This window comes from Clarias gariepinus, chromosome 4 (genome assembly GCF_024256425.1).
Source record: "Clarias gariepinus isolate MV-2021 ecotype Netherlands chromosome 4, CGAR_prim_01v2, whole genome shotgun sequence".
Lineage (NCBI taxonomy): Eukaryota > Metazoa > Chordata > Actinopteri > Siluriformes > Clariidae > Clarias > Clarias gariepinus.
This window is the reverse complement of record NC_071103.1, coordinates 20549966-20694144: the sequence shown is the minus strand read 5'-3', so window position 1 is coordinate 20694144 and position 144179 is coordinate 20549966. Positions and strand designations below refer to the sequence as shown.

Genomic DNA, 144179 nt, shown 5'->3' with positions numbered 1-144179 from the left:
ACAGCAATCCTTCAATTTAGTAAAATGGCTCAAGGTAGCTAGTTATTTATGACACAAACCCACTAAATTAGCCCTTGGTAATATTCCCTGCATCCTAATAGGCATTTATGCTGCACAAGGCAGGGTATCAACTGGCTGTTTTAGTATCAAATGGAAACCAGAAAGTGAGAACATGAAAATTCATGCATATTATAGTAATATGTCAGGATCAAGCAAGCCTTTATTAGTCATCCGCAGCCTGGAGGACACTACGTCACCTGACGAAAAAAAAAATCTAAATAAGGAGAGAGAACAGGGACCTTCACAGTAAATTGCTTTCAGCGTGTGCTGGGCCAGATGCAGGCAGCTCAACAGGCATGGAGATGTAATTGGAATGCTAAAGGAATTCTCTCGCATCAATGACTAAGATTGATGGAAATGCCTGACTGATGCTTCAGTGTGTACATGGCAAGAAAAAAGAATCCTCTTTCCACAGGCATTTGCTGATTTGGTGCAAAATCCAAACAGCAGGGCTTTCTAGCCAAGGCCAAATCAACAACGTTAAGGATTTCTTTCATTTAAAATTTGGACCTTCGATTGCACTTGGCCTACTTTCCATTGGCCACCACAGGCAGTGAAAAATGAGACTCAAAAACTATTCAATCTCTTAAACTTTCTGTAAGCGAATACAGACAGCATTTCTTCCATTTTTTTACAGATCATCCAGAAATTAGACGCACTTCATTTGGCTCTAAATACACTCATCTGTCTCACAGCAGAGAGCTGCTGGGCAGAATGCATCCGGACTGACACGTCTGCAGAAAGTGTAGCCAACACTGCCGAGCTAATTAGGGAAGTGTTTACAAAAGTGGGGAGGAAGCTGCTCTCACTATGGGAGATTGAGAACAGGGTCAGCTCTAAGCCACTGCACCAGACAGAGACAGAATAAAAGAGATTGGAAATTGGGGGAAGCAGAGTAAAACAACGAGCAGTCAAACCAGATCTGTGTATGACAATGTGAGTGTTTATACTACAGTACTGTTGATGCCTCAACAGTTAAATTGTTGATTTATTAACTATAAGTTCAACTCTAAAAATAGTGTCGGCTACAGTATAATGTAGATGTATTTATAATTATTAATAGTCAAGCTTTCTGGTAAGGGATGATTTCTTTAACACTTAAGAAAGGAGACTTGAGTGTCATTGCTTTGTAACAATCGGTAGGTTTTATGCCATTTATGATTTATCAGTAACATAACACTTTCTTTTTGGCTCATTAACCCCAAGAATGAACAAAAAAGGAACTTAGTGGGAAAATTACTGTAACATTTACTGTAACAATAAACAATTAACTCATTAATACATTTATATTTTTAATCATTGAAATTGTGGCATAAACAAAATTTAAAAGTGTGGCAAAAACAAAATGAAACAAGATTTCCTGTTAGAGGACAAGAATCTGATCAGATGAATGTGGATTCTTTTCCTATAATAGAATACACCTTCATATTGTATTCCTTATTCAAACATTATATCTTGTGGTTATAATTTACTTTATTCACTTAAAAGGAATAAGATCAAATAAGACATTAAGAAATTCATTATATATCTGCATGCAATTTTATTTAATTAGAGGTTAGCAATTTCATTTAGAAATCAGCTCAGTCTCTTTCTGGAAATAAATGGAGAATAAAAATATTTTAAGTGATAACACCCAAAATAAAAAGCAACAGAATGTCAAACTGTAAAAGAAATTTTAGGAAACATGGCAAACAATTTTAAAATCATGATTTAAAACTAGGGAATGGGATAGAATAAGAGACTTCCTGCTGTACAGAAGATTCAAAAGTTAACCTATCATTCTCATCAGGTATCAGTTACTGAAAACTACACACAAGCTTGTATTTTTCCTGTTAAATCCTGGGGAAAATTTTTTCCTCTTGAAAATCTAATAACGGAATGTATTTGGGTTCTGCTCATTTGAAATCTGTCCTACTGTTGTTCCACTGAGCACTTTTATCTACAGTATACAGTAGGTTACACAGAAGGACTACAAATGAGTGCTAGGACAAGTGGAATAATTTTTAAGAGATTAAAGTTTTCTTTGTCTTTTTTGTCTAAATTTAATTTCTGATAGCCACAAAATACTGCAGAAAATGCTAGAAAGCAATTAGAGAGAATTTAAAGGCAGGAAGACAGAAAGAGCCTGTTTCTACTTCATACCATTCATACCATTACTGTACATCACTTAAAAAAATTAATTAAAAAATATAAATAGCAAGTGCAACTATTTTAAATATGTGCATATTTATCTAATATTTCTTTCTTACTATAAGATTATTATAAATTGTATAAAAGACAGCTTGGTTTTAGGTGCTCATTTCAAACTAACTCATCTCCAATCTTTTATCTGTTAGCAGTTACTTTTGCCTATTTCTAGAAATTAATGCGTAACTTTGTTTGCCAAAACTTTATTTTACTATAATAATATAATAGGAATTTGTTGATAAATATATAACTATTTAAGAAATGTATATTTGCTAAAAAAAATTTTTTTTTTCAGTGATGACAAGATAAATTTTGGCCATAACACCTCACAAAGTATCACAGTGACCAAAAAAAATAAAAAATAAAAAATCATGGGATCTTGTATGAATTTCCAGATTTTCAAGTCTTTGGAATGACACTAGTTTGCAATAAAGGTAAAAGTTTTGGGTAAAATTATATTAAAATTTTATATTAGTACAATAAAATAAATGCTTCTTTCAAGCGGCGTTGCAACACAACAATAGCATCTACGGATTATTAATCAGAGCTTGTAGCGGCACCAGGAAGGCATTGGTTCAGATGACTGAGACTCTCCAGAGAATGGATTATCTTTACAACAAAATCCCACAAAGCGAGCCATTCAAGACCATTCAAGTGAGCTTAAACATTCTGCTATTTGACTGAAAGTCTTGGAATTTGTTCTTAAATAAGTCATATTTTTTTACAGCAATTTGACAGGTGATATCACTTTTAATACAGGGTGCCAGAGGGAATGGAAAAGGCCCCTAATCCACATTTGATATTAACAGACACTAATAAGCTAATGAGGGAGAATTGATTAGCTTTCTCCAACTGCATAATTGAGGACAATGCCCAAAAAGAAACAATCAGAAACATTGCAATTTAAAATAATATGAAAATGGGAGTTAATTAATTAAAAACTATTAAAGTATTGCAGAAATTGTAAAACATCAACAGTAATCCAAGCTGCAAATCTTTACCCAATTAGCAGTGTCACCCTGTGCTTCGTTGAAATTTAAATTCTAGGCGATACAATGCATGAATAAACACATGCTGCTCTGGCCTTTATTTGTCAGGGGAATTAAACCAAGAAATCTATAGCAATTTATAATTGGTGCCGAAGTGATGCAGTTAGTCTTTCCACTCCAAAGACATGCACTTCTGTCTACTTTTTAAATCCCATGTCAAATTGGAAATTTACATACAAATGGATGCAGGTCAAACAAAATTACCATTGTTAATCATAAAAAGTCTCAAAGGCATTATAAAGCAGTGTTTAAATAAATGTCTACAGTCCATTTTCCAATTGATTAGCTTCTTCAATTGCAAATTAGATCACTCTAAGATTGTCCTTGAGTCTTTAAGTGAGGGTAAGAGATTAACAGGAGCCTCTACATTGTACAGTACATAAATATGCAATGTATAGGACGCCATTTTTTTCTATCCTATCCTTGTTTTACATCACTCTCTCTTTTTAGGGATTTTTTCAGATTTTGTGCCTAATTTTAGTCGGTTTCAATTCCTCCCCATCACTAGGGGGCTCCCACATTAAGGCTACTACTACCACTCATCCGGAGGGCCGAAAACTATCACGTGCTTCCTCCGAACCACGTGACGCCAGCCGACTGCATCTTTTCGAACTGCTCGCTCAAAGGACACCGATATCCGCTCCTTCCACTTGCGTGAGCCATGATTAATGTAGGAGCACTAAGTACCTCTCATCCCTCCCCACTGAGAAAAGAGCAATGTTATATATATATATATATATATATATATATATATATATATATATATATATACACAGTGGCTTGGAAAAGTATTCGTCCCACTTAAATTTTTCCACATTTTGTCACATTACAGCCACAAACATGAATCAATTTTATTGGAATTCCACGTAAAAGACCAATACAAAGTGGTGTACACGTGAGAAGTGGAACGAAAATCATACATGATTCCAAACATTTTTTTACAAATAAATAACTGAAAAGTGGGGTGTGCATAACTATTCAGCCCCCTGAGTCAATACTTTGTAGAACCACCTTTTGCTGCAATTACAGCTGCCAGTCTTTTAGGCTATGTCTCTACCAGCACATCTAGAGACTGAAATCCTTGCCCATTCTTGTTTGCAAAACAGCTCCAGCTCAGTCAGATTAGATGGACAGCATTTGTGAACAGCAGTTTTCAGATCTTGCCACACATTCTCGATTGGATTTAGATCTGGACTTTGACTGGGTCATTCTAACACATGGATATGTTTTGTTTTAAACCATTCCATTGTTGCCCTTGCTTCATGTTTAGAGTTGTTGTCCTGCTGGAAGGTGATCCTCCGCCCCAGTCTCAAGTCTTTTGCAGACTCCAAGAGGTTTTCTTTCAAGATTGCCCTGTATTTGGCTCCATCCATCTTCCCATCAACTCTGACCAGCTTCCCTGTCCCTGCTGAAGAGAAGCACTCACAGAGCATGATGTTGCCACCACCATATTTGACAGTGGGGATGGTGTGTTCAGAGTGATGTGCAGTGTTAGTTTTCCGCCACACATAGCGTTTTGCATTTTGGCCAAAAAGTTCCATTTTGGTCTCATCTGACCAGAGCACCTTCTTCCACATGTTTGCTGTGTCCCCCACATGGCTTGTGGCAAACTGCAAATGGGACTTCTTATGGTTTTCTTCTTGCCACTCTTCCATAAAGGCCAACTTTGTGCAGTGCACGACTAATAGTTGTCCTATGGACAGATTCCCCCACCTGAGCTGTAGATCTCTGCAGCTCGTCCAAAGTCACCATGGGCCTGTTGGCTGCATTTCTGATCAGCATTCTCCTTGTTCGGCCTGTGAGTTTAGGTGGACGGCCATGTCTTGGTAGGTTTACAGTTGTCCCATACTTCTTCCATTTCTGATTGATCGCTTGAACAGTGCTCCATGGGATGTTCAAGGCTTTGGAAATCTTTTTGTAGCCTAAGCCTGCTTTAAATTTCTCAATAACTTTATCCCTGACCTGTCTGGCGGGTTCTTTGGACTTCATGGTCTTGTTGTTCCCAATATTCTCTTAGACAACCTCTGAGGCCGTGACAGAGCAGCCGTATTTGTACTGACATTAGATTACACACAGGTGCACTCTATTTAGTCATTAGCACTCTTTAGGCAATGTCTATGGGCAACTGACTGCACTCAGACCAAAGAGGGCCGAATAATTACGCACACCCTACTTTGCATTTTTTTTTTATTTGTAAAAAATGTTTGGAATCATGTATTCCAAATATATATATATATATATATATATATATATATATATATATATATATATATATATATATATATATATTAGAGAGAGAGAGAGAGAGAGAGAGAGAGAACATATATAGAGAATATGTATATAAAAAACATGTGGGCTTGCTGTGAGAACGCAGGCTGGGTCTTTGCCTTCGTCTTGGATTTGCTACGCGCTTTGTCTTGACCCTGATACCTTTACCGGTGCTACCTAATGATTGCACAAAGTGCGCAGTAATTAGGACCCTTAATAGACCCATGTATCCATGCTGATCGCCTCTGCGATGGTGTCGCATACCAAACGCGTGTCTAGGTGACCGCGCTTCTGTCTGTTCAAAACTCCGCAAAGTAGAAGCCTGCAGATCTGTTCGTTCTGAACAGTGCAGAGTATTTTCACGCAGTTCTGCCCCTCGTTAGACCCGCATTGTTATAGTACCCATTCCTTATGGACAGCTCCTGACATCCAAGAGTTAATCTGGACCCTATGGAACTCTTTAATGGTTTGGGGTCCAGTGTAGGTTGGGCGGGGAGCACGCAGTCACCCAGGCTCTTGACGCTAAGCCTGGTCACCCTCCACTTGGCCTCCATGGGGGCATCACTATGCCGTCACATGGGTGGGTGTATGACGGAGCTAAGGTGCGAGGTGTAAAATTCAATTCAATTAAATTTTATTTATATAGCGCTAAAAATAGTCATTGTCTCAAAGCAGCTTCACAAAAAATGAAAGAAATATATTTTTTATTTCAATAAAAAAAAAATAATAATAAATAATAATAATAATAAATAAAAATAAATCAATTGTTTGTTTGTATGTGAAAGAAAAATGTGTCTAGATAATAATAAGATGAATGAATGATGAATGAAATGTCTTTGATGAGCAAGCCAAGGGTGATGGCGACAATGGCAAAGAAAAACTCCCTGAGATGGCAATAGGAAGAAACCTTGAGAGGAACCAGACTCAACAGGGAACCCATCCTCATTTGGAGGATAGCAGATAGAAATGATATAACATCATGTGTGTTATGCAGCTGAAAGTTCAATATAACAGAAATTCTTTAAATTAAAATGAAGTCCAGTTTAGCATAGGGATTCAGCAGATGCAAAGGGCAGGTCTGGATCACTGAAAGCACAGGAGCAGCATGTGTAGCTCCAACCATCATAAAGCAGAATCCAGCTAAGGCTGGTCCTTCTCTGGATGCCTCAGGATCCTCGCAGAGTTGGCCTTTGTCTACTTAAGCTTGCACATCTCCAGATGCCTCGGGATGGGTAGAAAAATACAGAACAGATGGAGAGAATTAGCGTAGTTGCCATTCAGGATAGATGTACTGGAGTATGAGGTTATGGGATAAATTAGGTGTATGCCAGATAAAAGAGATGCGTCTTGAGTCTATTTTTGAACTGGGAAACAGTGTCTGAGCCCCGAACACTGCCTGGAAGGTTATTCCATAGCTTTGGAGCTAAATATGAAAAAGCCCTACCCCCATTTGTAGATTTTGAAATTCTCGGAACGACCAGAAGTCCACAATTTTGTGATCTTAAGGAGCGTGGTGGATTGTAGTGTATCAGAAGACTGGCTAGATATGTGGGTGCTAAACCATTTAATGCCTTGTATGTAAGTAATACTATTTTGTAATTAATTCTAAACTGAACAGGTTCTAAACGCAGGCTGAATTGTGAAAGCTGTTGTGTGCTGGTTCTTGGGCCGATGAGTAATATCTCTGTCTTATCTGAATTTAGTAAAAGAAAGTAAATTGGTTTTTGATTTGTCTTTTACATGGGTTTGCATCCCAGTAGCCCTGGGGAACAATAGTAAGGAGTACTGGGACAGGAGGGGCTGGGACTGGGGTTGGACACCCTTAAGGCAGTTTAGACATCCCCAGTTCAAGATGGAATGGGTCGTCCAGTCGATGTCAGGGTTGTGACATTGTAGCCAGGGGAACCCCAGCACTACTCTCTGTTTTAACACCCGAGTTACCAGAAACAAGATTAGACTAGATTTGACTGGGGCTGTCCGCTGTGTCATGCATCAAGAATTAATTGGCTCACCAGCTAGGGAGACCAACTGGGTTGCGAAAGAAAGCAGCCCAACTGGAATACCCAGTGATGTGGCTGGACTTCCATCAATAAAATTTCCTGTGGCACTCGAATCGCTATGCACCTTCATTTGGGCTCTCCGGATCCAGCCCCTGAGAACGTAGCTGATATGAAGAGCCCTGCATGATGGGGTCTTAACTTTTGGGTCAAAACTATATCGCAAATAAGTTAAATAAATATCAGTGGTATTGCACATTTATTATTAAACAGTAGTATTGCACACAATATTGCACATAGATTTATTGCACAGTGGGAAGAACATTTAACTGTTCATAGGTAAATTGCATGTGTAAAAATGACTTGACAGTTCTGGTGTTCGGTGCTCTGTAATGCTAACCAGATGGCAAAAGTTCAAAGAAAAAGTGACTTGGGCGTGAGAGATCCAAAGTGATATTCTGAGCCAAACCTGACAGTTATTAAAGTGCACATGACAGATTCAATAACTACTGAGTAGAACTGTATGAGCAGCACCTGTAGCAGGTTGAACTTTTTCAGCTGGCGAAGGAAATACAACCTCTGATGGGCCTAACAATGGAGTCTATGTGATTGTCCCACTTCGGGTCCTGAGAGATGTTTGATCCCAGGAACCAGAATGACTCCACTGCTGTCACAGTGCTGTTCATGGTGGTGAGTGAGGGAAGTACAGGGGGTTTCTCCTGAAGTCCATGATCATGTCAACTATTTTGAACGTGTTCAGCTCCAGATTTTTGTGACTGCATCAGACAGCCAGCTGCTCAACCTTGCTTCTATATGCAGACTTACTGTATCACTGTCCTGGATGAGGCCGATGATTGTAGTGTCATCTGCAAATTTTAGGAGCACAATCATTAGTCTACTAAGGACATTATAGGATGAACAAGATCAACTTGGATCATGAAGATCCTTTTCCCAAAAGTTAACAGAGCCACTGAACAGTTAAAATGGAATTGCTGTAGGGCAGACTGTTGTTTTTCAGTCTTACTGATTTTTAAAAAAAGGCTTAACTAATAACTAAATGGTGAGGAACATGGCTAACATTTTTGGTATATCTGTATAATGATATTTACATGTGAAATTTTATGTTTCAACAAGCAGAAAAAAAACAGAAAATAGCATTAAAATCCACTGTGCAAGCGGAAATCTTGTACCAAAACATAGCCAATGGGGTTTGGTGTCAACATTTAATTTGTAAATGTGAATCAGATTTGTTATTGAACTTGAACAGCTCTGGTTTCCTGACAGTGACAGTCACATTTATGTGCACAATGTATTACACAGTTGAAGCCAAATGTTTACCTAAACCTAGGTTAACTCAACTCTTCACACAATTAATGTTACAATATACTTTCTGACAATTAGGACATCCTCATTTCCATTTGAGGTATTTTAAAATATTAGCTAAAAGAGAAATTTGTTTGCTGAACCAAATTCATTTTCTAGCAAAACACCTCAAAACCTGATGTTGAGAACCAAGAACCTTATTGTATCCTTTGGGTTTCCTTCACATAAAGTGCTAATCATTAACTCCAGACTCTTAGATTTTTGTTTAATATCATCAGAAAACACTCTCTAAGGGGCTGGTGAATACCTGTAAACTTGAGGTTTTCTATTTATTTATACCAAATGTGGGGTAGGTTGTTTTTCCTTGCCCAAGAGCTTTTCAAGTCCTGACAATTTAAGACTCCGCTCAATAGTTGATGTTAGGGCTGCAACTAACGATTATTTTGATAATCAATTGGTTGGTCGATTATGTTTTCGATTAATCGGACAAAACCTAACCGCTTCTTTAATTTGATATTTTGCTTATAACTATTTAAAACAAAAAAACATAAATCAGGTTATTATTTATGTAAAAAAAAACTTTAAAAAATGCAAAAGCCACATATAGAGTTTAATATATATATATATATATACAGAATAATGTTTGTGGAACTGTTGTATGAAAGCAATATCACATATAATATAATATGCAGCACTTGAGGAAGTACTGTTGTGCTGGTTATCAGCACAGCTGCTGAAACATTTGCTTCAATGTCCTATGATGTTTGCATCAACAAGTCCACGAATCAGAAGTAGATTCTTTTTTTCACTGCCTTACATTTGTGCATGTTTCTACTTTGATAAACAAAAGCCGACCAATGATTTTTTTACATAGTTTGAAGAGTATGTAAAAGTGCCTTCATTACACACTGTCATGTGTAACAGCAGAACATGAAACTGCCTGTGGATTTAATGGTATTATCCCCTAACGACTAACAATAATAATAATAATTGCCACTCTTTATTAATTACATAATGTTTGACAGCAGAATACAGCAAACAGAGACTTTTAACCAAGGGTATTCCATATATTTATTATAGAATATATATATTTTTTCAATTATTCAAAAAAGCCACTTTTTGCTTTGACGACAGCTTTGCACACTCTTGCCATTTTCTCAGTTAGCCCCATGAGGTAGGTACCTGGAATGGTTTTCCAAGGTGTTTCCTTAGGTGTTAAGTAGACCTATTCAATAGACTAAAAGACAGTTTTCTACTCACATACTGTAATGCCTACTCCTTGTGTTTCTTGGTCAAGTCTTATCTGCTTGCAACCATGAAGGCCAGTCTCTTCTGAACAGTGGATGTTGAAATAGGTCTGCCACTTGAACTCTGGGAGGCATTTATGTTGGTTCTAATCCTACTTCTAATCTAAGTCAGCAGTTTCTAAGGCTGGTCATTCCATAACTTATCCTCTAGTTTTGTTTTTTTTGGAAGTCCTCACGACTGACCGTCTAAAGTTTCATTATACAGTCACTTTTGATGGTTTTAGTGATTATACTTGAGGATACATTCAGAGATCTTGAGATATTTCTGATTGACAGACCTTCATTTCTTAAAGTAACGATGAACTGTCTTTTCTCTTTACTTAGTTGAGTGTTTCTTGCCATAATATAGATTTGTACAATATTTGTAGTAACACTAATAGGGATAGTGACCAGAGAAGATAAGGGGTAAAATATTTTATTCATATCTGCATCCTATTGTGTTGTATAACATTCATTTTCCAGATTGGCCAAGAAGTACCTCTATCAGTACTAATGGCCAATTACTGTAGCTGAGGAAGTAATACAGTGAGGAAAGGAGACTGTGATTACATAATAGAGAGTAATTTTAAAAAGTACGTTTTAAATGCTCTGCTCCCTGGTACACACAGGAACTACGCCGTATGAAAATGGCTGGTCGCGCCTTGGAGCACAAGTTTAGAAAGTCTAGACTTACTGTTTATAAGCTTGCTTTCTGTGACCATCAAAGAGCATATTTTAAGGCCTTAAAGGATATGCAGCGTCAATTTTACTCTAATCAAATTAATAAAAATCCCGGTAACTCAAAGCAGCTTTTTGCCACCATAAACCATCTTCTGGAGCCACAGCAGTCTACTTTTATTGAAGCCACAGAAGAGCGATGCAACAGCTTTATTGACTTTTTTAGACTTAAAGTCTATAGTATTCGCTGTTCAATTTCTGGGCCTCTCCCTCAATCTCCTTTGGTCTCTGGCTCCTCATCTGAGAGTTTGCCGTCTCTCCCATACTTCACTGAGGTTTCAAACAGCCACATTAAAGAAATTTTGCGAGGAATGAGACCATCATCTTGTAGATTGGACCCCATCCCAACAGTACTGCTCAAGTCATTAATTCCCAGTATCAGTCCATTAATAACACAGTTTGCTAATCTTTCACTGCAAACTGGCTACGTTCCACCTTCTTTGAAAGCCGCTGTCATCCGTCTGACTTTGAAGAAGCCTTCACTTGATCCTGATGTGTTTGGAAACTACAGGCCCATTTCAAATCTCACGTTTCTATCAAAGGTTCTAGAGAAGACAGTTGCCTTTCAGCTCTTGAACCACCTCAAGTGCAACAACTTATTTGAGAAGTCCCAGTCTGGTTTTCGTCTAGCCCACAGCACGGAGACAGCACTGCTCAGGGTGACAAATGATCTACTCATGACAGCTGATGCAGGATCACCTTCTCTACTTATCCTTCTTGATTTGTCAGCAGCCTTCGATACAGTGGATCATAATATTCTCCTGGATCGTCTCCATTACACTATTGGTCTGTCGAAAACTACATTGCAGTGGTTCCAGTCTTACCTGTCTGACAGATCTGAATGTGTCATGTTGGGAGTTCAGGCTGCATAATGTCACATGTGGTGTTCCACAGGGGTCGGTTCTTGGCCCCATTCTTTTTACCATCTATATGTTACCTCTTGGGTGCATTATCAACAGACATGGACTGTCATTTCATTGCTATGCTGACGACACACAGCTTTATATTAAAACTGCTCCAAGCCCCTCTGAAGCCCTTTCGAACCTTACTGCATGCCTTGAGGAGATAAAGGCATGGATGAACAAAGTGATGTTAGCACTTTGAGATTTAATGAATGAAAAGTGTGTTACAAATAAAATGTATTATTATTATTTTATTAATTAACCACTAGCAGTGTGTCACTTTCACTTTTTTGAGATAGTTTGTTTGCAATTCATTATATATTTAATTCTATAAGTAGGCAGAAAATGGTGGATTTGTAGATTTACTTTCCATTATATATTTAATTCTGAACTAGGCAGAAAATGGTGGATTTGTAGATTTACTTTCCATTATGTCTTTAATTCTGAAGTAGGCAGAAAATGGTGGATTTGTAAATTTACTTTTCAAGGCCAGCCAAACGACTTAATCTATTCAGTGCTCTATAAGATACAGTACTACAGTATGAGGGACATTTAGTTTAAAGTGGGACATGTGATAAATTTTCTCATGAATGAAGGCATAAAAACTGTTAAGATTTGCAAAAAAACTTCAAGCACAGTATGGTGATGAGACTGCAGTAAAACATTTGAATAGTGCAAACATTTTAAAGGAGGCCATACAGTATGTCTATGACTGACAATCCTGGTTGAGGTGGCTCAGAGCCTCCTACAGTTGTTTCTATGAACATTCTAAAGAAGGACCAGACAATTTCTGGTCCATGATGGTTAGAAGCTACACATACTGCTCTTGAGCTCCCGGCGATTCAGACCCCCTCTGCACCTGTCTGTTTACTTGGACATCTTCTGTTATCTTGAACTTCCAGCTACCTTACACAGTATGTATGCAAAACAATTACTGCTATCCGTTATCACCTAAATGGGAATGGGTACTCTGTTGAGTCTGGTTCCTCTTAAGTTTTCTTTCAATTGCCATCTCAGGGTTTTTTTTTCTCGCCACCGTTGCCGTAACCCTTGGCTTGCTTATCAGGGACAATCTGAGCATTAGGATTCATACACATTTTCTCATATCTCATACACATTTGCATAATTTTCTTTTGATTTTAAAAAACTGCTGTGAGACAATGACCATTGTTTTACAGGTACTCTCCTGGCTGTTATTGCCATTGTCCTGACCCCATGGCAAGCATTTTGTTTGGCCCATTAACAGAGTTTCAGCCAGTGTTTCAGCAGTGACAATGACGTGAAGTAGGCAGTCTGATCATAGCTCAAATGTACTGAAAAACGTTCTACTTAATGTATCCGAGTACTAGTGAAATGCTGGGAAATGTGCATTTGTGTAGCAGGGATTTTATAGAAAAATAAAGGTAATTTCTACACTTATAACTGTATTCTGTTATTCTGCACAATTACTATAAAAGTGCTAGGTTGACCTCAATGGCCCTTATATTTTTTTATTCATTTTAGGAATACTTAAAGCAAAGGAAGTGTTCGCCTATGGTACTCATTGCACTGATGTACAGTACTCCGTAAAGCTGACTGCAACAAAAATGATATTAATAAATAATAATGTATATAATATAATAATTATATAATAATATATAAATATATAAAAGAGATGCCTCTGAAATCCATGTCAAGACTATGGTTGTCTGAGCTTTTTTTGGATAGAAGTTTCTCTTTCGCTGTCAATACAAGACAATGGTAGTCCATTAATTAAAAATTTCCCACAGAGGTTTAATTTTAACTAATAGTCATCCATGGAAATTAAAATGCAATGTGCAATGTGTACTGTAGGTGTGTTCTTGATGGCAAAACGGCAGGAAAAACAGTGAGCATGTGTTGTACACAACTGATGCCTGACACCAAGAAGTTGAGAATTCTGGGTAATCCAACCTTGTCAATGACACTCTGAAATGCAAGTGTAATGGGTTATTCTACACAGCGAAAACAGTCTGGGTAGTTAAGGTAGGCCATTATAGATCTTAATCACTGGCCCTTAATCCCCAAAACCGACTATGTAAAGTGCTTTGTTTCGAGAGAAACTTAAGTGTTACTTACTGACATAGCACTGACACACAGTGTATCCAGAGTTAAGTACAGGAACAGATACCAGAGGGCAGGTCCCAGTTCGGCTGTGATATAGCCCTGAGCACATTAAGACTATCTGCTAAACACATTATATTGTTCGTGTAGAAAATATTATACACTTATTACAACTTCTTATTTCATGTTTCTTCATTAGGCATAACATTACCATTTGTACAACTTTTTTTTTTAAATAATTATATCATTCATTAAAAAAATACAAAAATAATTCTTCATGCTAACATGATTAAGGAGAACAACAGTTGCATAGGAGGGCAACAACAGGATCACTTCCCCAACATAATCTAAAATAAAACAAAGTATTACACTCAAATATGTAGGATTTCATTCGTCTCTATTGTAATATGTAAATATAAAAGTGTCAGATATAGCAGCTTCCAGATTTCATGCAATTACATCATTGGAATATACTCCCTCAAAAAAATCATCTCTCAGTGAATAAATTCCTGAACTTTTCTACACAAAGCCAAGGACAGTAAGTAGATTCTTATTTGTGCTGGTATTTGTCTCTAAGCCTTCTGTCCTTGGGCATATCTCTCCATGGCTGAAACAAGTGGAAATTAAAGATTTAGCAGCATTCAACAAGCAGCAAGTGCCTGAAAAAAGGAAAACATTACAGTGTGGGAATATCATTGAGGCACATTTATTCTGTGCGTTATTCCGATGCAATCGGCCTGCTTTCTCTGCAATAGCACCAGCAACTCTGGTCTCAGTGGAAAGGTCAGTTTATAAATGTGCCCCATCAGAGCACTGAAAACACACATGTATAGTGTATCACATGAATGCAATACTAATGTGTTAAGGGCAAGGAATGTCTAAGAAAGCTGCATCCAGAGTTGCTGCTTTACCTCTGGCCCACTCTGTTTCTTTGGAGAGGTTAGACTGATACTTTAGAGCTGATGCTGAGGAGGAGCGCAGAGAAAATGATTGACAGCCTGCTGGAGGGCAAGTTTGGAAGAGGGATGTGGAGCAGGCACTTTTTTTCTTGGTACATCTGCCTTTTTAGAAAAAGTGGGACCTAGAGAAAATAAAACTCTACTCGTAAATACAAGGTTGCTTTATAACAAAATGTATTCAGAGGAAGGTCTGGGCATACAGTGGCATATCAGCAGCCTGCACGCCTTTGTAGTATGGCATACGTGAGATGCTTTAAAGATCCTCTCACTGAAGTAATGAAGTATTCTATAGCATGACTCAGCCAGATGAACTCAAACACAACAGCCTACCTATTATTAGTTTTCCTCTCATTATATACATTAACATTTAATAGGGCATGAAGGACTAATATGCAGATCCCAAACATAACTTACAGTAGGTTTGACATGCTGCTGTCCTTTAAATAAATATATACTGTAGCATGAAAAGAAACAACCAAAAAGACACTTGTCATACACAGCATGAACACCATACCACTATAAAATGTCAGAGTTTGGGGTTATATAGTACACATTAAGTGAAGAACAGCAATTCTCTAGGGTTTTTTCCTCTGTAGCTGTATCCCTCTCCCATGGATACACAGCTTTATACATGCTCGCACGAACACACCTTCTCAGCATTCCAGCTCTACTTTAGCCCACGGCCATGTTCAAACCAAAGTTTACCAGTACTGTGTATTTCCCTCTAAATTCAAATCTACAGAATCAGCATTCCTGTGTGCTATTCCAGTCTAAGGTCAGTAACATGAGGTTTGACAACTACACTACTCACAATAAGTTAGGGATATTGTTATTTACATGAGTGCTTTTCCTATTTGCTTTTAATTTGAATAAATGAAGTAAAAGTTCCCATTGATATTACTAATAATGTATGAGAAGAAACACCATTTTCATTAGTTTAATATTTATTACCCCAAAAATTTTGACTATAACAGGGATAACCCCAAATAACAAAAATTGACAATGTCAGTAGCTGGTGTTTCCACCATTTGCCGCAATGACAGCTTGACAGTGACGTCTCAGGCTCCTCACTAGCCTCATGATGTTGTTCTGAGGCAATGCGTTCCACTCTTCCACAAGTGCTACACGCAGTTCTGCCAGGTCACGTGGGTGTGGGGTACATTCATCCAGTCTCTGCTTCAACTAATCCCAGACGTGCTCTATGGGGTTCAGGTCAGGGGACATTGATGTCCATACCATATGAGGCAGTCCAACTTCCTGGAGTAGAGGTGTGACAATTCTGCCACGATGTGATGGAGCATTATCACCAATGAACAGAAAGTTGGGGGTGTGCTGGCGAAATTGGGGGATGATGATGGGTTCTATGATGTCTCCGAGGTAAAAACGTGCAGTGACTGAGCCATGTACAATAACTAAATCTGTTTTGCGCTGACTGGTGATGCCGCTCACCTTGCCTTCTCCAGCAATGCTGATGACAATCATTTCTGTGCACAGGACGGTAGACCACTGCTGCATTGTCCAGGTCACATGGTCTTGTGCTCACTGCAAACGTTCACGGCAGTGTCTTGGTGTCAGTGGAGTCACCTGCAATGGTTGTCTCTGCCAGTAGTTCTGTGTCTTGATGCTAGTCTGCTGATGACACTTTGAGACACACCAAGTTCACGAGCAACATCTGACTGCCTGCCACTGAACCGAAGGCGCAACATGGCCAGGCAACGTTGCTCGTTCGTTAAGTGAAGTCGTGTGTTCATGGCTGTTTGAATGATGAACTTGGAATGACTTACTGACAATACCAGCTTTTTATACCCACAGATTGTTGAAATTGATGCCACATTGAAAAAGGTTGTCTTTTGGGATTGGCCCCAATATAAGGCACACCTGTACACAATGAGACCATTACATGGGATACACAAAATGAGGTGTGTCTATCACCCCAATACAATTGCCTCCCTATCCCAAAAATGTCTTAAGTGAAACAAACACAGTATATAAGACATCCACTAAGTCTCTCACAATATCCCTAACTTATTGTGAGTAGTGTATTTTTACTTACATATATTAAAAAACAATGCAATAATTTAGTGACCACTGAATGTTACCTTATTTATCATGGGCGATTTTTATTTTAGTTGGCTTCAATTTCAGTTTTATTTAAGTTGGCTTATGTTTTGCTTATGTTGTATCATATGACATATTAAAGTGAGTACACAATTACATGTTAGCAGATTCTACATAAATATTTAAATCCTTAAAATAAAGTGCATTTTTTAGTGTAGTGTTTTCTTTTTGTGTAATTAATTTGACTGAGCCTATTGGTCAAAGTATAGTCATTGTTGCTTTCTTGCTAAATCTGGCGACTTTCCAAACCTTCTTGGCGACTTTTTTTGTCGAAAGCAACTAGCAACAAATTTAGCGACTTCTGGTGTAATTACAGACTTTTCAGAACTTTTGGAGACTCAGATGTGAAAGCACATACTGTATCCTTCTGCAGTTACTGTCCTCAACAAGCAGCAAGTGCTACTATGAGCCCTTTTCCCTCAGTCTCACCGATGTCTTCTGCAGCAGTCACAGAAAGGAAACCCACACCATTATGTATCCACACTGCAAATGGATCCCGTACTGTATGGGAAAAGTCGCTATCGAGCCCACCTTGGTTTACATAGTGGGATGTAAATGTAAAAATCGTAAGGAAACTCGCATAAAGAACATGTACAGACACTCTGTACAGTAAATTGAGCTCAGGATCAAACCAGGGACCTTAAAGCATTGAAGTGAGATAACACCACTACCTGTATTAATGCATGATAAAACATTATAGCTTATGAGATTCAATATGCAAATAACACCTAATCTATTTAAAAAATTCATTGCAGAAGTGAATCAATGTCATTCATAGAATCCCATAGTGTCTAAATCTTTAGTTTAGCTAGGTATTGTTTCACACAGGAGACTTCTAGTAATACAATTCAATAAGAGGTTAATTCTCAATCCTCATGCACAACACAAGCTACAAGCAGACAACACAGAAGCAACAGGAAATGAACAGCAGGAACTTTATTTTACTCCCCACTATCTACAAACATAACTTTAAATTATTCAAGATCTCATTATCTACACAGCTCAGGCAAAAAAAAAAAAAAGCCACCACCTGGATTCAACTAAGCAAATAAGTAAGAGCCCCCCTATAGATAATTACTGCACTGATTAATATGCCTCAGCTGACAACAAGTTTTTTAACCCTAGCTGATGCCACTAGTAGCTTGTTAACTAAGGAGATTGCTGAAACTGCTATTTCTTGAAGAAGAAGTGTGGTCGGAAAAAAACATCCTGAATAAGCCTGATGGGAGATCTCTTAAATTCTTAGTGAAATCAAATCATTAAAAAAAATCACGGCTATGTTCAATATTGAATGTTAGAGCATTTCCACATGCACAATGTAAAAGGAGAACTTAATGGATTGTGACTAAACCTCAGGACAGTGGAGCATTAGAAAAGTCCAAATTTGTGGACAAAGTGGCGGGCATATCAGGGTAAGAAGACAGGTGGATGAAGTGATGCACTATTCATGACTAGGGCCTAGTGGGGTTGCTTCTGTAGGTCAAGTCTAGATGGGTATGTTATGTGCCCAAAAAATTAGGTCAGCTGACTATCGGAATATAGTGAATGATCAAGAGTTTTCATAAAGGGATTCTCTGGTGGCATGGGCATATTCCAAGTTGACAATGCCAGGATTCCTTAGAATCAGGAGCATGAGAGATCATTTTCACACATGGATTGGCCATCAAAGAGTCCAGACCTCCAGAAGGCTTTACACAATGGTCCGACTATCCCATCATCAACACAAGATCTTGGAGAGACATTAATGTAAAATAAATGACATTAATTAATTAGTTTTGACATTGCATACACTTATCAAATTGATACCCTGGCCGTAAACAAATTAAAAAGTGCAAAGAAATATTTAACTTTTTTTCTGTCAGTGTATAACAGAATTCTTCTAATGCCTAATTCTTCTAATTCCTAAAATGATTTGTAATAATACAGTAATAAATCAATTTAAAGTTGATCATTGGTGTGTGGTGATTAATCACGAGTGTACAGTACTATTATAGGAAAATAGGTTGTGACAGTTCTCATGATTATTTTGGTTTAAGAGAGAACTCATGTTTTATTCCTTACATATAGAATGTGATGATGTTCAGGTTAATTGTTCCAAAATTAACTAATATTTTATGGCTTGTATTGTTTATTTATTTTTTTTATGTGTCTCTTAGGTAAACAAGCTGTTTCATTAATTTCACAACTGGCAGTTGTAGCCTGGCAACCTGCACAGGAATATTTTGCACTACAATTTGTGCGCCCATTGTGCCGGCATGAGTTTAAGGGGTCTGTTATCTACAGTATACACATTGCTGAGTATACATGGAAGTACTATTTAACAATTTTATGCTTATGTTACTTTGCTAGGTAGTATGCCTTTGTTTATAAAGAAAAGAGGGAAGATGATGTGCCTGTTTGACCTTGTTTCAGGGTTCCCTGTTCAACTGGGTTCTCCAGTCTACATGTTTTGTACCTGTTCCTGAAAGAGGCTCTGAATCCAACTGTGTATGAAGGGATGTATCATTTGTCAAACTAAAAGAAATTAATTATTTTTAATATTCTATATGCATATACGGATTTATTAATGAAGTTTGCAGATAACAGCTTAGTTCAAAATTGTCAATCTCAAGATTTGTTTCAGTAGCAGGTCCATTTTAAACCCTTGTACTATTCACGACTCTTTTGTGTATATATGTGTGTGGAGACACAACTCAATCCATTAGAGAGGGTCTATACAGAGTGTGCATTTGTGTGCTAGGTGTCTAAGACGAAGAGCAAACCTAGGGAGACAGAAAAAACTAGAGAGGGACACAAAGAGAGATACAGATAGAGGGCAAGGGAGGGGGTTACAGAGGATGCAATTGTGTCCATCTGAAGGATCAGCACACCTGGTCTAAATAAAGAGCTATGTAAATCAGTCTCGCCAGCTAGTGCTTTCATTACACCACTCTCAATGTTTTATCTGCTCTGGTCTCTCTCACTCTCAACTCCATTAATCCTCCCTCACAGCCAATCACACATCCAAACACACTTTTATTAGGACTAATGTAGCCTCGAAGCATCACACTTAGATGCCTGCAGCAGACATGAGATTGCATATGCACAGATTTTTTCAATTATTAATATTAACTTTTAAATATCTATATTAAATCTAAGTACTGAACCTGTAGCCATTTAATCTACATGACCTGAAATGAATTAAAGCAAGTGCACTACTCTATAAACACAGCATCTAGTTATCTGCGTAATCACAGTAATTAGAAAGTGCAGCTAATGTACCTATGTATGTAAATTAATCAAAAGCCCAAATGCTGAGTATACTGCAATGCACACGACTGATTTGGCAGGGTCTCTTTACCTAACAGAAGATTCTTGTGCCATAGCATGACATGGCAAAGCAGATAAGACCCATAGGTACTATACCACAGCCCAGAAATGATAATTTTACAGAGTCATACCAGGGTCAGCACAGTGTAAGGTTATCATATCATAGAGGACTGATAGCAGGAGATGGAATATTCACACTGTCGGTGTGAGTGGGTGTGTTATAAATATTTAATGGAGAAATACTGTGATGCCTGGTTGCAGCCTTGGGCTCTAATACATGCCACTTAAGGGATGAGTGCATATAGACCTTTCATCATGTGTGCTACACACACTGACCTGAAATTCCGTCTACATGCTAGTCTCCTTCTCACTCTAAATAAAGAAAACTGTGGATACAACACTGTTTCTCCCATCACAACAAGGTATACCTGAATAAGTCTCTATATCACTTCCCAAGAGCAAACACACTATGTTGATAATACACACTCACTACTGTATATTGTACTGGAAATCTCTGTCATTTCTTTATTTATATCCTTCAAATAGTGTTCTCTATGCTTATTCACCTTTAAAAAGGAGAGGTCCTCCACCAGGCAATACAATTACTGTTACACAGATTAAGTTTTGTGCCAACTAACACAAATACATGTACTAATTTCATGGACACTGCTATCCAAGAATGAAATAACACCATTTTTTTCAGATAAGTTAATGTTGGTACTAGTTAATACTGAGACACAAGGGACTAACATATACGTACTAATTAAACAGGGAAGCGCTCAGGGAAGTCACAGAACACTATATTAAGGAATGTTTACCTTGTTACCATATTGAGGTGCATTACAGTCGTGCTAAACTCCTCAACCTCAGTGGTGCGGTACACCACCTTGGCGCTAATGTTTTCTTCTCTCCTGAGATCGTTAGATCACACCCGGAAACAGGAGGAGACACTGTAACCAGAGGCGGAAGAGAGGCAAGCAGGTGGGGGTGAAGTGTAAGCCAAAGGTTAACCCCTTCAAAACTCTGCTCCTATCCATCTTTTTTCTAATGCCTGGTTGATCTGCTATAAGATCGATGAAATATGATTGGGATTGGCGACATGAAGGATTTTGGCAAACTGTTGCAGTATGATTTCCACCGAGACCTGGCTGAATGTCACCCTTACAACCCATGTGGTTATTGAGTTGACTGTCTTATCTAAAAATTTGCAACTGTTTACATCTGTGTTGTATAAATATCACCGGATGCTAATGCTAAGCTAGTGCTAACACAGGTACATGATATATAAACAACAGCCTGGTTGCGCATCTAGTGTCTTTATAACTGCCTACCGTGACCTGGCTGGAGTCTTTTGCAAGAGGAGAGCCACCCACCTTCCACCTCATCGACCTTACGATCTGAGCTCCAGCCAGGTTCCGTTCCCCCCCGTGGACATCTCTACTCTCTGTCCAAGACCGAGACTCAGGCGATGGAGGAGTACATCACCAACGCTCTTCGACACGGAACGATCCGGCCCTCCTCATCTCCGGCGGCCACAGGTTTTTTCTTTGTGAAAAAGAAAGGGGGGGGAACTTCGCCCGTGCGTCGACTATCGGGGGCTAAATAAGATAACCATCAAGAACCGACACCCTTTGCCGCTCACCAACTCAGCCCTGGACGCCCTCTCTGGGGCCACCATGTTCACTAAGTTGGACCTCCGGAGCGCCTACAACTTGGTGCGCATCCCAGAGGGCGATGAGTGGAAAACGGCCTTCATCACACCCACAGGACACTATGAGAGTTTGGTCATCTCGTTTGGACTATGTAACGCACCCTCGGCCTTACAAAAATTTATCAACGATGTCCTCAGAGACATGTTAGGCCGATGGGTGTTCGTTTATCTGGACGATATTCTTATCTACTCCCGCACCATGACAGAACACACCCAACATGCCCAGGCTGTCCTAAAGAGATTGTTCGCCCACCAGCTGTACTGTAAGTTGGAAAAATGTGCTTTTCATCAGCACTCCACCACGTTCCTGGGTTTTGTTATCTCGCCCCAGGGTGTGGCCATGGACCCGCAGAAACTAGATGCTGTTCGTCATTGGCCCCTATCCAGGACGCTCAAAAAGCTTCAACGGTTTCTCGGGTTTGCGAACTTCTACCGTTGCTTTATCCGGGGCTACAGTACAGTTGCAGCACCATTGACCAATCTGACCAGGCCCGCATCTCACCCCTTCCAACTCACTCCTGCTGCCATCACGGCCTTCAGAGAACTCTGCCACCGATTCACCACCACCCCTATTCTCCTTCATCCTGATGCCAACCAACCATTCGTTGTGGAGGTGGACGCGTCGGATGTGGGCGCTGGTGCTGTTCTCTCCCAACGAGGTACAGACCAGAAGCTACACCCATGTGGCTTCTTCTCCAAGAAATTTTACTCAGCAGCGATACGGGGTAGGGGGCCGCGAGCTGTTGGCCATAAAGTGGGCCTTGGAGGAATGGCGTCACTGGCTCCAGGGCGCCGGTGAGCCATTCGTTGTCTGGACGGATCACCAGAACCTCATCACCATCCGGAACCTCAAACAGCTGAATCCACGACAGGCACGTTGGGCATTATTCTTCGAACAGTTTGACTTCCATCTGTCATACCGCCCGGGGTCCAAGAACACCAAGGCTGACGCCCTATCACGACAACAGGAGGAAGACGTCCCCCGGGCGGACCCCGTGCCTGTCCTGCCAAACTCACGTATCGTGCCACCCCTCCAGTGGGATCTTGAAACAAGGGTTCGCCAGGCTCAGGCTGCGGAGGCCGGGCCGGCAGGTGCGCCGCCTGGACGACTCTTCGTCCCCCAACCACTACGAGCTGAGGTCCTCCAGTGGGGTCACTCTTCGCCCGTCGCCGGACACCCGGGAAACAGAAGAACTTTACAGTTCGTGAGATGAGCATTCTGGTGGCCCTCCATGAAGAGAGACATCGAGGAGTTCGTTCAGGAGTGCGCCAGGGCTAAGGACACCAATCGACCAACCCCCGGAGAGCTTTAACCTCTTCCCGTTCCTTGCCGGCCCTGGACGCACATCGCCTTAGATTTCATCACGGGCCTGCCGGTTTCCGAAGGGAAGAATACTATCCTCACTATCGTCGACCTGTTCTCCAAAGCAGCCCACCTGGTGGCCCTCGCCGGACTCCCCTCAGCTAAGCACACCGCTGAGCTGATATTGGAACACGTAGTCCACCTGCATGGGTTCCCCAAAGACATCGTCTCGGACAGAGGGCCCCAGTTCACCGCCCGGTTCTGGAAGGCCTTCTGCCGTCTGATCAACTCCACCACTAGTCTGTCCTCCGGTTACCAACCCCAGACTAATGGTCAGACGGAACGGACCAACCAACAACTGGAGCGTTATCTGCGATGCTTTGTGTCCGACCACCAGCGCTCCTGGGCCCGCTACCTCACCTGGGCAGAACTGTCTCACAACCTTCACGTCTCCTCAGCTACCAACTTGAGCCCATTTGAGGTATGCTACGGGTTCCAGCCTCCGATGTTCGCCCATCAGGAACCGGAGGTTGACGTACCCTCGGCCCAACAGTTGGTCCGTAGGTGTCGACGGCTATGGGAGCAAGCCAACCGGAACATCCAGCGCACCAACGCCAGTTACATCACCCAACACCGCCGTCGACACCCTCCGGGACAGTTGTTTAAAGTAGGTGACAAGGTCTGGCTTTCAACCAAGAATCTCCATCTTCACACAGAATCCCGGAAACTTTCACCACGATTCATCGGACCATACCGCATCAATCTGCAGATCAACCCTGTCACCTACCGGCTCCAGCTGCCTACGGCGCTCCGGATCCACCCGGTCTTCCATATCTCGCAACTAAAACCCTTCACCACTTCACCTATGGTTCCACCCACCCCCCCTGCTCCTCCTCCCCGAATCATTGACGGCGGTCCCGCCTACACCGTGCGACGGATCCTTGATTCGCGAGGAGCGTTCTTGGGTTCCAGCACGGTTCATCCTCGACCCCGAGCTCATCCGGGACTACCATCACAGGGTATCCTCCACCTCAGGACCGTCTGGAGCCGGTCCTGGACAGGGGGGTACTGTCATGCACACTCGGAACGCGACCAGCACTAGGACCCGGAAGTTAAGCGGTCGCGAACCAGGAAGTATAAAAGAGGTAAACAAACCATAGCACCTCGCTCAGTCATTGAGTCGCCGATGCCACGTCGGAATTCTTCAAACCGTGAGTACTCACCTTCTTGGTTTAAAATCCTGATCGAGTGTGTATTTATAGGATGCGGGTTAGATTGTGTCTTTCCCTTACTCCCCATTCGTGAGAGTCCTTAGATCAAATAGCGTGATTATCCTGCCTACTCGTGTTCTTCCGCGTTTGGGTTTACCATTCACGCAACAAAGGGCTAACCGCTAAAGCTACGTCTTCTGGTCACTCCAGGTTAGTTCTTGACATCTGGATCATCCGGCAAACATCATCTGGCAAACTTCAGACAGCTTGGACATGGACTGACTTAAGCAGGGGAACCTTCCGTGCGATCCAAGATTTTAAACAATGACGTCTTAGTGTATTACTGATGGTAGCCTTGGAAACGCTGGTCCCAGCTCTCTTCACGGCATTGACCAGCTTTTTCCGTGTAGTTCTGGGCTGATTATTCATTATACTTAGCATCATTGATACCCCATGTTGCTACTTGGCTGATTGTGGGGTGCACAGGTGTCTTTATGACAGCTAACGACCTGAAACAGGTGCTACTAATTTAGAATCATGAGCAAAGTGTAGCTGGACTATGTAAAAGCAAAATAACAGGTCTTTGAGTGTCAGAAATCTGGCTGATAAGCAAGTGATCAAATACTTATTTGACACAGTTATTCACAAATATTTAAAAAAATGTGATTTCCGGATTTTTCATTTTAAATTCTGTCTCTCACAGTGGAAATGCACCTATGCTGAAAATTGTAGACCCCTCCATGATTTCTAAATAAGAGAACTTGCAAAATCACAGGGTGATCAAATACTTACAGTATTAACCTCACTGTAAAAAAGGATGTTTTTAAGTTAATATGAAGTCCAGTTTGTTTGTGGAAATTCCCATCCTGAACTCTTGAGCGACTGCAGTCACAAGTCCTCAGAGAACAGCTGTCTGCATCAGCCGAGGCCAGGATCATCTTTATGGTAAAGTGGAACCATCCCCAGTCACCACACACATCCCAAGCAGACCACACAGGGCCTCAATGTGACAAGTTCATCAACCAGAAGTGGGGCAGCAGAATGAGTCTGACAGGTCCAGAGGGCAGAGAGGGTCTGGATCACTTGCAGCCCAGGAGAGGCATATGTTGTTCAAAAGAGAGAGAAAGAGAGAGAGAGAGAGAGAGAGGAGAAGAAAAGAGAAGAAAGAGAAGAGAAAAGAAGAGAAGAGAAGACATAACAGTTGGGTAAGGTCACATAATGTATATGGTGAATATATATTTAGTGCAGAGTGCACAGCAGCCAGCACTATGCCAACATAACTTAAAGGGGAGAGTCAGAAGGAAACACGGACATAAGGGCTCCCTGTGATATAAAGCATCCAGTCACTTCACCGTCAACAAACATGAGTGATCAGGGAGAGTGGGTAAGACAGCATCTAAACAGACCAGTTCACCATAATACTCTCTGTCCATAAGTCCTCCAGATCTGCTCCTTTACCTAAGGCAAATCTATACACAAAAATGTTTGGCTAAATAAGTATGTTTTCAGCGTAGACAAAAACACTGAGGCCAGTGCACAACATCCTGCATGATCAGCATCACCCTGCACATCACCTGTTCCAGTTATTGCCTTCAGGTAGGGTCCAGGTCCATATGTGCCAGACCGCTGAACTTTTCCCACAGCCTTTTTCCGATGGCTGTCAGGTTGCTGAACAAGCAGTTATCCCCCCTCTGCCCATGACCACACCTATTCTTATATATCACACATCACTATTACAATAACTGTAAACTGGAATTTGCATTGATGCAGCACACACAATAGACACACTTTTTTGGTACGCGCCCCTCTCTCCCCTTATATCCTATTTCACATAGCTGATTTATGTTACTGCACTGCTGCACTATGGTTGCACATTATTACATGCCGGAAAGATAATGCTTTAATGATATCTTGTTGTTATTTATACTCTGTTATTTATAACAATGACTAAGTTAATTAATTGATTGATTGACTGATTAGGCAACTAGGCTTTTTCATGATGTTAAGTGAAGCGCATTACCTAGCTATATTAATTAATTTGGGTTGATAAGAACCCAGATGGGTCGCAGGGTTGTATTACTAATATTATTTTTTAGTTTGAAATTATAGTTATATTATAGTTTGAAACTAAACAATACCATAATTCGAATCCTGAGCCCTAATCAATGAGCCAACCATAGGGAAAAATTATAGTATATTTTTCAAACTTTCCAACATCATTTTCTATTATAGCAGCTTTACCACACCTAACCTTCATTAAAAGAAAGCAGGAAGTAAAAAAAGAATGTATGTAAGATTGTTGTGTAAAGGTGCATGCTGATTATTTAGTTCTATTAATGTAACAAGATTTGTCTAATTTATCAGTTGTCCTAGAATGTAAGAAGGCTCAGTGGGCCTTCAAGGTTTATCAAGGTGGAAAGATACAGTGGAGAGAGGTACATACTGTAGCTAGTGTTTTTATTACGGCATCACCTTATTAACCAGGGCACCTCCCCAGCACATACACACAAAGCAAGAGAGGGAATGCTAAAAATAATCTACCAATAAGGCATTTAAGGGCTGTATGCAAAGCCTTAAGCTGTGCAGCAATTCAGTTGGAGAAAAATAGCTCGCAAAAATGATTCTTATTGCCTCGAGTCACAGGTTAAGTTTTCTACAAATGCACAGTTACTTAATGTTAAATGTGAGTTTCTGTAAGAATTTCATGAGTTAAAGGTTTCACCTTTGGGCCACTCAAGCACTGTAATGAGAAAGTCATTACATTCATGACACAACTTTAGGAATATTTACCCAAAGGCAATGCTACTCCTACAAACTCTACAGAATAACAAAAGCATAGTAGTGTGTTACATTTGGGCACTCACACAAAGTGCTAGAGAGCAAACAACTTTTGATAACTACTGACAGCCTAGTCAAATAATTGGCAGCAGCTGAACCAGTACTTGAAGATGTCAATCAAGTAATAAGATTTTCTTGGAACTGAAGAAATAACTGTAAAATTTTAGCTCATACCGAAACATTGCAGTATGTTTTAACTGATAAATTATGGCCACTTTTTACATCATAAGCCTTTACCAGCTGTAGCAGATATTCTTCTTATCTTCCTAGAATTCTCCCAATCACCCACCCCCCCCCCCCCAAAAAAAATATATTGTAATGACCTACCAATCTATATTATCCAGAGAATTGTATTTCACAGCAATTGTATTTCAATAATTTAAGAGAAAGTAAGTGAGAGAGAGAGAGAGAGAGAGAGAGAGAGAGAGAGAGAGAGATTCTTGGATAAACTGCTGTGAGCCCTATAACATGGTATGTGTGGCCAGGGCTGAAGACAGCCTACAGTATGTTCTACCATTCAACAGCACAGGCTGTGTTAACCACTGTTGAGGTGATAAGCAGAAACATTACTGGAAAATGCTGCTGCAGGTGCGTTGAGAGAGTATGACAGCACTGACTGATGACTAAGTCTGCCATCCACCCTTGACTTGCGGCTAGCAAACAATGCCTGTAGGGGCTGCAGTAGGTTCATTATCACGCAGATCCCCCACTCCCAGTTCCTAAAAAAAAAAAAAACATACACACCATGCTGAGGACAACGCAGCAGTCTTACCCCTTCCCGAAGGCACCTCATTAACACAGTGTAGGCGGCAGCAGGAACGACCCACAATTCTCCTGGGTGCTCTTTCTTTTCCTCCTGCAGGGAAGAGAGAGAGTGAGTGAGAGAGAGAGAGAGAGAGAGAGAGAGAGTGGGGGGTGGAGAACAGCGGCTTATTTCATTGGGGGAACAATTAAATGTGGTGTAAAGCAGCAACCATCATAATTAGGCAAAATAAACCAACTTCACAGACATCTCTATTGCTTTACACTGCCAGCTATGGTGGAAGTAAGAGAAGCAGCATACATGCAAATGCTAAAAAAAATGGAGTCTGTCAATTAACAGGGAAAACATGCATAAACCACTCCAGACCTAGCAGCATCCAAAACACACTCAACTTTGGCTGCAAAAACACTGACAGACTATAAACATAACCAGCACGCAAAGGCAGCATTATCATCTCATCCAAGCCCTATTGTTTTTTTTTCAGCAAACTGCACATATTATGAAAGTGCCAAATAAACCATTTATTTTCACAACTATTTCAGTGATCATTAAAGGCCTTTAAGACTTGTACAGAAAAGGCAAAAATACACATATCGTAAATAATATTAGCAGAAAGGAAAATAATGGTAATTACTGATTATTACATATTATGTACCAGCATCACACAAGCAAAAACAAAAAGGGTTTGCTAGGGTACTCCTGGGTTATTTCCAGTTTTGTTCTCACGTAAATGAGGGTTTTTTTCCCCTGTTTATTCCCATCCCTATTTTCATGTTTTTAAATAAATGCTTCTTCAGTTATGTGGGTCAGCAACAGCTTAAAGTGATGTAATTTAAAACTGTCCGAAGCACTTTGACAACTTTGGCCCAAACGTGCACTTGTGAAATCCCTTTTTACTCTTACTCAAAACCCTATATCTTCCCAACACCACAGGAAAGATTAGGAATTCTGTTCTTGGTCACTTGCAAGTGCCTTTTTAAAGTAAATTTTATTATTTTATAATAAAATCAAAACAAAATCTAAACAAAACTAACAAAATCACAGGAACACTAAATGCATTATAGCAAGCTAGATGACTGTTTAATCCAGTCTAATCCTGTCCTCCCTTCCAAACACAGTATAATCTCCCTTATAAACTTTAATATTCATCATTGTATATTATCTCTCTCTCTCTCTCTCTCTCTTTCTCTCTGTACTTCCTCTGTTTAGGTAGGTGATATGTGGCAAATAATGACATGAATGACAAGATCTAAGGCTTAACAGAGCTGGTTACAGAGTAACAGTGTATTGTATACAAATTGAACTCTTTGCATTTCACAGATTTTTCATAAGGGTAGCTGAAACTACAAATTCCACAAGGATTGATTACTCACATTACATCATAAACATTCTGTAACTGTCACGGTCCGGGTTGGGGCGGTGGATCCAAGTGCAAAGAAAAAACGCTGGGCAAAGAGAAGTGATTTTGCTGGGTTGTGTAGCGGAGGCACGACATGAGTTTCGCGGAATGTGGAAGAGAAGGGTTAGCGTGAGTTGAAAGAATGGCAGATCCATGGAGTACTTGTAGACAGGCAAGTTTGAAAACCAGACATTCAATAAAGTCCAGAATCCAAAATCATGGTCGAGAAATGAGAGCAAAAATTTAGAGTGAGAAGCGTGAACGAGGTCCGTGAAACAAAGTGAGGGTCAAGATCCAAAAACTGAGGCAGGTAAGATTGCAAAACACAAAATAATGGAGTCTGCGCTCCTAGTCACAAGACTTGTGAAGTTTGTGGGATGTGAAAGCAGAGGGCATTAAACCAACCTGCATATCTGGGACACATGGAAGGTGGGGTTGACTACATGCATGGACAGAGGAAGAGCGAACCTGATGGAACATGGATTGATAATGCATGAAATTGATAATGCATGAGAGTGAATAGGCCAATGAATCTTGAGGACAGCTTTCTGGATATGGTTTTGAGTAGCAGGTCATGTGTAGTGTGGTAAAAAAAATTATGGATAACCTAATATGGCAAAGAAATGCTTGTGTGTAAATGTTAAATTGTCCAAGTTTATGGTGCCACTTAGCAGTTATAGTGATGACAGAAGGGCTGACAGAAAGATAACTGCTAGAGCAACATGTTCCCCTCTTGGAGAGGACGTTAACAAGGTGGGTGATCCATAATTTTAACAACCCACCTTTAGAGAGAGGAACAGGAAACATTTGTTCAGCAACATGTACATTTTGTGTGAACGCAGTAATCCTTAGTGTATTTAAGCAGAAAAGGATAAGTACCTCTGTCACAACAGATGCACTGTGTGTGTGTGTGTGTGTGTGTGTGTGTGTGTGTGTGTGTGTGTGTGTGTGTGTGTGTGTGAATGAAATGTTCTTCCCAGTCTCTAATAAAATCTTTTGCTCTTATTATGACTTAGACTGAGTCTCTGATTTCTTTAAATAATTTCTACCACAGTAGACAGCATGACCATTTGGCCAATATGTTACTTGAGGGCAGTGAAGCGGTGAGGGGTTGGCCTTGTGCTGACTGAGCAATCCAGCTGAGCATGAGCCCATCGCCATGTGCTGTTACAGCAGCGGATAAAGCCTTGGGCCTGAGTGAGGAACAATGGTGGATGTTACCCTAGCAGTGGAGGACATGTATCTGTGAAGTGATTGGTCCTGTTCTCGGCTGATGCAGATAGCTGTTCTCTAAGGACTTGTGACTTCAGTAGCTCAATAGTTCATGACTGGAGTTTCCTACAGTCTACCTGAGCCTCCAATAACAAACTGGACAACACATTTTCTCTAATACTGAACTTCCAGTCTCACACAGTATGATGCAGATCAATCCCTGCTATCCGTTTCAGCCAAATGAGGATGGGTTTCCTGTTAAGTCTGGTTCCTCTCAATGTTTTTTCCTATTACCATCTCAGGGAGTTTATCCTTGCCACTGTCACCGTCTTCCTTGGTTTGCTCATCAGGGACAATCTTATCATTTTGATTCATACATGTTCACATCTCATACAAACTTAAATCATTCTTTTGATTGTGTAAAGCTGCTTTGCGTCAATGTCAATTGTTAAAAGCCCTATACAAATAAAATTGAATTGAATTGAATTGAATGCATCTCAGTAATTTTTCAAGCTCTTGGAATGAAGATCAATCCAGGGGAAACATTACTAGGATGCGGCTTCAAGGGACTGCAGAGGAAGGGGTGTTCAGCTCCCTCCAGCCAGTTCACGATCTCCAATATCATAGTTACACTTGGGGGATGTGTGCCGATAAAAAATTAATGAGCATGGGTAAAGTTTGTTGTCTTTGGAGGATCTCTGAGAAAGCATAACCCTGACGTCTGTTTCAGGTGTGTCCACCTCAATGACAAACTGAAGAGAGAAGTCGGGAACACAAGAACAGGTGCCATGGTAAATCGGTGTTTGAGATCATTAAATAATCTCTCAGCTTGAGAGTTCCACCAAAAATAAGTCCTTTTGGAGGTAAGAGACATGAAAGGAGTTGCCACCATGCTGTAGTTTCTGATGAGATGCCTGTAACAACTGACAAAGCCCAGGAAGCATTGAAGCTTAGATCTGGATGATGGCAGTGGCCAGTCAATGACCATCTTTATTTAGCCTTTTCACACATTTATACTTTGACATAGAGCTTGTTTTCCATCAGACACAGCAGGACTTGGCATACATGAACTTTGTCTTCCTTTAGCAAATGAGAGATCAGATGTCAGAAAGACTGCCAGGGTTTTGGTTAAACTCTCTGTCGCTCAAAGAGAGTTTCAAAAGGAAACATGGTGAAGGTTGAAGCAGAAGGTTGAACAGGAAGCAGAGGCTTGGGTACCTGATGGTTTTCATCATCGTGGACCCGCTTGCGAATGAGTTCTTGGAGGGTGGATAGAAGCTCTCGTCTTTGGTTGGATCAGTGGGTCCATGAAGGAAAGCGTCAAAGAGCGCCTGATCATCCCAGCCACAAGAGGGAGCCAGGGTCCTGAAGTCAATGGCATAGTCATATACAGAGCAGGATCCTTGATGTAACTTAAATAATCACCCTGATGCCTGATGTCCCGAGAATGAGTTGTCGAACACAACTCCTCATTTCACTAGTGAATAATTCTTAGGTGGCGCAGCAGTGGACCTGGATGTCCCAAAAGGATGTTCCCCATTCACTTGCTCTCCCTAAATGGAGGGTTATGATGTGTGCTAAATTTGGACCATTCTGTGGAAAAGGACAAAGCTTGTACTGTACCAGAGCACTGCAAAAAAACAAATAATTACTTTTTTTTTTGTTTGTTTTATGAGCACAATATATTTTCTCTTAATAATCAAATAAGTCTTCTTCATACAGAGAGAAAGACAAAGAAAAAGTAAAAATACTAAGTAAAATAAAAGCACTTAAATACCTCAGCCTCTGGAATATCTAATCTGAGAATGTCAATAAGTGCTGTGTGCCATCTGTATTTTTTAACCCTGACAAACAAGACAGCCAAGGAAAGGAAAAATAAAGTACATACAACCCCAATCAATAATTCCATCTCTTTTCTTTTACAAAATGGACAAGCTCTGACCATAGATCTTTAATATGTGCTAGTTAGGACTGCAAGGCTACACTATAACTAGCCACACCATCACCGGCAAGTGAAATATATACCAGTAACAGGATCGTGGACACTCGTGGGCAGACTGTCTGGTCAAATCCCACAGAAAAGCCAATGTACCAAAAATTCCTGAAAGAAATGTATAAGGAATGTAGAACACCCAGTGCATTACAGCCGGGCTCATCTTATCAAGCAAAGAGTTTGAGGTTGATCCAGCCTCCAAATTCCCTAGATCTCTCATTCATAGAATGTGCTGGACAAACAAGTCCGATCCATGAAGGCCTCACCCTGTCACTAATTTACGAGCGCCAGACACTACAGCACTCCCAAAGGTCTTGTAGAGTCATGCCTCAAAAGGCTTGATCCACACAGGTGGCACAAGAGGAACCTACACAATACAAGGCATAATGTGTTTAAGTTTTAATGTTATGGATGTTGCTTTCGTGAATAGTCAGTTATTTTTCCAGACGTTCAAATGTATACTCTATACAGTTTACTTATATTAAGGTACTTTTTTATAAAATTTTATGAAACTTTTTATATGAATGACAACTAAAAATAAATTCCAACTAAAAAGATACAGTGGGGGAAAAAAGGATTTAGTCAGCCACCAGTTGTGCAAGTTCTCCCACTTAAAAAGATGGAGAGGCCTGTAATTTTCCTCACAGAGACAAAATAAAATAAAAAAATCCAGAAAATCACATTGTGGGATTTTTGATGAATTATTTGATATTATTGCACGAGGGAAATTCCTCTGTAAAATAAGTATTTGGACACCTACAAACAAGCAAGAGTTCTGGCTCTCACTGACCTGTAACTTCTTCTTTAAGTGGCTCCGCTATCCTCCACTCGTTACCTGTATTAATGACGTCTGTTTGAACTCGTTATCAGTATAAAAGACACCTGTCCACAACCTCAAACAGTCACACTCCAAACTTCACTATGGCCAAGACCAAAGAGCTGTCAAAGGACACCAGAAACAAAATTGTAGACCTGCATCAGGCTGGGAAGACTGAATCTGCAATAGGTAAGCAGGGTAATGTAAAGAAATTAACTGTGGGAGCAATTCTTAAAAAAATGGAAGACAATGCTAACGAAAATGGAATGCCAGATCTTACCTAGACCTAGTGAATGACCTGCAAAGAGCAGAAACCAAAGTAACAGAGGCCACCATCAGTAACACACTGCGCCACCATGGACTCAAATCCTGCAGTGCCAGATTTGTCCCCCTGATTAAGCCAGTACATGTCCAGGCCCATCTAACGTTTTCTAGAGAGCATTTGGCTAATCCAGAAGAGAATTGGGAGAATGTCATATGGTTAGACACTCTCCCAATCCTCTGCTGAAATGAATCATCCAAATTCTCTCTAGCAAACTTTAGACGGACCTGGAACTTTTTGGTAAAAACCCAACTTGTCTCCAACTTGTTTGAAAGTTGAGAAAGAATGCTGAGTTGCATCCAAAGAACACGATACCTACTGTGAAGCATGGGGGTGGAAACATCATGCTCTGGGGCTGTTTTTCTGCAAAGGGACAAGAACGACTGATCCGTGTAAAGGAAAGAATGAATGGAGCCATGTATTGTGAGATTTTGAGTGAAAACCTCCTTCCATCAACAAGGGCACTGAAGATGAAACATGGCTGGGTCTTTCAGCATGACAATGATCCCAAACACACTGCCCAGGCAACGAAGGAGTGGCATCGTAAGAAGCATTTCAAGGTCCTGGAGTGGCCTAGCCACTCTCCAGATCTCAACCCTATAGAAATTCTTTGGAAGGAGTTAAAAGTCCATGTTGCCCAGTGACAGCCCCAAAACATCACTGGTCTAGAGGAGATCTGCATGGAGGAATGGGCAAAAATCCCAGTAACAGTGTGTGAAAACCTGGTGAAATATTTGACCTCTGTCATTGCCAACAAAGGGTATATAACAAAGTATTGAGATAAAATTTTGTTATTAACCAAATACTTATTTATTAACACGATAATTTGTAAATAAATTCTTTAAAAATTCTACAATGTGATTTTCTTGATTTTTTTTTTCTTATTTTGTCTCTTATAGTTGAGGTATGAAAATTACAGGCCTCTTTCATCTTTTCAAGCGGGAGAACTTGCACAATTGGTGGCTGATTAAATACTTTTTTGCCACACTGTATTAGTAAAAAGGGAACCAATGCAATATTTTGCATATGTACTATAGTTGTATATTTTCTGAAATCATCAGAAAATGTATCCGATACAATTCTGTAACAAATCTAGGCTGAAATATGTGGTGCAACATAACGTTAGAGTGTGCAACATAAAGTAGGTCACACAGTAGTAACAGTAGCCATCTACAAGTTACCACAGCAACTAGCTAGTAGTTTAGCATTTAACAGGATATAATTATATTTCACACATTTAATTGTGACTTTTTTTTAAAGAAGCAGTTATTTTAATTTTGAATACGTTTTCTTAAAATCTAGAGTGTGCATTTTTTTATAACTTTTGTGAGTGAGATCTCAAAACCTGCGTGACTCATTTACTTATGAGTCATTTTTTATTTATTATTTACTGTATTGCTCATTCATAGTTGTACATTAGGAACTAAAAAGTTTTTTATTATATTGCCTAGGTTGCGCTTAAAAAGGATAGGTCACTTTATATTCCTCAATCCCGACCCCTATATACTTGTATATATATTTATTAAGACAAAGTAGTGCAAGATTCTGGATTTTGAGGGCTAGCAACCAATTTAAAGATGTGCTTTTAGAAATTGCCTAGCAATTATCTTTTTACACTGACCTGGATATGTACCTGGATATCTATTTATCATCTAAAAAAAATTACTTCTGTTTCTTCTCCTTTTTTTGTTTTTTCACATGTACCTTTTTTAAAAAAATTCTCCCATGTCCCTTTAGTGCCTCAGTGTGTTTCTTTATCTGTATTTGAAAAGAATGATTGTTATAACAACATTTTTCATTGGAGCTCTCCTAGTGGTGGCAGAAGGCCTTGTTTCAGATTGCTCTTCCTGAAGTTTTCAAATGTAAGCTCTGTGAACATGGCCCTTGCCTGTGGAGTAAAAACATAGAGTTAGTATATTAACTAACTTAGATAGTCAAAATTAAATTTCTTTAAATTAATAGATTGTGATATGGGAATACATATTGCCATTTCAAAACCTATTCCTGCAAAAAACTAATGCTAACCCCACTTTGCATGATAATTACCCCCATCCCCACCCTTAAACTTTTTTTTTCTCAGCCCTCCCAGCAGGTTAACATGTTAATAGAGAATCAATAATACCATGCCTGTAATAGCACTGCACGGAGCAGATGTTGGCAAGTGGGTTTGATGAGCCATAAACAGCACGTGTTGATGACTGCACAGTACACACAGTTGAATGATCACAGTAGGTACATGCTGAAGAATTCTAGGCTGTCAAGCAACTTTTTAAGTGTCTTTTTTTTTTTAAGAGTTCCATCATGAATGAAAAACAGTGGCAAAGGAAAAACTCCCTGAGGTGCCAATAGGAGGAAACCTTGAGAGGCACCAGACTAAACAGGGAGCCCATCCTCATTTGGGTGATATCAGATAGCAGGAATTGTTATGCAGACATGCTGCGTGTTAGGCAGCTGAAGTTCATAACAAGTCTTTAAGTTAATCTGGAGTCTAGTTTGTTATTGGAGGCCTTGGAAATTCCAGTTCTCAACTCTTGAGCGACTGCAATAACATGTCCTTGGAGAACAGCTGTCTGCATCACCCGAGGCCAGGATCATCTTTATGGTAAAGTGGAACCATCCCCAATCACCACACTTATCACAAGCAGACCCCACAGGGCCTTTATGCGACAAGATCGCCAACCAGAAGCGGGACAACAGGAATGAATCCTGCAGGTCCAGAGGGCAGAGGCGGCCTAGGTCACTAGCAGCTCAGAAGTGGCATATGTAGCTCAACAGAGAGCGGGAGACAGAGGGACAGAGAGAGGAGAGAAGAGAAGGGATAACAGTTGGTCACAGGTACTGTATGGTCAACGTCACGTAATATACTGTATAAAGTGACTGTAAATTTAGTGCACAGTGCAAGCAGAGACTACTCTAACTATGACGGCATATCTAAAAAGGAGAGCCAGAAGGAAACAGAGACATGAGTGCTCCCTGGGATGTAAAGCAACCTGTCACTTCACCATAAACAAACCTGAGTGATCAATGAGAGTTGGAAAGACAGCATCTTACTAGATCCTCATAATAATCCTATGCATCCTTTGATCAAAGTAGATGTGGCAGATCGTAAGACACTAGCAGTTCACTTAGGTACTGTGTCATAAGATGCTTTATAGGTCAAAAGTGGTATTTTTAAATCGATGTGAAATTTTACTGGGAGCCAATGTCTATAAGATAGGGGTAATGTGCTCATATCTACTGTTGTACTTGATGGAACAGAAAGGCCATCCAGAGTATATTGTAGCGTTTTTACGCCGGGAAGAATGCTGGAGAGACGAGTGAGCTTATTTGCTACCCAATGCAATGGCTGGGAGTACTTTATTTAGCACACAGCAGGTATGGCATGAGCAGCACCTTCACTCAGGAGCCTACATCCAATTCAGCACTAGCTTGAACTGGAGCACATTTCACACGTCACACACCCCCCACACAAACAGGGCCGAAGCCACCAACCCAAACACCTTTCCCCAACATGGTGAACACACACCGACATCCCCGCAAGGCATGCTGGTCGTCAGCCGCCGCCCCGCCCACGCCACACTGCCCCCACCCGAGCTGTGACCGTCCCTGGTCACCATGACGAACTCCGTTTCGGAGGCGTGGAGGCGGTCGGCGCTGGGAACGCCGGCGTCCTTTGGCAGGTGAGGGGTGAACGCGAATGTAGTCCTGAGGCGGTCCGGCCTCCAGAGTTCGATGGTTCCCCGGCGTGCGGCTGTGGAGGCGCAAGACGGTCCCGGTGGGGCAAAACTCGTGCCCGCCCTGCCAACCGCACCCGGTAGATGACATCGGAGAGCCGAGCTGGCTGTGAGTGTCCACGCCCATTCGCCCCATAGGTGCCCCCACCCAAAAGTCTTGCTGCGGTGCCCGCGAGCGCTGGGTGGGGCCCTTCTGCCTGGCGATGAGCGGTTCACAGTTCCACAACCCGTGGGAAACAGTGGAGCCGGTGTCCACGAGCGCCCGCAGTAAGACGCCGTCCGGCACATAGTCGATGTAAAGCCCCGCGGGGCTCCCCAACCGTCCACCCGGCGCTAGTTTAGCGGCTGCTGGTGTACGCTGTCCCTCAGGCCTGAGGACGTTGAAGCAGTAGTCCGGCTGTCCCTCCGGCCTGAGAACGTTGCAGTGGTAGTCCGGCGGTCCCTGGCCTCGGCGTCGTCGCGGATTCTCGGAAGCGGTGTCGAGGCCTAGCCGAGACGGGTAGCCCTGTCCCCGGCTAGGTTCACCTACCAAGCGCCACTGAGCTGCGGGCGGTCGCTCGGCTCTTTTGCCGTGATGTGCCGCCATTATGGGCTCAGCGCGCTAGACCTCGCACAGCGCCTCCTTACGGTCACCCGCGCCGTCGCCTCGCCGCGAAACGTCGGAGAGCTGCTCGTTGCCTAGCCGCGACGGGTAGCCCTGTCCCCGGCTAGGTTCACGAACCGAGCGCCACTGAGGTGCGGGCGGTCGCTCGGCTCTTCCGCCGCGATGTGCCGCCGATATGGGCTCAGCGCGCTCGGCCTCGCGCAGCGGTAGATGCCTTGCGCAGTGCCAGCCTCCGCCCCGAGATCCAGCGCCGGGATTTTCTGCTTCCCGCTCCGCGTTGGTTGACGTGGTGTGCTCGCGCTAGCTCCGCCAGAAAAGCGCTTCTTCTGCGCGAGTAGTCGCTCCGCTACTCGGCGGCCCGCTTGGATTTTTAGAAGGTCCTCCTTTGTGCGCTCGAACCCGTTATTCTCCATCCCACTTCTGACACCAATGTAGCGTTTTTACGCCGGGAAGAATGCTGGAGAGACGAGTGAGCTTATTTGCTACCCAATGCAACGGCTGGGAGTACTTTATTAAGCACACAGCATGTAAGGCATGAGCAGCACCTTCACTCAGGAGCCTACATCCAATTCAGCACTAGCTTGAACTGGAGCACATTTCACACGTCACACACCCCTCACAGAAACAGGGCCGAAGCCACCAACCCAAACACCTTTCCCCAACATGGTAAACACACCAACATCCCCGCAAGGCATGCTGGTCGTCAGCCGCCGCCCCGCCCACGCCGCAATATATATATATATACAGAGAGAGAGAAAGAGAGAGTTATAAAGTTATCTGAGTATCTAATATCTAACTTATTATGGAAAAATCCATCCTTGACTCTTTTTTTTTTTTTTTAACCTAAAACAGTAACGTAGTAATCGTATTAATAAAATGTTCCCTAATGTTAAGAAATGTAATGGGTCGTTTGAAAAATACTATTGTGGGAACAATTTCCTAACAAAAAAAATATATAAACACCAAAAATTCCTACATGATGGTGTTGACACACATATGTCGATGTTAACATACTGTATATACAGTACATAAGCAGAAATTCTGTTGGTTTGTTTGGGCTGCAGGCCGTGTGTGGCCAGTGGGCAGGGGTGTTTGTACAGGTAGTCACATGTAATTATCAGATTTATATCATGGTGTGGGCGCGTCTCTGGCATACCACACCTACTGTAATGGTAGGCAGCACTATCATCAACGTTTGTGTCATTCTGTGATCATGTCAAAGGTGTTCCTCACTAAATGTAACAGTAAGCAGTGTCGTCTGTAGATAAAATGGGCACATCAGACAGAGCTCATAGCTACTGTACTAAAACCCCAGATCAGACTGCAGAGTGTCTATAGCGATGGCGCATAAGTAAGGGCTACTAAGATATTGGAGCAGAGTGAGGAGCAGCAGTGACCTGACTACACTCTATTCTCAAGGAATTTGAGCACACAAGCATCAGGATCTGCACGAGGGTAGAGCCACGGGTAAACCTCTGTACACAGGCGAAACTGTGGGTAATCTCTAGTAAGTTATTAGGGAAAAGATCTTCGAAAAATATATAAGGTTTTACAGATAGAAAACTATTACATTTTATAAAAAAACATTTATACAATCACCTTTGCAATCATCTTCCATATATTCAAAATATTTTTAATGTAACCATGTTTTAGCATCAAACTCTTTTCAAATCTATTTTTCATATTTTGAAAACCACTGAATTTAGGTGGTATGGTGGCTTAGTGGTTAGCATTGTCGCCTTGCACCTCCAGGGTTCGTGTTTGACTCCCATCTTGGGTATGTTTGCAGGGAGTCTGTATGTTCTCTCCATGCTAGGTCAGTTTACTCCAGGTAACCCGATTTTCTCCGACAGTCCTAAAACATGAAACTTAGGCTAACTGCTGTTCCCAAATTTCCCATAGTGTATGAGCACTTGAGTGTTTGTATGTGTGTGCCCTGCGATACATAAGCACCAGAGTGTACCCCACCTCATGCACTAAGTCTCCTGGGATAAGCTCCAGGCCCCCTGTGGCCCTGTGGACAGGATGAAGTGGTATAGACGATACGTGAATGAGGGTAAGAGAATTGTGAAAGACTTTTATGCAGAATCAAAATAGAACCATTGAAATTCATAAATAATTTTTGAAAAAAAATATATAAGTGCTTGCTTCAACATTACAACCCAACGTACTCCTGTAACTGTTAAATTGAACTGTGAACGCATGAATGAAAAAGTATCTTATCTAAAAAAAACAAGTCCCAATGAACTCAAAAATCATTTTTAACATTAAACAAGGCTACCCGAAAAGAACTTTGATAGTGGTTGAAATGTTCAATACATTTGCCTTCTTTTACCATGTTATTCCATCTTTCTGACTCATTTCTTAAAATTACATCCACCTGTTCAGGGTCTTTATAAATCTTCATTATTTTCTTTCTCTGGTGCTCCCTATTCCTTCTCTTTTGCTCTTCCACTGACAACTGCTGTCTTGCCATACTTGCCTAAAATTAATTTGATTATTTCTATATTTTTGGTTTTCCTCAAATGTCTTTAATAAACACTTCATTAAAAACCATCTGACTTTACTGTAATTGTTTTGGAATCATATCATACAAATGATAAATGTCTGAACAGTAATGTAAAATGAAGCTCATTTAATACACTGAAACAAATACAGTATTATTTGACTATGATAAAGTGTCAGTTACCTATAAATATCAGTAGTAAACATTAGAAGGTGCACTACTGTGAAAAAATATTTTAAAATTTTAATAATGTAAAAAAAACAGAAAATTAATATTAACTGTTGAAGAAAATGTAACAAGTATTTTAAGTATTGAAATAAAACAATTTGGACGTAATTGCCAACACTGCCACACAGTAAGTCCCCACCTTCAGATACATTTCCAAACAGAGTTAATGTCTGACGGTGTTGAAAAAATTCCACATTATGCTAGCTTATTTTCTAATTGCTAATGTAGGTGGTAGCCAGTTTTTCCCCGCACCATTTGCTATATGGATATTTAATGAGCTTGAAATTCTTTCATTTACCCAAAATTTTATAAAATTTAAAATTTACGATATATACATATATATATATATATATATATATATATATATATATATATACAGTATATATATACACACACAGTGCCTTGCAAAAGAATTTGTCCCCCCCCCATGCCTACAACTTTAAAAGATGTGATTTTTTTTTTTTTTTTTTTATTGTAAAGCAAACAACAAATAGGACAAAATAACAGAAAACTTCAGCGTGCATAACTATACTACACCTAAAGTCAGTACTTTGTATAGCCGCCTTTTGCGGCAATTACAGCTGCAAGTCACTTTGGATAAGTCTCTATGAGCTTGTCACATCTTGCCAATGGGATTTTTGCGGATGGTTTCAGCTTGTATTCCTGTATTTATTTCCCCCGACTCAAGTGAGTTTCTCAGTCCCTGCTACTAAAAAACATTCCAACAGCATGGTGCTGCTACCACCATGTTTTACTGTGGGAATGGCGTTCTTGGGGTGATGGGATGTGTTTTAGTCTCATCTGATCAGAGCACCTTCCTCCATACATTCGGCAGGCACGTTTTTGAGTCAACTCAGAACATGCCTTATTATTTTTAACACTAAGTAATGGCTTTTTCTGGCCACTTTTCCAAAAAGCCCAGTTCGATAGAGTGACCTGTTTGGAGAGCTCCTTGGTCTTCGTGGTGTGATGCCTCTTGCTTAGTGGTGTTGCAGCCTCTGTGGCCTTTCAGAAAAGGTGTGTTTATACTGACAGATCATGTGACAATTAGATTGCACACAGGTGGACTTCATTTTACTAATTATGTGACTTCTGAAGGTAATTGGTTGCACTAGAACTTTTGAGGGGCCTCGTAGCACACGAGGTGAATACATATGCACATGCCAATTTTCAAGTTTAAGTTTTTTTAAAATAATTTTTTATATATGTTTTTCTCATTTCACTGCATCAACTTAGACTATCTTATGCAGATCCATCACATATAATTCAGATAAAACATTTAATTTGCTGAATGCATACATATACTGTATGTCAGGACCAGGACCAGAATTACTGTAGGTTAGCATGAGTGTTGGGATCCAGTATGTCAAAATTACACTGACATTTGTCTAGCACTGACTGCCACTTTAGTGCATCATTTAATCTTCACCCACAGTTCCTCAAGGATTATTTTGTGCTTGTTCTACTTGGGTTTTGTTCCATCCTGAATACCTCAGCATATATTTCCTAACTCAACCAAGTTTGCATTTACTTGGCACACAGCACAGACTCACAACTCATAGTTGAAATGTCAGAACTGTGCATATCAGTGACTCTGAGTCACATTTACTCACAAATGTGTCTTACAATATGTATGTTCATGTGCATGATCAGCCATAACATTATTACCACTGACAGGTGTAGTGAATACCAGTGATTGTTACTTGGCACCTGGAAGTGAGTGGGAGCATAAAGATTTAAGAAACTCTGTCAAGGGCCAAATTGTTACGTTCAGACTGGATAAGAGAAACACCAAAACTGGCTAGACCATGAAGTCCTACAGAAAAGTTACTGTAGCTCAAATTGCTGAAAAAGTCAATGCTGATTCTGACAGAACACAGACTGCATCACATTTGTTACGTATAAGAGTATGTAGCTGTAGACCGTTTAGGGTTCCCATGCTTACTTGTGTACACTGCCAAAAGAACCCACAATGGCCATGTGAGCTTTAGAACTGGACCACAGAGCAGTGTAAGAAGATGGATTCTGATGAATCTAGTTTTCTTTGCCATCATGGGGAGATCTGGGTGCTTGTACATTGCTTACCTGGGTAAGGGATGGCAAATGGATGCATGATGTGAAGAGGTAATGTGATGCTTTCAACGATTTCCTGCTAGGAAATCTTGGATCCTGTCAATCATGTGGATGTTACTTTAGCATGTATCTAAACATTTTGCCTTATCAAGTACATGCCTTTATAGAAACAGTTTTCCCTGATAGCTTCTTATAGCTACATAATGCACCTGCCACCCTAATATTTTAAGAATTATTTGAAAACAACAACAGATTTGGGCTGTTGACCCAGTGTCCAAAAATTGCAGACTTTATTTAAATCAAGCATCTGTGGGATGTTCTAGACAAACTAGTTCAAGCCATCCAATTTAGTCCCCACCTTGTGACAGGATTTTAAGGATCTGCTACTCACAGCTTGGTGCCAGGTACCACAGCATAAAATCAGAGGTCCAGTGGAGTCTAGGCTTCAATGGGTCAGAGCTGTTCTGGCAGCAAAAGGAGGATCTACTCAATATTACCCAGGTGGTCATAACATTTTATGATTGATTGGTGTAAATCAGCCTTTATTCTGAATCCAGATCAACACTAAACATTATCTCTGCTCTCTTTATAACTGTAAAAAAAAGTAATAATAAAAATAAAGGTGATCTTTTACAAAACCCTTTAAAACATATTTTTCTCTTGTGTGTACATGCACAGTATTTTAGAGGACATATCTGAACTGCAATCAGAAAAACATTTGCATGTTTGTGTGGGTGGTGACTTATAAAGCTATGCAGATTTAAGATGTCAAGATTTCAAGTGTTGTTCTTAAACAGAACTGAAGCTGGCATGTTAAATAAGTATAGCCAGTTACATCTACTTTTATATCACTTATATATAAATCTGAGTCAGTGCAAGATACAAACAAATATAGAAAAAATATTTTTAAAGATCACTGTGATGGGGATGAGTATAATATAGTTGATCAGAGTTTTTCTGCTTTCTCTAGGTACACTGATACATCCCTCTACTCAATCACATTGTAACATTGATGGTTGCTGCTTACTCAATAACAAACACCCTAAGAATTAAATATTTACTTTGTCAGGCAGCGGTGACGGTAAAAAGACAAAGTTTTCACACATCAAAAAATGATACATTTTTCAGGTGAATCCCAAACCTCATTCTAAATAGGCGTGCAACATCGCAAATCAGTTTTAAAGCAAATCACCCTTTAAAACATCAGGCCTACATGCCACTTAATTAATCTTTTTGCATTGTTATTTATACAATCATCCATCTACTTTGTACTTGCACTACACTGAACCAATTGTCAAAGTTTCTGAGACCACTAGTGAATATGCTTCAATATAGTAAATAAAAAGTAGAAAATGTTTGGTATTCTTAGTTAATGCCTGTGCACATGATCTACAGGTTTGTGTAAAATCTAATTATGCATTTTAGATCAAATCTGTTGTGCCAAGACAGGCTTAAGGAAGGCATAAGTAAAATCTTACAGTAACTTTTTGTACGAAATTGGCATTTAAACAGTACATAAAATAGTGCAGAATGTATGAAACATTTCCTTTCGTTGTTGTAAGAAAATAGAAAAATTCATAATAAAAAATTTAAAGGGCAGATTTTAGCGCCCTCCTCCCTATACAGTATGTGTAAATTGTCTCCTTATATTGTTGTTGTGTACGTTGTCTCCGTATGACAGCATGTCATGCACTTGATATTAGCTGTACAGCATCATAAAAATATCAATGTTTACTGTTCCTGAAGTAAACAGAGATGGAAAGGGCAATAAAATGCTGTCCGTCTAGTATGAGAGGTAAAAAGAACTTAGCTAGTAGAATTACTAAAGGGTGTATTCACCAGAAAATATGTTTAATATATCACTATATACAACTTAAATGTTCATGGAAAAGATTTCAAAGACAATAATCCATACACCACTGACAAAAAGTGAAACTAATAGGCAATAAAACCTTCTGTAATTTCCTCTCAACTCAAGGCAGCCAGTGTGATGTCTATTTTTAGATGCTTTTATCATTGCCATGACAACAACCTAAAGCAAAGTTTCTTTTAGCTGTTGCTTTCTGACCAAGGGGCCACTAACACAAATCTATAACGACAGACAGACAGCATGTTAGAATCTACTCACAAGAAAGAGGAGAACCGCACTCTACACTCTAATTATTTTACACATTAAAACTCAGGCTATAAAACTGTTCTAAAAAATACCTTATGAACATGGAAAATCTACCGATACCGATTTTTCACTGCGAATAAAGAGAAATCCAGCGATAAAAATGGCCATGACAGAAGCAGTCCACTCTGACGGTGGACCCCTGTAGAGATGCTGCACACTTCTCTAGCTTCTCAGCACCAGCTCCTTGTCTCTAAAATGGCGGGTGGTCAGAGTCGGCAGTTGTGAGAGCAAAGAGAGATTTCAAATGTGAGAGCGTGTGTCTGTTGCTCACTCCCAAATCCTAAGCCTTGCTAGGATGCTTCAGCCGGCCATTTTGTAGCATACTCCCCTTACAGGAACTGTTCCCATATGAAAGACTAGCGTGTCGGTACAAGAACTCATGGTAAACCGATGTGAACTTAGGATTAACAGTAAAGACATCCCATTCAACATCAATTGGCACACCAGTTTTGTGATGATAAACCACAATGCAGGTAAGCAAACTCTTTAATGGTTTGTTAAAATTTTATGTAAAAAGCATGTTTTGGGCAGAAGTTATATCTGTACACTCTGGCATAGTCTGTGCCATCATATATTCACCTTCTGTATCAATTCATCATATTTGTATGTGCTGTATGATAACAGTTATGAAAAATAACTTGATTTTTTTGTTAATATTCTTTAGAGTAGAGTTTTGTTTTATTTTAAGAACCATGCATCAGAGATGCTACAGTGACACCTGCTGGCATTTATCTGTTCAGTACAGGGATCCAACACATTTGACCAAGAATCAGACTGGATAAAGAATGAAGATGAACAGTGATACAGTAATAATCTTGTTCTAAAGCTATAACATACAAATGTCATTAACCTAAGTACTGGTCTTTCTTTCAACTCTTAGAAAAACAAATCTCCAGAGTGCAATTTTAAAACAATATGCATACAAGTAACAAATAACAAGTAACCTTTATCAATTATAATTTATTATTAGGTTATAGAGGTACCTAGGTAAGCTAGAATTCCAACACTGTTCCCTTATTCAGAGATTCATTGATTATTTTATTTTGCCCAACCTAATACACAGTACTAGTATACTATCACTCACTCACACACACACACACACACACACACACACATACACACACACCATATTATAGAATTATAATTTGCTAATTAATTAACTGTCATGAATTTGTAGAAACAAATACTACTGATGCAACAGTTGTCTTGCTTTAATAAAATACATGTGGGCTAGAGCATATTGTGAATAAAATATATATATATATATATATATATATATATATATATATATATATATATATATATATATATATATATATAATTTTTTTTTTTTTTTTTTTTTTTTTTTTGTTTAAAAAATAAAATCCCCATATCATCCTGCTCCTAGTAAGCTAAAATTACCAACAAAACAATTATTGGCAACAGAGAAAGGCTTGGGATGCACTTTAAAGCTGTAAAAGGGCTGTGAGAAGTTAATGGAATTTTGTATTTAAATCAGTTAATAAAAATAAAACTGAACAGAATAGTATTAAAAGAACAAGGTGAAATCCTTCTACTGTATATAGTAGCCAAAACGGAAATATGTAAACAATTTACGAAATGACAAGAATGTCCTTTCTAAGGTCCGTACTGTGATAGGCCAACAAACCAATGATACACACACACACACACACACACACACAGCACAAATCCTGCTTTCTAGAAATGTATCAACAGTAACTGCTACTCGCATGGTATCATACTCACATATCCCAGTTAAGGGAATGCCGTAGCTACTACAGTAGATCAACACCAGAAACTGAGGGAGAGGATGGAGGGAAGGAAAGAGAGAGAGAGACAGAAAGAAATGTTAGATTTAAGTGTAATTCATTGTAATCAATTTGGAAAGCCAATATGCTGTTTCAGTGTGTATTAAGTGTGTTTTATGCATTTATAGCCTTCAATGGGGGTAAAACAGACAGCAAATGGTTAAATATGGCCTCCTTCTGTTGGAGGTGGCCACCTGGTGGCCAGAGACAGAACGACTTTGTTAATTCAACACTGTTTTACCAAATTGAATTATAATTTTTCTTCTAACACACCTGATTATATTGTGTAACATGATGAAAAAAAAACTACAACAAAACATTAAGAAAAATGCATGGAGAAGTCACTCCAAATGAAGCTTTCATCAATGAGTATTAAGAACAAATGATACTTTATGAAATAAAATGTATTGTCCTGTATTTGTGTTAATACAGAACATTTTTACATTATAAAATTACAGTATATAATGCTAAGGAAAGCAGTTAGTTTAGCAGTAGCTCACTAGTAATTATTAAATTAGATGACACTTTTACGTACCTAATCCTAATCCAGTGTAGAATTATCCTTCAATTATTTATTTGTTTGTTTATTTGTTTATATATTCATCCATCATAATATGTTCACGTATTGACTAAGCTGTTGTGTTCCTCTGTTTGTTTAAGAAAACATAATAAATACATTGTTTTAAAAAAGTAACTAATTCTAATCATATACTACTAAATAAGTGAAGTCCTATACAATGATGTTAAAAAAGTATAACTGGGATGGAAGATTATTTTCAGTTAAATGAAATCAGTCAACAGATATACTTTTGTTTTACTTCCCAAAGGACTAGACCCATGAAAACATACCACATATTCATTCATAAGGTTTTCATGTTTCAAATACAGTGCTTTAAAAAAGTTTTTGTAGCCTTTCTGGGTTTTTTTTTTCCTATTATTGTTTTTGCAAATCACACTTAAATGATTCAAGTCAAACACATTTTAATATTACACAAAGATAACTCAAGTAAATTCAAAATGAAAAAAGTAATTGCCCCTAAACTTAATAACTGGTTGTGTCACCCTTGTTGCAACAACTGTAATCAAGTGTTTATCAAGTGCGATAACTGGCAATAAGTCTTTTACATCGCTGTGGAATTTTGTCCCACTCTTCTTTGCAAAATAGTTTTAATTTAGCCAAATTGGAGAATTTAACCTGTTTAAGGTCATGTCACAGGGTTTCAATCAGATTTAAGTCCAGACTTTGACTAGGCCAAAAACATTTTTTAGCCATGCAGAGGTGGACTTGCTGGTGTTTTGGATCATTGTCCTGCTGCATAACCCAAATACGCTTGAGCGTAAAGTCATGAATTGATTGCCATTCTCCTTCAGGATTTTCTGGTAGGAGCATAAAATTCATGGTTTCATCAGTTGTGGCAAGTTGTCCAAAACCTGAAGCTGCAAAACAGCCCCAGACCATCACACTACCACTACCAGGTTTGACTAGTGTATGATTTTTATTTATCTTTTTTATTTTTATATGAAACACTGTGTTAGTTACTATGGCAAATGTATTAACCTTCCAAAAAGTTAAACTTTTGTTTTATTAGTGCACAGAATAATTGCCCTGAAAAGCAGATATCTGGGGAAAATCAAGATATTCTTTGGCAAATGTGAAACGATCCTTTGTGGTCTTTTTGGTCAGCAGTAGCTTTCACCTTGGAACTCTCCCATTTTTGTCATCTTTTTCGTATTGTTGATTCATTAACACTAACATGAACTAAGGCAAGTGAGGCCTCCAGGTCTTTAGATATTGTTCTGGGTTTTTCCCTAAGTCTTCTGGCTTTGTTTAGATGCAGTTTTACGAACCTCAGTTCCATGTTTTTTTTGGACAGAAGAAACTTTCCCTTTGCAACTATTCTAAACAAACCACATCTGTTTAATTGTCTTCCAATTGTGCAGTCATGAACAATAAAATTTAACATGCCAAATACAGCAAGGCCTGTAAGGTCTCAGATATAATTCTTGTGTCTTTTTGTATTTCTCTGACCATTTTGACCACTCTGACTCCTGGGAAGACTGGTAATGTCTTGAATGCTTTCCACTTGTGAATAATCTTTCTCAATGTCGAACGCTGAACTTCAAGTTGTTTGGAAACGACTTTTCGGATTGATGTGCAGCAATTGTTTCTCAAGTGTCATTCTTTATGCCTTTCCCTTTGCCTACAGACCAGCAAACTCCCAAAACGTCTGTTTTTATATAGGTCTGCACGTCCACTGATAATCAATTAATTAAGGGCTGATGATTAACAGCACCTGGCTGCAACAGCTATACCGCAGCCTACAGTATAATACTATGACTTATGCAGATAAGTGATTAACATAAGGGTGGTTAAGGACTGTATCTGACCCAGCTATTAAAGTGGTTGTTCAACCATTCCATCCGTATAAATACAATTCATGATTTAACAATGCCTGCATACAAAGTGATAGAAATCAAAATTTAGACTCGAGCACAGGTTTTGACCAGGCACATTCAAAAAATGCTGAAGAGCATGAATGTCTTTAAAAATAAATTATATTATGGCTTTACACAACACATATGTATTACTACCTTGCACACCCTATGAAACTAAATACAGTGGAACCTCGGATTGCGATTGCAAAGATTTTCAATAAATTTTTACTTGAAAAATAAGCAAGCCTTGGTTTACGAATACCAAATATCACGTAGCACGCATGAGCTTCTTGTTTTGCCGCAAAGCGTTACGTGATCACAACATTCATCGCCAACGTTTTTTCTCTCTCTTGCGCTGCGGTATTGTTGGTAATCGTCTTCTCTGCTAGGACTTAGTGCACGTCTCTTACTGGTATAACATCCGTACGCGCGTGTACTGTTTACTATAAAACTGTGACCACATATGTGCAAGTTAAACATATTTTATTTTGTGTTTGGATGTGTGTGTTCGTACAGCGTGCGTGTATTATTTATTATAACACACGTGTGTGCGTGCATGTAAAGTAAAAGCAAGTCTTATTTACAGTAACAGGTTAAAGATCCATTTTCTCTCTGTCTGGGTCAGCCTGTACTTTCTGTGCGCGTGGTCATTGGACACTGCGCCCCTTTACACACACCCCTTCTCTTCTCGCCTTCACACACACGTAGACACACACACTCTGCTAAGTGTAATTACAGAGGTTTCTTTTTTATTTTCCAGATGAAACAGTGTTTCCGTTAGTGTGTGTGCGAAACTTAAATAAGAGAGGAAGGGTTACTGTGTACGACAAGAAGAGGGAGAGGAGAGGGTCTCATTCCTCCTCTCCTTTTACTTTAGCTTGACACACATACACAAACACACACACACACAGCGCCTGTGTGCACAAACAAAAACACATCTATGGGGATTTATTTTTTACTTTTTTTAGGTTTCGTGCACTTTATTTATTTATTTTATTTTTACTTTATTTTATTTTTAATTTACACATAAAATGCACCTCCAATACCTGGATGTTCTGAAGATTTGTTGATGGATATGTTTGACTGCATGTCAGACATGGCAAGAAAGTTGTCCATAAATTTAAGAGAAGACATCATGGCCTTGCACAAACAAGGACAGGGATATGAAAATAGAAAAAGGCGCTAATAAGCTAGTGTCTGGCTATACTGTACATCATGTTGCAGCAGGTCATAATAGCTAAAGGGGCTGTTCTATAAGCTGCTTAAAATAAGTACTAAAGATGTTTCTTATTAAGGGTTAATTTTTTTTTTTCACGTGATACTCGGTACACATTTAGAGCTCAGTGAGCTGAACATCTTTGGCATTGGATGTTATGGGCTCTGCTCAACAGGAAGTCAGTTATTTTGGGTTGTTTGCAGATATTGTTTGATATACTCATCCTAGGGGATTTATACAATCGCCACCAAACCGGGACTATGTGATCTCAATACATTGAGGATAAAAAATTGTGGAGTGACTTTTGATTTCTCGTGCCAGCCGTGATGATGCCTTAAACTTGCACTGAAAAGTGATTAATATTTTTGTGACATTATATTGAGTGACAGCACGCACAAACACACTCATAGACACACATACACAACACATACACACGCACAGACACATACACAACACACACACAAACAGTCATACATCAAACACATACACAACATACACATACAAACAAGTTACATAGCTTACACACACACATCATACACTAACACACACATCACAAATGTTAACACAGACTTAGACACCACACACAAAAACATGCACAAACACATTCACTCATCACACACACACTGGTCCTAACATTATAAAAAATTAAACTTTCACTATGCATGTGCAATGGTTTTTTGGAGGTCTTAAGATGCTCAAAAAACACACTTTTTTCTGATAATGTTCCAATACTGGCCCTTGACAATCTCAGAAAACGTAAGCATCAATTTTCCACTTATAGTTGACTGTTTCCTTTCCATATTCTGCACTGAGAAGGTGATTTACCTGATTGAATTCACTTGCTATTTCTTTTTTAGGAGGTGGGTGATCCTTTCCAACTCAGTGATTCTGTTTTTTTAATTGTTTTGCCATTTTTTTTTGACATGTTGGATTTATATCTTTCACTTGTTTATTAAAAGTTACACTAAGTTAATACAGTTGGATAAAACAAACTGTGTCTGTCTTCCTTGCAGGCTGCAAAGCAACAAAATGTGATTATTTTAAAGAGGCGGACTGATTCTTTTTTATACCCAGTGTATATGACCCTGCGCGAGACCACAGTGCTACCCACTATCTCTGGTGCACACACCACACACATTTTATATACACTCACCTAAAGGATTATTAGAAACACCATACTAATACGATGTTTGACCCCCTTTCGCCCTCAGAACTGCCTTAATTCAACGTGGCATTGATTCAACATGGTGCTGAAAGCATTCTTTAGAAATGTTGGCCCATATTGATAGGATAGCATCTTGCAGTTGATGGAGATTTGTGGGATGCACATCCAGGGCACCAAGCTCTCATTCCACCACTTCCCAAAGATGTTCTATTGGGTTGAGATCTGGTGACTGTGGGGGCCATTTTAGTACAGTGAACTCATCGTCAAACCAATTTGAAGTGATTCGAGCTTTGTGACATGGTGCATTATTCTGCTGGAAGTAGCCATCAGAGGATGGGTACATGTTCGTCATAAAGGGATGGACATGGTCAGAAACAATGCTCAGGTAGCCTGTAGCATTTAAACGATGCTCAAAATTGCTTAAATCACCTTTCTTTCCCTTTCTGACATTCAGTTTAGCGTTCAGGAGATTGTTTTGACCGGGACCACACCCCTAAATGCATTGAAGCAACTGCCATGTGATTGGTTGATTAGATAATTGCATGAATGAGAAATTGAACAGGTGTTCCTAATAATGCTTTAGGTGAGTGTATATACTACATACTGATTATATATCTATATATATATATATATATATATATATATATATATATACACAGTATGTAGTATGGCTTTCAGCCAGTACGTGCACATACAGTATCAGACAACTCCTCGCTCGAACCGGTTAATGGCAGGAAGGCAATAAGCACTCACCATTTCACTGTTTCTATCGGCCTATAAAAAGGTCACAGATCCCCAGAATGGTATGTAGATCCTTCCATAATGTACAGTAATGTGCGTCTCCCATGCCCACATTTTATGCGAATTTACGAAAAACTATGCTTAGAAAGAAGCTGACTTACACATGCCTTCTCCTCTGAATCTGCCTCTAAAGCGCCACCTGCTCCATGCTAAGCGGCTCACCTGTTCAGCTCACTGCACTACTCTGAGGACTCTACCTGCACGAAGATCCTCGACATGCGATCCAGCCAAGGGCACCTCCACTACACCTTTAAAGCTTCAGATATTGCACCTGAGTACTGCTTTCTTTAAAGAAAAGCTGTTCATTGAGCAGCTCTAAATAAAGAATACTGTGTGTTTGTGGACCTTGGTCTCAATGTTTCTCTCCACCTTGTTGAATCGCTACGTTAAGATGATGTGTTTTTCAGAACCAAGCCCATAAAGAACCCCAGAAGGGGACAGTGACACCAGAAAACGGCGCTAGTTGCTTTTGACAAAAAAAAAGTCACCAAGAGTGTTTGAAAAGTCACCAGATTTAGTTTGTCATATTGCTTAGGTTGTGCTGAAAAAAGGATGTCATTCTATATTGCACAATCCTGACTCCTTGATATACTCATTTAAAACATAGAAACTTAAAAAATTGCTAAAATGGTGTTTTTTTAAGGGTTATGTGCACTGGCTGTAAGCATTTCACTGAATATGTAAGCATTTTACTGTATATCGTACTGTTTATGACTGTGTATGTGACAAAATTTAAATTTGGATGTCTACCTTTTTTTTTTTTACTTTTCATGGTTAGGGGCCAAGCAGAAGGGCTCAAGGACACCAAATGTGTAAAGAAAAAATGTATAATTTGTTAACCACTAGTAGTTAAAATAGCTAAATCAATCCAAACTTAAAGACTGAGCCCTAAACAGAAAGAAACAAGGTCAACTGATCATGTAGCAACTGGAAAAAAAAAAACAAAGTTTTTCCTCAACATTTTGATTTGACTTATGGTGCAGGTTAAACTTTAGGAAGATAGTGTATTTAAGTACTGCAAACATTTTATTAAATTTTGTTCAGCAGTAGATTTAAGACGCAGTCACAGTTTAACACATGCACAGTACGCTGTCAAAACTGCTTGTAATTTCCCTTCAACATTTGTATTTAATTTATGGTGCAGGTTTGACTTTAGGCAGTTACCTTAAGACTGGCAAAGTTTATTTCAATTCTGTCTAAAATCTGGCTGGACAGATATACAGACAGACATATACTGTAGGCAGTCATTTTTCTGGTTTTGTGTCCTTCAGTGTATGAAACAAAGATATTGAAAGAGCGAGTTCTGACCAATTTACAGACAAAATTTCTTTTATTTATATAAAATGCTAGCCTTTCAGGGGTTTATATGGAGCCAGTAGATGGAGTTGTGGTACTATGAAAAGACAAATATCAAGGTAATGAACAGAAATTAAAATGGTGTTATGGAGACTTTAAAATACACCAACAACAAATTAAATGTAGTTATTCATTAGAAAAAGAAAGAGTACTAAGCCACATTGCAGATATTATTCATTCTAGTGATCTCTAAAAATTAAATGCGAGATTACTTTTAAATGGACTCGTTGGCATCTGTGTCCAGTAGAGACTTTAGACTCAGTCACACTGTCTAAAATATAAAAGAAAGAAAGAAAATGTATTCATATCTTGACAGACAATGAAATGTTGACAATTCTTCCAAAAAATATAAATATCAAGAATTATTAGTACCCTTTATAAAAAACATTAGCAAAAGCTTTTATGGAAAATACAGTACTGCTGACAATAATAAAATTATCCTATCCAAATAAAAGTAACCATCCATCTTTGTTATTTAAACGTATTTAAATTATTTTAAGTAAGTACTGGAATTTTGGGGTTTTTTTTGCATACAGTATATGTCACACTTTAATGACTGAGCTCAAACTAATTTTTATATAACACAGATAACTAATTTATCATTTATATATTATTTACTCATTTTTAATTAAATGTATCAGTGATTTATTAATTGATTATTTTTTAAGGTGTAAAAGCTGTCCAAACTTACCTTGCCCAATGTGAAAAAGTAAATTACCCCTTGCTAAATCATTTGAATCAACTGTGATTATTTGAAAATTAAATTTCACTTGACACAAACAGGCCTAATTACTGTCACACCTGTTGAATCAAGAAAACATTTAAATACTGTACAACTTGTCTAACAGAGTGAAGCATGCTAAAAGGTCATGCTAAAAAAAACAACAACACGATGTAAAGAAACTCAAGAACACACAAAAAATTACGTAAGTGAAATCTAGCAGTCTGGAAAGGGTTACCATGCCAGGCTTTTTTGGAAAATCCTCCAGAGCTCATAAAAGAACCCAAAACAACATCTAAAAAATGCAGGCCTCATTTCCATAAGTTATGGTTAGTTTTCATGATTTAACAATAACAAATAAGGTGTTCAATAAAGAAAATATTAACAAACAAAATATAACTAACAAATTATGTAAAATAAACACAAACAATCTTCCAAAATGTGTTTTAACGTTAATTAGTCCTGGTAGTCTCCCCTCCTGGGCAGCCCAACTGACCTCTTCCACTTCCTGCTGCTTGTCCATAAGAAGCCTTCTCAACAGGTGCACCATCTTCTGGCCTGGAGGAGAAAGACTCATCTGGACACATGCAAAAATGCAAAAATTATTAATAAAATGAAATATACCAACATCAGACAGAATTCCATCTAAAATATGTGCACTCAGTCCATATAAAATGTGTGCACTGCCAAGAATACACTATATGTAATCATTACTTATCTAAATATTTAACAAATTAATGTTGAAAAAATGTAATATATTAACACTGTGATAATATGGCAACCACATATATCCTCTTTACATATGGGTTTGTAAGTTGGATCGTTGAAATTTGAAATTAATAAAAATATCAAATAATACAACTGTCGATAAACACAACTGTGTTAAAGGTCATACATATTTGTTGTATGTAGTACATTTAAATTTAGGCCTTTGGCAGGTGCCCTCATCCAGAGCGACTTAAATTTTTTATCTCATTATACATCTGAGTAGTTGAAGGTTAAGGGCCTTGCTCAACTTTGTGGTTGTGGGATTTTAACCCTGTGACCTGAACCACAGTCCAATGCCTTAACCACTGAGCTATCTCTGGCAGTAAAAGTGTAGTAGACCACTTTTGTGCAGGAAGCATAATTAAACAATAAGTAAGAGACTGGGCAAAAATGGTATCCATGGAAGAGTGTGAAGGCAAAAGTGACTGTTGACCAAGAAAAAAACCCGCTCACAAAGGCTCACATTTCCCCAAAAATATCTTGATTTTTTTTTTTCCCCAAGACTTCTAGGCAAATATTCGGTGATACTGACTGATGACATTAAACAGGTTAAACCCTCCAATGTGGTTGAATGAAAAGAATTCTGCAAAGAAGAGTGGGTCAAAATTCCTCCACAGCATATGAAAGACTCATTGCCAGTTATTGCAAACACTTGCAGTTGTTGCTTCCAAGGGTGGCACAACAAGTTATTATGTTTAGAGGCAATTACTTTTTCTCACATGGCGAGGTAGGTTTGGACATCTTTTTTTTTTTTTTTTTTTTTATAAAAACCTGCTGTTGATTTTGAAACCAGTGTTTTTGTGTATTTAAAAAAATCCCTTGCACTACTATTTTTTTTTAAAAAGAAGAAAACAGTTAAACAATTGGATTTATTTGTTTGGGTGGGCTCAAAATATAATTTATTATACATGAAATTCCTTATTTATACCATATTTTTTTTTCTAATTTTCAAGAATAATTACAATACTACATTTGTACAAAACTGTAGTACCAGTTCTTTACAAACAGTCCAATCAGTATTTCCATTAATGACAAACGCCATCAGCCTTAACTTCCAACTAATCTGCAAACGGGATGTATTTTGTAGGTATGTTTATGATATTAAATGATCCATGTTCATCATGTAATATTGCTGCTGTGTCAATAATACTGTACATGATTCATACAATAACACATAATCCAGCTATTCTTCTGCTGCAATGTCAACTAAGTTGTGTTAAATGTGCTTTAAAAATAAATTTGACTTGACATGCTACTACCTTCCTGTCTCCTCCTGCATCTGCACTCTTAAAAAAAAGGGTTCCTCGAGGTTCTATATAGAACCCTGGGGTTCAGTACTTGGCCAATAGAACCTTTTACCAAAAAAATGGTTCTATGTAGAACCCTTGCATAGCAAAGAACCTTTTTTTATTAAAATGGTTCTATAATTCATGTTTTATGACTGAATGCCTGGATAACTCTCCAGAAAACCCTCTTTAAATTCCTATTGGTGGATTGGCGAAGATGAACCTCGAGACAAGTGACAGTTAATTTTTCAAACTGAAGAGTCCCGAGTCCGCCATTTCTACCCGTTCAAACCCTGAGGTAAGTTAAGTTTTTACATTTTTGAAATGATTTTGCTGAAATATTTAGTATTGCAGTTAATATTTGTATTGGTTAGAGTAGCCCTAGTGTTAAATACTGATACTAAAAGCACACTTTACCTCAGTTAGCTGTCGTGTAACGTTAGTACTGACGGGCTCCGTCGGTTTAGAAAGCCCTGTTAAATTGATTTTTCTCCGGTTTTTAAATAAATTAAGATACAGTATCCGTTTATTTCCTTGTTAATGTTAATGAAATTGTCAACTACAATAAGATAGCTGTGTTATAAGGAGACGAGCTTCGAGTCGGAAGCGTGAATTTTAATTTCAATGAAGCGCGCGCTCATTGTTCAAATAAACGGCGCCGATTCAAATAAAAGTGAACCCGATGGAAGACGGAGGTGAATGATATGTGAATGTGTGTCGCAGTTTCACACATACTCAGTTTGCGGTGAGTATTTTTCCCAGGCCTATGTTAAAAGGTTTAGAAGTTTTTAACTTTGGCACGCGAGATCTATTTTCGTGCAGTTTTTAGCTCCAACCCAGAACAGACGAAGATAATGATTAGCTTGTTCAGGTGTGTTTTTATAAGGGTTGGAGCTAAACGCAGCAGGAAAGTGGACATTGCTACAGTTAAGAACTTCCGGCCGGTCTGCATTGAAAACTCAACTGTGCGTGTGCACAGTTGCAGTGCAGCGTTCGTCTGTTTACTTTGACGCATGCGCTGGATTAAAGTGATGATAGCACATGGTTTAGTTTAGCATTCAAATGTTCTGAAGCCAAAACATGTTTAGGTGTGTTTAATGCATAGTTGGTTTGTGAAGTGTTATTTATGCTGTTTTCTTTTATCCCCAGATAACCATGGTTGATAAATGGTCAGTAGATGACACATGCTACTGGCTTCAAACTATAAACCTCATTGATGCAAAAGAAAGTTTCAGAGGTACAAATGAAAATTTATAAATGTTCATTTTGTGATGTTGTGAAGTTTCAACTCACAAAGTTTCTAACTTACCTGCAAGTGCAACATAACCACCAAGCAGATTTTAGTCTTACCTGTGACATTGAGGGATGTTTTAGAAGATATAAAACTGTTGCAAGTTACAGAAACCATATCTATCGAAAGCACAGACAAGCGTTGCAACATCCCCTATTTAAAAAGGCTACTGTAGTTGAAGAAGACAATGAAAGTGAAGAGGAGCTTCCTGAAGATGATCTGCTAGAGAACAACCAAAATTCTTTGCCTGGAATTGATTTAGAAACTGTGTTATTGGGGCTGAGACAGCATGTAGCCCTCTTTATATTAAATCTTCAAGAAAAACATTTACTTCCTAAAGCAACTCAGGATACCATTGTTTCCAGCTTGGAGTTCATCTTGAAATTTTTCCAACAAAATTATTTTGAAATCATAAAATTCCACTTGACCAAATCTGGATTTAGACTAGAGGAACAGGAAGACTTGGATAACTTGATAAATAATCAGACACTTATTGAAAGTGTGTTTGCCTATGTTCAGTCAGATTATCAACTTTTCAAATATTGCAAAGAACATCTACATTTAGTGGAGCCAGTTAAACACATTCTTGGAACCAATAGCCAGGGGAAGGAGGACACATTTCAGTATGTGCCTATCATTGATGTTCTGAAGACTCAGTTGGAGAAACATGACATATTTATATTTGAATCATATCGAAGAACCTGTGAACAAGTCCCAAGTACAGATTTTTTAAGCAGTTACACAGATGGAGAATTCTTTCATGAGAGCCCCTTTTTTGGAGATCCTAATATTGTAAGATTACATCTGTACACTGATGAATATGAAGTGGTAAACCCCTTGGGGTCTAAAAGATCAGTTCACAAATTAGCAGCTTTCTATTTTATGATTGGCAATCTTGAATCTAACTGTAAATCACAATTGAGGCATATACATTTGTGCTTACTTGTAAGAAATCAATTTATAAGGAAGTATTCATACAGCGACATCTTGCTGCCCCTGATTAATGACCTGAAACTGTTGTACACTGAAGGACTGCAGGTCAGTGTAAATGGTCAGAACATCAATTTGAAATGCGTTCTTGCCACTATTTCAGCTGACAACTTGTCTGCTCACAGCCTGGCAGGTTTCACCTGCTGTTTTAGCAGTGGACGGATCTGTCGCTTTTGTATGATCAGCTACAAAGACCCTTAGGTCTCACGTTAACGAAGATGATGTAATAATCCGATCTTCTCAGGTACATCAGTACCATCTGCAAGCACTCAGGGAAAGTACTGGAATATTCAAACAGACATATGGTGTGGTCAGTGAGTGCCCTTTCACTGAGCTGAACTACTTTGATGTGACAAAAAACTTTCCCCCTGACTTAATGCACGATTTTCTGGAGGGTGTGGTGCCTCTTGTGATTACCAGAGTTATCCAGGCATTACATTTTTTGCACATTGTCTCATTAAGTCAGATAAATGCTGAACTGGATGCATTTAAGGTAGGGAGGAATGAACGGGCTAAGCTCCCTCAGAAACGTCCAGATTCTGTTCTAAAGAAAAACACACTCTCAGGGTCTGCTGCTCAGGTCTGGTGCCTCTTCAGGATTTTGCCATTTCTCATTGGACATTACATTCCAGAAGGTGAGGTGCACTGGGACATTTACCTGAAGTGTAGGGATATAGGAGATGTGATTTTGTCCCCCACCATACAAAGGAAAAGCATCCCTTTTCTAAGCCTTCAGATAGGCGAATTCTTGTCCTCCTTCCAGTCTGTATTCCCTGAGACTTTCACTCCGAAACTACACTTTCTCATTCATTATCCACAACTGATATTAAAGTTTGGGCCACTGAAACAGCTGTGGTGCATGAGATTCGAGGGAAAGCACCAATACTTTAAGCGATTAGCCCACAACACGTGTAACTTCAAGAATCTCAGCTACACTCTTGCCAAGAGGCACCAGTTAAGGCAGTGCTGGGAACTGACTTCGCTGGATTTCCTGCGTCAGGACAACTACACGGAGGGTGAACGTGTAGTACCTTTTCGAGCATTACCACTGGAGATACAGAAAAGTGAGGCAGAGGATGTTCAGGGTGATGAGAGGCTTGGTGTGTGTAGCTCTCTTAAGACCAACAACGTGAAATACTGTGTGGGAGACAACTTAATTATAGATCTTGTGGAGGAGGACATCCCAATCTTTATGAAGATTGTGAAGATTTTGCGGTTCAGGGGTGCTTGGATGATCTTTGGCAAGCTGCGGATACCAATAACAATTGAAAGACATTACCATGCTTTCAAATTGGAGGACCAGAAGGAGTGGATTCTGGTGCAGCCAGGGGAGGAGAAAGAATTTCATCCTCTTGACACATATGTGCATGATGATACTAGTATATTACATTATACCACAGAGTGCAGTCTTCTAGGTAAATATATTGTACTTCTGTGGCATGTCTCTCTCTTATTTATTATTTTTTCTTTAGAATATGAAATATTTGGTATTTTTTTTACAGAGCAGCAAATTGATGGGGAGACTCTGCTGGGTCTCACAGAAAGGATGGTGGAAAGACTTTTTCCTGTAATGAAACAACAGGTGACATTTATGAAGGAGCTTAGTAAGTTAAAAAAGTAAGTCTGTGTTGTTAAATATTAAACAAACGAATGCTAACCAAGCTTAAAATCCTTATCCTAATTTATATTTTTATATTTCTTTAAACAGCCTGGAAACTGAAGTGCCTCAAATATCTTGTACTCAGTATGTATCATTGTTTTGAAGTTTAAACAAACTGTATTGTGGCAAGTAAAATAAAATCCTGTATAAAAGATTTAAACATTGTATTTATATTTACAGACAAGAACTCTGTGAGAATGAGGGCTCATTTGTTGCCCAACCTTGGCCAGCAGTATACAACCTGCCTGTCTTTCCCCCTGAATTGCAAGCAGCTTTGCAGAGGAAGGATCCCGGCTTTAAGAAGAAGGACAAGTCTCACATCCGTGCATTACTGATTCAAGTGTTGTTTGACAGCATCACTAAGCACACCTGGTACAGTATTGTATTTCATTGTATTTTATAACAGTTAAATGTATTTTATGTTAAACTTGTTGGTTGTTGGGTACTAAAATAATATATTTGATTATATTTCTTAGGTACCCAAATCATAAAATGTATGGAGATGTTCTGGGGAGTTTGATCACCCGCTTTCCGTTTCTGAAGAATGGCAGCTCCTCTGGTTATGTATGAACATATTGCAGTTCTTTTAATATTGTGAAAATATTGAGATCATTGCTCATAAAAAAATCTCACACAGAAAAAAATCTATTTTAAAAGAAAGTATACATGTGTCTACAGGATACCTTGTTGGAATGCCTTAGAAACAAATTTAAAAAAGAAAGGATTCCCTTGGTTAGCTCATCTATCGTCCTGCAAATGAAGGAGAAGTATGGGATTAAAAGGAAGTGTGCTGGACAAACAGATTCCGAGGGACTTACTCAACAACAAAAGGCAAGTTCAGTTCAATAAATTTGATGTCAAAGGCAGATTAAATTTGTCTTAACATGTAACACATGTTGACAATTATTTCAGAGTGCAAAATGTAGAAGAGAACCATTGGATATAATGGCATATAAAGATTCTGCTTGTTCACAGGAGGTATTTGTTTTGGTGTTCCTTAAGTGATACATCAGTTTTTAAGATTGATGTTTCAAATCTTAAATATTTTATTCTGTGACTTTGATTCATATTTACGTACTGCACAATACTGTCTTCCTACCTCAGATTGTATTGGACCTGGAAGTAATGGGTGAGGATGAGACGAGTTTCCGGGAACACATCAATGCCATCACCCTGGAGTTGCGTAAAAGCAATCCCAGTTACTCTGAGGTCAAGAACCGGATGAAGCGCACTCTTTTCAAAAGAGTACAGCTTATGGACAGGCCTGCCGCTGAAGTAATGGAGCAGTTTCCTTTTCTTGGAGTGCCACAGCTTGTGAGTAAACATTGTTACATTTTGTGCCAGGCAGATAAGAAAAATCAGTGTAATTATATTTCTGTGAATTCCTATAGCTCATTTGTTAGCAATGTGCAATGTGTTAGCAATACAAAAGGGTATCCCAAGGAACACATACTGATAAATGTATAGATTGAACACAATGCAAGTCCCTTTAGATAAAAGCGTCTGCCAAATATGAAGTATTTTTCATTACTTTATCACACCCACTATTTTTCTTATTGAACTTCTATTCTGTCCCGGAAAAACATCACTATATGGTAGTCAGTTGCAACCTCCAGTTCATGCTGACTTTAAGGTACTTGTTTGGCTGAAAGTGTGTAATTTGGATATAAGCACCTGAAGTAATTGTACTGGTTTGTATTTAAGATGCTGCATGAAATGACAGAGGTTTGGAACAGACTTGGCAAAGAACATGGAAACATCCCTGAATGAAATGGCCCCAAACATCATCAGGAGTGCAAAAGAAGGAAGTAAAAAAAAAACTCTACGCCAATCTCATTGGACCCGCAGAGGAAATCACAGAAGGTAACAACACCATATATTTTTCCCCATCCAACCTATCTGTTCCATACGGAGCCCAGGAAGTCACCTGTGTGAAAAATAAAACAACAATAATCCATGGCGACGGTTTTGCAATCTGTCCGCTCAGTTTATAAACCGTACTCACGAATTCTCAAACTGTTCCCCACAGTTTAACAAATCGTGCCCACGGCAGGGTTTCCGCGGAGTCTTAAAAAGTCTTAAATTCGCTGTTCAAAACCAGCATTGTTCGGTTACCAACATTCTTCAAAATATATTTTTTTGTGTTATGCTGAAAAAGGAAAGCCATATAGGTTTAAAATGACAAGAGTGAGTTAATGATGACAGAATTTTCATTTTTGGGTAAACTATCCCTTTAATTGATTTCTGTACCTAATATACAATAATTTGTATCTGTTTGTAGGTCTCGTTAGGAATGCTGCACTCATTTTATTGCCAGCACTTTTTAAAGAAAACGCCAGCTTCCTCTACTGTGTAGATAGTGTAAGTATAGTCTTCTGTAGTTTCATTAACATTTGATGCACTTGACTTGAATTAAAGGAACTGTTCATGCAAATATAAAAATATTAGTCAGTTTACTCACCCTTATGCCAAATTTGTAAAAAAAAATTAAAAATTAAATGTACCCTATAATTTACTCACTCTTCCTTAGTCATAAGCTTTGTACTGTTTACACTGCTTTGTAATGTTATTAAATAGCACCCCAATTTAAATCATAAAAGAAATCTGTACAACTCCAGGGGTTAATACTTGTCTTCTAAAGCAAAATGGTACGTACAAATGGTACGTTAGTGAGATAAAAAGATTAAATTTGCCAAGATAGGTTGCTATAGTTAGACTATGTATAGATAAAGGAATAACATCCAATGGGGTGGCACATCAGCTCCACATTAATAATTATGAGGCTTGTTGGTTCTTGTGTGTCACGTACTTAGCTGTCATATCTGTGTTGTGTCATGAACGATTCAGTTACAAGAACAAAAGAACCAATGAGATTCAAAATAATCAAAGTGGAGCTGACGTGGTAGCATGTTGAATGTTCTTCAGTCATCTTTAATGTTGACATTCAAACACATTACAAAGCTTTTTATTATTAAATATATCTCAGATTGTGTTAAACTAAAGAAACAAACTGTGTATGAGTTTAGTTCTAAAAGAACTAAACTCATACACATTGTTTGGCTTGTTGGTGAGTATATTATGGGGTAATTTTAAGTCTATTTGATGACTTCAGTTAATTGGTGAAAAGCACTCAAAAGGTGAAATGTTTGTTTTACAGGAACCCAAAGGTCCTACACCAACCATTGTGTTTAACGGCTCTCCTGATCCCTTCAAGGCTGAAAGCGTCAGCATTATAATGGACAATGTGAACATCATAAGAGAGGCAGACATCGACATGACACAGGCTGTGGAATGCCTGTTTGCAATCTATTTTCTTTTCAATGTGCAATACCCGGTTGACATCAAGCACACAATGACTTTTATTCAAAAATATATGCTTAAACTAAGACAAGAGCATGACACAAGAACACCAATACCTGTACTGAAAATGTACAGTCAACTTGTGTGAATTGTAGTGCCATTTAATAGATGTTTTAATTGTTCATATGTTGATTTTATCTGCATTGTCAAATTTTAAAAATGATTTGTTGTAAAAGTGAAGTACTGTATATGTACATAAAGAAGCTTATGTATGTTTATTGCAAAGTGAAAATGCTTAAATTAAATATTCAAACTAAATGGTTAAATGTAAATGGTTAAATGTAATTAAACATCTTAAATGTAAATGTGAAATTTGCTGTCTAATACAGAAGTATACAGAGGTGTAATTTTAAATATGACTAATATTTTTGTAGAATCAATTGAATAAATGTAAACTTTTTGAATTTTCTGGATTGTTTATATTTTCATATTTAATAATAACTCGTTTAATAATAAAGAACCCTTAAATGGTTCTATTTAGAACCATCTAACTTGGATTCAAAGAACCATTTGGGGTTCTTTTTATGGAACCCTTTTAAATGGTTCTATATAGAACCATTTTGGAGTTCCATATATGAAGCGGGTGATAGAACCATTTCTGGTTCTAAATAGAACCATTTCTTTTAAGAGTGTGTTCCTAAGGTGCTAACGCTCCCACGCTCACTTTCTTATTTAGTCTCTACTGTATGTCTCTCAACTCGCAACTTTTTCACTATTGAAACGTTTTGTCGATAAAACGTCTTTATTGCTCATGTCAAAATGCACTGTAGAGTCGTTTTCGTGTCCTGACGAATTTGATTAAATCGTTATCAGCTTGATGTGTGATCGCTACGCTTGAAACATTTACCAAACTGCAACGACTTCAGAGGCAGTTTTAAATCGGGTGACATGGGGAGAGGTCGGTAGCAAAATCGGCTGAGTCAAATGGGGGCCTAAAAATGGCAAGGGGAAAAAATGGCATAATTGGACATGGGTAGAAAAGAATTAAAGGGAAAATAAACATTGGTGGGAAAAAAATAAGCTAGAGAAATTCTATTTATTTTAAGGGAGAAAATGGCTTTTCGCGAGATACCGTGAACGGTTTGACCTTTAAGCCTTGCCGATTTAGTCCAGCAGGTGGCAGTAATGCATCTGAAAGCTGCCTGCCAAACTTGATCCTTGACCAGAAAGGGGCGCGTTACCGATCCAGTCCAGTGAGTGCCAGTAAGGCACCTAGTGACAGATTCACACTTTCCCGAAGAGCTTTTTTAATCCAGAGTGCTGACATTGGCAATTTATCAAACCCTCTTGACTTTTTGACCCGACTTTGACTAGTGACAGTGACTAGCGACAAGTTTAGCGACTTTCCCTGGTGTTATTTGAGACTGTTTAGAACTTTTGGAGACTCCGACATGAAAGCACGTGTCGTTCTGCAGTTACTGTTTCTTCCCTGTTCGTCCCAAAGCACTCACAGGTGGTCCGTCTCACCAAACCACCGAGCCCGCTTTGGTTTACAGAGCGGGATGTAAATGTAAAAGTTTCTCCACTGTCACTCTAAAATAAATCATTGTCAACATCTGACTCGCAGTTTCGTAGCTAATTTACAGTTCTAAACATATTTACACTGTCTTTTACTCACTTTTTAGCCGTCCCACGACGTTATCCCTAGCTTCTATGCTGACGACACACAGTTATACTGTATGTCTCAGCAAAACCTGATGAGAAAAAACAGCTTACTAAAGTTGAGCAATGTGTGCAGGACATAAGAAATGGGATGCTAATTAACTTCCTTCTGCTTAACCCGGATAGGACAGAAATTCTAGTCATAGGACCGCATACAGCTAGGAGTAAAATTTTAGATCACACCGTAACTTTAGATGGCCTTTCTGTTCCATCAAATGCAACAGTAAAAGACCTCGGTGTGATTATAGATTCCAGCTTTTCATTTGAAGCTCATGTAGATAATATTACCAGGATAGCATTCTTTCACCTGCAATCTTTTGCCAGGATAAGAAATTTATTGTCGCTAAACGATGCAGAAAAACTAGTTCATGCTTTTATCACGTCTAGGTTGGATTATTGTAACGCCTTACTGTCTGGTTGTTCAACAAGGTGCTTAAACAAGCTTCAATTAGTCCAGAATGCAGCAGCGAGAGTCCTCACTCGAACCAGAAGATATGAGCACATCACCCCTATCTTATCCATATTGCATTGGCTTCCTGTGAAATTTCGCATTGATTTTAAAATACTACTCTTGACATATAAAGCATTAAATGGTCTCGCACCGCAGTATCTGAGTGAACTGCTAATGTTTTACGAACCGCCACGCCTACTTCGATCAAAGGATGCAGGCTGCTTGTCAGTACCGCGTATTATGAAAACTACAGCAGGGGGCAGAGCTTTTTCTTACAAAGCCCCAAAATTATGGAATAGTCTTCCAAATAGTGTTCGGGACACAGACACAGTCTCAGTGTTTAAGTCCAGGCTAAAAACCTATTTATTTAGCCAAGCATTTTTATAAATAGATTAGCCTTAGGTAAAGGAGCAGATCTGGGGGACTCATGGACGTAAAGTATTATGGTGAACTGGTATGTTTAGATGCTGTCTTCCCCACTCTCATTGATCACTCAGGTTTGCTGACGGTGAGGTGATTGTTTGCTTTACATCTCAGGAAGCCCTCATGTTTGTGTTTCCTTCTGGCTCTCCCTTTTAGTTATGCTGTCATAGTTAGTCCTGCCAGAGTCTCTGCTTGCACTCTACAGTAAATATACATTCACATTATACATTGTGTGACTGTGACCAGACCTAACTGCCATCTCTCCTCTTCTTCTCTTTCTCCCCCTCTTTCTCTTCCCTCTCTCCCCCTTTCACTCTTTCTCTCTCTCTGTCGAGCTACACATGTCGTTCCTGAGCTGCCAGTGATCCAGACTCCCTCTGCCCTCCAGACCTGTCTGACCCATCCTGGTGCCCCACTTCTGGTTGAAGATCTCGTTACATGGATGCCCCGTGTGTCTCTCTGGGATGCGTCTGGTGTCTGGGGATAATTCTCTCCACCTAGAAGATGGTTCTGGCCTCGACTGGTGTTGGTAACTGTTTCTTTGGGGACTTGACAGTTCAGGACTGGAACTTCCTACAAGTCTACCTGGGTCTTCAATAACTACCTAGACTCCATATTAACATCAATTAACATCAGCTATTATAGCTGAACTGCCTGCCACCTAACACACTGTATAAATGCATTTACTGCTTTCTGTTTCACCCAAATGAGGATGGGTTCCCAGTTGAGTCTGGTTCCTCTCAAGGTTTCTTCCTACTACCATCTCAGGGAGTTTTTCCTTGCCACTGTTGACCTCGGCTTGCTCACCAGGGACTATCTGACCATTTTGATTCATACATATTTCATACAAACTTAAATAATTCTTTTGATTGTGTAAAGCTGCTTTGCGGCAATAACAATTGCTAAAAGCGCTATACAAAAAAAAATTAAAAATTATATAAAAATTGAATTGAATTGTTGAAGCAAATTGACAATCATGCACAGTATGTGATTACGTCATTTAGCGACTTCAAGCGACTTTTAGAACAGCCAATAGCTACTTTCCTTACTAAGGAGTTGCAACACAGTTCTCATCTGCCATCCACAAATGAGGATCAATTGCTCAAGCACACTCTACATCTTTTTGATGCACAGTTAAACCCACTGACCAAAGGTCTTCAGGACAGTGTGATTTCAGCTTTGTGTTTTCTAAGTTATGGCATGCTAACTTTTTTGTTTGAGGCACTTTAAAAAGAAAAAAAAGAGACGAGTGAATAAGTGACTGCTTAAATGCATTAGCATAAGAGATAACAGGAACTACTGCAAGTTTTGGAGAAAGTTTAATAGATATCCTGAACCATTAAGTATAAGTATTAACTGCATAAATCATTTAATTAATTTAAACAATGACAAATAGGAATAAAATGTTGGTGTATTGCTCCCATCATACTTTATTCTGTGCAACCCAATTTGAAAGCTATAAAAATAGAAAAATGACATGCAGAAGGTAAACATGCTGGGCAAAAGATATGCCATAAACACAGTACTATTAAAATAAATTTGTTCCAATTCCATAGGCCTGATGAATGATTTAAAAGCTCATAACACCTCAAAACTATATATTATACAATTCAAAACCTTTTTATACTGACTCAACACAGGGTATTTCATGTATGCTTTTCATGAGGATGAACATCAGACTGGTTTTATATCTCTGTGGTTTTATAGTTGCAGCAGAGGCCCTGATGTGTAAGATGCAGTCAGCATCAGTACATACAATCACGTAAACCTTTATGCCCAATGTTTTGGAATTCTGTTTTTTTGTGTGTAAAACACAAACAAATCATCTGATCTTAGCGTGTCATAGTATTAGAAAAATAAAACCTCATACAACAACATACTGTATATCTTTTTTTCACTGCACAATTATTAATTGAACAAAAATACAAAAACAAAAAGGGAAAAAGCATGCAGGCAGTACTAAGTAAGATAAGACAAGATAAACCTTTATTAGTCCCACGAGTGGGAAATTTGTTAAAGTACCTTGAGTCATTGAGGTTTTGGGGCATTAGCTTATGCACAGCTCTGTTAGGATCCTAACACATTTCAATTGGGTTGCAGTCTGGTCTTTGATGTGATTCTTTTATTTTTCTCGGTGTGCTTCAGATTATTGCTGTTGTATGTGACTGCAAAAAAAACAAAAACCCCCCCCCCCCCCCCCCCGCAAATAATCACCCCTTCACCACCATGTTTGGTTTTTCGCCAAATGCAAAAAGTGTTCTTTAAGAAATCCAAGCAAAGTCTGGCATGCATTAGTTATCCTTGGTGTGTTCATTGTATTTATTTAGATACAAAGAGTGTGGCTGTTATTAATCTTAACACATGGTAAGAAATTTTCAAGATATACCATGAGGAGATTAACATCTGGAACACTTACTCAGATTTACTCTTCTGTGTTAGATGAGATAAGAACTCTTCCTGTTCTTTGTTTGCTTTAACACACTGCACCCAGGCTGTTAGGTTTGCATTCTTTATAAATTTACTAATTTTACTCTCCCCAATTTTTTTTTTTATAGAAGAAATGCGGAATATTTTAAGGCAAAATATTTTCTCCTGGTTTTATTTGTGTTATTAACTTTAAGGGAGTTATTGAACTGGAGCAGTTATTGAACTCAATTCTGCTTGCAGTTGGCTAGCATTGTACAGTAAGTACACATTAGAAAAACTTATAAGCATGCTAAATTCAGGAGAATAGCATCAAATGTAACAGTTTTCAGCTCATGTTTTTGTACATTTACAATATTGGAACAATTACTGTAGCTTAACAAATATATACAATGTATGTAAAAAAAAAAAAAAACAACTAAATATGTCTTTGCAAATAAATTTTCTCCACTGTGAAAGTCTCAGATAGAAAACTTCATTTTGTATGAATAAATTGGAAGAGGAAGCAGGTCAGTGGTTTACAAGGGCAGGAGGGAAAGAAGCATAAATTTAGTGGCAATTATCTGTAGTGAGAAATCCAAGAGGCCTGAGTTGTACGATCCATGTGAGTAAATAGAAAAAGAAAATATTAGTGAAAATCACTTGGAACTGTAGACATTTCATGCCATTTGAATTCATATGTACTGTAATTAACTGTGTAAATATACTTAAGGACAGTGCTTCCCTTCAGGGTTTTTCAACCTTCAGCATGTTTTCACTGTATTACCAGGTGAGATTAACTCATGACATGAAGCATGATAAGGTGGTCTCTTTGTTTGAGCCTAGTATAGTTGTGCACTGGTAAGGACTTTAAAACATGAATTTGATTGTAATTGGTTATGAAATATGCTCAAATGATCAGAGTGGGTAATTTAAATGTCTGCAGTGCTGTTTTGCATACACCAAGTTTAGCAAATACTATTTTTTTTGTTTTATGTCACATATATGTTTCTATTGTACAAAATATATTACATATTATTGTACATATTGTATGCCAACTGTAAATCTTCACTATTGCCACAGAGGTCAGGGGGAGCTTTGGAGGGAGCTAGAACAAAAAGGCAAGAAAGAAGGAAAAAGTTTATCTGGCAGAGCTCTGGAGCACATTCAGCTTTGAATACACAATCAGCTTTGTCAAAGCTGAGAAGCCAAAGCAGCACCAATGTCAGACAGGGGGGGACTCCTTCCTACTGCACAGTATTGGCAGCTAAAGGTTGACCTAAGGAGGCAGCTCAAATTTCCCGCCACCATTGCAGTGACCATGCTCAGGCCAGACAATTTTCTAAATGTCATAGCAGTCATCATTTACAGTTTACTTTCTATGTGATAAATGAAAAACCTAAAAATAATCCCACAAAAATACAGTACTGTATATATATATATATATATATATATATATATATATACTGTATAGTGCTTCTGTAAAATGTTTTTTCCTCCTGTTCGATTTTTCATTTAGGAAGGCCATTGTTCTTCTCAGAGACATTTGATCTGTTTGGGCACATCTTACATGAAGATCCTCCAACTCTGGAGCAAAAAGGTTTATAAGCAGCTGTCGTCAAGGTAATGATAATGACTTTTGACTCATTTACTCACTCGCCCATCGTTTATACTGCATTATCCTGTATACAGGGTTGCGGGGGCCTGGAGCCTACGAAACTTAGGGCGTAAGATGGGGTACTGTTCACCCTGTACAGGGTGCCAATTCATCGCATCTCATTTACATACGGGCAATTTGGGAACGCCAATAGCCTAATCTGCATGTCTTTGGACCATGAGAAGAAACTGGAGTACAGGGGGAAACTCACCAAGCACGGGGAAAACATGCAAACTCCATGCACACATACCCAAGGAGGGAATCCAACCCGCAAACTGGAGATGCAAGGAGACATTAATAACCATTAAGCCACTGTGCCTCCCTGACTTTTAGATTTTAATTTAAATTTTAAATGCACCAATGTGCTTATTTTTTTTGGAGGTCCAGCTGTCTACCGTGTAGTCCTGAATTCCAGAGCCTCATACTGGGTCTCCTGCAGAAAGATCCACTGAAAATGTTCATCTTAAATAAACATGTGTAGCTGCACAATTAACACATTTTTACTGCTGAGGTAAATGTGTATAGGGCATTTTTATTCTAGTGCATAATATTAATTTTTGATATCCCTGATGCTCTTACACACATTAAAAATGACATGTTGTACTTCTAAAATTCTCCCTTTGTTTAAGGGGTCATGACAAATAAATATATATTAGTTTTAGTGCTCTTACTCTGATTAACAGAGCTTAGAATATCAATAAATGTGACCTATAGAAAAGTATGTGTTCTTTTCCCACACCTGTATAATAGGACACTTGACATTATTGCTGTCTTATACAGGCTAAGCTGGGGGCAAATCACCCATGGTTTAGTCGCTTGGGCAAGGGTGTCTGATGGTAAAAGACCTGAAACGCCCGATGACCTCAGGTAACATCACTATGTGTCCAAGTTGCTTCAAGAGATGTATGTATCACTTAAATTGTTATTGCTAAACTTTAAACAGATAAACAGCCAGATTTTAATTGTAGATTTTTTATTTCTGTCTGGATTTTATTTCTGAACCCCTTATTGAATTTCAAAACCTATATGTTTTAAGTGTTAGAATGTAAGGAAGATTCGCAATTAAAAAACACAGATTTTGAGAAGACCTGTCACAACTATTGGAATAGAATTGTGGATTCCAGGTTGTTTTTTTTGACAGCTGTTTTTGCTTGCATGGTTAATTAAATTGCAGTTTGGATCTGAATTCTTCGCTTTACTCCCAATAATCTTTTTTCTCCAATTCTTCTCATGGAAGAAATGCAGAATATTTGGAGTCTGAATGTTTTCTCCTGGTTTTATTTATTAGCAGTTGGCTAGCATTGTAAATAGTTATTAGGTACTCTTACTAGCATGCTAATTTCAGAAAAATAGAGGTAAAAGTAACACATTTTTTGCTGATGTTTTTGTATATTTATCACAATATGGAAACAATTAGTGCTCAACAGATATATGCAATGTATGTAAAAAAAACTATGTAATTTGCTTTAACTTATAAATATCAAATAACTTCTTTGCAAAACTATTTTTTTCACTGTGAAAATCTCAGATGAAAAACTTGATTTTCTCTGAAGAACTTTGAAGAAGAAGCAGGTCAGTGGTTTACAAGGGCAAGATCTATGATCAAGAGTAAAAAATCCTACGGGTTTTTTTGGATGAAGGATTTTTTTTCTTTTTATATTGCTTTTTCTTTCTAAGATTCTGTAGTCCAATGGAACTCAATTGGCATGCTTTGACACTTAATCTTTTATTTTGTAGGTCTGGGTTCTTATTTTATTTTAAGTTCTCCTTTCTGGTAGGAGCTGTAGAAGATTTTGAAATTAACCCCTTATGAAATTAACTCCTTATTTAACTCCTTATTGCAATGAACTTCATATTGCTACAGTATGTTAACTGGAGACATATGCTACAGTATCTTCATTTCACTTGTCTATTTTAGTATAAATGTATGTCTTGAAAAGCTGGACTGTTTTCCATAAATGTTTGTTCCATAACTCTTAAAGAATATGCCAAAAAAAAATAAATAAATGCCAAGCCTTAGGAAATCGAAGGGCTTTATAATTTATTTATACAACAATTCAGTACAATAAAATATTTTCTGTGCTAAAAGTGGCATACAAAATTAACCATGAGATACATTAAGTGCATAGGAGGTGAGACTTCACTAGTGCTCTTTGTTTGATGTCCCATCTTGGCATCTGAGTCCTTTCAAAATCTCATCAGCTAATGCTCCTATTGCAGTGTCTGACTGAGACCTGGGAAATGATGGCATCACATTTAGATGATTAGTGTTCTGGTACAGCTTTTACTGAAAAGATCTGTATTAAGTTAAATTAAACTTGGGATAAAAGAAACTTTTGTTTGAAGACATTCTGTAAACATGTACTGTATTAAACTCACTATACTCTAAACAATTACTAAACAACTACACTCTAAAGCAAAACTAAACAACTTTACTGTGACAAGAATATATTGAACAAACCTCATGAACAGCCATTGAAAATTGTATGCATATGCTATTTGGAACACTGTCAAGCTCAACACCCATTTAATGATAGATGTCCATCAGTATTATTGATGTACATTATGGTATTAAATACATACTGCATGAAGTTGTCCTATATGCAAAGTTAAGCTCAGTGGTAATTTCTACATAGTATTTACTGTTTGCAAATATTCCTTTAACCAGGGGAAATTAGGATTAACCCGTACACTGGGTCTAGTGAAAATGTAACCTTTGGTGAAGAATCCAGATCAACAATTATTTAATCATGTGACAACTGTATCATGTGACAATTGTATCGCCTAAACAGGTCCTTTATTCAGTGGGTTTTAATACCTGGTGGAACATGGGTGTGCTGACAGTGTACCAATAATACAGTGCAGCACAGATTAATATCTCTTTTCACTTAAAGGATGGTTGGACAACTGTAAAAGGATAGCAGGGAAAAGGTTGGGGGGATAGAGAGAGCCAAGAGCTCTCGTTTCCGTGTGCTACCTCACCTGTTACCACAGACCAAATTCTGAAGCAGTTGCACCAGGTTCTGACCTCCTTCTGTTCCCCAGCCTGCACTGTCTACTGCACCCATCTGTTTGGGGCAAAAAAAAAGGAAATCAAAAATTATAGGATCACATGTTTTACAGTGTTTGGCAATCTTCTCCATTTTGTGCAAAAAAAATAAAATAAAATACGAACATGAACTCAAACACAAATTCTAGCATTTTAAAATGTGGTTACAGTGAAAAGAGAGAAACTTGCATTTAAAGATTGAGCTTCATTTTCAATTCCACTGGAAAAAACTAGCACAGAGACGGTCTAAAAGCATCTGCTATATAGTGATTGATATTTTTCATGGAAGCTTAAGTAAATAAAATGTAAAATGATGTTTACCGGCTTCTCAAGAGCCCTCAACAGGATCCTTTAACTCCACCTTAGCTCAGTGTCCTAAACACTACTTCCATTGTAATATCTGAATTAAATTTTAAACACAGAGCTGACAGACAAGAGCACTAAGAAATGTGTATGTAACCTGAAACCTCATCAGTACATTGTTATGGCAGAACAGAAAAAAAACAGCTGTACTCATCACAGAAAATGGACATAATTTGTTGGGGGCGGCAGAACAATCTGAGGACAGTGCTATCTGCTCCTTCCACTTGCATGAGCTTACAGACAAGAGCTCCCATCCCACTCTGCTGAGAGAGTTTGGCCAATCAGCTCTCTCTAATATTTATTACATTTTATATCATAATAAATTTGTTATAGAAACAGAAATATAACAAATGCATAAGATTATATAAAATAATTAAATAAATTAGCCTTAATTTTCCTGCCATATTAGTCATGTTAAGGATTTTGACAACACTTCAAAATTGTGGATGTACTGTAGTTGCGAAAGCAAGAGTTTTTTTTTTTTTTCATAAATGACCTCATAATTTACTCAAACTTATCTACAAATTACAAACTTGTTTGTAATATCCATCCCACCCATCTGACCCACCTACTGTATGTTTAAACTATTTAACTTCACTTTGGCCAGAGTGAATTTAATTTAAAGAGCAGAAACTATTTATTTTTAACCAGAGACCTGGGAACACAAAAATAGCAAGACACAATGCACTGCATTTTTTTTAGTTTTTTTCCTTAAATATGCTTTAAATTCTACTCCTATTACTGGTCTAGGCATTCAGTGCCTAAACACAAATATCATAAAAGCCTGATTAGAAGTCTAATTTACTGATTACATCAATGTGGCTAATTACACTACCATTTCATTTTTATAACACTTACATTTACTTTATGTTCATTTTGTTTTGAGAACAGGTTTTCTATTAATAAAATAATATAAACAATTTTGTGTATTTCAGACAGGCCTCATTGCAAAATAATGCATGATTATGCACCAGGCGTTTGAGGACTCGGAGTAGTAGTCTCTGCTGTCTGGGCTCGGTGTGTAGTTGAAGTGAGTGTGCAAGGCTAAGCAGGTCTTCTGGGGTCAAATGAGCAGCTGCATCCCCACCATACAGCTGCGCTAGTAGTGATACACACTGACTGGCCTCCTCATACACTTCTGTATCATCACATGGCAGCTACGAAAAAAAAATACAAATTTAGAGATATTTAAGAAACACATTTGAAAGGGTAATAATTTCCAAAAAGCTCCCTTAACAAAAATACTCCTTCACCATCAGTACCTTATTGTACAAGCTCAAAGGTAGAACAAATGTAACTTAGCATAAAACCAGTAGCTCAATACTGTATAGAGAATACTGGGTTAAATAAGCAGGTAACTATCAGCAAGCATGATGTTTACTTCGCCAGGTTTTCTGGACCTCAATCCCACAGGAAACTTGTATGAAACAGCTGGTGAAAGACACTTTTGCCTTCCTTACCCAACAGGGCTGCTGCTGTTATTGAGGCGATGAGAGATGAAACCATGTATTTGGGAATAAATTACACATGTGACTAATTTCTTTTGTTCAGAGGCCCTGTATACTAAGAGAAAAAAAATGTTGACTTCTTCCTATTCAAACATACATTTCAACTGAAAAATATGGCATAAAACATGACTTAGTCATAATTAACATTGAAATAATACTGAATACTGAAAAGCATTATTATTGTAGTATTTATGAATGTATGTATGGAGAAAGTAAAATTTTATGGAGCAATCCACATAGTGTCACTTCTAAATTAAAACAAGTGGCAGATTGGTGCGTTTAAAAAAGAAATTAGATTAGATTAATGACTTGCTGTCTGTCCCTCTGTTTGTTTTCTCTGTTATTAAGAGAGGGTTTAAGAAGGGTTATTAAGGAGCCATTTCAAACTTCTATACTTCTAAATTTCTTTTTTGACAAATTTCTATTTCTATATCTGATATATTGATATTTTGTTCTCATTTCACTAGTTAATCTTATTTTCTAACATATTTCTTTTATTACAGTATATTTTTTGTACAGCATATTTTACTTGTTAATTTTGTTCTTGACGTATTTATTTTATTCATATTTATTTTCTTATGTATAAGCTTTTATTTTTTTAAGGTCACTGGCAGTCGTGTAAGCATTTCACTGCATATCGTACTGTGTATGACTGTGTATGTGAAAAATAAAATTTGAATTTGAATTTGATTTGGTCTATTACCCTGCTGGTTTATAATTACCAAACACTTCTTTGTTAATATGCATACCACAGTATTATGTTAGTTGGCAATCATGGCCACCGCATTTACCCGGTTGTGTCTGCGACGCCTCCTCTAAGAAAGTGGAACTGGAGGCCAGACAATTTAATACAGTATGAGGACTAGGTGATATACTCTTGTCCCTGTTTTAGTTCTTTTTATTTATTTACAGTTTTATTTGCTTATGAGTGGATTTCTTATTGTTATTTATTGTTTTATTTTATGTTATTATTATTGTGTGTTTTATAGTCTGTTACTATGTCTGCAGCTGTTTTAGGATTGTATGGCACTTTTATCAACTGTATTAAATGTGCTTTTACAAATAAACTTGACTTTGACTTGGATACAGACATCATTCCTAAAACAGGCATAATTGGAGCAGTGTGGCACTTATCCTCAGAGACTGATAAATTCATAGTTATGAGATAAACCCACCCATCAGGGGATTAGTTTAGGGATAGTGAATGCAGCACTAGTCAACGCTCAGCCAGACAGAGAGAGAGAGACAGCGTCATGGGCCCATAGGGATTTTCTTTGCAGTATTACTATTTCCCTAAAAGAATGTGGAGAGAGCTTGGGGATCTTGGTTTCTTTTTTTGTGCTGATCCATTTCTGCCCCTTCGATAGAAACCTAATCCCATGAGGCCACACGCAAGCACCAACCACTTCTAATCCTGCTCAATTTATTTTATGCCGCCGGCCAATCCGGAATGGAAAAAATGCTTAAGGTTCGAACAATGGCTCCCAAAAAATGCCGCCTCTCTGCCCTGGATGAGGGGCGCAGAGAAGCCAGAGCCCAAGGCTAAATGGCCTTTGGTGTGTGTGTGTGCACAGGCTCACTCACCCAGTATTGTTCACATGCCAGCATAAAGTCTTTGCAGAGCAAGAGTTAACACCTGCTTAGCCAGGCTCATAAAACCACCATGTTTACTTAGCATATTTAGCGGATGCACCATGGAAGTATGATAGAGAAGCCTAATCGGAATAGGTGGCTGAAAATCGGCCAGGAATCAGAATGATTAGGGTTTGTTAATGGCACTGTTGTGCTGAAAGGCTGACTGCAAAAGAAAAAGAGTTCTACTGAGGCCTATGGGGACACATAATACTGCTGCCCTCTTATGATCCCTAAGCATGATTCTTTACACTACTTCCACATCTTTCTTTAGTGATCTCTTAAACATATACTGTAGTTAAATACATGATTAATTGCTCTAAAACAATATGCAGCTAAAAAAATCTTTTCAAAAGTTCAATGTCATTATCTTTTTGGTATCCATGCACATTCATGATTATAAAATGAATTTCAATATGAATAGCACTTTAAAATATATTATTTAACTTTTATTCCCAATGAAATTCTATTCTGCTATGTATCAGCACTTGTTCATAAGGCAGATGAAAGGTAATAATTATGAATAATGAATACAGGGAAGCTGGCTCAGGAACAGAGATGCAAATTGATTATTTAAAAAAAAGGCCACTCCAAGATGTGGTTAAAGCAGTTAAAATGACTACTCTTTAAAATGAGATGTACCTTACAGCAACTATGTGAATCATCACCAGAAAATTATGATGAAAATATAAGGTTATTATCTTTTGTTTAAGGAAATCTAAATATTAGTGGGACACAGTGTAAAGTACAGTAGCTGTTACCGAAGAACAAAGTAAATTGAAGCTTGATTTGATTGGCTGTTAATGTGAATAATTTTACCACACATCACATAATATTAAATTAATAATTTTTTCTTAAGCAACTAATAATAGTTAAACTGAAACTGCTTGGGTGAAAAATGAGACAAATTAAACCAAAAAGTTAAATGCAGGAGGTATTTTTTTTGTGTTTGAACTTAAATTAAGACCAGGTCCATGATTAGTGTATTACATTTATGGTCGTTGCTTATTTTTACCTGCAGCTTGTAAACATAAGCTTTGCTCTGTGTGGGATAAATCCCATGAGAGACACAGAATTTTGTAATAATCAAGAATAACTATTAATTTAGACAAAGCTAATGTCGCTGTTTTATTAGGATATGCTTTTGTAGTTGGGGACAAAATTTTAGTAAGTAGTAAAGTAGTATGTAGGAAAAGAAAAGGGCCCAAAGAAACCTCATGTAAGAGAACCGTGCGTCCACCACTGCTTTAACCCTCTGATTCATAAATATGTACTTGTAGGATATTTTCTTTTATACCACCAGTATCTCCTGACACTCTCAATTAGGTGCACCTTCATAGTTAAGTATGAAAGCAAATGAAGACTGTGGATGCTTAAGTGTCCTAACAGTGTTTTGTCATGGCCCAGTGGCCCAGCTTTACTCCATTGTTTCTGGCAATGTTAGCACACATAACATAAGATACATTAGCGCACATGACATTACAGCCTGCAGCATGCCAATGGCTCTCTCTCCCTTGCTTCTTGTGACACTCGAGGCATTAGGGAAGGCACTTAAGCCTCCCTTTTATTTATTTATTGAACACATTTAAAATTGATATATTTAGTTTTAGGTATATAGTTCTATTTATTTACACTGTATATCTAAGACAACATTTCCTTTCCTTAAAATACAAGCCTGGCTTCTTAATCAATGCCTAAGGAGCAGTTAATTTTTCTTACATAATTATTTTGTGCAAGCACGCAGGTACACATTGGCACACTTACCCAAAGTGACCAATATATTTGCAAAATAAATAAAATAAGGTGACACTTACATGATCCTCTACTAAACACACACATAGATGCACATATACACACTAACACATGCATACAGATAAATGGACACTGACCATTTGAATGAGAAGGCTGTTGAGATCAGTAAGTGGCTTGTTAATAAGCAGGAGCTCTTCTGCTGCTTCTGTGTCTTCATCACTGTCAGACTTTAGGAAAGGACACACAGACTGACCATACTGTATGTACAGTATGCCATAATAAAGTACATGATAATATTAAAACACACACACACACACACACACGATTTAGATCAGGTCATTGTCAATCCAGACGGAATGGCATGTTGCTGCAAAATGCTATGGTAGCCAGGGCGGGACTGGACAGGTCACCGGCGTGTCTCAAAAGAAGACAGCCAAACCTGGGACCAGCTACTTGCCATAAGTCCTCTTTGCTGTTTGAGAGACTCCCTCAAGCCTCCACAGCTTCACGCCGATTAAACCCCTGTTTGGGAGAAGTCTACATGGGCTCTGTAATGGAATGTCTGGTTCTTCTTAAGGTTTCTTCCTATTACAATCTTTCTTTCTCTTGAGCCACAGGGTCGCAGCTGTCCAACATTGAAATGAGTTCACACCGTCCCAGCACCAAGAGCTAAATGAGCTGGTTGATCAGTTTCAAAATGTGTTCTTCACCAAACCGGGACTTACTCATCTGATTCGACATGACATCATGACATTAATCCATGAGGTTAATTGTCTGCCAGCACCCCTACAAATTCACACCTGTCGTCGTGCCATCGAAACCAAGGTCGCTAAATTGTTGCATGACAGCAGCATAGAACTCCGAAGGCCCTAGTACTGCCTTACTGTATATGGGGAAAAGAATAAAGTTGAAGCGGCCTGCAATTTCCTTTTCTAACAGAAGTTAGGAACTGCTCACAGTGTCAAAACGATAACTAACTGGTTTGCTGACTAGGATATTACTGTGCTTGGTTTGCCAGCCAATTCGCCTGACCTGAACCTCACAGACAGTCTGCAGGCAATGTGATTATTCCCAACAGAAACTTTGTCAAATTAAATGCAGCACTTTCTCAATGACCCAAAACAGCCCCCTCCCAACAGCACGCCTAGCACAGAAGAGGCAAAGAGAATAAGAGAGAGAGAGAGAGAGAGAGAGAGAGAGAGAGAGAGAGAGAGAGAGAGAGAGAGGGAACGTAAAGGAGAGTTGATGCTTGACAGCAAGAGTGAGACATGTTTACTGATCAGAGGATGTAAGAGGGAGAGGAATGTCAAGTTAAGAGAGAAAGAAACCATGTGCAAGCATGAAAGTGTGTGTGAGAGACTGACAAGCAAGCAGCCTTACCTTTAGAGCCATTCGAACCATAGTGGAGAGGTGTTTGAGCAGGCAGTGGATGATGTCCAGCAGGGACAGCAGTAGAGCCAAACAGCTCTTCACCCCACATTTCTCTTCTTTCTCTACATACAATGCTGCTGCCTCCATAAACACTCCACACACCAACTCTATTATACCTGCAGAGAAACATGTATTGTACTGTACCTAAAGTGATTCACATAGCTATCATATTTACAGGACTAAGGCAGTACATGCAAATGGTTAATATGAATGGACCAGTCTTGTTGAAGTTACCACTTCAAAACTTTTCTAATGCTACAAATTATCTTCTAAAGCAAGGTAATATTCTCATTAGGAAGACAGTTTATTATACAGTTGATAAATGTAATTACTAGGAGTGTAAACTGCAGACTTCCACACAATACAATAGGACTGATTCTTAAGGAAGCAATTTGATATTTCATGATGTCATCAAAACTGTGACAATACAGCATTTGATACATTTTTGTATCCTTCAACTGATTGTGTGCATATTCTGATGTCAAAAGTACAAATTTATAAATTAATTTAGTAAAGCCTCATGGCACAATACTAAACCACAACTTACCGAAAGCTACAGAGAAAGAAACTTAATCTTAAATATAACACACAATATGATTAAATATCATAAAAGACATTCACCCCACATATGCAGACCTCAACAACAGCTAGTTATTATATGACTGGCACTGCAGTACTTTTTATTACCCTTTAAAATTCTTTTAGCTTACTGTACTATAACTGCACACTCACTGTCTACTGTATACTGACCTATGAGAAAGTATGAAGCACAAGATAAAATCTTCCTCTGAGCTAGGAACTCTATACAATAACACTGGAATACTGGAACACACGAAATGTCTTTCTCTCTGCCTCCAAACCAATTATAAGGTTCCTGAAAGAACCTTTCCAAAACAGGATGTGGAACGTTTGCTGCTTTCTTTGCCTCATAGTTTTTTTATTGCTCGCACTGACGTTGTTAAAATATTAACAGCACATGAATAATCTGGTCGTCTTGAAATAATAACGTGTCCTATCTCATGCTCTGATACGTTTTAGCTGTCACCTCGGATCATGGCAGCCACTTGAACTGTAGCACTCAAACTGCCATGATTTTGAATGCATGATAAAAGTAAAGTACATTTAAATTAAATATTACTGTACAGACACTGCACAGACCTGAAGCAAACCAACAGCAAAGAGAGTCAATTTAATCTTTTTGGGACCTCAGAATTGTTCATGCTCAGTAAAAATAAAAACTGTATCTCAAAGAATACACAATTAAGTTACAGATAATTACAGTACAATAGAACAATATGCTAGAGCATTGTAGAGAGGCGGTAAAAAAAATCCTTACAAGGCTCCCATTCTGGAAGCACAAATTACTTATACTTATGGTTGTTAAACTGCACTTAGGAATATTTTTTTTAGCATTAATTTACTGCCTGTACTTCGGAAAGCTGTAGACACTCAGTAAAGTATGCAAAACAAACAAGTCAGCAGTTGATGATTCACCAGAAAGCAATTTTTTCAGTCTGTGAGCACAAAAATGTAAAAATTAGGTAGGGTACAAATGTGAACCGTAGTCCCTCATATAAATGAGGCTCAGAGGGCACTGCACAAGCCCAATTTTCATTAGGATATTAAAGGTTTGACTCGTAAATCTCTATTTTAATCTTGATGTTGACTCGCAAACCTCTATTCTGTATGTCTCTCTATTCTTTTCTCATACTCCACCTCTCCTTCCCCTTCCTCCCAATCTAACACACTGATAACACTATTGTTGCTTTTCTACCATTTTTGTTTTCTCACTTTCCTTTTATTTCATTTCTTCACCACACGCTCACTTCACTTCCTTTCTTAAGGCAGCATCCCACATTCACAGATTTCACGCCAAAAAAGGACCAATTATAGCATGCTTCCTCCACTCACTCCTCTTCTCAAGCAACACAGTGTTTGCGAGATAGTGCTAATTGTCAGGGTTATATTTAGTGCTGGGTCAGGCCTTTCTGAGAGTGAGACCTGATAAGGCGCGTGATGACGGTATCCAAATTAGGTGACCTGCTTGTGACCCTGCACTGTAATGAGTAAAAACAGCCCCCCCTTACTGAAGCGCTCACTGGAGAAGAGAACTGAAGCATTGCTTTTGATGTGGAAAAACATTCTATACACAACAAAATGAAAAAACAGGCAATTACACTCTAGGATGTGGAAGGGGCTTTGACGTGAATTCATTTAGGACTTGCACTGCCCCATGAAACTATATATACTGTAGTCTATAATGTTTCTTATGCTTTTCTTTCATCTCATTTTAATAAAGACACTCTACTGCAAAAGTGAATGACAAAAAATTGACAGTCTATATAATATTTCAGGCAAGAGCCATTTAACTAAATCCCTCATTGTGCTGAGCTTCTATAGTTCGCCATTAAATAAATATCTTTATTTTCTGACAATAAGCCCTTGTTAAATCACCTTCTTTGTAAAAAAGTTGAAAGTCTGTGTCCTTTGGTCCAATCAGATTAGCGAGGATGGTCATAGCATTCTGCATGATGCCACCAAGGATGTTATTATGATGGACCTTAAAGAAAAAAACAGGACCAAATCCTCTTGGTAATTAACGGAATAACTAAAGGAGCATACATTATGTTTACGATTATTATTATTATTATTATTATTATTATTATTATTAACAACAATTATAAAACATTTTAATCATTTATATTTCAAAGTTACAGCAAAAAATGAATCATGATTTTTCTTTTTTTTTTTCAGCAAAGTTATGTGGCAATAAAATGAAATAAAAATTCATTTGATGACCTGAATGTACTCAGTGACCGGGTTGTCAAAGCTACAATATTTTTTCTTTCCTGATGAAATAAGCATTTTTCAGAAAGACAATGTCAAGATTCAACAGGCTCAAATGGTGAAAGAGTGGGAGCATGAGTAATCATTTTAGCACATGTCCTAACTCTAACCCTACTGAAAGTCTTTGGGAAATGTTGAAGATGATATCACAGAGTGGTTAGACACTCGTCATCAATACTAGAACCATGGCCCAATTTATTGCTACTCTGGATGGAAAGTTATGTTGATTAGGTTCTCAAAATAATGGTGTGCTAAATCCATATCATAATCAAAGCTTAAGGTGATCAAATGAAATGGCAAAATGTACAACTTTTTTTTGCCAGGCAGTATGATAATTTGATTTACTAATTTGAAAAAAGAACAATAAAAAAATCACCACACATTGTACTTGCATTACCTAGTCACTAGCAACAGCTAAAAAAGAAAAACATTTTGCTATATTATTGCATCAGCTAGAGTATCTATTTATGCCCCGAACCATTCAAAATGCCTTTCTTTAAAAGAGGTTCTATTCGCAGAGTGTGGAGCATTGTGATGCCCAGTTTTATCTGAACCACACTGAGAGACAGTCTCCACAAACTCAGACTATTGAGGGAAACTTAAAATTGTGAGATATGATTCCATAAGATGTACAATTTTTGGGATGCTTTTTTCTCTACTAAAGCTGGATTGGGAGACCCAAGGCAAAAAAATTAATCATACTAAAAAAACAAGGTCCAGTCTAAAACCTCTGTGAGCACTTACCGCTATGACTTCAAAGATGGCAGACAAAAGACTACTCTCCCTGACAAACCTATATTAGGGACACAAACACACAATAAAAATTATGTCCATGGCATCATACCTATAGTCTGTCTTCATTACTGTGAGAATACATGTATTAGACCTGTATAAATATGCTGTTGATGGCTGAAAGCTCTAAGACACAAAGATCAGTCATCTAAAATATAAGAAATATAAAAGAAAATAACCTTTGACCCTCAGGAAAAAAAGCATTAAAATAAGAAAATGACGGCTGAAAGAAAGAAATTAGGGAAGAAGAAAATGTACTGTATGCAGGGGATCAGAGAGAGCAAAATAGAGAAGGGGAGATAGAAGGAGAATGTTATGTTCTATAAGGTTTGTCACTGGGGACTATTGATTGTCTTTATCGAAAATCCTCGCTCACATCGTTATTGACTAAGGCTTTTGATTCACAGCCAATTACCATAGTCATGTAGAGGCCCTCTAACAAGAATGCCACAAGATTGGGTAAAAGAAGAGAGCTAGATTGAATTAAATTAGCTAAAGGACCACTCTCAAAAGATTAATCAGGATGCTTACCATGCACTAAATAATGATATACTGCATGCCTAGGAAGCATTTGGTGATTCCCCTTATAACATGTCATTGGCATTGGCTAATGCCTGTGTGGTATAGATGCAACAAGGAAAGAGCTTAAAACCTGATATAAAGTCAAATACACAAGTGCAGAGCTTGAATAAAGATGGTCACACAAAAGTCAAAGGGCACTAAATATTGAATAGTGAGAAAGAAAAAGTTTCAGTGGTAAGGATAAGAAAAATATATTGGTTTCATTCCAATCAGAAGAAATCTCTGCGAGTATGAATATTTTATATAAAATGTATTTAGGTGCAGGTCTATCATACTTAAACTTGATCAGTGTTACAAAATGTATATGAGTAAATGTCTATCCTACAGTCCAGTTCATGTCCACACTGTGGAGAACATAAATCCGATTACTGCCTACAACTGTAGTGAGACATATTTACTGCTGATTACATGATGTTTTCTGAGCAACTGAGCATGAGTATGCACTCTGGGGGAAAAAAAAGTATATAATAGCCTAGACACTGAATATATAAGTACAATCAATCTTCCTCTTTTTAATATTGACTGAAATACAAAATACCTGTTTTTTTGCTTGTTTTTTTAGATTATACAAAAGCATGTTCTACATTTTTGCATACTTAACAAAATAGTTAATTTTCAGCAGTCCAATCAAGCCATGCTTACATGTAGACAATTCATGTAATAGTGTCAATTTGCAGGTATTAAGAGATTTTCACGTTGCTCCTACATCACCATAGCAAGAAATAAAAAATCTTAAAATGTTACATCTAGATACTATCACCCTTGATAGAATAGAATATGAAGACTCATTTAATCCGGAACAGAAAATAAAAGCAAGGTATAAACTTTTGCTATTCCTGAAATCCCTAAATTAGATCATGGACTACAATGCTCATTTCATTTACAGTCCATCTCTACAGACAGGTACTGTTGATACATTTTAGCTAGAAATGTGAAAATAACAAAAGTTGGCTTGTAACCTTTTCTTAAGAATACACCACACAAGTGCTATACCTAGGGCTGGACGATATGGCAAAAATTTATATCACGATATATTTCTTAATTTTGGTCAATACGATATAATTACGATATCTATATGGACAATATTAAAAAGCCTCAGGAAAAAACTGCCGAGGACACACACAATGGATGTCTGCAAACTGAATTATCAAAGTCTAGAATACCTCCGGGCTCCTCCTATTATATATATATATATATATATATATATATATATATATATTTTTTTTTATATATATATATAATATATATATATATATATATATATATATATATATATATATATATATATTTCCATTTAAACTAGAACAGGCTGATTATTCATATAAATTGAAACGACAAACAAACTGCTTCAGCCAGGATAAAGAAACAAAAATAATAAAATAAATAGACTGAGCAACTAAATTCATTAAAATTATTATTAATTTGCTCAAAGAAATTCGCTGCATCAAGAAAGGATCAATATCTCTCCCTCTGTAAATTAAAAGTGAAGGTCTAATTAATATTGCGGGAGGGCAAAACATCAGCATGCGCAGTAACATAAACACACCGTTAGCGTCTCCGCTATATTTGTAATGTTGCTCGCGGCAGCGTAACAGCCCGTTAATTTATGTACTGATGAGAAGGACAAACTGCTCGATGCCCGTTCTTTTATTTGCTGCATTGTCAGGTTATAGTAAAAACTTTCGGGTCAATTCCGCACTTAAATCCAACTATTAACTACTGAAAAGAAAACAAAACTCTATATCCCAGCTTACATCTAGCACTCGCGTTTACACACACCGGACCTCATTACCCACAATGCATCTCCCGCACTGGACTACACTTCCGTAAACAGCAGTCGTAAATTAACCTCTCTCTCCCGCAACAACACGCTCTTTGTCGGCGGCGTCCGTCCGATCGACGCACTCATCTATACAGTATGATTAGGAAAGAGAAGCAATATTATGGTTTCTGTCATTTTTTATATATTTGCTTATATTGCATATATTTGCAGGGAAAACTCACGGTACATATATAAAAATGTATATCGAAATATCGGACATTATTATTGAAATATTATCATTTCAATATTGAAAAAACTTCTATCGCGATATATATTGATATCGAATTATTGTTCAGCCCTAGCTACACCTTACCACCTAAGTATTAGGATATTAGGATGAGACAATAACATTTTTATATAGTTAAATGTTCCAACAAGTGACCCGTTTCCTCTGTAAAAAGTCTATTTGCATCTCTACCTTCTAACATTTGTCAAGCAGCCTAACTCCTAACTCCATACTCCCTCTGAGTCTGTTTGTAAACCGAGTGTTTACATTTTTTGCTGCCTTGTTAAAAGTGCATTATATTCACAAGCTAATAAGGCTCAATGACAATAAAATGTGTTATATGTTCTACAGCTAGGCAAAAATAGAGCCATCAAATCTGTGGTATACTTTTCTGCTGCTGTAGTAACTCTGGTTACAAAGCGTCCACAGATCAAAAGTCTGTCCAAAAGAAAAAGTTTTTCGAGCTTCAATCACACCATACCGTCCCGGGTCACAGAGAGAAAAACAATACATACCCAGGTCACATCTTACTACATACTCACTCACAATGCTACTGTACATTTCCTTTCACTGTTTTGGTGAATTCGTATGCACAAGATGTGAAATTCGAATGCAGGAGATGCTAAGACCTCTGCATTAAGGTCCCTGCAACTCTGGGAGCTCTGCAGTAAACTACTTCATTCTAGCAAGTTGCTTTTTTTGGGAATGTTTTTAACTTTACATCAATCTGTTTTTGAGATCAACAATACTGAGGAAGCATTCCCAGAGGCAGGCCTTTTTTTTTTATATAAGCTGTTTATTCTATATATTTTTTTTCCATTTCCATGTTTTTTGTCCTTGTGTTGTATTTTTACCCTAGTCTGTTTCCTTAAAGGTGATTGTGATCTCTCAAATGTGGCTTTAACTTGCAACTGAACACTCAGCCCAGTTTGTAAAAATACTGCAATATATACAGCGCACCACTATTCAGTCTAAATTCTCCGGAAGATAATTTTTGGTTCATATCTTTTATATCTACTAAGTCTCATAACTATCAATAAGAAATAAAAATAGGGATTAATATTAAGGTGCACTGCAAAGATGGTGAATGGGATAATGTTATCTTCCTGTCTTTCCTTTATATTGTGCACTTTATGCCAGTCTGTATTCTGACTGCACTCCATTAGTTATTCATTGGGTAAGCAACACAGGAGTCAAACTATCTGTTCATCCTATGGCGTTATATTCCTGCCACAATTCTGAGCGCGTGGTTTGACATTTTTAGAGCAGACAATGCACTCTATGCGCGTGCAATGTCTCCACTGCGCGCTCAACAGCTCGATTCTGCGCGTGCAATGTCTCCACTGCGCGCTCAACAGCTCGATTCTGCGCGTGCAATGTCTCCCCTGCTCGCTCAACATGTTCTCCGCGCGCGCTCGACTCTGCCTGCACGCTCGCACAACTTTGTCCAGTGTTACAAAACTGCCACAAAACCAGCCAATCACAGACATCCACACACTACTTCTGATCGGTTGTTTCTCCTCCAATCAAGTGGCACTACTATCGACCGCTTAACGGAAGCGTTGTAAATAAAGGTTTATAAGTAAAGTTATCCGATTTGAATTTTTAGTCGATGTAGTCTAACAATGAGCTATATGGTAACGTAATTAGGTACGTAAATAAAAACACACAATGGGCAAACGAAACTGGTATATACTAATACTTCATTAAATAAAAAATAAATACTATAATATTTGTTTATAATATTTATGAATAAAAACTTTATTTACATTGCTTCCCTTATATAATTATATAATTATATATAATTTAAATTTCTTATCATTTTATTTTGATTTTGTAAGGCTGCTTTGAGACAATGGCCATTTTAAAAGCACTATACAAATTATAGTATGCGTTATGCGGTCGATATTGCCAGCTGATAGAGGAGGAACAGCCAATCAGAAGTAGTGTGTGGAAGTCTGTGATTGACTGGTTTTGTGGCAGTTTTGTAACACTGGACAAAGTTAAACGAGCGTACAGGCAGAGTCGAGCGCGCACAGAATCGAGAAGTCGCGCGTGCGCGGAGAATATGTTGAGCGAGCAGGGGAGACATTGCACGCGCAGAATCGAGCTGTTGAGCGCCCAGTGGAGACATTGCACGCGCATAGAGTGCATTGTCTGCTCTCAAAATGTCAAACCACGCGCTCAGAATTGTGGCAGGAATATAACGCCATATTCATCTTGCTTAATAACAACAGTTGGACAAAAGCAAACAAGGTCAAGTTTGACGGGATAAGGCTATATCTGTATACAACATCCGGCCCACTTCATCAGCAGTGCTACACATGGCACACATTGAACTACAGAGAAAGAGCCAGGTCCATCATGGTGCTTAATGGGTTTTGCAAAGGCACTTGACAATTCTGTTCTTGAAAGAACTAATTACATTTTGTAACACTTTGGTAAACCTGTGTCCATTAAGACAATTTGTCACTGCATTTACAAATGCAACTTAAGACTTAAGGAATCCATACATCAATGCTGTCCAGTGGCATCAAAGACTTCTCTGGGCTCAGGCTTTCAGAGATCTCATTGTAATGTCCAGGAGGGCAACAGTAAACTCTCACTGCTCAGAATACATGTGTATGGTTGCTAAACGGGGGCAATAAACACCTGTACAACTGCACAGCTAAAGACTTGCATAATGGAAATATGGGCCTGCTAGCTAAACTGGTACAGTATCTTCGGTGCCTAAATGCTTAAAAAGTGTAATTAACAGAAACTGTGACATTATACATTTTTACATTTTTTGGAGAGATTTAAAATAAGTACTTATTTTTAATGAACAAACATTCACATTGTAAATTAAATAATACTAAGTTGTTTTTAGAGATTTCAATATAGTACACGGTGAATAGTCTATACAGATTACGTCTTTTTGGTTTTGTTGACAATTTCTATGCTGTTCAAAATCAATCAATCAATCAATCTATCTATCTATCAATCTATCAATCTATCTATCTAAGCAGCTGTACACAGGGCCCACAAGAGCATGGGACAGTCCACTAAGAAATTAGACAACACTAAAATAGTGGACCAAACAGTCCATTTTAAGTTAAGTAGGGAGTACATTCAGACATGGCTTTGGTCTGTGTGCCTGGTGTTGGACCAGACTCATGTGGTCATGAATCAAATTACTCAGTGCATGTATACGGTTAAGGCGATTATCATCCCGCCACCACCAAAACATTCGCGCATGTGCACAAGAAGCTGCCCCGGAAACAGTAAACAGATTTGGTCAACATTACAGGGTTTTGTTTAACGCTATTACTCGGGAAAATGGCGACAAAGCAGCATTTTTGGAGCGACAATGAGACAACGTTTATGCTGGACGAAATGAAAGACTTAAATATTCTTCAGCTTCTTGACGGGAGGAAATACAGGAACGGTGACATGTTTAAGAAGCTATCAGATAAGATGGCCTTGGCAGGGTATACACGGAGTGTGGAGCAGATCCGCACGCGCTGGAAAGTCCTGCGGCAGTCTTATTTCAGAGCTAAGAGGCAGAGCAGCAGCGGCGGGGGGGTGAGTCCGGTAGACTGCCCGTATTTTGACCACCTCGAAGATCTCTTGGGTCCTATCCATTTCTCAGCTACTGAGGGAAGTGGAGTAGATGTGGGCTTCCAGGAGCTAACATATCAAGTCACACAGCGGAGGATGTGGCCTCAGCACTATCATCACCAGGTATGCGTGAGGAGCGTGTGTGTGTGCGCGTGTGTGTGTGTGTGTGTGTGTGTCTGCAGTGCTCTGTATACACTCGGACAAATCTTTAACCCACTAGCCATAATGCGACTACTAACAGGATCACAATGGTATTTTTATATCACCCTATAAATGACATATATAATGTTACACATATACAGTCGATGCTGTAACTGTGTCAGTGTCCTAAACCAGTTTGGACTACTTATCCTAAACTATTATTCTTAGCATTCCCTTTACGAGAGATCATTTATACGGTTTCATCAGTATAAAACTGTAAAAAGTAAAAAAAAAAAAAAAAATATATATATATATATATATATATATATATATATATATATATACAAAAAAAAATTTGTATTGTAAATTTATAGGTTTCGTTGGTATAAAAATATAATATATATATATATATATATATATATATATATTATATTATAAAGAAATTATATTTTTGTCTCTGTAAAGATGCAGTGAGCATGCGCACAAAGATATACGAGCACTAGTTTCTTTAGTTGATTTGCCATGTGGTTAGCTAACTAACACACAAAGAGCTATTCAACTTCTAGCACGTGATTCAGAGTCTACTCTATATAAAAACCGTATGCCTGCTTTTGGGTTACAGAGTGTGTTGCAGACACTGAGACACGAGATATCCAGTTGTTAGTTGAATCAGCCCACCTTGAACACTCAGCACCTCAACAACATTTTCCAGGTCAGTCAAACCTACTTTTTTTTTTTTTTTCAAAGCCCATACTTCTTCTTTGTCTTTCGGCTGTTCCCTTTCAGTGGTAGCCACAGCCAATCATCTGCCTCCACCTAACCCTATCCTCTGCATCCTCTTTTCTGACACCAACCAACGTCATGTCTTCTCTCACTGCATCCATAAATCTCCTCTTTGGTCTACCTCTAGACCTCCTGCCTGGCAGTTCCAACCTCAGCATCCTTCTACCGATATATTCACAATCTCCCCTCTGAACATGTCTAAACTACCTTAGTCTGGCCTCTCTGATCTCCAAAACATTTACCATGGGTTGTTCTTCTGATGTACTTATTCTTGATCCTGTTCATCCATTTCACTCACAAAGGGAACGTCATCTGCAAACATCATAGTCCATAGAGACTTCTGTCTACAGTAAGCTCATCCATCATCCTGTCCATCACCATAGCAAACAAGAAGGGGCTCAGAGCCGATCCTTGAGGCAGATCCACCTCCACCTTGAACTCTTCTGTCACAGCTATAGCACTTTTTACCACTGTCTTACAGCTCTCATACATATCCTGCACCAATCTAACATACTTCTCTGCCACTTGAGACTTCTTTATACAACACCACATTGCCACCATGCCATCACCATGGCTCTCTCGGAACCCTGTCATATGCTTTCTCTAAATCTATTAAGACACAATCTAACTCCCTATTACATTTTCTGTCCTTCTCCATTAGCATCCTCAAAGCAAATACTGGATCTGTTGTACCCTTTCTAGGCAGAAAACCATATTGCCACTCACAAATGCTCACCTCAGCCCATAACCTAGCTTCCACTACTCTCCCCCAAAGCTTCACTGTATGACTCTCATCAGCTTTATTACCTCTGTACTTGCCAAAAAAGCTCATTCAAAGCTTATTTATTGTCAACAAATTTAGTTCTGAATAAAACACAAAGTAAACCAGCCTCCCAGTTAAATTATTTCTTTTCTCCCTCCAGGCACAAAAATGAAAAAAAAGAGGCGCAAAGTTGATCAAGACCACTACAGCTTTCTGGAGAATTTGCAGAGACAGCATCAGTCATGGCTAGCAAGGCAGATGCAGCAGCAACAGGAGCGTGATGAACGGTTTATTTCATCTCTTATGGAGGCCAACGCACAGGCTACAGAACGAGTTGTGTCCTTAATGCTTGATGGTCTCCAGAAAATGATTAGTCCACAAATAAACAGCCCACATATTTCGACAGAGCTGCACCATCCTGCTCAAAATGGAATTTCAAGCCCTCGCTCATCGATAAAGAATGAAGACTTTAAGGACTATGAGACAGGGTAGTGTATGTGTGAACTGTTTGGAGAAGCAGTAAAAAAAAAAAAAAAAAAAAGCAATGCACTGTGAAACAGAGCCAGGAATGAAGTCCTGCTAAGCTCCATAAAGGATCTAGTGTTAATAACTTGAGTATAACATACAGGAGCAAGAGCTATGGTTGTGAGAGTAGCACAAGCAAAAAATTCAACATGCATATTTATAAAATCTTTTGATGCCACAAACTTTTAAGCCCTGTTTTCCAAACCCCATGTCAAAGTTCAACATGTTCAAAAGATAGTACCACCTCTTTTAATTTGATGGGATTTTTTTTGTGTAAAAACATAATCCTCTGATCATAGCAGGAGTCAAGTATTAGACAACCTCAGATAAAAATCAATAGACACAAGAGGCTTTTATCTGGAAACCCTTCCAAACAAACCGTAGGGTCAGGAGTTGTCATGGACTTTAACATGCACAGGCCTGTACTCTTGCATTTTTTGTATTTCTCTGAGTATTAAACGGTCTGACCTTTGAGTGAATGTGCTGGGACGTACACTCCTGAGAAGATTGGCAACTGTCTTGAATGCTTTCCATTTGTCTCTCTTACCATAGAATGTTGAACTCCAAATAGTTTGCTCTCAAATTTTGTGCAGCAACAATTGCATCTCTAAGACCATTCATCATGTGTTTCCCTCTAGGCATTGTTTAACACACACCTTAATGCTTCAGAACAGCAAACTGCCAATGGTCCATTTATTTAAGGGCTTATGGTTAGCAGGTCCTGACTGCAACTTACCCTCTTAAATCCTGTATAAGCAATAAGGGGGTACATACTGTAGTATGCCGCACGTGTTTTTTTTTTTTTTTTGGCTTCATTTTTGTTAAATAAATTATTGCATGGTGAAAATGGTTATATGCTGTTTCTCTGAGGTTGTATTTGTGTAAAACTATAATCAGATGATTTTTATGATGTTTTTTCACACCCAAAAGGACGGAATAAAATTTTTTGAACCTGAATGTCAAAACAGCTGTGCTGCGGTAGTGTCCTTCCTGCCCATTTCAGTCCAATACTGCTGGGTAACAATTTATTTGACTCTCTTAATATTTTTTTTAAAACATTAACTGGCTGGTTATACATATTAGTTAATTCTCTAATCAGATTTGTCAGGTAGTATTAGTTCATTTTCTATAACATGAGCTTACAGTAGTGCCAGCTCTAAGGCAGACCACAGGTTTCTATTAATGTGCTTGTTCCTAATAGGTTATAATTTCTACAGTAACAGATAACAATAACCATAATTTGTATAGAGGCTGCTCTGCAATAATCTAAGGTCTTGTTGATATTATGTGAATTTAGGTTTCTCTGTTACATGACATGCATTTTTTTCACCCCTCATTACTCCAAGAGAGAAAAGCAACTGCTAATAAGACTACTTATATTGCGATAACAGGAACTTATTTGTTTCACAAATATTCCACAATAATATAATTTTATTACATATAGTTATAATTTAAAAATAAATTAATAAATAAATGCTAAATGGCAAATATCTGTGTTGCAGAACAAAGAACAAAACACACACTTTATAACAAATTAATCAACTTTGGAGTGGTAACAGCATGCCGTTGTTTTATTTTTTTTTACTTAACTAAGCACACTATTGGCTGTAAGTGTAACAGTGTAATTGCTACATCGGTTTCAGTGGTAAAGGATACAGTATGTCAGTGCTTGGAGGGCCATTGAACAAGTGTACCTGTTGATTTGCTTGCTGTGCTCAGTCAGAGAAGATAGCAGTTTAAGAGCATAGACAGGTATTGGGTCCGGCTCCAGAAGCAAAGACGTGTATCTAAAGAATGGATCATCATACACATCAATGTGTCATCTACAATAACAATGCATATCCAAATAAAGGTAATTTAAACACAGAAAATATTGATTGTTTATATTGGGGGGGAAAATAGCAGAGGGTCTCACTGTGGTAGCAGGAACTCAGTTATGAGAGATAACAGACGTGTGTTTGAGGATTTGCGCTCTAGATCCCAGGTTTCCTTTTCTCCTTCCTCTACCTCCATCACCTCCTGGCTCAGCAACTGCAGAGTGATATCTGACAGCACCCTTAAACTCGCAATGCTCCACTCCACTGAAACGTGAACACAAGAGAGTTGTACATTTGCCTGGAACCTGGCAGAACAGCAAAGGAGTTTCACAGTGTCTGAAAACTGATGGTTAGATGCATTTACAACATCAGCAAAACATTAAGCTCTTTACTAATCTCTAGGCTAATTGTAGGCAAATTATCCCAAACAATTCTTCTTTGGCTTATGATGAGTAGAAAAATACAAAATCAGGCTTGCATGTGTTATGAGTTACACTTTAGCCTGTCTACTAAGCCAGTGACAACAAAACTCACCATTCTTGCTAAATGCCAGAGATGCCAATGGCGGTAGGATCGAATCCACAACCTTGGACAGAGAAAAAGCAACACATAATTCCCCAACCAAGAGAAGCTCACCTAGATAGTGTTAACAATTCATATTCACAGTTTTACACAAAAAGTATCAATTGTATCTAAATGTGATGTTGGTTTATGTGCATTTGATCATGTAGATTCCATTACAATAAAATGCCTTACACCAGCTTTTTTTATTTTTTTTGAAAATTACAACTGGGTTTGTGAGCATTACCAACTAGAATCATGACCACAAAAATATGAGTTGCATACAGGTAGCTTAATGTGAATAGCTATGGGCATTTATAATATAAATAATTCCATTAAAAAAACATTGGTAGTAAAATACATTAGAAAAGTTTATTTCTAAAGAAAATGTAATATGTTTTGTTTCTTAAACGAATAGTAAGTAATTTATCTCATCTCCAATAGTAGTATTATAGTTGTAATTTTGCACATAATTAAGGTTTGTGGAAAATTTTTCTACATAGTTATCTTGCTTATTGTGTATACAGTACCATTTGGGTACACAAAATCACTGACAAAGAGCCCTGACAGTGAGGAATGAGGTTTAATGACTTTTGGCTTTCTGTAATTAAGATGCCTTCTTCTATTATAGTGCACCAGAGGACAGCTTCCTCTCAAAGCTTCCTAATATGTTGCGCCCACCAATAAAACACTGATAGTCATCAAAGAAGGCTCAGACAGATAGAAAACACCCACCCTGCTGACCGCTGCAGTGTGGAAAGTAATTTTCTGTTGCTTGCAGTTACATTGTGTAAAAGCAAAATAAAGATTTTTGTAAGATCAGGAACATCAAATCACTGTTTCATTGCTAAGGAAAAAGTTGCATGTTTTGCATAATTTAATAAAATTTAGTTACATAAAAACTTTACATACATTTACTGTCCACTTTATTGGGACCACCTGCAAACATTCATGCAGTTATATTCAATCAGTCAATTATGTGGCAGAAGCACAGTATTGAAAATCCGACAAATAAAGATCAAGATTCTGTAGGGTAAAACCTCAGACCAAAGAGGAATGACTAGACAGGTTTGAACTGACAGCAGGATAACAGTGGTGTGCAGAAAAGCATCTTAGCATGCTCGACACATCAACTTTTTGGACACATGGGCGATGACAGCAGAAGACCAAATTAGGTTCTACTCTGAACAGGAAACCGACGCCCAAACTGGCTAGGTGAATGTCAGAAAAAAAAAAAATGACCTGGTCTTTTTCCCAGTCTTCCCAGGCTCAGATTATTATTTTTGCTGACAGGAATGAAACTTCATGTGGTCTTCTGCTTCTGCTTCTGTAGCCCATTTGCCTGAAGCATGGATGTGTTAAATATACTGAGAGACTTTTTTTGCCCACTATGGTTGTAAAGAGTACTTAATTTTGTGACTATAGTACGGTGGCCCTGAAGTGCAAAACAAATTAACAAAACTGAAAACAAAATAACAAAACCCAATACAAAATAACAAATTCAAAACCAAATTAAGAAAACGGAAAACAAAATAACTAATATCTGACTGGCCTAGAGGTGCAATACAAATTAACAAAACGGAAAACAAATTAAAAACCAAATAACAAAACCCAAAACTATTTTTTTGGAGGGGGGGAGTTTTGTTGTTTTGTTTTTTGGTTTTGTTATTTTGTTTTCGGATTTGTTAATTTGGTTTTGAATTTGTTAATTTGTTTTCCGTTTTGTTAATTTGTTTTCCGTTTTGTTAATTTGTATTGCACTTCTCGGCCAGTCCGATACAAACCGGAAAAGGTAGGTATAGTTAGCGAATGAAATGCTTACCGTTGATTGGACGAGACATCTGTCACTCAAAATATACAGGAAGTACTGTAGTAGCGGTAGATTCGCGTGTGTATGAATGTGCAAACATTATTGTGGTTTCAAATATGGCGAACTTACGGTGGCCCTGAAGTCAGTTTTGTTAATTTTTTTGCACTTCACGGCCATCATAGTTTAAAGTGAAGCAGAACACACAAGAAACAAAGATAAAGAAACAAGTTCCTACTTCCTGTATATCTTGAGTGACAGATGTCTCGTCCAATCAGCGGTAAGCATTTCATTCGCTAACTATACCTACCTTTTCCGGTTTGTATCGGACTGGTCGAGAAGTGCAATACAAATTAACAAAACGGAAAACAAATTAACAAATTCAAAACCAAATTAACAAATCTGAAAACAAAACAACAAAACTCCCCCCTTCCAAAAAAAATTGTTTTGGGTTTTGTTATTTGGTTTTTAATTTGTTTTCCGTTTTGTTAATTTGTATTGCACTTCTCGGCCAGTCAGATATTATTTATTTGGTTTTCCGTTTTGTTAATTTGGTTTTGAATTTGTTATTTTGTATTGAGTTTTGTTATTTTGTGTTCAGTTTTGTTAATTTGTTTTGCACTTCAGGGCCACCGTACTATAGACACAAACTGTCAGTTCAAAATAGTCTGTCTGGTCATTCTCCTGTGATCACAGAATGTTTTTATTTTTCACATGATTCTGTGTAAACTTCACAGAACCTATTAAGTGAAATTCCCAGGTGATTCTAAAATACTTAAAAACTAATTACATGGTATCAATAACCATGCTGCAGGTACATTTATGAGCATCATAATTTTAAATTTGCGATATTTTAGCTTTGTGTGCATGTGTTTGTGTTGTCTACACATTACTCACAGTGCAGTGGTAACGGCTTAGAAGGGCTGGGTGCTGGGAAATAGCCTCCACTGCTGACAGGGTGTTTCTTATCAACTCCTCAGACGGTGTTGGCCCTGCATACAGTACGTGCGAAGGTCAGTTGACTTACTGGTAAAAATATTTATCTATTCTACTAATCATATGATTCAATACAGCAGAGTAAATGTTATGTTTGATAATTGTTGCTTCTACTTTGCATTTGTGACAAAAAAAATTCTTACCCACAGAATTTACCAGACTGGTCTCATTTGAATCGATAGATGTTATGTGATTCTTCCGAAAAAAATAAATAAGAAGAAAATGAAAAAGAGAAAAAAAAATGACAAAAGATGAAAAAACAATCTTTAACAAAGGGTACATACTGTACAAACATGAGAATCACACCTAATGTATTTACTGAATATTTTAACAAATGTTTGCAATAGATTTACTCACCAGGAGCATTCCAAATTTGATGAGAAACTCCTCATTCACCACCTGAGGCCTGAAAATCTGTCAATTTTAATCATTCAGATTAGATAGAAACTCCCTTTTAATGACCTGCTATTAATACACACAATATTTGACTGCATAAAGTCTCTCTTTCTCATCTGGTAAAAAAGTGAATGTCAATCAGCGGAATAGATTACTATATGTACTGCAGAAATACGTTGATTTTATGTTGTAGTATTCTGAATCATCTATCTCTGATTCAGCAGCATAAATTGCTATGGTTACGATGTCTCACTGTCATTCAGTAAACTCAACTGTATGAGTTTATGCTCCAGTTACAGTACATTTACTTTTTGATTAAGATGACATTAGATGCTAATTATATAACTAGTTGATTCTCATTCTACACTAAATTTGCTCTATTTCTCTGTGGAACACCAGTCTTACAGTCATAAGGAAACAAACACTATCTTAATAATGCTTCATAGTGCTGTCACCCAACAGTCAACACCTTCTCACAACTACCTGAGATACTGCCATGCTCCAGTGAGAGATTAGGTATGTCAGAGATGGAGGCATGCTGTGAGAAGCAAAGCTGAGGAAGCTCAGGCATGTACTTGCAGATGATGATAAAGGGTAGAACAGTTATGGCTCTTTTTTATAGATGTCACACTGTACCCTGTAATAAAATAACTGCATCAGAGTGACAAGCTATTAAACCCAAACCCTCTGTTTATTAAGGTTGAGTCTCTGGGGCAAATCATCGGCAATTGAAAATCGTACCTAATCAACTCATTGGCTTAATTAGTAATATACTACAGTATATCTTAGGTGAAGGGTGAAAAAAATCAATCAGTATTAAATCCAAATTTTCTCTATTAAATAAATCATATTATGACAGTGAGTTTGAGTGTGACTGCAGAAATACAGCAATTTGATACATGATTTTACTCTTATGCATGAGAAAAGACACTGATATAGGAAAATCATCTAAAACTGAAATGTTTTTATTTTCCAATAACATTATGTCCTGAAGTATTCTTATATATTTATTACAGAAAAGCATTCATTTTAAAATCTAATTCAATTAAATTTTAGTTCCTAGAATCAGGCTACACACACACTTTCTTCCATTCGTACACGTACACACACACACACACACACACACACCTGTGAGGAAAGTAGGTTCAGCACCACAACAGTCATGGGAAGGCTTTGTTTGAGCTGACGAGTCTGAGCAGTGGATGGATGCTTTCTTCCCACAATGCTCCCTAATGCTGTCAGAATGTCATCTGCAGAACACCAGGAGAAATAGGGATAGGATATCATGTCTGATTTTATAGAGCAGCAGATCTAAAAGACACAAGACTCCATTTAAGAGCCACGCTCATAGATGTGTGACACCCAAGTAACCATCTAAACTGGTTTACAGCTTAACTTAACTGTGGTACAACAGAAACCTGTCTGCACCAGTTATAGGAAAGTGAAAGCACTTACAGTGAAACATCAAATTGCAAGTAACGCGGTTTGCAAGTGTTTCGCAAGACGAGGAAAGATTTTTAATAAATTTTGACTTGGAAAACGAACTTGTCTCTAATTCAAATTAAAATTTTATTCGTCACATACACAGTCATACACAGTACGAAATGTAGTGAAATGCTTATTCGACTGCCAGTGATCCTAAAAGTCGGTACTCGGTACTTGGTTTACAAGTACCAAGTATCATGTATTACACACAACTGAGCCAGCGTTTTTTCTCCCCTGGTAGTTCTTAGTGCGCTTCTCTTACACTGTGACCACGTGCGTGGTCGGTATTTTATTTTGTGTCTGTATGCGTGTGTGTACAGCGCGCGTGTAAGCAAAAGCAAGTCTCATTAGAGAGGGTAAAAATCCATTTTCTCTCTCTCTGCTCGAGGCTCAGCCTGCTCTTTGCATGCTGCGTGTGTCCGTGCGTGCACGCATCATTGAACACCGTGCCACACACACACACATGCACACACATGCACACACATGCACACACACGCACACACACGCACACACAAGCACACACAAGCACACACACGCACACACACACACACACACGCACACACACACACCCCTCCTACTTTCGCCTTCATAGAGACACACACACACACACTCTTTCTCTCTGCTCTACACAGAAACACTTCTCTGTCGCGATTCTTTTCAAAGGTAAAGTGCAGGTTAATTTGCACTTTACAGCAGTGATTCCGTTAGTGTGTCGCTTAATCAAGTGTCATTAGAGAGATTTCTTGTTTATTTTATCCATAAAACAGTGTTTCCGTTGTGTGCATACGTGTGTGAAAAGAGTGGAGGAAGGGTAACTGTAAAACGAGAAGGGAAAGAGGGGAGCTTACTTTAGATTTACACACACACAGCGCCTGCGCGCACAAACGAAAACACTTATCTGTCTGGATTTATTTTTACTTTTTTTTAAAAGGTAAAGTGCAGGTTAATTTGTTTTATTCTTACTTAATATTTTGTGTTATTGATTATTATGTATTTATTTTCTTGGGCTGTGGAATGAATAATTAGAGTTTCCATTATTTCTTATAGGAAAATTAAATTTGGTTCACGAGTACTTTGGAATACGAGCCCGCTTCCAGAATGAATTATGCTTGTAATCCAAGGTACCACTGTATTTACAAATTAAACTGCAGGAACAGATCAATACAACCAAAGGCTAACTGATACTTAATACTGAATCTTTATCTACCCATGACATGTTCTTTTTCAAACTCTATCTGTTTTCACATCATAATTTTCACCATTAACCACACTCTTTTTGCCTTTCTGCCCCTCATCTCATCTCCCTTGTTTCTCCTTCCAGGCATCTTCTCTTTTTGGTTGTAATGTGATTGATTTACCCAAGATAGCTGGCAGTTCTCGCACTGTGTGATGGATGAATAGGGACAGGCATTTTGACAGGTATTCATTGCCACTTTGTTGCTCCTTCCCTGGTGTGGCCTTCCGGGTGTCTCTCTCAATGTACATCACTAACCTAAAAGACAGTGGTCAAAAAGAAATTATTATTCAGAGACACACATTCACAGAATGACACTAGCAAACACAAAAGATGCATTTCATTAATTAAACTCCATGGACTGACAGGGAACAGGACTGAAATGAGATGGTGGCGAGTCAATAAAGCTTCATAGAAAATAAACAGGTAACACTGTGAAATTAAATGCAATAAATAAATAAAAATATTTGTGTTTATATACAATGAATTGCCATGACTTTAACAACACAATGATTATTGATTCCCATCTTAATGCTTTTTATCCCTCTTCAAACTGAACCAGTTTTTCCAATTAGTCTCACTAATAAGTGGTTTTTATATTTCTACTATTGATTTATTTTTACAATGCAACTTAACCAAGCATTTAAATGATCCTTTTAGGTTTTAAAAATGTGTTGGGGACAGTTCGTAACCCAATTCCAGTCATTTAAAACTTTTTTAGCTGTTTTCATTGCTTGATGCAGGCCAATAATCTGACCCTTCTGACACACTGGCTTTGTTTTCGGCCGGGCAGTGTATATAACGTATAAATATTAAAACTAATTTTCGAAATAAAAGTAGACCCTAGGACCTTTCTATAAAAGTGAATTTACGGATGAGTGTTAGAAGTCACTGTCTTTATGTTTAGTTTAGTTTTTTAGCACTGTTATGGTACTGTCTAACTTAAAACACTGTACCTTCAATATCTGTTATCTAATACCCATGATCTATCTTGGATTAAGTGTGTCTAGTTGTGAAATTTACCTGGCTCTGTTCATTTCAAAGAAATAATCATGTGTTGTCCCAGTATTCATAAAAAATAGGAGTATAAAAGTACAAAAAGGGAAAAAGTATTGGATTATTTACCCAACAGCCTAATTTATAATATAAAACGCTGCTATATATAAAAGCCAGCTTTAATTCATTTTCTCTCTGTATCAATACTTTTTAGGTCAGGACAAGTTAACCCAGCCAGAATACAGTAAAGTAATTTTAAATATAAAAAAAAACAACAACAAAAAACTGACTATTATGAATTTTATTAAATTGAATTCCAATGAGATGTATGAGACAACCAAATAAAGTATGACAGTTGCATGCCCATGGGTACATTACAGCTATCCTTCATTTACAGACATGGCTGAAGGTAAGATATTATTTATGCCACAAACACACTAAATTGGCCCTTGGGTAATATTCCCTCCATCCTAATAGGCATTTACAGTATGCTACACAAGGCAGAGTATTATTAGGATGTTTTAGTATCAAATGGAAACCAGAAAGTGAGAATATGAAAATTCATGCATATTATAGTAACATGTCAGGATCATGTTGGCCTGTATTAGTCAAAAGGACACCAAGTCACTTGACGAAAAAAAAAATTAAATGAGGAGAGAGAGAACAGGGACATTCAAAGTAAATTGCTTTTAGTGTTTGCAGGGCTGTATGCATGCAGCTCAACAGGCATGGAGATGTAATTGCAATCCTAATGGAATTCTCTGCCATCAATGGCAAATTGATGAAAAATCCATTTTCTACAGACATTTGGCTGATTGGGTACAAAAACTAAATACCATGGCTTTTTCTTACCAAGGCCAAATCAACAACATTTAAGTATTTCTTTCATTTAAAATCTGGATCTTCTATTGCACTTGGCCAGCACGGGCAGTAAGAAATGAGACTTTTCAAACTATTCAAGCTCTTAAAACATCCCAAACATTAAATGCATTTCATTTGGCTCTAAATACACTCATCTGTCTCAGAGCAGAGAGATGCTGGGCAGAATGCATCCGGACTGACATGTCTGCAGAAAGTCTAGCCAACACTGCCGAGCTAATTAGGGAAGTGTTTTCAAAAGTGGGTAGGAAGCTGCTCTCACTGGGGAAGATTGAGAGCAGGTCAGCTTTAAGCCACTGCACCAGGAAGAGAGAAAAGAAGAGAGATGATTCGAAATTGGCAGAAGCAGAGTAAAACAACAGACGAACAAACCAGATCTGTGTATGACAATGTAAGAGTTTATACCACAGTACTGTTGACGCCTAAACAGTTAAATTGTTCATTTATTTTTTATAAGATCGACTCTGACAAAATAGTGTTGGTTATAATTAAAGGTCACATGCTAATGTATGCATTCAGTACATACAATATGTATGGTGATCTACATAGTATAAGAATAACAATAAACATTCAAAAGATTCCAAAGAAAGATTTCATTTCATGACCTTTAGCTTTGATTACAACACATAATGTGATGTCCAGTTCACATGTGAAAATGATTCCTCATGCTCCCTGAATCACTCTTTCACAGTTGAGTCTTTTCTGTACGTTTTCTAAACATTTCTGTACGATCAGGGATCAGCTAAACCTAGACCAACCGAAGCAACCCCAGATCATAACACTGCATCTAGAGCAGTGGTTCTCAAACATTTTCTGTCATTCCCCACTTAAGGGGGTGGGCGAATTTTCAAGCCCCACTTGTCAACAAAATGATAACGAAAACGGCCAAGTGTACTATTTATTGAAAAATCAATTTCTAAACCAGTAAGATCAAATAACACCAAGTTCAAAACAGATAAAATACACGTGCAATTGTTATAACAGGCTTACTTTGTCACTTATCTAGAGCTTTCTTTCAAAAAAGTTAAGTGGCTTATTAACGTGACTGGGGTGTGCTGTCGATAAGTGTCTTCCTACTTTGTCTCATGCTGTCTGCTGCCAGCGGTTTAAGACACAAAACCCACAGAGGTCTCTCCTCTGCCCCACCATCCCCACCATGAATCCAAGCGCAACATAGGCTTCATCATATTTTCCTTTCGGCTGGATTTTTGGTTGATTAGGCTGATGGTGCTGAATCACCTGCTTTTTTGTGGTCCATGTAACAAATGTATCCACTGATGTCATTATGCTCACTACATACAGTACACTACTGTGTTGTGGTCTAAAATGCCCCCGACCTAGGCCACGGATTGCCCACCTAAATTCATAGGTTTATGGTTTACAAATTACAAATTATAACAAATGAATTTAATTATAAAGTAAGCATTTTTATATTTTTTCATATACCACATGTATATTTTTATATTGCTTATTTTATAATAAAAATCGTTTGCTGTAATTTTTCACCACAAACAATATTTATTTAGTGTAATTTGTAATAAATAATTTGTTATTTGTACATTGACAAACCCCTGCAAAATAAATGTGCCATAAAATAATCATTTTGGGGGATTTGTATTAATCGTCTCGACGGCTGTCACGTGCCTAGGGTTAATTATAATAGTAATAATATATTCGATAATAATAAACCTTTGAATGCATGTCCTAATATAATATTTGATAGAGATTATGTAGGGGGGCAATCCGTGGCAGGGGGGCATTTTAGCGCATAACACCTGTTTGTGTCCGCGGTAAAGTTAGTTTGATATTCGCATCTCCGAATTCAATAGCTGCGTAAATAAACCCGCAAATAAGATACCCACATATATTTCCTCTTTACATTGTGTTTAAGCTCCATCCGCCTTAAATTATACATGTTTACAAGCATAAACACCATTATTCTCTACAGCCATACGAGTGATTTAGGGATCATCGCAAAATGCCGCACACCAACAAAAAGCGTAGAACGATATTGATCTTTCCTTCTGTTCAGCGCCTGAAGGATCAAAAAGCAACTTTGTTACCACACTGGAAACTAGAAATGCCAGACTAGTACTGCCTGATAAAATAGTAATTTTTAACAAAAATACAGTAACATCAGCATACACATTGGAATAAATGAAATTCCATATATAATACCGAATGTTTCCTTATATATTGTTCCTCTGCAATTAACATGCTGACGTTAAACCGTTATTGTTGCACTATGGTTCCACTTTTTCTCTGATGTTATTTTAATTTACTTGTATTAATGATCCATTTCATTGTGCGTCATTATTAAGTTTCGAGTGTCCGATAAAGAAAATAAAGATTAAATAAATCAATAAATAAAAGCATGAATTAAAATAGGTACTTTCCTATTATTTTCCACTAATTCCCTCCCGTTCATTGCGCCCCACCTGTCATATCTGTATGCCCCACACTTTGAGAACCACTGATCTAGAGGCTTGTAAAGTGGCCACTATGCATGATTGGAGCAACGCCTCATGCACATCCCTTCTTACCCTGACACACACATCACTCTAAAAAAGAATCATTCTGAACTCATCAAGTCACATAAACTTTTCCATTGCTCCAAAGTCCAATCTTTTCCCTAGCAAATTTCGTCATTTTTTTCCTAACCGCATTTCTTCCAAGTTAAGTACTGTTCAGCACTATCCTTCCAGGTTTTGATTATGTGTTGAATTCTTAAGCCAGTTCCAGTAATCTCAAATTTTCTCTCCTCAGACCAATAATTTGAGCTTTCTGAAATGCCATTTTTTTTGTCCATTCCGTGTAAAATTACTGATACTGAAGCTTTCTGTTAGGGGATTTTTTTTTTTACATTTATGAAAGGAGACTCAAGTGTCAGACTCAGGAAATCCTTTGTTCTCAGGATCATACGATATTTTAACACCTCAACCACTATTCATTCGTAGTCATTCGTGTAGCTCTCCTTTTATAACAGACTACTACCACTCATCATGTACTCTAATCTACAATGATGTTCATTCTATCATTCTTGCACTATGCCTTTATTGCACTGCTGTCACTTTTAACTGCTATATCTCAGTTATTGCACATCTCAATTTGCACAAGTCTATCAACTGATTATCTTAATTCACCTATATTTTGCATATATTTAACTCATTCCTTTTATATATTCATTTATCTTTATTTGTATATTACATAGAGTATTATACTTTGTTTTTCTTTTAGTCAATCAGTTAAAGCATGGTTTGACGATCTTGCTCTTGCAACTACATGTATTACTATACTTGCTACTGCAGATTTTTCTTCTGGGATTAATAAATTATGTACTGTATGTATGTATCCTGCTTGGATTACTGTGGATTATTTTCCTATGATAGTGTGCTACCTTCATGTTGTATTCCTTACAACATTCTCATTCAAACTATTCAAACATAATATAACATAATAGAGGATGGGTATCAAATAAGGCATTTAGCAATATTTTCTAAATCAAGGTACAATTTAATTAGATATAAATAAAATTGACTTTCTATGTTTTTCTTTAAACCAGTAAAAAAAAAAAAACTAAACCAATTTTTTTAAAGATTGAGATTTTGAAAATTATTTAAGGGGAAAGTAAGCTTAAATCTAATCATGAGTTCAGCAATATAATTTAAAAAGCAGCCCAGTCACATCCTAAAAATGAATGCACCCAAATTCCTTTGGTGGTATACCAATTTTTTTTATTTTGAGTGATCGCAATATGCATATATATAATCTGTTCATGATTAAAAACTAATTTCTAAAAAACATGGAAGACCAATTTAAAATCACTTTGAGGTGAAACTAGGGAATGTGAGAGAAATTAACTTGTCTATTTGAGTTTACAGCTTCCTCAGAGCTACTATTATACAGAAGAGACGAAGGTTAGTAATCACTGTTTTTTTCCTGAAATACAAATATTTTAACAGGCAAGAACTCTTCTCTTGAAAATTTAATACGAGAATAAGCCTAACAGCATATGCCTAACATTTCTGATTATATATTCATTTTTGTATTTGGATTTTCAAAAAAAAAAAAAGAAAACTATTTAATTGCAACTGTTTGTTTTTAATTTGTGTAGCAAATTTCTACACAATTGAATGACATTTTCCAAGAGTAGTGATTCCATACTTTTTGCCCAAGATTGTAGTCATCCATGGAATTTAAAATGCAATGTGCACATACTCCCAAACATCACAGACTGGACCAAAATATCATAAATGTAATATTAACCAACACAGTTTCCCAATTAATTCTTGAAAACATGATTAATTTATTCCTGTTGAAAATACTTATAGCCTTATGCAATACTATTGTGCGTAATTTTTGTTTAGCTGAAAGGCATCCTGCTTTCAGCTTCATTGGCAGTGTGTAGTTCTGTACAAAATGTGGAAAAGTTTAACAGGTATGAATACTTTTGCAAGGCACTGTAGCAGCTCACAGATTAAACATTGTTATCAAAATAAAATCATGTATGAAAATCCCTTAGTCAGAGTTTTTTTTACTTTTTTTTTATGATCCAAGTTTTTAGTAAAGGTGATTTTTTTAAATATGAAGTTAAATGTTTCAGGTTAAAAGTACATATTAGTCAATTCTTGTTTACCTGGAGTTGCAACATAGTAGTAGCATCTCCCGATTATTCATCAGAACTTGCAGCAGCACCAGAAAGGCCTTGGCTCGGATGACTAAAGACGGACTCTCCAGAGAACGGATTATCTTTACAACAAAATCCTGTAAGTAAGCAAAGTGAATTTAAATGTTGCTATTTGACATTTGTTCTTATATAAAAGTTATATTGTTTGACAGCAGATGATATTACTTACAATATAAAGTGCTAAAGGTAACTTATAAGTCCCCCCCCCAATCCACACCTAACATTACCAGACATTAATAAGCTAATGATTTCTACAGCAAGATTTAAGAAAGAATTGATCAGCTTTCTTCAATTGCATAATTGAGGACAATGGTCAAAAAGAAAAGAAAAATCACTAAACACTGATTATATACATTATAAAAATTGGAGTTAATTAATTTTAATTAAAAACCACTAAAGTGTTGCATGAATTATAATACACAAACAGTATTTCAAGGTACACATCTTTACCCAATTAGCAATGTCGCCCTTTGCTTTACTGAAATTTAAATAGGTGACATAATGCATGAATAAACATATGCTGCTCTGGCCTTTATTTGTCAAGGGAATTAAACCAAGACATCTATAGCAATTTGTAATGCTATGACGCTTAAATAAAAAATGTATTATGACTTACCACTCCATGTCAAGACTATAGTTTTTTGAGTTCTTCTGTATAAAATAGGCAAGTTTCTCTTTCACAGTAAAGACAAAACTATGGTAGTCAGCTTACTAAAAATTTTCGCAGCAAATTAAACAACCCCTGGCAACAATTATGGAATGATTTCTCTTAGAAAATGCTGAGTCAATTGTTTAATTTGTGTAGAAAAAACTACAGCGGGGGGGACAACGCTATCCGCTCCTTCCGCTTGCGTGAGCTCACAGATGCCCCTGATTGGCCGTGATTAATGTGGGAGCACTAAGTAATTAATTCTTAAAAACATGATTCGTTCCTGTTGAAATACTTATAGCCATATGCAATATTATTGTGCATCATTTTTGTTTAGCTGACGGGCATCCTGCTTTCCGCTTCATTTGCAGTGTGTAGTTCTGGCTTCTAATTAATACATTCTAGACTCCTTGCAGTTTAATGTAACTATAAACAATAAAAAGTAGTTGTTACTGATAGAAGCATTTCCAACGTGTTCATGTTTGTGTGTGTATACATACTTTGTCCTGTATTAGTCTGTGTAAGTGTGCTCCGGATGCCAACATGGCGGCAAACATGGTGAGCATGTGTTGTTGTACACGGCTGATTCCTGACACAAAGCAGCTGAGGATGCTGGGTAATCCAACCTTGTCAATGACACTTTGGAATGCTGTCGTTGAATGACGGGTTATTCTACACAGCGCCTTGAATGTGGGGGAAACAGTCTGGGTAATTAAGGTCAAAGGTCATCATAAATCTAAATCACTTGAGTGTCCCTAAAACAGCTACTGTATATAAAGTGCTTTGGATTGAGAAAACCTTAAGTATAACTTACTGACATAGCACTGACACGCAGCGCATCCAGAGTCGAGTGAGTAAAAAGATACCAGAGGGCAGGTCCCACTTCTGCTGTGATAAAGCCCTGAGCACACTGAGACTGTCTGCTACACACATTCTCAATGATTTTTGCTGCCATGTGGTTCACCACCAGTTCCTCCTGCATGAAATATTATGAACTAATTACATCTACTTAAATGCTACTTCATCATGCATAACATTACCATTTGTAAAGCCTATTGTTTTAAATAATTATATCATTCATTAAAAAAAAGCATCACTTACAGTAATTAATTCTACATGCTACCATGATTAAGAACAGTTGTTGCATAAGAGGGCAACAACAAGATCAACATAATCTAAAACAAAACAGCAAGTATTACACTCAAATACATACTGTAGGGTTTCATTCCTCCCTGTTATAATATGTTAATATAAAAGAAGAAATAGCAGCTCCTAGATTTCAAGCAATTACATCATCAGGAATATACTTCCTCAAAAAACTTCCTCAGGTCTTAGTGAAAAAACTGCTGAACTTTTCTACACAAAGCCAAAAAGCAAGAAGGCTGGTACACATTTGTCTGAGCATATCTCTTCATGGCTGAAACAAGTGGAAGGTAAAGATTTTGCAGCATTCAACAAGCAGCTAGTGCCCAAAAAAAGAAAAATATTACAATATGGGAACATCATTGAGGCAGATTTACTCTGTGCACTATTCTAATGCACTCTGCCTGCTTGCTCTGCAATAGCACCAGCAAACCTGGTCTCAGTGGAAAATTCAGGTTATAAAATGTGCCCTATTAGGCACATGTATATGTGCCCCATGTATACTCTAACACATGAATACAATACTAATGTGTTTAGGTGATTGTCTAAGAAAGCTGCATCCACAGTTGCTGCTTTACATCTGGCCCACTCTGTGTTTCTTTAGGGAGGTTAGAGTGATACTTTCGAGCTGATGCTGAGAAGGAGCGCAGAGAAAATGATTGACAGCATGCTGGAGGGCAACTTCGGAACAGGGATATCTAACAGGCACTTTTTTTCCTAGTACATCTGATCCCCCCCACCCTTTTTTAAGTGGGACCAAAAGAACATAAAATTCTACTCTTAAATATAAGATTACTTTATTAAAAAATTTATTCTGAGAAAGGTCTGTGCATACAGTGGCAAATGCAGCCTTTGTACTATGCATACATGAGGGCTTTAAGGATCCTTTCACTTGAATGATGAAGAATTCTTTACCATTAGTTTTAAGTAATTATTTAATGTACAGTTAATATTCAAATATTCATCTTAATATATTAAATTTCTAAAGGCATAAAAGACACATTCAAACCCCCAAATATCACCCACAAAACTGAACTAAACTAAGGAAATAACTGTACAATTTTAGAGCATACTAAAGCACTGAAGTGTGTTTTTACTAACAATTTATGTGTGTCAAAGCACCCCTGTGTGTGTGTGTGTGTGTGTGTGTGAGTGAGAGAGAGATTCTTGGATAAACTGCTGTGAGCCCTATAACATGGTATGTGTAGCCAGAGCTGAAGACAGCCTACAGTATGTTCTACCATTCAACAGCACAGGCTGTGTTAACCACTGTTGAGGTGATAAGCAGAAACATTAATGGAAAATGCTGCTGCAGGTGCGTTGAGCAAGTATGACAGCGCTGACTGGTGACTAAGTCTGCCATGTTCCCTTAATTTGTGGCTGGCAAACAATGCCTGTAGGGGCTGCAGAGGGTTCATTATCACGCAGATCTCCCACTCCCAGTTCCTAAAAAAAAAAAAACACATACACACCATGCTGAGGACAGCACGGCAGTCTTACCCCTTCCCGAAGGCACCTCATTAACACAGTGTAGGTGGCAGCAGGAACGACCCACAATCCTCCTGGGTGCTCTTTCTTTTCCTCCTGCAGGGAAGAAAGAGAGAGAGCGAGAGAGCGAGAGAGAGAGAGAGAAAAGAGATACAAGTGGGGGGGGCACACCGGCTTATTTTATTGTGGGAACAAATGTGATGTGAAGCAGCGACCATCATAATTAGGCAAAATAAACCAACTTTACAGACATCTCTATTGCTTTACACTGCCAGCTCTCGTGGAAGTAAGAGAAGCAGCATACAGTACAAAAAATGGAGTCTGTCAATTAGCAGAGAAAAGATGCATAAAACACTCCAGACCTAGCAGCATCCAAAACACACCAAATTTTTGCTGCAAAAACATTGACAAACTATAATCATAACCAGCACGCAAAGGCAGCATTATCATCTTATCCAAGCCCTATTGTTTTTTTGTTTGTTTTTTACAGCAAACTGTGATATGTATGGCTGTGTATGTGACAAAATGTAAATTTTGAATTTATTTTTAATTATTGCCAATTTCATTTAAAGTAAATTATTTTTCCCCTGTTTATCCTCAATCCCCATTTTCATGTTTTTAAATAAATGCTTCCTCAATAACATGAGTGAACAACATCATTATGAAGTATCATTTCAAACAGGCTGGAGCAACTGTGCTGTGAAAACTTATTTTGGTTCAAAAATGCACTTGTAATACCCCCTTTCACTTTTACTCAATATCCAACGCAAAATTATATTTTCTCAAAACCACAGGAAATTTTGACCTCTTTATTTGTCTTTATATTTAATACAAATAAAATCTAAATCTAAACAAAATTACAAAATCACAGATTCACCAAATGTATCATAGCAAGTTAGATGGTTATTTAATCCAGTCAGTCTTGTCCTCCCTTCTAAACTTTACTATACTTAAATGTTTCTGAAGTAGATTTTTTTGCCATTTCACAGAATTTTACAGATTATATGCACTTCCATTGATTAATTTATAGTAAATTTGGCCACTAAAATATTATTGTGTCTACAAATTGAATCTTATTGTACAGTATGTGGTGGACTGGGCAAACTGCTAAACTGGATTTTAACAACAGATCCCTGGCAGCAGCAGAAGCTTTAAGTCATATAAGCTGCAAGTTGGGTCCAATCCCTTGGTCAGGTAGATCAGTTTGAGTTCTGGGGATAGGGGCCAAGTCAACACCAAAAACACTATGTTTCTCAAACCATGGCTGAAAAATGTTTACAGCGTTCAGAGGACATCATTCTCTGAAAGAGGCCACTGCTGTTTGGGAATACCACTGCCATAAAGGGGGTGCTCTGTTCAGTAGTGGCAAAGTAACATCCTCAGAATGACAGTACCCAAGGCTAAATTGGTTGAAATTGGCTAAGTTGGAACTAAGAAAGGAAGTACCAGGGAATTTTGTATGGAAGGGAACCACTAGTCACCACCCAATACAATATTATCACTTACTGTAGATGCTGATTAGATTAATATTCTATCTCAAAGTATTGTGATTTTATTAAAAAAAAAAAACTCTATATTTTTTTTTTTTACCAATTTTAAGACCTTGAACCTTAAAAGAAAACCAAAGAAAGGTATTATGCTAATGTTTTCTTAATGCTTTATTCAACAGCTTCACAACTGTTATTAATAAGGATGCTACTTTGCCAGTCACTGCCCACAATATTGGGGTAACTCTGGACAATCAAATCACTCAGGTGCTTGCTCAGTCCCTTGTTATAGTATTTCAAGATTGGACTACTGCCACTAACTTTAAGCAGATCTGCCCTGTCCACAATTCATCCTCTTCTCAACCTTGTTTTTAAGTTCTCCGACACCATCCCTTCAGAATTTCCACTTCCTGCACTGGCTTCCGTAGTTGCCCGCAAGAAATCAAAACACTGATGCTTGCTAAAAACGGCCCAGCACCCACTTATCTCTTAGCTCTATTCACAACCTGCACCACAGCACTTTTTGTCCAATCCTCTAGCATTGCTTATCCCACCATCTCTCAGAGATCGAGGAAGACATACAGTGGGGGAAATAAGCATTTGATCCCCTACAGATTTTCTAAGTTTGCCACTTACAAAGAAATGAGGGGCCAACATTTTTATCATAGGTTTATGGTAAAAGATTGAGACAGAATATCAACCAAAAATCCAGAAAAATGATACAAACATGATACAAATGTTATGAATTAAGTTGCATTTTAATGAGGGAAATAAGTATTTAATCCCCAAGCAAAACATGACTTAGTACTTGGTAGAGAAACCCTTGATGGATAGCACAGTAGGAAGACCTTTCTTGTAGTTGTTTACCAGATTTGCACACACCTTGGGATGCATTTTGATCCACTATTCTTTACAGATTTTCTCTAAATTTTTTAGGTTTCTTGCCTGTTGCTTGGGAACTCGAAGTTACAGCTCTCTCCATGAATTTTTTTATTGAATTAAGGTCTGAAGACTGGCTAGACCACTGAATGACCTTAACGTGCTTATTCTTGAGACACTCCTTAGTTGCCTTGGCAGTATGTTTGGGGTCATTTTCATGATGGAAGACCCATCCACAACCCATCTTCAGGAGGTTCTCATCCAAGATTTTACAACACATGGGCTCATCCATTGGCCCCTCAGTGCAGCAAAGTCAATCTGTACCTTTAGCAGAGAAACAGCCCCAAAGCATAATGTTTACCCCTCCGTGCTTGACTGTAGGGACTGTGGTGTTCTTGGTGTCATAGTCAGCATTTTTCTTCAAAAACAGCAAGTCGAGTTGATGACAAAGAGCACAATTTTAGTCTCATTTGACCACAGCAGTTTATCCCAATCATTTTCTGTTCATTGGCAAACCTCAGACTGGTCTGTACATGTGTCTTCTTAAGGAGGGGAAGCCTTGCTGCGCTAAAGGATTTCAATCCATGCAGGCGTATTGTGTTACTAATGGTTTGTTTGGTGACTGTGCTCCCAACTGCCTTGAGATCATTCACAAGCTCCTCCCGGGTAGTCCTGGGCTGGTCCCTTATTTTTCTCATGATTATTCTTAGTCCATGAGGTAAAATCTTGCATATAGGGCCACTAATGGTTACTTTGTATTTACTCCATTTGTAAATAATTGCTCCAGCAGGTGTCTCCTTCTCACCAAGCTTCTACCTGATGGTCTTGTAGACCATTTCAGCCGAAAATCTTGTTCCTGACTTGCTTTGACAGCTCTTTGGTCTTGCCGATGGTGGTGAAGTTTGAATGGAAGATAGAGATTTCGTGGACAGGTGGATTTTATACACATACCACATTGTTGTTAGAAGCACCTTCTTAAATTAATATGTTTACCACAAGAGCACATATCCAATCTGTAAGAGGCAGAATTATTGTTGGTTGGTAGGGGATCAAATACTTATTTCCCTCATTAAAATGCAACTTAATTCATAACATTTGTATCATGTGCTTTTTCTGGATATTTGGTTGATATTCTGTCTCAATCCTTTACCATAAACCTATGATAAAAATGATAGAACCTTCATTTTTTTGTAAGTGGGCAAACTTAGAAAATCAAATACTTATTTCCCCCACTGTACATCTCGACTGTTTTCTGGCACCTAGGTGGAATGAACTTTCTCTAGATGACCTGGTAATCTTTAAACAACAACTGAACCATTCTGTTTATTCAATATTTGTCTTAAAAACATATAAAAACTAAAAATAAATAGTTCACTTCTACCACACAGGATGTCAGTGTGTGAAAATTTCAGTGTACCACTGGCAGGAATATAAAGAAACAGTGACGTTTTACGACCTCATATGTAAGAGTAAATAAGGCGTGGGTTTAAAGATTAATTCGTTTGCAGAGTTTGGAGAAAAAAACTGATTGAAAGCTTTTTAATAGCACAACTTTTGATAATGTAACATCATAAAAATGCATTTGTGTTTAGCCACTCAGAAGCTTTAGCACAGAATCGGTTATGTCCAATATGATTGGTCGTGGCTGATCTAGCTAAAATTTCAGTCACTGGCCGATCAACCAGTGCATCATTATTATAAATGTAATAAGTCATTTAAAAATTTTGGAGTCAATGTGATACGAAAATCGGCACACAGAAGAACTGTAATTTATAACTCTCCCATCTCTAGTATTTAGCACAAATATAATTCTTTTTTTTCCATGCAACTGGCCATATGGCTAAAGGAAACTACAAATTCTATAAAGGTTGTGGTATTTCGCTTCAGTTACTTTCACTGTACTCATATTTTGGATGACAAATTTCACGGCTGGGGTGCAAAGGTCATTGTATGAATATGCACCTCAATTTAATTAAAAAATCCAAACCATCTCTTTAACCTTTTTAACAATTTGTGCTAAAGAAGCTCTTCTGTGGAATCAGACCAGACTTCACATCCCAGTCGCAGCAATGAGCCACTGGTCCACCTGTTACTGGATAACCAGTCGTACTTCCTTGACCAACTTTTGTGCGGACAAATTACTGCATACCAGGAACAACCCACAAGGCCTGCTGTTTTGGAGATGCTTTGACCCAGTCTTCTAACCACAATTAGGCCCTTGTCAAAGTCACTCAGCTCCATACACTTGATTATTTCGCCTGCTTATGTTGCCTTGCTGTCTGATATATCCCACTCCTCGATTTGTGCCAGGTTAAAAAGTTTTCAGTTCGGTGACAGTAATTTTAATGCTATGGCAGTAAAAAAAAAAAGTGTAAATTCACAATCAAACTTAATAGACAGATACTTAATAGACCTATAAATACATATCAACAAAACTGTGTAAATATATATATATATATTTAATTCTAAACATTTTAATATTTTTTTTTATTCTAAACATAAACAAAGACAAGATTATCTTGTTAAAAAGTGTTTCTCTGCTACACTTTTGTGACTGTAAGTCCATTTAAGTAAACTGTCAATTTGTGTACTAACGCCCATCAAAGACTTAATGCCCATCACAGACTTTGTGATGTCCTATTATCTTAGCCTCTTCTCTTGACTGATCAAATCAGTCTTTCTAATTTCAAGAGACAGAAAGAACAAAAAATAAATAAAGTAAAATGAAGGCAATCAAATACCTCAGCTTCCATGATCTCTATTCTGAGAACTCAGTCAGATCATTCAGACTTATGAAATGTTCTGGACAAACGGAAGAATCTGATCCATGGAGGCCTTATCCCAGAACCCACAGCACCCAAAGGATCTGCTGCTAACGTCCTAGTGCCTGTCCCTGTATGAGTCATGCCTTAAGGGGCCATAGCTTCCCAGGTGGCACAAGGGGAACCTACAGTAAATAATATTTGGCTTGGTGTTTTGGTTTTTAATGTTATAGCTAATTGATGTATATTGCTCATCAAAAGAGTCAGTTGATTTATATGTCATATTTATACAGTATATTGTATTACTATACTTAATAATACTATAACCTGTGTCAAGCTTGTATGTGCAGACTGAAAGGTCTGCTGTGGCGACTCCTTGCCGGGAGCAGACGAAATTCAAATTCGTGACCAACAACGACATAACTATATATGAATAAGACCTAAAAGAAACTTCTAAATAAAAATATATTAGTAAAAACGGCATTAAAGCAATATTGTGTCTCAGGCTGATATTTGCAAAAAATTCTGGATTGGATACTTGAAGAAAAAAGTTTGACTGACCCTATTCTGTAACAAATCTAGCCTGAAATATTCTTATTGTGAGATCTTCGAGAAACTTAAATGACTTATTTACTCCTGAGTCACTTTTCAATTACTAAATAAGTGGCTACAGTAGCAAAATACTGTAACAACAAAATAACAACAATCTTATTTCTTAAATAATTAAAATATATGTGGTGCCTGCTAATGTATGAATAGAGTGTGCCACCTGTAGGATAATAGAAGAATGGCAACATTTCATCCCCTCAAATACAAACATATAAACTTAAAAATGATTTTGAAGTTTGTGTGGCGATAAATTAATTGCTACACAAAAGAATTGCAATAGGTCACTGAATAGATTTTTCCCTAATCTCTAATAATTAATAAATAATAACTTATAAAATTAAACTGTGCTAAACTTCTTATAAACAATCATAATGCCTAAGGCAGGATTCACTGGGGAAAAAATGGGAAGTGTAACAAATCAAACCTCATACAAGTTTGATAACATATTTACAATTCTTATGTTTTTTTATTAACTTTTGAAACAAATGAACAAATAACTACTTTTAAAAACAGCAAATTTAGAGAAGTGGTTTTAGAAATTGTCTACCAGTGAGCCTTTTTACATTGAACTGTACATTTTCAATCATCCCACAAAATGGTTTTATTTCTCTTTCTTTCTTCATTTATTTACTTGTCCACTTGTCCCTTATCCCCATACCATGAATGTTATCAGAGTTTTTTGTATTTCCTGACTGTGCTGATTGGACTTCCCCCACCCAAAAAAAGAAAATCAGTAAACACTTGTACAAATTAAAAAAAGACTCCGATACCCTGTCTGATAACTTTACCTGAGTAGCAATGAGGTATAGGAGCTCCCCCAGTGGTGGCAGAAGGCACTGCTTCAGCTTGCTGTTCCTGAAGTTCTCACGAATAAGCTCTGTGAACATGGAAACTGCCTGTGGAGTAAAAAAAAGAAAGCGCAATATATCAAATAACTTAGATAGCCAAAAATACCTTTCTTTAAACTAATAGCTTGTGAGATTAATATACACTATATTGCCAAAAGTATTTGCTCTTCTGTCTTCAAATGCATATGAACTTAAGTAACATTCAATTCTTAATCCATAGGGTTTAATATGATGTTGGCCCACCCTTTGCAGCTATAACAGCTTAAACTCTTCTGAGAAGGCTTTCCACAAGGTTTAGGAGTATGTTTATGGGAATTTTTGACCATTCCTCCAGAAGCGCATTTGTGAGGTCAGACACTAATGTTGTACGAGAAGACCTTGCTCACAGTCACTGCTTTAATTCATCCCAAGCGTGTTCTGTCAGGTTGAGGTCAGGACTTTGTGCAGACCAGTCAAGTTCTCCCACACCAAACTTGCTCATTAATGTCTTTATGGACCTTGCTTTGTGCACTGGTGTGCAGTCATGTTGGAACAGAAAGTGTCAATCCCCAAACTTTTCCCACAAAGTTGGGAGCATAAAATTGTCGAAAATGTCTTGGTATGCTGAAGCATTAAGAGTTCCCTTCACTGGAAGTAAGGTGCCAAACACAATGACTAAAAAACAACCCCACACCAGTTCCAACATGACATGCTTTAGAGATGCTACAGTGACCCCTGCTGACATTTATTTCCATTAACCACAGGGATTTAACAGGCATCAGAATGAAGAATCAGATAAAGAATGAAGATGAACATGAATAATCTTCTTCGAAAGCGACCACGCACAAAGCAGTCATATTATTAACCTAAATGCCTGTCTTTCTTTTAACTCTTTTTTTAATACTACTAACGCAAATGTTGTCTTGCTCTTAATTAAGTATATGGGGGCTGGGGATGTTGTGCATAAGAAATTATAGCATTTTAGTTGCACTTGTTTAAAAAAATATATGCTATATCACCCACAAATATAAAATTACTATTTTTTTTAAATAATTAAAAATAAAACTAAGCAGAATGGTATTTAAGGAACAAGGTAAATTCTTTTCATATGCTAGCTGAAAAATATGCAAATGATCAAACTCACTTCTATGACAAGAACGTCCTCTCTGAGGTCTGTACTGTGACAGGCCAACAGACCGATGATTCTCATCACTTTGGTCTTCCTGAAGGAAACAAAATAATTTCTATTCATAAAATAATATATTGTAAAATTAATAATCGGCTTCATAAATGTGATCATTTTACATGGATGCACACAGATTGTATTTAAAAAAACAATAAACATATAGTTCTGAAAATCCTGTGTGTGATTTACTATTGTCATGATAATGCTTCATAATCCTAGAGTAAGTTTTTAAAAATCACATGACAATGCAGCAAAAAAAAAAAAAAAGATGTTGCTTAGGACATGGCAAGTGTGTCACAGCACCAGAGGTGTCAGGTAATGAAGTACAAATACTTTGTTACCTTACTTAAGTAGAACTTTTGGGTATCTATACTTTACTGCACATGACGTCACATCACACACTCCAGCAAGGACGTTTGAATAAAATAGCATTTTCGGTTGATGAGGTTGTGATAAGTAGACGAAGATGTCCGTGATAGAGACTCAAGATTCGAGCAAAAGTGAGCACCACCAAGCACCAGGGAGGAAGGTAGCAGCACCAGGAGGTAACAGGAATGATGTATATATATATATATATATATATATATATATATATATACGCTACATTGGTGTCAGAAGTGGGATGGAAAGTAACAAGTTGAAGTCCACCACGGAAGGACTGGGCAAAGCTGCGGGAGTCTCAGCTCAGTGGCGCTCGGTAGGTGAACCTAGCCGGGGACAGGGCTACCCATCACGGCTAGACAACGAACAAGTCTCCGGGGCGTCGCAGCCCGGGACCGCAGGACTACCGCAGCAACGTTCTCAGGCCTGAGGACAGCGTACCCAGCAGCCGTTTAAACTAGTTCCGGGGGGCGCCGAGGGAAAGCCGCCTCCCACAACTGTCTTTGTTCCCCCAACTAGTGGATTTAACTTCCGGTCAGGACGTGCAGAACATTGTCCTGGACGACGTCTTACTACGGGCGCTCGTAGACACCGGTTCCACTGTTTCGCTGCTGCGCTCTGGATTACTGGGGCAAAGCGAGCACGTTTGCAGACTGCCTGACCCAGCCTTCAACATTCGCACCGTGTCTGGGAGCTACATAAAGATACGGGCTTGTTGCACGGTGCGAGTAAAAGTAGGTGAGCGTGTTCATTCGCATGATTTCTTTGTGGGAGACATTGGGGATGAGTGCATTTTGGGGTTGGAAATTTTAGAAAAGTGGGGTGTGGTGTTGAATCTAACTGACGGGATATTTTCGCGGTAGATGAGCGTGAATGCAATCGTACCAATTTGGTGCAGCACACGATCTATACGGGAAACTGCGTGAGATGGCCGACTCGGGCATCATTGAGCCGGCGTTCGGACCGTGGTCTTCACCGATTGTGCTCGTGCATAAAAAGGACGATTCTTGGGGGTTTTGTGTCGATTACCGGCGGTTGAACGAGGTAACTCATTGCCGCGGATAGATGCTGCGCTGGAACGTTGCGGCTCGGCTTGGTTTAGCTCACTGGATCTGCATAGCGAGTACTGGCAAGTAGAGCTCGCCCCAGAAGCACGACCTAAAACCGCATTCTTGATCAGGCAAGGGCTATGGCAATTTCGGCGCATGCCTTTCGGCATATGCAACGCTCCAGCTACGTTTGAACGGTTGATGGAGAAAGTGTTGGCAGATATTCCTCGTAACCGTTGTGTCGTCTACCTGGACGATTTACTGGTGCACGGCAAGGAGTTTGTGGTCGCATTAGCTAACCTACAGGTGGTATTTCTGCATATCTGGCTGGCGAATTTGTGGCTCAATCCCAAAAAGTGCCAGCTGTTGCAGCAGGAAACCGTTTTTCTGGGTCACGTAATTAAAAGGGATTGCCACCGATCCAGCCAAAATTGCTGCGGTACAGAATTGGCCTGAACCGATAAATGTGTCGCAGCTACACATCTTCCTCGGGTTAGCCTCCTACTACCGCCAGTTTGTGAAAAACTTTGCCACGATCGCAAGCCCGCTGCACGGGCTAACAAAAAAGAACCAGCAGTTTCGCTGGGACATTGTACATGCGCGTGCTTTCGCTCAGTTGCGTGAAGCTTTGATCACGTGTCCCGTTCCTGATTATCCGGATGCATCGCGCACGTTCATCCTTGACACGGACGCAAGCGATGTAGGGCTGGGGGCTGTACTATCTCAAGTTTCCGGTAACCAAGAGTGTCTTGTCGCTTACTTCAGCCGCGCATTGTCTGGGCCTGAGAGGAATTATTGCGTCACGCGGCGCGAGCTGTTAGCAGTTGTCGCATCTTTAAAACATTTCCGGGCGTACTTATGCGGGCAACCCTTCTTGCTGCAGACTGATCACGCTTCACTAGTTTGGCTGCTCAGTTTTAAAGCGCTGTTAGCGCGTTGGCTTGAGCGGTTACAAGAAGACAGCTTCACCATTCAGCACCGAGCCGGGAAACTACACGCTAACGCCGACGCTTTATCTCGCTGGCCGTGCAGCAAAGAGCGTTGTCGGTACTGCGAGCAGATTGAAGAGCCTGTGTGCGGTTGCGACGTAGCTCAACCTCCGAAACCACCGATCCGCAACATCCCCCCCGCTCAATCCTCCGGACCCCCCGGGGGTGATCAGCCTCGTCTAGGGCAGCGTCCACAGTCGCTTCACCTGTGCCACAGCTGGACAGTGATCAGCTCATTGCCGAGCAGGAGAATGACCCGGTTCTGCAGCAGGTACTAGGTTGGGTTAAAGCGGGCCTGAGACCGGATTATACCGCGGCCGCTTATCTGGGGCTAGAGGTAAAAGCTCTCCACTCGCAGTTTACCCGCCTAGCGTTGCGGGAAGGGTTACTCTACAAACACTGGGAACAGCCGTGCGGCACTGGCGAATGTTTTCAGCTCCTGGTAACGAGGACTTTGCGGGCATGTGTGCTGGAGATGGTGCATGGACATTCCGGTTCTGGACACTTCTGGGTGACTAAAACGCTGCGGCGGTTGCGTGCTCGATTCTACTGGACGGGCTGTCATATGGACAGTAAACTCTTTGTCCACCGATGCGAACTCTGCACGGCAAAGAAGGGCCCCACCCAGCGCTCGCGGGCACCGCTGCAGGACTTTCGGGTGGGGGCACCTATGGAGCGTATGGACGTGGACATTCTCGGCCCGTTTCCTGTTTCCGATCGCGGTAACCGTTATGTGCTGGTAGTCGTGGATTACTTTACGAAATGGCTGAAGGCGTTTGCTGTTCCTGATCAGAGCGCTTCTACCACAGCTCGAGTGCTGGTGGATGAGGTGTTCAGCCGATTCGGCGCCCCGGAGCAGCTACACAGCGATCAGGGCTGAAATTTTGAGGCGGAGGTGTTTGCAGCAGTGTGTCGAGCGCCTCAGGGTGAAAAAGACCTGCACCACGCCCCTTCATCCTCAAAGTGACGGCCTCGTGGAACGGTTTAATCGGACTCTCACCACACAACTCGCTGTGCTGACCAGCAATTAACCCTGGGACTGGGTTCACCTCCCCACCGGATTTACCCATGAAGCCTGGGCTGGATTACTTTTGTTCCTTGAAGGACAAACTGTTCCGGGTCCATGAGTTGGCGCGTAAACACTTGGCGGACACCGGGGTTAAGCAACGACGGGTCTATGACACTCACAGCCGGGGCCGGGCCTTCGTGCCTCAGAGATTGAGTTCGTCATGGTGACTGGGGACGGTCACAGCTCGGGTGGGGGCAGTGTGGCGCAGGCGGGGCTTCGGCTGGCGACTATCATGCTTTGCGGGAGGGGTTGCTATGTGTTCACCATGTTGGGGAAGGGTGTTTGGATACATACTTACACTGGGTTAACTAGGTTAATATATATGTGTGTGTTTATAAAAAAATAATATATGTGTGTGTGTGTGTGTGTGTGTGCAGTGGTGTGAAAAACTATTTGCCCCCTTCCTGATTTCTTATTCTTTTGCATGTTTGTCACACTTAAATGTTTCTGCCCATCAAAAACCGTTAACTATTAGTCAAAGATAACATAATTGAACAAAAAATGCAGTTTTTAAATGAAGGTTTACGTTATGAAGGGAGAAAAAAAACTCCAAATCTACATGGCCCTGTGTGAAAAAGTTATTGCCCCCCCTTGTTAACTTAACTGTGGTTTATCACACCTGAGTTCAATTTCTGTAGTCACCCCCAGGCCTGATTACTGCCACACCTGTTTCAATCAATAAATCATTTAAATAAGAGCTACCTGACACAGAGAAGTAGACCAAAAGCACCTCAAAAGCTAGACATCATGCCAAGATCCAAAGAAATTCAGGAACAAATGAGAACAAAAGTAATTGAGATCTATCAGTCTTTGGGACTCCAGCGAACCACAGTGAGAGCCATTATATCCAAATGGCAAAAACATGGAACAGTGGTGAACCTTCCCAGGAGTGGGCGGCCGACCAAAATTACCTCAAGAGCGCAGAGACAACTTATCCGAGAGGCCACAAAAGACCCCAGGACAACATCTAAAGAACTGCAGGCCTCAATGCCTAAGGTCAGTGTTCACGACTCCACCATAAGAAAGAGACTGGGCAAAAACGGCCTGCATGGCAGATTTCCAAGGCGCAAACCACTTTTAAGCAAAAAGAACATTAAGGCTCGTCTCAATTTTGCTAAAGAACATCTCAATGATTGCCAAGACTTTTGGGAAAATACCTTGTGGACCGACGAGACAAAAGTTGAACTTTTTGGAAGGTGCATGTCGCGGTACATCTGGCGTAAAAGTAATTGCACAGCATTTCAGAAAAATAACATCATACCAACAGTAAAATATGGTGGTGGTAGTGGGATGGTCTGGGGTTGTTTTGCTGCTTCAGGACCTGGAAGGCTTGCTGTGATAGATGGAACCATGAATTCTACTGTCTCCCAAAAAAATCCTGAAGGAGAATCTGTTCGTCAACTCAAGCTGAAGCGATCTTGGGTGCTGCAGCAGGACAATGACCCAAAAACACCAGCAAATCCACCTCTGAATGGCTGAAGAAAAACAAAATGAAGACTTTGGAGTGGCCTAGTCAAAGTCCTGACCTGAATCCTATTGAGATGTTATGGCATGACCTTAAAAAAAGGTTCTAGTTCATGCTAGAAAACCCTCAAATAAAGCTGAATTACAACAATTCTGCAAAAATGAGTGGGCCAAAATTCCTCCAGAGCGCTGTAAAAGACTCGTTGCAAGTTATTGCAAACGCTTGATTGCAGTTATTGCTGCTAAGGATGGCCCAACCAGTTATTAGGTTCAGGGGGCAATTACTTTTTCACACAGGGCCATGTAGGTTTGGATTTTTTCTCTCCCTAAATAATAAAAACCATCATTTAAAAACTGCATTTTGTGTTTACTTGTGTTATCTTTGACTAATAGTTAAATGTGTTTGATGATCAGAAACATTTTGTGTGACAAACATGCAAGAAATCAGGAAGGGGGCAAATAGTTTTTTTCACACCACTGTGTGTGTATATATATATATATATATATATATATATATATATATATATTTTTTTTTTTTTTTTTTTTTTTTTTTTTGATTAAATCACTTGGATTAATCATTCATTCTGACAGCACTAATGTTTATTGTAGACAACCATACAAGGGTAATTGTTACTAAGCCTGCCCTGGGTACACTAATTTTCTTGTATGTTGCCCTCACAGATTCCTGCAGCTAAGCTTGGATGTACATTTACATTCCAATAAAGGTTACCGATTACATGCCTCTGAAGTTTGACATTAACATGTTAATGCTCAGTAGTACACATATGGTTCTTTAATGTATTTGCATTGTACTAAAATGCATTATTTTTTCAATTGCCATATACAGTATCCCAAATCACTATGGCCGTTAAAAAAATACAACACAAAAACAACACATTTTTCTTTTTTTTGGAATGAGGTGTTAGTGCAGTATATAGGCCCGTGGGACAGCCTAAGCTTTTATCCTTAATGTTTTTTTCCCCCTCACGTTACTTTCACTTTTATACTTTAATAGTTTTGAAACCAATACTTTTACTTGCGTAAAAAGCTTGAGTTGATACTTCTAAAGACATCTTTTTAAACCCTAGTATCTATACTTCTACTCAAGTAATGAATGTGAATACTTTTGACACCACTGCACAGCACTGATTACATCCAGCATTTAATGTGGAATTACACACACACACACACACACACAAACACACAAACACAAACACACACACACACACACACACACTGGTACCTCAGCAAACAAATTTAATCCATTTTGAAGTTGAGTGCTAAAGGTGGAATTTTATACTGCAAAACACATTTTGCCATAAAAATAATGTAAATGCAGATAATCCTTTCCAGTCAGCCCAAGTTTTGCACAAAATGCAAAAAATAAAAAATAATATGTAAACTTAAAAATGACACACTGACGCAAACAAGTTCTGAATGGCTCCCAGATGTGCTTGCAACTCTTGCAAAAATTTGTGTGGCGGGGCTTTCATATCTGCAAATCCAATACACAGCACAAACCTAACTGTTTTCTAGAAATGTATCAATAGGGATTGTTTTTTACACAGCATCATACTCACATATCCCAGTTAGGGGCCTGCCGCAGCTGCTGGATCAACACGGGAAACTTGTGGGGGGTGGGAGAAAGAGAGAGACAGAGATATTAGCTTCATGTATGATCCACTGTGACAAATTTATGCACCTCATTATATTGTATAAGACATTGGACTACGGTTTGGAAGGTCCCGGGTTTAAATCCCACGACCACCAAGTTGAGCAAGGCCCTTAACCCTAAACTGCTCAGATGTAGAATGAGATAAAAATGTAAATCACTCTGGATAAGGGCATCTGACAAATGCCTAAATTGTCAAATGTCAGAATACTACAAAACTACTTAAAGCTGATGGCGGACCGCCGTCTGGATTCAGACAGAGTGACAGTTCTATCCAAACCCTGATGCTTTTCTGGTAAATAAGAAAAAATTAATATTACAGTAATCTAGCGCTATTTCCCCCTCAAGGTAGGCACGGCTACTCAGCTACTTACAGTAGTTTACCGTATACAGACTGTATACAGAGTGTGTGAAAGAAACAAACCAAAAGGCGCAAGCAAAATCACTAAACTCCAGCTTCTTACTGACAAGTTAACAATAAATGGCTTTTTTTTATTATTACGTTATGTTAAATCATCGTTCAAGGCTCCGCCACTTTTTTCCTTCCATGTGAAAAGAAATAATATTTGTGTAATCCAGTAGAAATTAACACACATTCACAGCTGCATGAAGGAAGCTGTCACGCGCAAAAATAAATAAATAAATAAAAAAATTTGTAATTTTTAAAAAAATTATAATAATAATCGGAAAAATTATAATAGTGATGAACAGATCAACAATCTAATTTGCAGCAAATTTACTCACCAGAAGCATTAATTAATAAGTGAGGACAGTGACATATTATCCATCATACTGTATATGCAGTACAATCCCACATTATATTTGTGTTCTTTTTTGCTTTTGTATTAAGATTGATTGGTCTTTGTACTTTATCAACTTACTTTTTATTATTATTATATCTTGGTTGACCCTGTGGTCTCACCCGACCCATGGATGGATGGATGGATGGATGGATGGATGAACATTCTTTTTTTAGCATCTCTACCACTGGCACTTGTTTCAATAGTTAGACATTGATCAGAATCTCTATTAAAAAAGCCTTTAAGTAAAAAATTTTACTGTGTGTGATATGGACCCAAACACTGCTTACCAGCTGGGAATGCATTAAGAGAGTGGCTGTGTCTCTGTGGCCACAAACACAGCACAGATAGCAGAGTAGGTTCAGTTTGGCACGTGGTGTTGTGGTGGCTCCAGATCCAGCTTTTTCCATTGACTCCATTACAGCACATACCTGCTGCAGGAATGCAGCCCATTCACCTGAGCTTAGACATGCCAAACGCTCAACTATATATACAAAGCAGGAGAGGAAGCAAAGGACTGACTGTTAGTAATAAGCATGTCAATCAAAACTCTAAAAAAAAAATAATAATAATAATAAAAAGAGTAATTTATAAAGATTTACTAGTAAATCTAGCTTTTCTGGTAAATAATAATAATTAATATTATTTATGCAAATGTTAAATGTTCAGCAAAAAAAAATAAAAATAGTTTACCTGAATATGCTGATACACACAGTGTTTTGGAGTCAAATCGAACAGGAGCCATTTTCAGAATCTGAGAAAACAAGAAAAATAGCTGGGGTTTTAACTTTATCACTTGAGATTTTCTCATCTTTAAGCCTGTATTGTCACTCACCTTTGGGTTGTCCATAATAGGAGTCACAGTCAGATCTGATTCAGTGTATAAGAGCTCTTTAATGCAGGCTTCTGAATGATGCTGCAAATCTTCCAAAACACTGCTGTCCTATGATACAACACCCAAAATTCAGGGAGCTATAGTATAAGAGTAGTTAACAAATAAGGGGTAAAAAAAATTAGGAAAAAAAAAGGATGTTTTCTAAAGTCATGTAGTGTGACATCTAATACTTAAGAAAATATAAGCAGCCACTAACTTTGTCAGATTTTTCAATGTCTTTTAACATTTTTCACTATGTGACAAACAAATAAGAAAACTAATATTTATTATATACAGACACCATGAGATATATTTATCTTCATTTTGGACACTTATTTACACTTAGTTAGAGTAACTTCTTAGATATGAATTTATAAATAATATTTTTCCCCATAAATAGTGAGTCAAACTTTGTTGACGACCTTTTAAAACTATTGAAAATGATATCACTTTCAGTGGAATGATTGCCTTTTCTCTCCTTATGCAAAGCTGAGATTTGTGTGTGTGTCACACAAAAGAACAAATTGTAGTTAATGCATGAAAAATAAAGTTTAAAATTTAAATATTAAAGTCTTAAAAAAACAAATAATAATAATAATAATAATAAATTCTCATTCTCATACTCCACTAAAGCTTTTGTGAGTAATTTAGCCACTGCCTCCCGATATAACATTTCTGGAGACTTTGGGGTTGTGTGCAAAATAGCTCCTTTTCTCTTGTCCTGTATCTTTTTTTTTTTTTTTTTTTGGATGCAAGTTATCCTAAGCAAGTTGATATTGAATGTTTCCATTCTCCCCTCAGCCTAGAGATGTCTAGAATCTAGAGCCTCCATGCTGTTTGGCTCCACTAAACATGATCAGTGCTTGAAATATATTCCTTAAGGCATATGAGTGATTTTTTTAAAGTACTGTAGTATTTACGTTCTTCGCTGTTTTTCTTTAGGAGCTCCTCCCTTCTGCATGGATCACCGTTAATTCTCTCCCTGTTTTTCCTCATTCTCTCTCCCACTCATATCTCACCCTGAATTCATTTCGTCTCAAAAAAAAAAAAAAAGAAAACAAAGTGAAATTTCACGTTTTATATTTTTTATGACACACAGGTTGAGCAAAAACACCAAAATTCTTGTATTTAATCCCATTAAGACTGGTCAGGAAAGAAAATGGGGTAAACTAATTTTATTGAATTATTTATCATGGATTTAAAAGTATTGAGCCCCTAAAGGCACATGGGTGGAAAGACATTCAAAAGAAACAAATAAATCTAAAAAATAAATAAGTAAATACATAAATAAAGAATACTGGGGTAATGGCCTGTTTGTGAGATCTCGACAGCATTCTGCGAGATATCCCCCAAGGTGCGTTCCAAACGGCCTGAAGTGCCCTTCGAAGTATACTACAGTACACAGGGTGTTCAGCCATGTGAAGTTTGATTTACAAGTTATACAGGTTTCAATAGTATGTGTTATAATTGTATAATTTTTTGTTTCAATACATTTTCACAGCAGCAACAACAGGTATTCGAGGGGCTTATGTTATGGTACTACCATGGTAATGCACGGAGCAAGTGACGTCTGCGCTGATGACTTCGCAGGGTGTTCCGAGTTCAGCGCGAAACTTGACCGTTCAACGTTACCGTTTTAGTCCAGCAGGTGGCATTAATGCACCTAAAAAGCTGCCTGTCAAACTTGATACTTGACCGGTCAGGGGCACATTACCAATCCAGTCCAGTTAGTGGCAGTAATGCACCCAAAAGCTGGCTGCCAACCGCTAAAAAAATAAGCGAAGAAGATACTGGACCGCTACTACTCGGGCTGCGTTCCATTCCGAAGTGTACTTCCCAGGGTGCTCCCTACTCCCTGCTCCGTTTGCAGGGAATATCGGTAAAGGGAAATTCCCCTTGACAAAACTCCACTATTCGGAACGCCTTGCGAAGTCACGCGCGCAGACGTCACTTCCTCCGTGCGTTACCATGGTAACATGAGCACCTCGGATACTTGTCGCTGCTGCTGTGGAAATGTCACACTACGGACATTAACTGCTTAATATTTATTGAAACAAAAAAATAATACTATTATAAAACATACTATTAAAACATTATATTATTAAATACATCATTGATTAATAATAATAATTGATTAAAGATGTACAGAGTTATTCATCTTTTTTTGACCGATTACTAGCCTATATAATACTAAGGATTTCTTGATTAAATTAAAATGTAAATTTATGTGTCCTTTTAATAAGATTTCGTTGTCAATAATAATGATAATAAATATATAAACTGTTTTTCAAGCTCCATTTTCTTCACGCTCCAATGAGATGCAATGACTGATGGGACTTTTTTCATTCCCTTTTCCAGTAAAGATCGCAGTTCCCTTTAAACTGAACATTTTCGCTCCCTGCGGTTTGGAATCACACTTAACATGGCTGAACATCCTGTGAAGTATATTTTGCAGGGTACTTCAGGCCTATTGGAACACACCTTTGGTTTAGGGTTAGACGTCCGTTGTTAAACAGCCATGGGGAGATCTACTGAGTTTTACTTTCAGCTTGGTCTAAAATATAAAGGCACTCTGTCGGTACTCTGCTCTCACCCTTCCCGTATTTTGGCGCTGAAAGACTGACCCTGAAATATGAGTCATGTGGTCTATTCGCCATATCTGTCGAAATATTTGTGATATCTCACAAACAAAAGGCCTTTAAGTTCTCATTATTAAAAAGATCTTGTCCTGCAGTGTGACAGTACAGGTGGCACACCAGGGACATTTTGTGTGGCACTAAAGGACATTTCATTTATTTATTTATTTTCCTAAAGGACATTTCAGGCTTTTGTATCAGTTAATGACAGTTAACCTGTCATTCAAAGTTAGCAAGACACATTTGCACCATTTTACATAACTGTGTAGTTAAACATTGGAATTTTTAATTAAATACATACGATAGCAGTACTTCCACCAAATATAGCTGGCCATGTAATTGCCCAGTTTAGAATCAGAATATGGTGTTACCAGAGGACATGGGCTTAAGTGACTTTTCAATGCTTTCCTAAAATAGATGTATTGGTAAACATTTTTATGCTGTTTTCTAACTTATTGAATCATGCTTGAGACAGTCGCACTACAGGAAATTTTTTAGGTTTGACTCAAAAAATCAAACAACAAAGTAAAATTGTTTTTGTAATAATGGATCATGTAAACCAAAGAAATTAAGAAAACTATTTAGAGCATTTTTTAATTATTAAAATACTAAATTGATTCATTTTGTCTGATGGGACAATGGAAATGCAATGTCCCATTAATAACCTATATATGTACCAAAAAAACCAATAAGTCAAAAATATCAGTGACTCCACACCCTTGTACTGGCATTAAGATTCAGCAGTTTTTCTTGCATGCACACACACACACACACACACACACACACACACACTATATACAGTATACAAAATAACTGTAGCAGATACACATTCCTTAATTAGTCAGTAGATGGAGATGTAGTACCATGAGACAAGACAAATATCAAGCTAATGAACGGAAAATAGAAAGGTGTTACAGAGAATTTTAAATACATTGGCAACAAAATTAGTATTGTGTGTTTCATATTTCACCTGTGTCTTGATATCTCTGTTCTCGATGTCTTTGGCAATGCAGCTTGTTCTTGGAGTTGGACATGAACTGTCATAACACATGTACAACACACAACACTAAAAGTGAGAATTTTTTATTGTAAAAACATTTTTAATTCATATTCCATAAAGCTGAAATATAATTGATTATTAGAAAAAGAATTAGCAGTAAGCCACATAACAGACATTATGCATTCTAGTGATTGCTGATAATCATCAGCCTCAATGTGAATCTGCATGAACAGACATACCTGAGAAGGAAAATAGACTCGTTGGCATCTGTGTTCAGTACAGACTTGGGTCTAAACTCGGCCACATTATCTACAATATGGAAGATAAATAAATAAAAATTATACGCAGACAGACAAATAATGAAATATATTTAAAGAAAATTATTTAAATAAAATAAAAATACAAAATTATTTGCTCCATAAAAATGTGCAAATACAGTTACAGAAAAAACAGTACTGTTGACAATATATTTTTTTAAATCCTCCTCAAATAGACATATACTAGAAATCATTTAAAATAATTATAAGCGGTTTGGAATACAGATCTGCCAGTATTAGTAACACCAGTAAAGAATATTGTAAAGGCGAATGGGATTTTTTTTTTGGCAAACAGTGCATGATGGAGGTACAGAAGCATGCATGCAGTCTCTGATTTACCTAATGTGAAGGACTTGCAGAGGTGTGGGTTACTGTGAGCAGCGGTCACTGTCTGGGCTTCGTCGGCTAGTTCAGAAAGACCCGACTCCAACTGTACACTGAGTCAAAAAGACAAACAGACAGACACACAATAAATGCAAATGTTTTAATTTGTCTGTCGTCAAGTTAAACACTGCTTAATAATATAGAGTGATCTTAACTAAAATAAAATTGTATTTCTGCAATATACCAAGGTTTCTCAACAGAATTAGGAATTAATAAAAACAACAAAATTTATTGTGAACTAGATCTACAGAGAACTAGTAACTAGAAGAGTGAGAAATTGTTCCAGGCATGGTCTGAAAAATATAAGAAGGAATTTTACATTTTTAATGCAATACAGAAATAATAGCTTGCCACTGTTGATCAGTCTCTATCTCAGCTGATTCTTCATTTAATTTTCAATGCAGCTTTAGCACTTAAGTGCAGTGAGTATATCTTATTAAGTCTATATACAATGTTTGTTGGTTAGATTCTGTTTACTGTTGTTTAAACTTTCCAATGGCATGTCACACACATCATACATCTCAAAACGTCAGATGCCACGTCAGATGTCAGTTTGAGGTTTAAAAATGCTATGGGCGATGGATGCTATGGGCGATGGATGTTTCTGTCTGAGACCATGTAAACTTATTAAAAAATATTTTAAAAAATTTTGTTACTATTTACTTTTTTACCACTTTGGTGAGTTTCAATGCTTTGGTATAGGAGAAGAGACACATGGGTAAAAATACCAAAAAAGGGAGTAAAAGAAGGTAGTTTCCTTAAAGAAAGAAGAGAATAAATAGCACAGTAAGGCACTCTACAACACTGTGACAGGAGTGACACTTACCTGTTGCTAAGGGAGGTATTTTCATCTACATTACCCCTGGAGGAAACATCCACAAAAAATGCTTTTTTCCAAAATGGGTGCAGCAACAACTGTTCCCAGTTTAGCCTGTACACAATATAGGATAGTTATATTGTTTAGAGTCCTCTTATACAGCTCATACATGTTCAGGCATAAAAAAGGGACACATACTTTTCCATATGTCACATTCAATGGCATTCTAAGCTCTGTTAATTAGTTAAAGCGCACTGAAACCTTTTCATTAGTTAAATTTAATTAAAATTTTAGTAGTACACCATGTCATTTTTTTATTTGTGGAAAGATACAAGGGCATGTAGGTATGCATGCAAAAATGCACACATCCACATCCACATCAGTGTAAATGTGTTGATTGTGCAGCTACACATGTTTATTTAAGATGAACCTTTTTAGAGGATCTTTCTGCAGCAAACCCAGTACGAGGTCCTGGAACTCAGGACTACACGGTTGACAGCTAGGACCTTGAAAAACAAGCACATTGTTGCATTAGAGATTTACATTAAAATCTTAAAGTCATTACTATTAGTTTGACAACAGTTGCCCATAAACCTTTTTGCACCAGAGGTGGAGGATCTTCATGCAGAATGAGCTCAAACAAATCACTAAACGTCTCTGAGAAGAAAGGTGGCCTTCCTAAATAAAAATTAAAAGAAGAAACAAAACATTTGTTCAGCAGTATCATGTATGACGAATGTTGAAATTATTTCAAATGGATCATTTCTCTTTAGGTTCTTCTTACATCACATGGGAAGAAAACTGAAAATGATGGCTATTATCCTTAAAATTCACACTTGAGCCATTTAAACATTAAATCAGAAAGAACACCTTCAAAATGTTCAGACCTATAAACATCTCATAGAGGATGCAGCCCAATCCCCAGAGATCACTGGCGATGCTTGTGCTCTCTCCTCTCAGCACTTCTGGAGCACAGTGCAGCACGGACCCTGAACCAAACCAGATCAAAACACAATAAGGATATCAAGTCCATGCACAAAAAAAACTGTCAGAAAGTAATTACAGATGTTTATGTTCCCCGGCAAGAATTACTTATTACAAAAATTAATTGTAAAATAATTTGCTTGCCATGTACTATCAAAGAGGTAAAAGTATCATCTGGCACTTTAACAAGTAAGAAATCATCAAAGTAAGCTCCATGTTTAGGTGCTTAATGACAACCTTGGGTTCGGTTCTTAATATTTTTTTGAGGTGTAGGACTCTCTTTGTTGTCCCCTCCCTCGTCTGACATCACAAGAGCAAAAAACTCATCTAGGTTCTCTCCTTGTGCTTTGGCCAGACAGAAATTTGAGTACTTCAGAGCACCTAAACCATCCAGTAAGATCTGCAGGCAAATATAATTATTTATTAAGAATAATTTAAAAAAATTACACTTACTTTAAAAACATTAAAAATAGGAATTTCAATATTTACAACTGATTTTATGCAGACATGAATACAATTTTGTTTATGTAACATGTACACGTTACGTGGATGCATAGTCTTACCTTAGCAGGGCTGACGTCTGAGAACACTATACCAGAGTCATGGATGTACTTAAGACCTTTAAGGAGGTCTATAGCAAACTCTCGCACAATGTCATCTGACAAGCATTCATCTTGCGAAATAAGTGCCTGTAGTGATCCTCCTACAGAAATAAACAACAGGCAGATTTCAGCTGTGAATGGTTTATTAGTTTAAAGACCAACATTTACACATTGACGATCAATGACTTAAGAAAAAACAAACATGTTACATACAACAGGAAAAGTAGTAGTTGTTGAACATGGTGTATGCAAGACAGTAATGTTGACTATTAAGTGAATAAATCTGATCATTTTTATTCATCTTCTACACCGCTTCTCCTGTACAGGATTGCAGGAAGAGTGGAGACGTACCTGTGCACAACTCCACCACCAGCCAGAGATGATTACTAGTCTCATACCACTCATGGAAAGAGACCACATTATCATGCTTCATGTCATGAGTTAGCCTCACCTGGCAATACAGTGAAGGGAATAATAATTAAAAAATGCTAAATGTTGAAAGTTCTTGGAGGAAGGCAATGACTTTAGTATATACACAGTCAATAACAGTACCTGTGTATTCAAATAGCATGAAATATCTAAAGTTTAATATTGAAATTTCTGTGATTTTCACTAATATTTTCTGGTTTACTCACATGGTTTGTCAGCTCAGGCCTCTTGGATTTCTCACTACAGATAATTGCCACAAAATTGATGCTCCCTTTCCTCCTGCCCTTGTAAACCACTGACCTGCTTCCTCTTCCAATTTCTTCATACAAAATGAAGTTTTCCATTGGTGATTTTCACTGTGGAAATGATATTTTATGTTAGTTAATATTTATAACTTTGTTGAAAAAAGACTTGTTACATCTTTAGTTCTTTTTGTATTTTTCGAGCTACTTGTTCCCATATTGTGGTAAACATACAACAACAACAAGAGCAAAAACTCTGTTACAGTTGACCCTATTTATTCTCCTGAAGTTAGCATGCTAGTAAGATGTACTAAAGACTACTTACAATGCTAACCAACTGCAAGCGGAACTTTACATTCAATAACTGAATGTAATCCTTTAAAGTCTCTAACAGGAAGAGAACCGGGAAAAAACAATATTCTGCATTTCTTCTAGTATAATGTGCAGTAAAGAGAGACTCTTAAATCCAAACTACAGTTTAATAAACCGCGCAAGAACAAACAGCTGTCAAACGGAAACAAACCTGGACCAATCCACTTTCAAATCTGGGGGATTTTACCTGAATACTTGTGACAGGTCTTCTTTAAATCCCTGTGTTTTTTAATAGTTAAATGCAAATTTATTTAAAATGGTATTAGTACAAACACACACACGTCAAGAAATTCGATAAACTTCTTTACAATTTTCTTTTTCTTTTTTTTCTATGTCCATGCACCCCTACGACTGAGAAGTCCCTTCGTTGCTAGGTAACCGTGGAGCGCGCGGTCACAACAAGTAATGAAAGACTTTCAACCGTCACAGCAGATCATATTGCGCGAGCTAAAAGACGAGGAAAGGACCTGTAAAGATTAACCACAGAACGTCAAATAATAATACTAATAATCATCATCATCTTCAGCAGGGTGGCTTAGTAGTTAGCATTGTCACCTTCCAGGGTCTGGGTTTGATTCTTGCCTTTGTGTCTCTGGAGTTTGCATTTTCTCCTTGTGCTTGATGGGTTTTCTCTGGGTTCCCCAGTTCCCTCCCACAGTCCAAAGCCATGCAGATTAGGCTAACTGGCATCCCAAATTGCCCTTAGTGGGGTTCTTAACATGCTCAAAAACTCAGCCGTGACGATGCCTTAACCTTAAGTCATATTCAACATGTTCAAAAGGCCTGGTGTTCCCATGTGGCGATGGCACTGTTGCTTGGGCCCACTCACAGCTGCTTGCAACTATATCTTTTACTGTGTTTTGTGATAACAATGAAGTGGACTTTCTAAATTGTCTTTGTAAATGTTTGGAATACAAGCCCTGTTCCTCCAGTGTTTCGAACAAAGGTCTTATTTTATTTGATGTTTTAACTATTTGCAAAGATGTGTATATGCCTGTAACACTCACTCACTTATTGTCTATACCCTTTTACCCTGTATACGGGGTCACAGGAGGCCTGGAAACTTAGGGCACAAGGCAGGCAGGGTACACCCTGGACGGGTGGCCACACTATGGACAATTTGCGAATGCCAGTTATGTCTTTGGACTATGGGAGGAAACCAGAGCACCCGGAGGAAAACCACCTAGAACAGGAAGAACATGCAAACTCCATGCACACAGAGTCTGAGGCGGAAATAGAACCCCGACCCTAGAGGTGCAAGGCGCCTATGCTGTAACATCAATATTATTTTTATTGGTTTTAAAATTTATGTTTTTTATTACTGTTATATTTTGATCTTAGGTTGATTCAGGTGATTTTGGCCTTACTACTCCTGCACTATGCATTCAAATTTTATAAGGTATGTAAAAAAGTTTTAGAAACCTTATACTCATAAAATGTTTAATTAATGACCTCATTTAAAATGCTAGCTGTTTCTTTGGCAACCCCAGCTGAGAGCGGGTTGTGGGCGGGGCGTGAAGCGTCACAGCCGGAGCCTGGGAGAGGACGGTAAAGGCTTGATCCGCTGTGCAGTGCCTCTGTTCCACACACCGGCTTTTTTTAAACAACTGAAAGCTTCCTCTAATAATGTCTTCGCGATGAAAACAAGTTTATCCGTTTCTTTTTTTCGAGAGCACAAGAAATGAAATTGGAAGCAAAAATGAACACGGTCGCTTTTTGAAAACTTGACGCATCCTTATACAGTTCTATACTTTTTTTCCGTTTGGGCGTCAGTTCAAAAGAGAACCTGTTTCATTGGCCTGATACAAAGTGTCTGAGCTCTGGATACATGTCGAGAGACAGAGCGAAAGTGGATTTGTTAGTAAGTTTTTAAGCGCACACGAGGGTCATTGTGGACTTTAGGTGAATAAAGGAAGCCGAAGGCTGCAGAAAATTCAGCCCATCATCAGGGATACTCTCCTCCATCTCTAGTGAGTTCTGCTTTGTGTGTGTGTGTTGGGGTTTGACCCTCTACTACAATTTATCTTTGTTACTGTTCACACTCTTTCATAAACTGTAAAATGGCTTTGTGGTCAGTTTGTGTGCATGAGTTAAGTGGCATTGTGGGTATTACATTTTAATTCATTGTCTATTTACAAATCATTTTGTGCACCATTAATCAGTTACTTCTTAAATAAGCTTTTCTTTAAGATCTGGTTCCAGATCGGTCTCATTTTCCCTCTAAATAATAGTGATCTGGATGCTTTGAATATGCAATGTATATTTTCAATATTCTAAATAACTCTGATCAGCTAATGCTAAGTTAAACCTGGGGCTCATTTAAAACCAACCGTGGTTGTAGACTTGAAACAGATACGGATAAAAAGAGGTTCCATCAACAGCTTGGATTTCTATTTCTGTCAAGACATCATACTCGTCATGTGAGGACAGATCTGCTGGATATTGTGCAAGAGAAAATCTAAAACAGAAACCAGACTTATATAGTGCTGTGACTTATATAGTGCTGTATACCTGCTGTATTAAGACATTGAGAAAAATCTGTTGTATAAGCCTGATTTAACCACTAATGTAGAAATTGGAAACTGAAATCTGTAATCATGCAAAAAATGCCTGAATATATCTGTCTACATAGGTTGAAAGTAATAATAATCATTAAAAAAAAATAAACACCATACTAAGTCATACACTGGATCAATATTTTGTTTAAATCAACCTGCATTACTTATTATTAGTCATTAATAGTAGGAGGTGGTTTTAAGACCAAACAGAAATAAATTTGTGAAACATAGTTTTATAATATATATCTTTTAGCTGAAAAGGTGCTTGTGGTGTATCTTTAAATACCTATTAAAGAAAGCTTAAACTGTATATAACATATAGTCCAATTGTGTGCCTTAGAGGTGGGTAATGTAAGTTTTTCTATATCATGAATAATTAAAATGTTTATGATCTGCACCATAATGCTAAACCAATTTAGTCAGTTGTACTGGAATTGTTCTGACATGCTAAGTCAAGTTGTTTAATGACATTATTTAATGGCATTACATTATTCACTAGTCCAGCTTTTGTTCTTTCTGACAGATATGTGACTAAACCAATAATATCCAAGAGCGTAAGAGTAGGCAGTTCTATAGGTTTTGTTTTCTTCTTGTTTTGTTTGGTAACATAGCAGCATGACTGACACCATGGAAGACATTAAGAATTAGGGATTAAAATAGGTTTAGTTAAAAAAAAAGTATTTCAGAGATAATCATAATTATATTGTGAATCATGATCCAGCCTAAAAAAATAAAAAATTGTGCCAGACTGGATATCCCGTAAATATACTATATTCAAGTTTCCTAGTAAACTAGGAAACTTGAATATAGTACTGTATACACTAAAAGCATGATGGTCCCAATTCAATGACAAAGAAAGGTCTTTTTATTTCTGAGAGTGAACCACAAGCAATAACAGGTACATAATACGCATCCAGCCCACTGCAGTCTGTTTCAGGCAGACACTTGAGCTGCTGTATCTGGCTACTGCAGCAGATGTTTTATGTGTGAGGTCAGTCAGCTGTTCTGTACCTGAAAGGAAGAAAGGTGTGACCTTTTGATATGTTTGCTATTGTTGCAGTTTCTATTTAGATGAGCTTCTGTTGTTGTTGTATTGTTTTTAGTGCACTGGAGGTGACATATTGTGGTTCTCTCATTTTTAATAAATAAGTATTTAGTTTTTATGTGTATAATAACATATTTCTCTCAGGACAGAATTCATTTTAAAATTTGAAATGTAATAGCATAGAAAAGCTTTGCGCCCTTCGGAGTGCAGTAATGCATAAGCACCATTAAAGTATACCATATAAATATCTGTGCTGTGAAAGGGGCAGTCAGCTGTGTCCTTCCAACTGTCGAACAAAGTCTTGTGCCCTTCCAGAGATACTTATTTCTGCATGTGTGACTTTCTCTGCTGAGACACGTGTTAGTGTGTATTCTAGGACGGCTTGGACACTGAGCCTGCCTATCTCTTCTGTTCCTCTTCTGGGACAGAATTACGTTTATTTAATTATGGACTTTGATGGTCTTATTGTTACCACACATGCTCTGGTCATTCCCATTTCTCGTAATGGATTTGTTATTAATTGTGTTTTAGTCTACATGGATTTCAGGTCTATAGCTTAGACACAGAGTAATACTGAACTGATGGATTTGTCTTACTTAATCAGTTATCGTATCATCATTCTTTCTAAGTTTATTTCAGTTCACTTGCCCTGTTCAGACTCCACTAAAAGAATTGACTCAGGACCTAGAACACAACTTTTAGTGTAGTTTAGTACTTTATTGATTTTCTCTTACTTTGACTGTTTATCAGTTTTGCTGTCTCAGCAGGTCTAGTTTTCTATGCATTAGAGATAATCCCAAGTATGGTGATTTTAGTTTATGTGTCTAAACGCTAAACAATAATCATTTATTTATGTTTGCTATATGTGCAGCGGCGCCGAAACAGTGGTGCAGGAAATAGTGTTTCCACTCCAGGGTTACTGGTTTCCACATGTAGCCAGGTATTTTTAAAAAACTATTTTCCTACTTTTTTTTTTTTTTTTATGATTCTGTCCACACGACCTACATGTTAAAAATATTTCTGTACACATGAAAATGCAAAACGCCCTGTTAAGTGCTGCCAGAAGCATCTCTAATCAACAGGGGCCTAGACAAAACGTCATTACTGGTTCCGCCATGTAAAAGTCTGACCTGGTCTCATCCAAAACCGATGTCGCTGTCTGTGGGGTTTGTGTCTTCGGAATTTTGTATGTAGCAGAAGTGAGCTATGTAGTACATTAAGGGACTCTGTTTGTTTGCAAAATGTTCGAGTAACTGCACGTGTATGTACACGCATGTAAAAAGTCCAGTAAGCAGCGTTAACACAGTCACTGGTTTACACATCTGCATTGCACAAAATATCCTTATAAACAAAGCTGACCTCAAATCAAGGAGACTGGCACACAGACAACGACATCATCGGCACACAAGGTGATGTTACAACAGGCCAAAATCTCTGTTTCCCCTGTTTTGAAAAAATCTTCACTTTGGAAGGAGGTGTCCAAAAGCTCTGTTTTCAACGACCAAAACGACTTTGTTTGCATGTGGATAAAAGGCTAAGACGCAGAGAAAAATCTGAGTTTTTAAAAAACTCAGCTACATGTGGACATGACCTGAGTGTAGAGTTTTGTTCTCCTATGTCAATGTGGGGTTCCTCTGGGTTCTCATGTCTGTTCGCTTTTCTCCCATACGTGACTGTAGGTCAATTAGCAACTCCAAATAGGGGATATGGTCATCGAGGATGTATTCCTGCTTCATGCCCAGTGTTCCCAAGATGGCTTCCAGACCCACTATGACCTTGATTAGAATAAAGTGATTACTGAAGATATATGAATGGATGGAAGGAAAACCAAACCTAACCCCCCCCAAACTACCTTCCCTAAACTGCAATATGTTTTTACCTTACATGCATCTCACCAAAAAAAATTTGCATTTCGAAGGATATATTATGCAAAATTGACTTTACAATCTTTAGACATTCTGTTCTGTCTCCAGTGTGCATACTGTATACTAACAACAATACTGGAGAAGAAAACGTTCCTTTGTCGCTCTTGTTTTGGCATCGTGACCTCAGACAGGAAGATTCCATTCCCCGCCTTGTTGCTCGGTTCTGCTTCACTTTGCTGTTCTCGGCACTACGCTCAGCACTACCTCATTTACATAGACACTGAAATGGTGCATTTGGAGGGGGAGTGTAATATTTACGAGTAGTAACAACATATAGCAATATTAAAAAATGTGACCTTTTGAAGGCTGGGCTATACAGTATACCCATCACTTATATTTGCTTTTTCTTGACTAGTGAATTCTGTCCAACTTCTTCACAGACAAAGAAGACAGATTTTGTATAAAATGTTGTCATGATGCTCTTTATTGTCTGGTATGTTGTTTAGTTCTCTCAGGTCACATCTGGCCTTTTTTCTTGCTCCCCCAGATTATCTGTTTTACTTTCTCTCCAGTGGAGTTGGGGAAGACCTGAAGTGGTGTCACATAATCATATTGACACTTTTTTTATTTCCCTTGGGATGTAGGCAGCTCTCTGCCATCTGTGCTTTATTGACCGGGTATCTGATAAACAGAATATTGAATTGCTTTTAGATCTGTACACTTTGTCTTGTTTAAATGTATGTCAATGCAAGCAGTGTAAAGTTCATAAACAGAATTCTAACCCCTTACGGACTTGACTTTGTACTGGCTCTGATGAGAATTTGTAAAAGCCGTAGCCCACCATGCAAAAACTCATGCAAGCATTCTATTAATAGAGCTCTCTTCCTGTTCCTCCTTCTTAAAGTTTACTTTCTTTTTAAGCAGTTTATAGAATAGAATGTTTTAATATAATTAATGATAAATAAAAATTATAAACCCTAAATAATATCCTAAAAAGTTAGCTCTGGACATATTCACATACCCTCATCATTTTACAATTAAATAATGTTAAAGGTTTTTGCTTAAATCTGTGTGGCATGCTTAAAGCCTTCACACATTGTGAAGATTGTTGTGTGCTTAGATTTGCCAAAAATGTCCAGTTGTATACAAGTTTATAAAATGCACATTTAGTTTATTTCTTAAGTTTTTTCTTTTTCCAACTGTTTGTACATGTTTTGCAATATGCACTTACTCAATGTCACTCTGAAATGGATGGAGTAAGTTTGCTTTTTTTCTGCGTACTCTCTTCCTGTCTGCCTTTCACCCAGTCACACAGTACAGCCACAGAATTGCTCGACAGACACCAAGCAGTTGTTCAAATGCTAGTGCTGTGCTACTACCAGAGTCACAGCACAAGAGACATCAGCTGTTTAACAGGAGACAATTTCTGTGCTACACCCCTGCTCTTATACACTCCCTCCTTACCATCATACAAACACAACCAGGTGACCAAATATTACTCTAGGTTATGAAAGCAAATCTGAAACATATAAATCTTCAGAAGTTCATACTGATTCTGTATCATTACAGTAGTTCTGTGTTAAAAAAAAAAGGGTGCTAAGGCCCCCTGCCCAGCTGCTATTTAAAGCAGAACCGTTGAAGAGCGCCTCTGCACTTTTAGACGTGCATGGCATTACAGTGAGAGGAAACTCTGCGGGTGTGGAAGAGTGAGAGTGATGATCTCTGCACTTGTTTATATGTCTGTAGAGTAGAGCAGCAGTCTGCAAACTATGCTCTTTATTACAGTACGGATGATGCAAAGAAAAGCTGCGTTTTAAAAGGTTCTTGAAAATCATTCCTACATATTACTGATCTAAAAGCTATAACCTTAACTTCTGACCTAACATCGCTCACTAGCTGCAGTTGTTAAATGCAGATTTCCTTTAAAAGTTGTAAAACCTTATCTCATGTTTGAAAACCTCATGAATCTGTATTCATTGCCTGAATTCCACAACAAAATGTGAGAACCAAAACAAAACCATAGAGCCGAACGTCAACCGAAAATCATTAACATTTAGTTATAAATCAACACTAGAGACTACTTAGCATACAGTTATAGTTCTTCATCATTTACTTGCAACTTTCCGAATGATGTCAAGAAGATTCCTGAAGGTTCCAATGTGGAAATGTTTCATGTCCTGATCTATGTTTATACAGAACAGATACCATATGACTCCAGGGAATGATTTACTCAGCATCAAACTCAGTCGTGATTAAGTGTACTGTATGTTAAACTCTGCTTTTATTGGCATGACAACGGATTGTGATTTAATCAGTAGATATATGGGTTATTGTTGCCTTTTATGGGAAAGGCAAGAAAACAAACATGATGCACAAGCAAAGTAAGGGATTTATGTTGTCCCTGCAAGAACAATGAAATGGATTGTACCATAAAATTTAATTGTTTCAAAAGGTTACAGTATTTACCGTAAGATAACATTGTTTTATGACTTGAATTTTGGGGTGTTTTATAGACAAAAGTCACTGTTTGGTACATACTTTTCTTTTAAAATTATGGTTTGGTATACATCTTGGGGTACAAAATTTTTTTTTTAAGTATTTTGGGACTTAACCTGTAAACTTGTAAACAATGTCAAACTGGCTATAAATTTCCAAACACACAAAGAATGCACAAAAAAACACATCCATCTATAGGCATCTTAGGTGCAAAAATAGTAACAGCATTATCTACAGTATAGCAAATAGTGCACAATTGTTTCTTCTAAACAAGAGCTACTTGGAGGATATTTATAAAACAGTATTTTGACAATTGCTATAGTGGGTACAATAACTCAGTGAACCCTTCTTTCCCGAACATGCCTTTCATGACATGAAGTGCAATTTTGAGGCAGTAAGTCTTTAAGAAAAAAATACGTAGGTCACTCATCTGAGTTAGCCGCTTAGCATGCTGCTAATAAAACATAAAGATAAGCATGTCCAGGTTTCTATTACAACTGTTCAAACATGCTGAAGTCAGAAATGATGTAATGTCAGCCGGCAAATTACTACCAGCATTATACAGCTGTGGCCAAAGTCTTCTAGTTCAGTGTTTTCAGATCTTTTGTTAGATGTTACTATGGTATACGGAAGTATAATGTAATTACAAGAATTTCATGAGTGTCAAAGGCTTTTATTGACAATTACATTATATATAGACTCTATTAAACGTTTAAGGTTTTATGTGAATACACAAGGGAGGTCACAGTCAAGGGTGAGGTATAGATCAGTAGTGAGCTCTTTTCAGTATTTTTTATATTTTTAATTTTTATTGGACATGTATGAAGAAATGAAAAGGAAAAATATATGTATCTGGGAAGCACTGCACTGCTTATGAATGGTCTGAATCACATTTGGTCAGAGTAACTACGTAGGACAAATGCAAATGAAGGGAGAAATCGGCCCGACCGCATGGCAGGTTTATTCAAGCATGAGGCATATGATTATCAACTGCCCTTAGACCAATATTTCAAATAGCTAGGAAGTGTTTTTGAGCGAAAGATTCATTGGGTGTTTTCACATTAGGGCCCCAGGATCGCTTTCCCGAGAACACTTGTCCCCAAAGTCTTGTTTAATTTTCATCATTGAGAACACAGTCGTTCTAGGCTTGGGAACCGTGCCTGGGTCCGCAGAGATTGAATCAGATGAGGAAGCCAGTTGTACCTGAGCACAGAAGTAGATCATTGTTTAGACGTGATTTCATCAATGCCAAAACAAATTGGCCTTATTCATCCAGTGTTTCTTTCACACCTCTGAAGGACAAACCAGTGTGCTACAGTTAGTCACTATTAAATTACACTGGCTCAGCCATTCAGTGTCTTTGCTGATGGAATATCATGTGGCAGTGCTATAGTAATATCACAGGGCATAAGGACGAAGAGATACTGGCAGGGTAGAGATTCTTACACCTTAGCTAATACTTGTGCTTTTTGTCAGGCACACCTAGGACTGATATTGTTTGTGCTTATGGGCTAATAGAGAAAAAGGACACATTTGTCCTCTATTATACAACAGTTTTGAAACGAGGCATTCCACGGGTAGTGATGAACTGTCAGTACCCAGGGCGTTTAATTATATGTATCATCCCACAATCCCTGGTGTTTTAATGATCATTAATTACACTGTTGGCCGGCACCTGAGTGGCACAGCAGTAACAATCTCGCCATGTATTTCAGGGATTGCGAGTTCGATTCCTGGGTGATGCTGCCCTTTTTCGTCCTCCCTGGTTGGTAGTTTAGTGCCTTTATGGGGTCTGGGGGCTAATGATT

General features: G+C 38.1%; 1 protein-coding gene and 1 long non-coding RNA gene across 2 annotated transcripts; one reads left to right on the top strand and one right to left on the bottom strand.

Annotated features, from left to right (window-relative positions):
* Nucleotides 1–62389: 62389 nt before the first annotated feature.
* LOC128520944 (uncharacterized) lies at nt 62390–64163 on the top strand. The gene is made up of 3 exons (XR_008357970.1): nt 62390–62529; nt 62948–63027; nt 63824–64163. It is a non-coding gene; the product is annotated as an uncharacterized LOC128520944 (long non-coding RNA).
* An 8494-nt stretch (nt 64164–72657) lies between these two features.
* Nucleotides 72658–134512, bottom strand: ulk4 (unc-51 like kinase 4). Its single transcript, XM_053494752.1, has 37 exons — nt 134361–134512; nt 134000–134149; nt 133716–133815; nt 133326–133465; nt 133000–133162; nt 132666–132767; nt 132373–132456; nt 132209–132284; nt 131788–131892; nt 130917–131014; nt 130500–130569; nt 130231–130297; nt 126586–126693; nt 126444–126504; nt 126041–126234; nt 124859–124905; nt 118285–118363; nt 117102–117209; nt 110589–110672; nt 108760–108921; nt 108446–108628; nt 107246–107373; nt 100859–100992; nt 99144–99265; nt 97977–98033; nt 97763–97814; nt 97521–97615; nt 94790–94841; nt 94354–94519; nt 94133–94225; nt 83949–83997; nt 82812–82917; nt 80307–80473; nt 79064–79153; nt 75006–75191; nt 73605–73690; nt 72658–72856 (listed from the first exon to the last, which is right to left on the bottom strand). Exons 2-37 carry the CDS (start codon nt 134135–134137, stop codon nt 72766–72768), a joined length of 3843 nt encoding a protein of 1280 aa, XP_053350727.1. The 5' UTR covers nt 134138–134149; nt 134361–134512; the 3' UTR covers nt 72658–72765.
* Nucleotides 134513–144179: the final 9667 nt, after the last annotated feature.

Excerpts from the sequence above, each read along its gene's own strand:
- ulk4 (XM_053494752.1), bottom strand. The coding sequence starts at position 134,137 with ATGGAAAACTTCATTTTGTATGAAGAAATTGGAAGAGGAAGCAGGTCA. Across the intron at positions 100,993-107,245 it reads CTACTATGTTGCAACTCCAG|GTTAGTGATGTACATTGAGA; the intron begins GTAAACAAGAAT and ends ACTGTCTTTTAG. Across the intron at positions 80,474-82,811 it reads TCAACTTTTTTACAAAGAAG|GTATAATAGAGTTGGTGTGT; the intron begins GTGATTTAACAA and ends GTTTCTCTGCAG.